This window comes from Procambarus clarkii, chromosome 90, assembly GCF_040958095.1.
Source record: "Procambarus clarkii isolate CNS0578487 chromosome 90, FALCON_Pclarkii_2.0, whole genome shotgun sequence".
NCBI lineage: Eukaryota > Metazoa > Arthropoda > Malacostraca > Decapoda > Cambaridae > Procambarus > Procambarus clarkii.
This window is the reverse complement of record NC_091239.1, coordinates 12,159,682-12,287,181: the sequence shown is the minus strand read 5'-3', so window position 1 is coordinate 12,287,181 and position 127,500 is coordinate 12,159,682. Positions and strand designations below refer to the sequence as shown.

Below are 127,500 nucleotides of genomic sequence, written 5' to 3'. Positions count from 1 at the left end.
GATCTTGTACCTTACCTGTCTCAGAAGATCTTGTACCTTACCTGTCTCAGAAGATCTTGTACTTACCTGTCTCAGAAGATCTTGTACCTTACCTGTCTCAGAAGATCGTGACCTTACCTGTCTCAGAAGATCGTGTACCTTACCTGTCTCAGAAGATCTTGTCCTTACCTGTCTCAGAAGATCTTGTACCTTACCTGTCTCAGAAGATCTTGTCCTTACCTGTCTCAGAAGATCTTGACTCTTACCTGTCTCAGAAGATCGTGACCTTACCTGTCTCAGAAGATCGTGACCTTACCTGTCTCAGAAGATCGTGACCTTACCTGTCTCAGAAGATCGTGACCTTACCTGTCTCAGAGATCGTGACCTTACCTGTCTCAGAAGATCGTGACCTTACCTGTCTCAGAAGATCGTGACCTTACCTGTCTCAGAAGATCGTGACCTTACCTGTCTCAGAAGATCGTGACCTTACCTGTCTCAGAAGATCGTGACCTTACCTGTCTCAGAAGATCGTGACCTTACCGTGTCTCAGAAGATCGTGACCTTACCTGTCTCAGAAGATCGTGACCTTACGTGTCTCAGAAGATCGTGACCTTACCTGTCTCAGAAGATCGTGACCTTACCTGTCTCAGAAGATCGTGACCTTACCTGTCTCAGAAGATCGTGACCTTACGTGTCTCAGAAGATCGTGACCTTACCTGTCTCAGAAGATCGTGACCTTACCGTGTCTCAGAAGAATCGTGACCTTACCTGTCTCAGAAGATCGTGACCTTACCTGTCTCAGAAGATCGTGACCTTACGTGTCTCAGAAGATCGTGACCTTACCGTGTCTCAGAAGATCGTGACCTTACCTGTCTCAGAAGATCGTGACCTTACCTGTCTCAGAAGAATCGTGACCTTACCTGTCTCAGAAGATCGTGACCTTACCTGTCTCAGAAGATCGTGACCTTACCTGTCTCAGAAGAACGTGACCTTACCTGTCTCAGAAGATCGTGACCTTACCTGTCTCAGAAGATCGTGACCTTACCTGTCTCAGAAGCCCTGTCTACTGCAACCTTAGGAGGAAGTAGATGCGCACTCCAGGGGTTAACAACCATCTCGAGTCACTAAGAAGAGAGTAGACTTCAATAGTAGATGAAGTCTACTCTTAAAATCTACTATCCCCTTGCAATATCTGCACACACACACACGCACACACGAGATATATAGACGACAAAGGGAAGCTGGAAATTGATTAAAAAATAATGAGAGAAAAGGGTATTGTTAGTTAAGGTAGGATTTCCATTCCACTGAAAATATCAGCCGAATCTAATTCCATTATGCACCTGGAGTTTAATATTACACTCCCCAGGTCATTGCCGGAGAGAACGACCTTCAGGCTCTTGTGAATCGTTCGTTCCTAGTCTGTACTATCGAGTGTGAATCCGTCTGCGCTCAAAAACGGCCATAAATCGTTGTGCCACGCTCGTGCCTCGTGTATTATTATGCTAGAGTCCGTCTGCGCTCAGGAACGATCTCAAGTCTGAGTGCATCGTTCGTGGATCTGTATTATCGTGTCTTGAGTCCGTCTGCGCTCAGGAACGATCTCAAGTCTGAGTGCATCGTTCGTGGATCTGTATTATCGTGTCTTGAGTCCGTCTGCGCTCAGGAACGATCTCAAGTCTGAGTGCATCGTTCGTGGATCTGTATTATCGTGTCTTGAGTCCGTCTGCGCTCAGGAACGATCTCAAGTCTGAGTGCATCGTTCGTGGATCTGTATTATCGTGTCTTGAGTCCGTCTGCGCTCAGGAACGATCTCAAGTCTATGTGCATCGTTCGTGGATCTGTATTATCGTGTCTTGAGTCCGTCTGCGCTCAGGAACGATCTCAAGTCTGTGTGTATCGTTCGTGGATCTCATATTATCGTGTGCGTCCGTCTGCGCTCAGGAACGATCCTAAATCATCCTGTTTTCAATTTTTAATTTTCCTTTCCGATCTTTCTTTCCTTACACCTATCCTCTTTATGCTTCTTTTAGCTATTGTCATCTATATTGTCATTCTTTTAGTTGAGTGAAGAGCGCCATCTTGACTCAACACAACAATACACATTAAACCAAAAATAATAAAAATAAAATTATATTTCTCTTCCAAACTAACCACGCTTCACGAAGCAGTTACGCAAGCACTTACGAACCTGGGGCCAGATTCTCGAAGCAGTTACTCAAGCACTTACGAACCTGTCCATCTTTCCTCAATCTTTGGCGGCTCTATTTACAGTTATTAAACAGTTAATGAGCTCCGAAGCACCAGGAGGCTGTTTATAACAATAACAACAGTTGATTGGCAAGTTTTCATGCTTGTAAACTGTTTAATAAATGTAACCAAAGCCGTCAAAGATTGAGGAAAGATGGACATGTTCGTAAGTGCTTCCGTAACTGCTTCGTGAATCTGGCCCCAGGTTCGTAAATGCTTGCGTAACTGCTTCGTGAATCTGGCCCCTTGATTTGCAGCTATTTGTTTGGTTACATATCTGTGCCTAATTTTAACAATATCACACGATAGTACGTCGTAATCAGAGTGTTTGGGGAGATAGTGTGTAGACAGGTCCTCGATATCTCGCACTTATACATCCAGTTTCTTACAGAGTCGACCAAATCGTTGAAAGCGCGATGGATTAGTCACCCATTAAAGCACCGTGATTTTGACGTTTTCTACATATCGATTGATAAAGATTAAGCCGCTCACAAGAGGTGGCACGGGCATGAATAGCCCGTAATTCTACGCACTTCGATAGGGTTATATAGGTGGGTTGGTTGTGTTAGTATGTTCAAAATAATTATATGCAGTTTAAGAGATATATATATATATATATAACCATAAAATAATACTTACGGTGTTCACACCGCTCCTGTGCTCCTGTAAGTCCACTACGGGCTCACCATAGCCCGTGCTACTTGGAACTTGTTCCCAATAGCTGAATCTATAACAACAACAACAACACGTTAGTATATTTTATGGTTAGGCAAAACTGTTGCGGTTTTTTTTACGGAGTCCAAAAGGTATTCTGAGACGTTTGTGGTAGGCTCGTTTGTTTTGTTGGTAGGCCTATAGTACCCTACTCATTACCCTACTCAAAGGGGCTGGTCGGCCGAGCGGACAGCACGCTGAACACGTGATCCTGTGGTCCCGGGTTCGATACATGGCGCCAGCAAGAAACGATGGGCAGAGTTTCTTTCACCCTATGCCCCTGTTACCTAGCAGTAAATAGGTACCTGGGAGTTAGTCAGCTGTCACGGGCTGCTTCCTGGGGGTTGAGGCCTGGTCGAGGACCGGGCCGCGGGGACACTAAAGCCCCGAAATCAACTCAAGATATATAACCCCCTCCTCTGCACCTATTACCTCCCTTCTCTTTCCTTTCCTATCGCCATCTTTCCCAAATGTTTCTATGATGTGTTCCATTTACCTGTCTGCCCCTTTCTCTTATTCGTGTTGTTGTTGTTGTTTTACATTTAGCTACTTAGCCCGTAATGTCCATGTAGCACGGGCTATGGTGAGCCCGTAATTGAGTTCGGTTATTCCCGATAACCTTGTTACTGTGATATTTGGGTCAAAGTTTTCAAGGGAGGTGGGGTTTCCTCCTTTTTCCCTGTTTCTTTTCCGCTTCTGTTTTAGCGCACTGGTTGTAGTCGTGTTTTAATAACATTATCTTGGTGGTGGATATAGATGTACAGTGTTCACTAGTGTGGCTCATTCTTACACTGCTTTTCTGACCATTGTTGTCGCTGTGGAATTAGCATCTGCAGCTGCTGTCGTTGGATTAATGTTGAGTTTGATGCGCAGGGCTTCAGTAGCTTCACATTCCAGTAAGTAGAGCAATAGTGGCGCCTCTGCTTCTGTTCCACAGATGTGACACTCTTTAACTATTGGGTTCATTACCTCCCAGCAGCACTTGTACCCAAGTCTGAGTCTGTGTATAGCTACTGCAATGTCTCTGGATATCTTTTTGCCAGGCTTGAAAGAGGAGTAACCAGTGGCTTGTTCGTACCATATCGCAGTGGATCTTCCTTCCGCTACTTTGGCTCTGTGGCGACTTTTGATAGTTGGCAATATTTTCTTGATTTGCTCCTTAATCTGTGAGAAACTTGGAGGTATTTGAACCTGTACATCACTTAGAGCAGTGGCAGTTTTTGGTAGTGAGTCTGCCTTTTCATTACCATCTATGCCAGTGTGACTTGGTATCCAATTGAAGGTGATTAACAGCCCTAGATTGTGTGCTTCTTTTCCTATATGTAGGATTTATGTGATGAGTTGTATGTTATCTCTGTGCTGAGTGGATAACAATGACTGGAGCGAAGATTTTGAGCCAATATGAATGATGACATCATGCAAATTATTCTCAATTGTATAATTTATTGCCTCCTTCAGGACATATAATTCTGTTTGCAATGTTGAGGACCCACTACTCATGCTCCAGTAAGCTTCATGGTTGGTAGTGTAAACTGCTGCCCCAGCAGAACCTCTTTCTTGATCAAGTGATCCGTCTGTGAAGATGTGAGTCGTTGTAGGTCTTGAGATGGTTTCCATTTGTCGTTCTATGACTGCATTGAGCCTCTGCGAGTCACATGCTGATTATTTAACTGGTAATCCTTCAATGATTATCTTTAGACTCGATTCTTCCCATGGAGGAGGCTGCCGAAAGTGTTGATATGGGCTATCTTCCCATTTGTTTTTAATGGTCCATTTCAAGTCCACTTTCTCTAGAATCTTGACCAGATTATCCGTCTATATTGAAGGTTTCTGTGAAGCGATCTGTGTATGCTATCTTTGACTGACAGTCTGGCGGTGGTTCCAACAAGTGTTGCTGTTATGGTGGCTATCCTTTGTTATCCTGTTGTCTAAGACTGGCAAGTTGGTTTCTATTCCTAGATTCTCTCGACGGGCTGTAACTGTTGTTGTTGTTGTTTAAGAATCGCTACTCAGAACGATAAGTTCCAGTAGCACGGGCTATGGTGAGCCCATAAGTGGAGGCTCTTTGGAGCCATTATCTGTATCAGTGGCTGATACTAGAGATGTGGCGATGGATGGGGGTCTTCATGATGGTTGTCAGCCTGGAGGGCTGGCTATACCAGTTATGGAGCTGGTGGGGTTAGTGTAGACCTCTAGGTTTTCCGTTTTTTCTTTGCGGGCTGTAACTGATTTCCTTTCCTTATATTCCATTTTCATTGTCCCCTCACTTCATCCCTCTCTTTATTCCCTTCCACCTCTCCCCTTCCTTTATTCCTTCCCCGTTTCTTCCCTCCTGTTCTCTTATTCCCCTCCCCCCCCCCTCATACTGAACAAGTACGCATAACGATGCGCTCAATAAAGGAAAGAGATAATTAGAACCGTTAACGGAGCAGTGAAGGGGTTTTTGGCGAGCTCTCAGCTCCGGCAGGAGTTGATTCAGAAATTCCTCAGGCCCTCTGCACCGCCAGCAACACTGTCTATCGTCAGCGGGTGTGTCTGTATCGTCAGGGGGGTTGTCTATCGTCAGCGGGTGTGTCTCTATCGTCAGGGGGTTGTCTCTATCGTCAGGGGGGGGGTTGTCTATCGTCAGGGGGGTGTGTCTATCGTCAGCAGGTGTGTGTATATCGTCAGGGGGGTGTGTCTATCGTCAGCAGGTGTGTGTATATCGTCAGGGGGGTTGTCTATCGTCAGCAGGTGTGTCAGTATCGTCAGCGAGTCTTTTGTATCGTCAGCAAAGCTGTCATGAGCAAACAATAAGGCCCCTGATGTTTGGTACATCTCACAGCGCCATTTCTGCTGGCCAAAAATGGTCCACCTAGATGCTTAGAGTAGTCGTCGAAGCCTCAGCGTTCACGCAAGCTTAACGTCTCACCAATTTCAAGTTTTAAGCGATAGATTGAGGGCGTTTCGTGCCCCAAGGAGATCTTCTTAATCATTCGCTTTACCGGGTGAAGTTCAAGCCTCAGCAGGTGTCTGTCTCGTCAGAAACTAGGCCTCTGCGTCAGCAGGACTCTAGGACTGCGTCAGGAGGACTTTGCGTCAGCAGGACTCTAGGACTGCGTCAGGAGGACTTTGCGTCAGCAGGACTCTAGGACTGCGTCAGCAGGACTCTAGGACTGCGTCAGGAGGACTTTGCGTCAGCAGGACTCTAGGACTGCGTCAGGAGGACTCTGCGTCAGAAGGATTCTTCATCAGGACTCTGCGTCAGGAGGACTCTAGGACTCTGCGTCAGCAGAACATTGTATCATCACCAGACATCTGCACTGTCAGCAAGCCAAGACATCGTCCAGAGGCTGACCTTCCCAGCAGACCAAGCCCATACTAACATAAACCATTGTATGCAAATATACAAGACACAGCGGCCAACCACAATAGGCAGGACAACCCGACAATGACCGTGGCGGCCTCTGCTCTCTAGAATATATTTCAAAACAGTCAAGAAGTGTCGGGGAAAATTATTAACGAATCTGGATAGCCCCATCGACGTGCTGGAACGGGAATCTAGATGCTCTTGGGTCTTTAGTTATCCTTACGTGGTTATAACCCAATTCCCTTGGGAACTTGAGTTTGAATGTGCAAGGTCACTGTTTAAGAACAATTTAGGAATATATTAAACTGCAGAAGGCCATTTGACCCATACGAGGCAGCATCTACTTATATCCATCCAAGCATATATATATATATATATATATATATATATATATATATATATATATATATATATATATATATATATATATATATATATATATATATATATATATATATATATATATATATATATATAACTGAAAACTCACACCCCAGAAGTGACTCGAACCCATACTCCCAGAAGCAACGCAACTGGTATGTACAAGACGCCTTAATCCACTTGACCATCACGACCGGACAAAATGAGGTGATAGCCGAGGCTATTTGAACCACCCCACCGCCGGCACTCGGATAGTAATCTTGGGCATAGCATTTTACCAAATCACCTCATTTTGTCCGGTCGTGATGGTCAAGTGGATTAAGGCGTCTTGTACATGGGAGAGCGTTGTAGCTGGATGCGGTTGTAGTCTGCTGTCTTCTCTGTGTCGAAGCTGTAGTGTCTTGGGGTCGATTAGAACTGTACACGCCGAGTGCTACATTCTTGAGGTTGAAGAGATGTGGAAAATCCAAAACGTCTGTCTTGTAGTTCACTGAATCACTGTGGAAATTGTACTGTTGGCTATTCTGTTGTTGTTGTTATAGATTCAGCTACTCGGAACAGGTTCCAAGTAGCACGGGCTATGGTGAGCCCGTAGTGGACTTACCTTGCACGGGAGTGGTGCCGTCTCTCGTTGGCTATTCGCATATCGCTTGCTTATATTTAGTGACTACACCTCAGCTTCCTCCAATAAGATGGAAAGATTGTTACCTGTAGTTAGGGAAAGGATTTGATTAAGTCATAATTAGTGCTAATTAGATTGTCATTAAAGTAATGAGATTGGAGCGAGTATAAGGTTTACTGGCTATACACATAACGATATTGGTCTAAAAGGGCTGGAAAAAATGCCATCATTATGATACTTGCCGAGCCCACACACTATGGTCCTCGGTGTTATCGCCTGGATTCCAGCATATAACTCAACATTCCAGGGTTCGAGCCCCTTGTGGGCGCCAGCGAATTGATTTGACGGGTCTTCGACTATTTCAGGACAGCAAGAAACATTAGTGTCTCTGGATGACCTCCGTTTTCTTTGCCTCGCATTCTTTCCCTACTTCCTTTTCCCTTTCATTATTCAGTAACTCTTCCTTTCCTTTCCTCCAATCCGCCCTCTTTTTTCCTTTTCTTTTTCCATACTCTCCCCTTCGTCCTAATTACCGGCCCCGTTCATCCTGTGTTCTCGTGACCTTGCGTGCACTGGGAGTTTCAAATTAAGCTTGAGAGAAGAAGGAGATAGGAGTGGAGGAGGTGATAGAGGAAGAGGTTGAGGAAAAGCAGGGAGAGGAGGAAGAGGATGAGGAGAAACAGGGAGAGGAAGGAAGAGGATGAAAGAAAGCGAGGTGTTTACACTTCCTAGTTTGTTGACAAACAGCCGACAACTCGGATTCTAACCGCCCGGAGGATTTCCCGCGCATTTTGTCATCTCTGTCTCAACCCCCCCGTCCCAGGACCTTCTCCTGTCTCTCTCTGTCTCAACCCCCGTCCCAGGACCTTCTCCTGTCTCCCTCTGTCTCAACCCCCGTCCCAGGACGTTCCCCTGTCCCTCTCTGTCTCAACCCCCCGTCCCAGGACCTTCTCCTGTCTCTCTCTGTCTCAACCCCCGTCCCAGGACCTTCTCCTGTCTCTCTCTTTCTCAACCTCCGTCCCAGGACGTTCCCCTGTCTCCCTCTGTCTCAACCTCCGTCCCAGGACGTTCACCTGTCTCCCGCCCTTCACTCCGACCATGTAATTACGTACTTCCGCCCTCTACCGGAAACTACGGCGGGAGTCGGAAGCCTACGAGTAAACCACGCCCATAGGTCGTGACGTCATCGTTAGCAGCCAGCGACGTCACTTCCACCCTGGATGTGACGTCATCATTGTCCAGCTCATGACGCCGCCATTATTGACCGTGACGTCACTCATGTCAACATAGCAGCAGCAATGGAAGCAGCGCCGGTGATGTTAAGTGCCTCGTATGGACCAATAGCAGCTGCCTCATATGGACCAATAGGAGCTGCCTCATATGGACCAATAGCAGCTGCCTCGTATGGACCAATAGGAGCTGCCTCGTATGGACCAATAGCAGCTGCCTCGTATGGACCACTATGAGCTACCTGGTATGGACCAATAGGAGCTGCCTCGTATGGACCAATAGCAGCTGCCTCGTATGGACCACTATGAGCTGCCTTGTATGGACCAATAGCAGCTGCCTCGTATGGACCAATAGCAGCTGCCTCGTATGGACCAATAGGAGCTGCCTCGTATGGACCAATAGCAGCTGCCTCGTATGGACCACTATGAGCTGCCTTGTATGGACCAATAGCAGCTGCCTCGTATGGACCAATAGCAGCTGCCTCGTATGGACCAATATCTGCTGCCTCGTATGGACCAATAGCAGCTGCCTCGTATGGACCAATATCTGCTGCCTCGTATGGACCAATAGCAGCTGCCTCGTATGGACCAATAGCAGCTGCCTCGTATGGACCAATAGCAGCTGCCTCGTATGGACCAATAACAGCTGCCTCGTATGGACCAATAGCAGCTGCCTCGTATGGACCAATAGGAGCTGCCTCGTATGGACCAATAGCAGCTGCCTCGTATGGACCAATAGCAGCTGCCTCGTATGGACCAATAGCAGCTGCCTCGTATGGACCAATATCTGCTGCCTCGTATGGACCAATAGCAGCTGCCTCGTATGGACCAATAGCAGCTGCCTCGTATGGACCAATAGCAGCTGCCTCGTATGGACCAATATCTGCTGCCTCGTATGGACCAATAGCAGCTGCCTCGTATGGACCAATAGCAGCTGCCTCGTATGGACCAATAGCAGCTGCCTCGTATGGACCAATAGGAGCTGCCTCCTATGGACCAATAGCAGCTGCCTCGTATGGACCAATAGCAGCTGCCTCGTATGGACCAATAGGAGCTGCCTCCTATGGACCAATAGCAGCTGCCTCGTATGGACCAATAGCAGCTGCCTCGTATGGACCAATAGGAGCTGCCTCCTATGGACCAATAGCAGCTGCCTCGTATGGACCAATAGCAGCTGCCTCGTATGGACCAATAGGAGCTGCCTCCTATGGACCAATAGCAGCTGCCTCGTATGGACCAATAGCAGCTGCCTCCTATGGACCAATAGCAGCTGCCTCGTATGGACCAATAGCAGCTGCCTCGTATGGACCAATAGCAGCTGCCTCCTATGGACCAATAGCAGCTGCCTCGTATGGACCAATAGCAGCTGCCTCGTATGGACCAATAGCAGCTGCCTCCTATGGACCAATAGCAGCTGCCTCCTATGGACCAATAGCAGCTGCCTCGTATGGACCAATAGCAGCTGCCTCGTATGGACCAATAGCAGCTGCCTCCTATGGACCAATAGCAGCTGCCTCCTATGGACCAATAGCAGCTGCCTCCTATGGACCAATAGCAGCTGCCTCCTATGGACCAATAGCAGCTGCCTCCTATGGACCAATAGCAGCTGCCTCGTATGGACCAATAGCAGCTGCCTCGTATGGACCAATAGCAGCTGCCTCGTATGGACCAATAGCAGCTGCCTCGTATGGACCAATAGCAGCTGCCTCCTATGGACCAATAGCAGCTGCCTCCTATGGACCAATAGCAGCTGCCTCGTATGGACCAATAGCAGCTGCCTCGTATGGACCAATAGCAGCTGCCTCGTATGGACCAAGAGCAGCTGCCTCGTATGGACCAATAGCAGCTGCCTCCTATGGACCAATAGCAGCTGCCTCCTATGGACCAATAGCAGCTGCCTCGTATGGACCAATAGCAGCTGCCTCGTATGGACCAATAGCAGCTGCCTCGTATGGACCAATAGCAGCTGCCTCGTATGGACCAATAGCAGCTGCCTCGTATGGACCAATAGCAGCTGCCTCGTATGGACCAATAGCAGCTGCCTCCTATGGACCAATAGCAGCTGCCTCCTATGGACCAATAGCAGCTGCCTCGTATGGACCAATAGCAGCTGCCTCGTATGGACCAATAGCAGCTGCCTCGTATGGACCAAGAGCAGCTGCCTCCTATGGACCAATAGCAGCTGCCTCGTATGGACCAATAGCAGCTGCCTCGTATGGACCAATAGCAGCTGCCTCGTATGGACCAAGAGGTCTATTCTCCACTTTCCTATATTTTCTCAACAGACGTTGAGGAAAGCCTCTCATGGCCTCTCTTCCATTCCAAAACATTCCCTTTCCCTCACATTCCCACCCGGACCTGACATTCCCCTCATCTTCCCTTCCATTCCCCTCACAACTCATGTCCCCTCACTGCCCCTCACACATGTCGTCCTCGTAAATATTTATATTCCCACGACTTATTTGAATAACATTTTACGGTGAATAAGTTTGATTGCATGAGAATGTAACAGTATCCGGAGCTGTGATTGGTGAAAGTTACTGTGTCAGTTCTGTCTGTCTGTCTGTCTCTCTCTTTCTCTGTCTCTTCTCTCTCTGTCTCTTCTCTCTCTCTCTCTCTCTCTCTCTCTCTCTCTCTCTCTCTCTCTCTCTCTCTCTCTCTCTCTCTCTCTCTCTCTCTCTCTCTCTCTCTCTCTCTCTCTCTCTCTCTCTTACTTCGTAAAGTGCAGTATGTGGAAGGCCATTTAAGAGGACGAGTGAAGCAGCCCTGATGAGCACAAGAGAAAAACTCAAGCGTTTGCTCCCTGATTCTTAAGTTGTGAAGTGGTGTGCGCATCCCGCTTTTACCTTGTCTGCTGCGCGCGGGAACTGGACTTGAGGGCTTGTTGAGCAATTAACCCCAAGGCCAGAGCAACAGGGAGGAGAGCCATCCAGAGATGACAGTAATGAGCATGTTTTGGGGGTCGTGGATTATATACCTGGATTATATACGTGGATTATATACCTGGATTATATACCTGGAGTGGGTTCTGAGAGTTCTTCTGCTCCATAATGGAAGGCCGAAAGGACAGTGAAGGACGCATTCATGGCTAATAATCCACTGGAGGATCAATAATGGAGGATACATCTGTCCCCCTGACATGTTTCTTTTGACACCTGGTATTCTACCTGTCCGAAGAGAGAGTGAATGAGTGAGCGTGTGTGTTTGTGTGTGTGTGTGTGTGTGTGTGTGTATGTGTGTGTGTGTGTGTGTGTGTGTGTGTGTGTGTGTGTGTGTGTGTGTGTGTGTGTGTGTGTGTGTGTGTGCGCGCGTGTGAGTGAGTTTATATATATATTAGGAAACTTTATTGTACACGATTACAAAATGTGGCCTTGACACATACACAACACAACAATATTATATATATATATATATATATATATATATATATATATATATATATATATATATATATATATATATATATATATATATATGCGAACAAGCCTGAATGGTCCCCAGGACAATATGCAACTGAAAACTCACACCCCAGAAGTGACTCGAACCCATACTCCCAGAAGCAACGCAACTGGTATGTACAAGACGCCTTAATCCACTTGACCATCACGACCGGACATAATGAGGTGATAGCCGAGGCTATTTGAACCACCCCACCGCCGGCACTCGGATAGTAATCTTGGGCATAGCATTTTACCAAATCACCTCATTCTTTGGGGCACACGTGAGGAACACAAATGCGAACAAGCCTGAATGGTCCCCAGGACAATATGCAACTGAAAACTCACACCCCAGAAGTGACTCGAACCCATAGATGACTCGGTCGTGATGGTCAAGTGGATTAAGGCGTCTTGTACATACCAGTTGCGTTGCTTCTGGGAGTATGGGTTCGAGTCACTTCTGGGGTGTGAGTTTTCAGTTGCATATTGTCCTGGGGACCATTCAGGCTTGTTCGCATTTGTGTTCCTCACGTGTGCCCCAAAGAATGAGGTGATTTGGTAAAATGCTATGCCCAAGATTACTATCCGAGTGCCGGCGGTGGGGTGGTTCAAATAGCCTCGGCTATCACCTCATTATGTCCGGTCGTGATGGTCAAGTGGATTAAGGCGTCTTGTACATACCAGTTGCGTTGCTTCTGGGAGTATGGGTTCGAGTCACTTCTGGGGTGTGAGTTTTCAGTTGCATATTGTCCTGGGGACCATTCAGGCTTGTTCGCATTTGTGTTCCTCACGTGTGCCCCAAAGAATGAGGTGATTTGGTAAAATGCTATGCCCAAGATTACTATCCGAGTGCCGGCGGTGGGGTGGTTCAAATAGCCTCGGCTATCACCTCATTATGTCCGGTCGTGATGGTCAAGTGGATTAAGGCGTCTTGTACATACCAGTTGCGTTGCTTCTGGGAGTATGGGTTCGAGTCACTTCTGGGGTGTGAGTTTTCAGTTGCATATTGTCCTGGGGACCATTCAGGCTTGTTCGCATTTGTGTTCCTCACGTGTGCCCCAAAGAATGAGGTGATTTGGTAAAATGCTATGCCCAAGATTACTATCCGAGTGCCGGCGGTGGGGTGGTTCAAATAGCCTCGGCTATCACCTCATTATGTCCGGTCGTGATGGTCAAGTGGATTAAGGCGTCTTGTACATACCAGTTGCGTTGCTTCTGGGAGTATGGGTTCGAGTCACTTCTGGGGTGTGAGTTTTCAGTTGCATATTGTCCTGGGGACCATTCAGGCTTGTTCGCATTTGTGTTCCTCACGTGTGCCCCAAAGAATGAGGTGATTTGGTAAAATGCTATGCCCAAGATTACTATCCGAGTGCCGGTGGTGGGGTGGTTCAAATAGCCTCGGCTATCACCTCATTATGTCCGGTCGTGATGGTCAAGTGGATTAAGGCGTCTTGTACATACCAGTTGCGTTGCTTCTGGGAGTATGGGTTCGAGTCACTTCTGGGGTGTGAGTTTTCAGTTGCATATTGTCCTGGGGACCATTCAGGCTTGTTCGCATTTGTGTTCCTCACGTGTGCCCCAAAGAATGAGGTGATTTGGTAAAATGCTATGCCCAAGATTACTATCCGAGTGCCGGCGGTGGGGTGGTTCAAATAGCCTCGGCTATCACCTCATTATGTCCGGTCGTGATGGTCAAGTGGATTAAGGCGTCTTGTACATACCAGTTGCGTTGCTTCTGGGAGTATGGGTTCGAGTCACTTCTGGGGTGTGAGTTTTCAGTTGCATATTGTCCTGGGGACCATTCAGGCTTGTTCGCATTTGTGTTCCTCACGTGTGCCCCAAAGAATGAGGTGATTTGGTAAAATGCTATGCCCAAGATTACTATCCGAGTGCCGGCGGTGGGGTGGTTCAAATAGCCTCGGCTATCACCTCATTATGTCCGGTCGTGATGGTCAAGTGGATTAAGGCGTCTTGTACATACCAGTTGCGTTGCTTCTGGGAGTATGGGTTCGAGTCACTTCTGGGGTGTGAGTTTTCAGTTGCATATTGTCCTGGGGACCATTCAGGCTTGTTCGCATTTGTGTTCCTCACATGTGCCCCAAAGAATGAGGTGATTTGGTAAAATGCTATGCCCAAGATTACTATCCGAGTGCCGGCGGTGGGGTGGTTCAAATAGCCTCGGCTATCACCTCATTATGTCCGGTCGTGATGGTCAAGTGGATTAAGGCGTCTTGTACATACCAGTTGCGTTGCTTCTGGGAGTATGGGCTCGAGTCACTTCTGGGGTGTGAGTTTTCAGTTATATATATATATATATATATATATATATATATATATATATATATATATATATATATATATATATATATATATATATATATATATATATATATATATATATATATATATATATATATATATATATATATATTCTCTGAATCAGTAGTAAAGCTTCAAGTACCAGGCATCTCACTAGGCTCCATCTTAGAGTTAATAAACGACAACCTTCAAGAACGGACTCATTTCTGAAGCGCAAGCCTATGCCGATGACTGCATTCTAACCTTCAAACACACAGAAAGGAAGAAATGCCAACTGCTACAAGAATCATCAATCAATCGATCGATCCACCCGTCCATATCCTCTCCAGTGGTAGTCAATGGCTAACAATAACAATGACCGTCAGTGGTTTTCGCCAAGGTTCCAGCCACATGTACTGACAATATCTCCTGGAACTGAGAGTCCAGAGTAGGGTCCATCAGGGCGGGGAGTGTCTCCTGAACCTATAGGGTCCTAATCAACCAGGGGCCAGATTCACGAAGCAGTTACACAAGCACTTACGAACGTGTACATCTTTCCTCAATCTTTGACGACTTTGGTTACATTTATTGAACAGTTTACAAGCATGAAAACTTGCCAATCAACTGTTGTTATTGTTATAAACAGCCTCCTGGTGCTTCGGAGCTCATTAACTGTTTAATAATTGTAAAAAAAGCCGCCAAAGATTGAGAAAAGATGGACAGGTTCGTAAGTGCTTGCGTAACGGCTTCGTGAATCTGGCCCCAGCAGTCCGGAATAATTTTACCGGATCTTTAGCCGTAATGAGACCACCACCACGTCCTTCGGGGTCACAGGTGAGGGCTCGTGTTAATGAGGGAAGAGGGTGAAGGGAAGAATCAGGGAGAAAGTGCCAAGCCTTACGACTATACACCACTTGGAAGGGATCAGGATAAGAATTTGGGATAGGACGGTGGAAAGGAATGGTGCCCAACTTGCTGGCCGCAAGAAAAATTCAACTACAGCAGCGTCTTCTGAAACCCTGGAACGGGGGAGAGAAATGGAAAAGGAGAAGGAAAGGGAAGAAAACGAGCTGAGGATGTCTCAGGTGTTTGGGAGAGGTAAACTGAGAGAAAATAAGATTTTGTTCCTTAACATCTTTGGATTGAGATGAGAATCTAACAAGGAGGATAAAGAAGGTGGAAAGAGTCTAGTGTGAAAGAACGGGAGATAGTAGATAGCAATAAATGAGAGATAAGGAAAGCGTGGCTGAAATCCTGAATGAAAGCAGAGTTGCAGGAAGTTAAAAATCCTGGAATTGAAAAAAAAGAGTAAGAACAGCGGTGGAACGAAGATCAGGAATGAAAAATGTTCCGGATCAATGCAGAAGGGAAGGGTCTAGGAAAAGATGGAAAGGTTAACTCACCACAGATCACATTCCAGCGCCTGCTGGAACACGGGGCGTCCATCCCTAGAGGTCCCTTAGAGCGTCCATCCCTGAGAGCCCCTAGGGCGTCCATCCCTAGGCGGCCCCTTAGGGCGTCCATTCCTGGGAGCCCCTCGGGCGCCTAGGACCCTCCTCCAGGGTGTGAAGATCCGGTCTGTGGAACGTCCTTGTCTTCCTGGTCTTGTTCGGGGCGCCAGCCGTGACCAGCGCTTCCAGAGCGACACGGAGCGAAGGAAGTGGACAAGCAGACATTTCCAGAATGACACGGATGGGGAGGGAAGGGAGATTCGAACACTTCCAAAAGAATTACCGAGAGGTGAACAATTCCAGCGCGACAATGAGAGGAGGTAAGGAAGAGGAAATCACTTCTTCCAGATCATCCCAAAGGCTAAGGGAACTAACTGATTGATGAAGATTAAGCCACCCAAGAGGTGGCACGGGCATGAGTAGCCCGTAAGGGAACTAACTGTTGTGTGACGTTGTTTAATTGCCTCGTTGTTGAGGTGGGGGGGGGGGGGGAGGGGGAGGGGGGAAGGCAGGTGTTGTTGTGTCAGAGGTGAATGATAGACAGGTGTTGACCAGACCACACACTAGAAAGTGAAGAGATGACGACGTTTCGGTCCGTCCTGGACCATTCTCATCGACTTGAGAATGGTCCAGGACGGACCGAAACGTCGTCGTCCCTTCACCTTCTAGTGTGTGGTCTGGTCAACATATTTCACCCACGTTATTGTGACTCATCATCAACATAGACAGGTGTTGTTCTGTTGGTACTGTGATTTCCAAGTGTATGTGATGGGCAGATGTTGAGGCGTGCTAGAGCAGGCAGGTGCTTCGAGGACCTTGGCTACGCCTTGATGACTGAACCACCATCCGTCACCCCATTACTCTCCTAATGGCGTGACTGAACAAACCATTTGATTATTGCGTCGATTTGTTGAATTCTCGGAAGTGTACCCATGAGAGACTGATCAGTCCTGTGATGGAGAATGGCCTTGAGAATTCTAGGCCTACGATATGAGGCCTATTGAGTAATTGAGCAGTTTCATTGAAAAGAATAAGCTCTGTCGTTGAAGAAATCCTGTCACACGCTGAAGACATTTAACCGGTCAAGTTCAAGAGGTTGTTGTTGTTGTTGTTTTAGATTCAGCTACTCGGAACAAGTTCCAAGTAGCACGGGCTATGGTGAGCCCGTAACTTACCTGGCACAGGAGCGGTGCTGTCTGGTATTGTTCGTTCAAGAGGTGCTGTGACATTGCATTCGCAGCGTTGTACTGCACAGCAAGCTAGGCATTGCAAATCCCAAGCGTATATACAGATGTTTGGCCAAACAGGAAAGAGGAAGGTTGTGGTTACACACTAACCGCATTCTACGCGAACAATGCTATTACAATTGGGCGCCATTTGTTGACGCCTCAAGGTCCCGTGCGCCTTGCGAGTCGACCTTGTTCTGCCGCCTACACTAATACTCTATGTCCGATATCATGACGGGTCTTGAACATATACCTTTCATTTTAGCTGTGTTATTACTCAGTATACGAGGCAGCTCCTATTGGTTCATACGAGGCAGCTCCTATTGGTTCATACGAGGCAGCTGCTATTGGTTCATACGAGGCAGCTGCTATTGGTTCATACGAGGCAGCTGCTATTGGTTCATACGAGGCAGCTGCTATTGGTTCATACGAGGCAGCTCCTATTGGTTCATACGAGGCAGCTGCTATTGGTTCATACGAGGCAGCTGCTATTGGTTCATACGAGGCAGCTGCTATTGGTTCATACGAGGCAGCTGCTATTGGTTCATACGAGGCAGCTGCTATTGGTTCATACGAGGCAGCTGCTATTGGTTCATACGAGGCAGCTCCTATTGGTTCATACGAGGCAGCTGCTATTGGTTCATACGAGGCAGCTGCTATTGGTTCATACGAGGCAGATGCTATTGGCCCATACGAGGCAGCTCCTATTGGTTCATACGAGGCAGCTGCTATTGGTTCATACGAGGCAGCTGCTATTGGTTCATACGAGGCAGATGCTATTGGCCCATACGAGGCAGCTCCTATTGGTCCATACGAGGCAGCTCCTATTGGTCCATACAAGGCAGCTGCTATTGGTCCATACGAGGCAGCTCCTATTGGTCCATACGAGGCAGCTCCTATTGGTCCATACGAGGCAGCTCCTATTGGTCCATACGAGGCAGCTCCTATTGGTCCATACGAGGCAGCTCCTATTGGTCCATACGAGGCAGCTACTATTGGTCCATACAAGGCAGCTCCTATTGGTCCATACAAGGCAGCTGCTATTGGTCCATACAAGGCAGCTGCTATTGGTCCATACGAGGCAGCTCCTATTGGTCCATGCAAGGCAGCTCCTAGTGGTTCATACGAGGCAGCTCCTATTGGTCCATACGAGGCAGCTCCTATTGGTCCATACGAGGCAGCTCCTATTGGTCCATACGAGGCAGCTCCTATTGGTCCATACGAGGCAGCTCCTATTGGTCCATACGAGGCAGCTCCTATTGGTCCATACGAGGCAGCTCCTATTGGTCCATACGAGGCAGCTCCTATTGGTCCATACGAGGCAGCTGCTATTGGTCCATACGAGGCAGCTGCTATTGGTCCATACGAGGCAGCTCCTATTGGTCCATACGAGGCAGCTCCTATTGGTCCATGCGAGGCAGCTCCTAGTGGTTCATACGAGGCAGCTCCTATTGGCCCATACGAGGCGGCTCCTATTGGCCCATACGAGGCAGCTCCTAGTGGTTCATACGAGGCAGCTCCTATTGGTCCATACGAGGCAGCTCCTAGTGGTTCACACGAGGCAGCTCCTATTGGTCCATACGAGGCAGCTCCTATTGGTCCATACGATACAGCTCCTAGTGGTTCATACGAGGCAGCTCCTATTGGTCCATGCGAGGCAGCTCCTAGTGGTTCATACGAGGCAGCTCCTATTGGTCCATACGAGGCAGCTCCTATTGGTCCATGCGAGGCAGCTGCTATTGGTCCATACGAGGCAGCTGCTATTGGTCCATACGAGGCAGCTGCTATTGGTCCATACGAGGCAGCTGCTATTGGTCCATACGAGGCAGCTCCTATTTATATCCAACAAAATATGGAAGGTTTACATCCATTGTTTCGTAATATACTTAACGCAATGTTAGGATCTATCGATCTTGGAGCAGCTGCGTCCTTCACATTGGGGGTATCCTGTCATGGCAAGGTTCTCCTGTGTCTGTCTGTCATGGCAAGGCTCTCCTGTCTGTCATGGCAAGGCTCTCCTGTCTGTCATGGCAAGGTTCTCCTGTCTGTCATGGCAAGGCTCTCCTGTCTGTCATGGCAAGGCTCTCCTGTGTCTGTCTGTCATGGCAAGGTTCTCCTGTCTGTCATGGCAAGGTTCTCCTGTGTCTGTCTGTCATGGCAAGGTTCTCCTGTCTGTCATGGCAAGGTTCTCCTGTGTCTGTCTGTCATGGCAAGGTTCTCCTGTCTGTCTGTTATGGCAAGGTTCTCCTGTCTGTCTGTCATGGCAAGGTTCTCCTGTCTGTCTGTCATGGCAAGGTTCTCCTGTCTGTCTGTCATGGCAAGGCTCTCCTGTGTCTGTCTGTCATGGCAAGGTTCTCCTGTCTGTCTGTCATGGCAAGGTTCTCCTGTCTGTCTGTCATGGCAAGGTTCTCCTGTCTGTCATGGCAAGGCTCTCCTGTCTGTCATGGAAAGGCTCTCCTGTCTGTCTGTCATGGGAAGGTTCTCCTGTCTGTCATGGCAAGGCTCTCCTGTCTGTCTGTCATGGCAAGGCTCTCCTGTCTGTCTGTCATGGCAAGGCTCTCCTGTCTGTCATGGCAAGGTTCTCCTGTCTGTCGTGTGGTCGACTAAAATCCCATGATTCAAGGTGGAGGGCGTTGCGGTGGTGATATTATAGGATCAATATATTTTTAGCTGTTTGGCTATATCTTGTCTCTTCGTCTCACTCTTTATACATGTCAATCTATCTGTCTGATTATTCTGTTTCTATAATGATGCTGTAATATTCGTACATAATGTTTTGTTTTCTGTTCTTGTTTAATATATTGTTGTAGAGTCAGTAAGGTAAGACTGTACTGTCTAGATCCATGGTCAATGTCTCTAGGGATCTCTCTATGGCAGAAATTTCTGTTATTGTTTTTCTTATATTAGTCTGGACTAACATGGCTATCCATCGCCACAATCTCAACTCATTCCCACCAATTATCATAAGCATCGTCAACCACACACTAGAATGTGAAGGGACGACGACGACGTTTCGGTCCGTCCTGGACCATTCTCAAGTCGATTGTGTCGACTTGAGAATTCTCAAGTCACACAATCAACATTCTTAAGTCTCAATCAACATTCACACAATCGACATTCTCAAGTCACATAATCGACTTGAGAATGGTCCAGGACGGACCGAAACGTCGTCGTCCCTTCACTTTCTAGTGTGTGGTTTGGTCAATATATTTCAGCCACGTTATTTTGACTCATCATCTGCATCACTAACCACCACCACAAGATAATAACCCCCCTTCCCCCCCAACAATGTCAACCCCATATAACCACCCTTACACTCCCCTACGACACACTCCATACACAGTTTAAAATGTACACATAGAAATCACATTAACGTGATATATCAATGAGAATATCCTGTGGATTTTCAAATGTAGAGATGATAGAGCCCAATAGGCTCAAGAACCTATACAGTTGATTGACATTTGAGAGACGGGACCTAAGACCCAAACTAAGATCAGAGGTCCACGGTTGTTCAGCGTCCTACCAGCGAGCATCAGAAATATTACAGGAACAACCGTGGACATCTTCAAGAGGAAACTAGATTGTTTCCTTCAAGGATTGTCGGACCAACCGGGCTGTGGTGGGTATGTGGGCCTGTGGGCCGCCCCAAGCAACAGCCTGGTGGACCAAACTCTCAAGTCAAGCCTGGCCTCGGGCCGGGCTTGGGGAGTAGAAGAACTCCCAGAACCCCATCAACCAGGTATCAACCAACCAGGTGACCCGAAGCTTAACACAATTAGGCGTGTACTCACCCACACCACCGTGCCTCCCCCTCACCCCTAACCAGGTCAAACTCTCACTAGCCTGACACAAAGATCAGCTAACACGCCTCAATAACCCTCCCTAGTGGACCGTCATCATTGTTGTCATAGACCAATAAAACGCTCCTCTTCATCGCGTGACAGTGTTTACACCCGTTCCTTGTTTGTCAGAGGTGTATTGTTTGTCCACACACACACATGTCACTCAGGTTAGTCAGGTGTGAGAAAGGGGGGTGCATATTTGGACAGATATATCTGGGTCTATATGCAAAGAATTTGGATATGAGATGAGATGATGCTTCAGCTGCCGTGGGATGAGAGATGCTGTTACCATTAGATGAATGACGCTACCGTGGGATGAGGGATGCAGCTGCCATCTGATGACAGATGCTGCTGCCATTAGATAAATGATGCTGCCATGAGACTGGTGTATATACATAATGCAGTTTTGGGACAATTTAGGATCCGGGTCGCGACATCAGACCACTCCCGCGGTTTGTGGTTTGGGAATTATCCCCCGAGGCGGACGTTGACCAACCACAAACCGCTCTCCGGCAGTACACGCGGCAACACCAGCCTCCCAGTCACCACACACACGGCTTTACAAGTAAAATTGTTGTGGTTGTGACCCCAAGCTACGGTATATAGAGTGAGTGTATTGAACACGGGTCACCGGAGACCGGCCGGAATACGAGCTTCACTGACGCTACCATAGCGGGACCTGTCAACACATTGGAACACACTGACAAATAAGCCATGTGTGGAACACACGATATAAACACACACAAATCATATGGGCGTGATATATCCATGAGAAAATCATTTTAAGTCTGGGAGTCACTAGAACCCTAGTATAAATCTCATTGTTTTCAGTCTGTAAACAATTTCGTGGTCGAAGGCAGTCAATAGCTTGTTTTATTAAACACGTAATTAAGCTAATGTGGGCAAATGTAAGTGACAAACATGGTGATTGACGTAATCTATGACAAAATCGAATGGATAATTGAATGTTTCCCACACCTTGCCTGAAACGCTGCGCGTATTAGTGGCTTTAGGAGTGTATGTACTAGCTCTATCTAGAAATCCAATATTATGTTTGTAACTCGTATGTATGTATGTACTTTTACCTGAATAAACATTTGATTTGATTTGATTTAGATTTAGACAATGTATCGTTTCTAAGTTATGACACGTACTGTTGACCAGGCCACACACTAGAAGGTGAAGGGACGACGACGTTTCGGTCCGTCCTGGACCATTCTCAAGTCGATTGAGACACGTACGACACGTACTGTTGGAAGTCCCCAACAGGAGAGTATTCCTAAAGGAGAACCTACTAGGACCTACTAGGAGTGTATGACAGGAGGACCCACCAGGTGTGTGAACTACTTCGGGAAGACCCACCAGGTGTATTACCCACCAGGAGCATATGCACACCTTAATCTCCTTAATCTACATACATCTGGGCAACCCATCCTCTGAATTTACAGTACGGTTTAGTACTAAGTGTAATAAGTACATTTCCTTACTGTCATACATAGTATATAATTGCACTTATGGGGCTGTTATATTTACCTCCCCCATTTATTCTCTAGCACACTCAAAGTGTTCATTGTGAACATGAGTATACAACCCATCCTCTGAACTATGAGGTTGCACTTTGTACATTTATGGTAAGCGTTTCAAATGCAACCTACTATGTATTGGCTGGCAAATATCTACATTTTCTACGCATCAGATTCAGTGGGTTAGGTGGGTTGCTTGGGTTCATACATTTGTGGTTATTCTAGGAGTTTGGATTTTTGACGAAGTGGCAAATTAAGAGAAACAACTGGAATACGTACGTGGTTCTAAACACTAATCTCATTTGTCTTTCCCTCTAGATACAAGTTTTTTTGGGCCTAATAATCATCCAAAGGCCCACGTTGAGAAAATTGGCTTGAAATTGCCATACTGTAACACACAAAGTGGAAATTTAACAGGAAAAAGATTGCCAAATGTAATTTATTGTATTATTTACTTTTCATTTTAACTCGCCATTTATCTTTCCAATGGTTGCGTGTAGCATTGCTAATTATGTAAAAACCTGAATATGGGATGTTAAGTGATGGTGATACCAGGGGTCTCGCTTCATGCTGGTCGGCGTTCAATCCCCGACTGTCCAAGTGGTTGGCCACCATTCCTTTGCCCCCCCCCCATCCCACCCCAAATCCTTATCCTGATCCCTTCCAAGTGCTATATAGTCGTCATAGCTCGGCGCTTTTCCCTGATAATGCCCTGCCTCTTATTATCAGGGACAGAAAGCCTGTACTTAGGGTGTATCGAGATCCCCAAAGACCAACCACTGACCTTCCCCAGGATGCAACCCACAACAGTTGCATCGCTTCCAGATACCTATTTACTGCTGGGTGAACCGAAGCATTAGGTGAAAGGAAATGTGCCCAAATATTTTGTTCCGTCCCGGGGATCAAACCTTCGATTGAAAGTCGAAAACGTAGCCACTTTACTACAGGGCCCTCCTTGAACAGCTTCTTTGGTTGCTGTATCCGCTGGCTCACTTAGGTCAATGCCAGTACACTACTGTACTGTATATGATTGAAGGTTACTCAGTACAGCTCTACTTTTGTACACTCTAAAGTTAATATCTTAACCAATACTGAATTTCCATTACTAAAGGATTGGTAACAGCATAGGATTAGAACCATAAAATAAACAAGAGGTGAAATAATTAAGTCTGTCCAATTTGTACAGCAAACGTGGGTAAAGGAACTTTTCCCCCTCAAGACGATACGTTTGAGATTTATCATCTGAGCCCAATTTGGATTAGACCAAATATTCTACATCTACTAAAAAACCTCGGCCCCGAGTAGATGACTGGCCTGTATCTGATTTATTATTAAGCACTGTATTACCTGAATCAAGGGCATCACAAAGATTTTCTGGAGAGAAGCCCTACCCTTATTCTTTCCCCTGGACAATTATCTCATATGAAGATTAGTAATCTGGAGGAAACATCAGTACTGCATCAATAAATTGCTTCTCACCCTGACCCTCTTTGCTAATTGAACCCAGGAGCTGGCAATCTAGGGAACTGAAGCCTTTACTTACCCAAACAAAGTTTATTTCCCCCTTTTTTTTTTTTTTTGAGATATGTAGAAGAGTTGTTACATTCTTGTAGAGCCACTAGTACGCGTAGCGTTTCGGGCAGGTCCCTGGAATACGATCCCCGCCGCGAAGAATCGTTGTTACAACCAAGTACACATTTTACTGTTGCGTTAAACAGAGGCTACAGTTAAGGAATTGCGCCCAGTAAATCCTCCCCGGCCAGGATACGAACCCATGACAAAGCGCTCGCGGAACGCCAGGCGAGTGTCTTACCACTACACCACGGAGACTGTAAACTTGACTTGCTCAGGTTGACATGCCACATGTGTAGAGGCTTTCAAGTCAGGAGCTTACTCGCACTAAACTTGGAACTGACTGGAATGGTAGATATCAAGGAAGAAATCTCACCACACCTTTATGCAAAATTACCTAAGCACCAAAACCAGTATAAATGTATACAGTATTTTTGAGCTTATGGTTACAACTCCTCCATAACCAGCTCACAAAGATAAAGGGGCAGTCTTGTACGTTTGTGGGTAATAGCTACCATTTGCCAAACAAGATAAATTTGGGGGGGGGGGGAGAATAAAAATACCAAACACCTTATTTCAATCTCTCACTTCTCGGTTCAGTCTTGTGGGTTTTTGAGAGAGATATAGAGAGGTACGAGAAAATTACATCTTCACTTAATTTTTGTATTTTGCCCTCTTGGTGCCTGTCATCCACCCTGATCAGCTTGCACCTTTAATACCTCACATTAGGTCGTCTTGACCTGCAACACAGGCACCCCCGCCATGACCACCCTCACCCCTGCGTGTAACTATTGCTTTGTTGGCCTTGGATCCTCAGGTGCAATAGAGAGCTGATCCAGCCTGTCCTCCAAAGACCCAAAAGTAATTCCATGCACCCGCCAAACCCCGTTTATGAATGAAAAACGGTTTACACACGACTCGACTGCGGACGTTCAAACACTTCTGGAACAAGTGCTTCACTGACGAATTTTGTTCGAATCACAATTCTGTAAATGCTTCACCCACATACAATTACAATTAATGCACTACAAATACAATTAATCGCCAACAGAACCTAAACCCCATAACCTAACCTATGCCTATATATGCACAATACGTTAGTATAATCATTTATATTCGAGAAAATTCCTGTTTTGAATGAACAGCACGTTAAAATTTATGAATGTGACTGTGGGGTCGACCACTGGATGGAATGGACTCTAGGACAGGTTGGCTGGTTACTGACCTGCTGTGTTTTATTACCAGACCAGTTTGGATAATGGCATGTGTTTTTCTCTAAACCAGCACTGCTCAACCTTTTAACCTCTGGAAATTTTCAAGTCTCAAGGAACTTCAGATTCCTATAAGCTGCCAATGGCATCCCATGACTGATGTTGGTTCCAGAATCGTACCCATTCCAAAGTCGTCATTTTAAAATTACTATATTTGCCTTCACATGTCAATTCTGAATATACTCCCTCTCATTTTCACTTCCACTTATTGTGGAATCAAAATAAAGATCCTAAAAGTAATTACTGTCCTTGTATACAAGTCACCAGGGCAAATCCTCAGCAGTTTAAAGACCAACTAATGAAAATAGAACACTGCTTAGAAAACCACACAAATCCAGCCCCAAACATCATCCTGCTTAGGGACCTCAACCTACGGCACCGGAAATGGAAGCACCTCGATAATACAGTTGTATCAGATAATACCGGAAGTACTGTATCCTAAATGAACAGTCACGTGCAAATGACCTGCTACAGATGTGCGACTGATTAGCCTAAGTAGAATCATACCAAAAACATGGAGAGGCAAAGAGAGAAAAAGGCCATAAGTGAAATAAGAGATCTATTTTCTAGAAATTTTTTCTCCTATGCAAAATCAAGATAAACACATCTAGTATCGGGACCCTGCAAAAGGGAGATAGAATGCTCACTGAAAAACAAATGAGCGAAATATTGCGGAATCGGTACGACTTCAAAGAGTCTGGTTGACCAGTCCAGAAACGAAGCAGCCCGAGCAAGGACTGGGCCATGGGGACACCAAGCCCCGAAACCATCACAAGGTATTGGGGTTAGAATCTGCCATTTATTTGCCTGCTTAAGTCTTGTCAAGGTCTAACATTACCACTTGAATTTAAGATTTATCAGTTTTGTTTTCACCAAAGAAGCTCATGCCACTGAATAGGTCACACACAGATTAGCAACAGTAATGCCAGAGGATTATTAAGCAAGGGTATACGAAGGTGGATTAAGCTATCCGTAGTGTAACAATATATGAACCAAGGGCAGTGGGTTGGAGCTGGAAAGATTTAAAGGTTTGCAACCATAGCCTCCCAAGGGAACCTGCTGTGGTTATCCCTTGATGTAATACCAATGAGCAGAATTACGTAATGTGTGATCAATATCGATTCAGTGTTACATCACTTTTCTGGATTTGTCAGCGAGAGGGAAGGAGGCTATAAAAAAAAAAAAAAAAAAAAAAAAAAAAAAAAAAAAAAAAAGTTTTCAAGCCTTTGAAAAGCAACTTTTCAGTTGCAATGGACACAAGGCATGGAAAAAAATGTTGGTATGCAGCACATTCTTTTGCTTTTAGTGCTTAAACCAAGATCTTGCAGTCCTAACATCTCTTCAAGTAGTAGTTCTCTACAAACATCAAAAGAAGGCACCAAGCCAAGGAGACTACGTAGCACCATCAGTCAAGATATTCAAAAGTTGCTAAATATCTCTAAGGATGCCAATTCAAGAGCAAAAGCGTACAATGTGAGCGATGTCAAAGGTATCGGATTCGCCACAGGATTCACTCAGAAGTGATAGTGTGGAACAGTTGGTAAGCAAGACAGATGTCCTGAAACCAAGTTCCACAATATGTATGACTATAAGAGAATGCAGTTCGTCGATAATGAGCAGAACAGTGCTCAATTAAGTGCCCGCAAGTTTATTTAAATTATTGCAGGAATCGGGCATCTTGCATTTCTTGGCTCATATTTTTACCTTAACATTGACAATTTTTAGTATCTAGGGTTCTTTACTACAGACATTTTCTTCCAGGTTTGGTCTTTTGATAATTAAAATTTAAACATTGATATTTCAACAGTACTGTATAATATTTATAAAATCCTTAACAGTACCATAACACAATATTACTATCATAAATGAACTAAAAATTTAACTCAAACGTTACAGCATAGGCATTTTAGTCACTCTATACCAAGTTCATATTACCAATTTTATTTTTTTTTATTTACTGTAACTGACCATCCTACCATCGTGTTTATTTGGATGGAGTAATAAAACCTCAAAATTTGTCAAACTTTCATTGGCTTTAAATTAACAAAATTTATATCCATGTCACAGTTTAAAAAACAAAGCACAACACACTTCCACTACATACAAAATGAAATAGAATTAAGCATTCTATTACTGAATTCTGACATACCAAGGGAAATGCCTAATAGAGAATTTATTAACTAAAAGCAGTATGCAAAATGAGCTTTAGGGAAATTGCTAACAATGAAACCAACATGTTAATCATTAAGTTATGCTAATCTTTTAGTTACTATACACAACAAATAGATTTTCAAATCCTAGGAAAAAAAGGTGTTAAAGGTACATTATTTTATTTTGAAAATGCAAAAATTGGAGACACTGAACCTACTGTAGTAAAAGATTGTTCACAATACTTTGCCGCTTGTTCACGATTAAATGTTTAAATTATACTAATTTTATAATGGCAATGTTTTAAATAAATTTATTCACGATTCAACATGAGCAATGTTAAAAATGAACATTTTCTCAAGTTGCACATTAAGGAAATCCTCTTCTCTAGAAAGGGATAGAAAAAGATGAAAAGGCGAGAGGTGTCAGATCTAAACAACGCGCCGAACTTCAAAGAACTGTTTGAGGTAATACACCTGGCCAACCGTCATGGCTACTAGTACTAGGGCCTCAAACACCGACCACAAAACCACCCGAGAATTGGTGTTGTCGTTGATGGATCGGTGAATACGCTCGCGCACTTCCATGTAGTCCTGTTCATGCTTGACTCCAGACAATGCTGCCGACAACTCACGAATCATGTCTTCCATTTTGCTGCTGCCGGCATCACCTAAAAAAAAAAAAACAATTACATAAAATAAACAAGCCAAGATCTATTGCTGTGTTAAGGGAGATTATGTAAACCAAATAGAAAATATGGGTCTTGATCAAGCAGGATAAACAACGAAGTGTGCACACCTACCAATATTTTGCATGGTAAGGTAATTATCAGGAGAAAGCACCAAACCAGCATAACTATAAAGCATTTATCAAGATACAAGGACAGGAACCGAGATAGGATCATAGTAAAGCAACAGTATACCACAAACCCGGTTAAACTATTTAAACAGCCTAAATGCTCAGTAGGCAATACACACTTCCGATTATCAAGACACTTGAAGGAAACTATCTGAATATGACTGTACCCAGCTGGCAAAAGCAGCATCACAATGCAAAGATCGAAGATATTGTCGAGTGTGAATAATATCAAACAGGTGACAAACAAGTTGGTGGTATGGTGAATATATTATGCCAACTTAGGCATGAAGTGGTATAAATTTACTCGATTAAAGTATCAAAAATAATCATGTATCTGAAGACACTGAGCCTGGATGATTATTTAGCACCATTTGTGTATCAGGATATACAAAAGGTTACACAATAGTGATGAAACTGAGCTATGAAGTATTAAAGATCAATTAATATTATTTGGGATTAATATTACAGTACCTACTAGTGCAAGCTAGAATATGATACCAAAAGATATATCAAGGAAGTTTATCAGTAAGCTGAAATGATGAGGTACTGGATATGCAGACAATAGTGCGCCGTGGAAAAACTACTACGAAATTGGTGTGAAAAATTTGCCATGTTTGGAAAGTAGACAGTGTTATATGGGGAAAATGTGATATTTAAGGTGTATAGGATGAGGGGAGGAGTGGAAAGGGAAGGGAACTATCAGGAGAAAGCACCAAGCCACAACTATATAGCACTGGGAATGGATCAGGACAAGGATGGAACGGGGAGAAGGAATGGTGCCCAACCACTAGGACGGTCGGGGATTGAACGCCGACCTGCATGAAGCAAGACCGCCGCTCTACCGTCCAGCTTGTTCCATGGTAGAACAAGTGTGCAGATTACATTTGCAAAGAATTAATGGAAAAGTCATGCAAGAAAAATGCAAAGGTGTACACTGCTTTTGAACAATGTTTTACAGCAGCTCCCTAATGAGAGATCTGTTGTCCCCATAGCATCATGCAGTCAAGTAGGACAGCTTTCTGGCATCATTGGGAGCATTTCGTCAGTTCCTACATAATATCGTTGGTACACTGATTTTATAATTATTCAGTTTGAATGTTAAACAATTCTTTAAGTACATTACCAGCAAAATTCAAATATGAATGGACCCAGAAATAGTTGCATTAGCTACACACACAACCTGGTTAAGGATTGGATTAGAAAAGCAACATTATTGATAATTCAAGTTGAAAGATTTAACAGTGCATGCACCGAGTTAAAGTATAGGGGAGAAAAACCATCAATGCCAGACCTGTGTACGTGGAAAACTGCCTGGGCCACTCTGAACGAAAAAGAAAGAAAATACTGAAGCATAAAGTTGAGAAGCATGAAACAAAAAAATGCTAATGGCATTAGGCAACTACTTATACTTCAACAAATGCTGAAAAAAATGGATCCACTAAAAATTAACTACTAGGCTCAATATATTTAGAAAAAGCAAAATACTGTACAGAACAAAAGTGAAGAGACTGGGAGGAGGGAGTAATACTGTAACTACATCTACCGATATAGTTTAAAGTAGCTTGGTAACAAGTTTTGAACACAAACTGCAAAAGTGATTTAAACCAACAAGAATTCTGCAAAACACATTAACCAAGTATAAAGTATTTATCAATATACAGTAATCTGTTCAATGTAGAAAAAGAAATTATGTGCTACTGTACATTAAGTTAAGAACTCTTCTAGGAAAAAATAATCTTGCAAGATCAATCAAGTGAATTAACTGAAATTATGGAAAGCAAATTTTCTGGAAGAATTATACAATTAAAACTTTGCATGCAAATTATTTATGTAAAGTGTTAATAAATGGCTATAAATTAAATTTGTCATATTACAAGTAACAAATATAAAGGGTTAAATTCTTGGATTACAAACATGTGCCATGAACACTCCCAAGTCACACCCATACCTTCAAAAACCTGAACTTTATATAGGTCTAAAAACACAATCATTGTCAACTTTTTGGAACAAAAATTGGAGTTCATAGGTAGTTTACTAGTAAAAAAAATAATATCTTCAGCATATTCATAATACCAATCAGATACGCTCAACACGCGTCTGTACTTTTAAAATCAATCGGTAATGGAGAAGAAAGCAAGGCTCTGGTGGAAACTAAAAGGAGCTCTAAATCGACAAGAAAGAAAGGGAGACGAACAGCATACCATTTACTCATGTGTACAATCAGCAGTGGCTTGTATATTCAACAAGAGTGAAAATTTTGGTTTAAAGCAGCAGTGGTGCTAGGATAACCATTAAAGGGGCAAGGTGGCAAAGATACAACGGTGGAAGTGACAAGAAGACGTAAACATTGGTTCCAGTGGAACCAGCAGGGAAGGTAAGGGGTAAACAGTTCTAGTAGAGATTCAGTCTTGAGCCTGATCACACATGACAAGTGAGGAACTAAGGTTGCAGATGTGCAAGGCATTACATTAAAATACTTCGCTGCACCCCAACCCACCATAATTAAAAAGTATCAAAATAAGGTATTTTGATATAACCCTGTAGTCCAACAGTAGAACAAAGCCCAAAAGGGTACATATATTATAAGCACACTGGTGACATTGGGAGTAACAATGCATGCATGTACCCTCTAATGCCTGCTTGACTCAAGTTTCGCTAGGTCTGCTAGCCAGAGTAGCCGAACCCATGGGAGGGAGAGGAATGATCCAAGGAAGACCTTAGGTGACAAAAGATGCAAGAACAATCACACTGCTAAAAAAATAACATATTACCACCCGATTAATAAGTTAGCTCCATAGTCCCAACTTTTCCTTTTGCATCTTATTAACAACAAACTTTGTTAGTAGATAAATAAAAAACTGGAGAAGACTTTTGTATACACCAAAAAATACAAAAGTATCCACAGCTTCATATTGCAAGTGTTAATTTCAGAATTTATTAAAATTTTTATAAAAAATAGGAAATTGACACTTCTGGATACAGGAATTACATTCAGATTAAGAGATATGGAAACAAACCTGTCGTAGGAAGAATCGGCACAAATTCATCTACACAGGAAAAAAAAAATCAGAAATCAAATTTTTTTAAACAGCAGGTACTGTATAGAAATAAAAGCATTGGCACTAAAGAATACAAAAAATACAAATACAGCATTATGGTGATATCCAACACCTGCTCTACTTTATAACAAAGCATGTTCAACACTAACATTAACACTAAATTTGTCCTTTTGAGCTGTTTTAGTGAAGCAAACTTTAGTCCCAGCAATATCAATTACAATGTTAGATATTTTATTATACGAATCTTTAGCCAGCATAGCAATGTACAGAACTACAATTACCTACAAGTTTACTAGGTAAAATAATAATTGTAAAAGTGAGCAAGAAAAACTTAGAACTAATCTAGGGAAAGGGAAGAACAAGATTATAAACAAAATCGTCAAAGCATAATGTTAAGTTTTATTTACGAGACTTTTAGTTCGGAAACAGCAAGTCAAACTTGCCCAAGGGAGCAAGCAATTATCAAGGTACGTCAAAGTTGGGAAGACTATGTAGCATGCCAAAGGAAGCAACCAAATGACTAAGTCTGAAAATTATTGCAAGACTCCAAAGCAGACTATACTAACTTTGTACTCTAAATAGAACTGCATGGCCCCCCATACCGACTTAAATTAATCTTTTACTGCAATAAGAAGATATTAAATTAAGCATAGAAGCCAAAATAAAGGTGGACATGTTGCACCAGAGTAGTATGGGAGGCCCATACCGGTATTCGTGCATTTATAATGGACATTGATGAAAATACCCATTCCTCGACCTTTGTGGATACTAGTGTGCTGATTAACGCAAGTTTTACTTAGCATTCTGAAATTGTCAAACCCATCGGTGAAAAGTAGAATGAAAAGCCAAGTAGCCAATAAGCTACGATAAAATTTAAAATTAATATACCTGGTTACAAACACACAACAAATGTGCATTTTACATTGACTATCAAAAGAATTTTAAAGTCAAAATTTCATACATTATACATTTACCAACGTTATGAATTTAGATTTACAACAGCCTGAAGACAACCAATAAACCACCCAATTTTTTGGGTCAATTTTGTACTAATTAACCAGCTTCACAAGCATAAAAACCAATGAAAACTACAAAACATCACTAACGTGGGACCCAATACCATGAGAAATTATCTTTACTATGAAACTGGTATAGTATGTGCCATTACACAATTTGGCATCAAATTTGTGCACATTTGTTACTTTATTGTAGTTGCATGGCCTGAGCTTTTTTAATATTCAGAATTTTATTGTGCAATTGTAATTTTCATTTACTAGTTATTCATAAAGATTTGGACACCATGATCAAATTTAAATAATATCCTAAAACATAAGCAGCAATTGCAGTACTGAACATATACATTGTATACAGGTAACTAAAAAAAATATATAAATATCAAATGTCAAAATAAAATAAAATATGCAAAAGGGAATAGTGTTTGGTATCAAGTGTTAATTATGGACTTAGTGAGAAGGTACAGTAAGTTGCAGAATACTTTGTGGAGGAAAAATATGCGACAGACCTGAATGGGAGAAATTCCGCATATCCCACTCTGTACAAAACAGAAAACTCCATTAGAAAACATTTGGGGGGGAACCCTGCTGCACGACCTGCCCCCGGGTGTAATATTATATCATGAGGTATTAACAGCTCAACTACTAAGCTTTAAGTGCACTAAAAACAGGTCAATTGTTCTCAAGGTGGTAGTAGTAATTATGATATGAAGCAAGGTAAGCTAATTTTATTGTCCAAGCAAATTAAAATTACTGTATTTTCACATTTCTGTATATTAAAACTTAATGAAACAGACTAATGAAGTAAATGCTGTTAAAAATGTTAACTATTTTTGTACAGTAACTTTCAAAGTCCTTTAATGTATGCTTTTAATAACACCCAAAAATTAAAAAATTAAATGTTTAGTTTATAATTAAGGTTATTTTTACAATTAAATTAACACTTGCATTCCGGAAGTAAAATCAGTTTCTTTATCCATTAACACCCATTTCAGCCACTTAATGTTTCTTTCCCACTGGTATAAAATAAAATAATGGACTAGTACATAAAACACACACACGGTATACAAATCTTGGATGCACAGTGTACCATCATACCTGGTTGATACCTGGTTCTGGGAGTGGTTTTACTCCTCAAGCCCGGCCCGAGGCCAAGCTCGACTTGTTACAGTTTCATCCACCAGGCTGTTGCTTGGAGCGGCCCTCAGGCCCACATACCCATCACAGCCCGGTTGGTCCGGCACTCCTTGAAGAAAACAATCTAGTTTCCTCTTGAAAATGTCCACAGTTATTCCGGCAATATATCCGATGCTCGCTGGTAGGACATTGAACAACCGTGGACCTCTGATGTTTATACAGTGTTCTCCGATTGTGCCCATGGCACCTCTGCTCTTCACTGGTTCTATTCTGCATTTTCTTCCATGTCGTTCACTCCAGTACGTTGTTATTTTACTGTACACATTTGGGACCTGTCCCTCCAGTATTTTCCAAGTGTGTATTATTTGGCATCTCTCTCGTCTCCTTTTGAGAGTACATTTGGAGAGCTTCGAGACGATCCCAATAATTTAGGCGCTTTATCTCATCTATGCGTGCCATATATGTTCTCTGTATTCTCTCTATTTCAGCAATCTCTCCTGCTCTGAAAGGGGAAGCAAGTACTGAGCAGTACTCAAGACAGGACAACAAAAGTGATTTGTAGAGTACAACCATTGTGATGGGATCTCTGGACTTTAAGGTCCATCCTATCAATTTTCTGGCTGACGCAATACTTGCCTGGTTATGTTCCCTAAACGTTATGTCGTTGGACATCATTATCCCCAAATCCTTGACATGCCGTTTTCCTACTATGGGCAGATTCGATTGTGTTTTTTACCCTGTTATGTTTCAGATCCTCATTTTTGCCGTATTCGAGTACCTGGAATTTATCACTGTTAAACATGTTATTTTCTGCTGCCCAATCAAAAACTTTGTTAATATCAGTTTGTAGTTTATCAATATCTTCAGAGGTAATTTTCACGCCGATTTTTGTATCATCTGCAAAGGATGACACGAAGCTGTGACTTATTTTTGTCTATATCTGATATGAGAATAAGGAACAGCAGTGGTGCAAGGACTGTACCTCGAGGTACAGAGCTTTTAACTGCGCTCTGACTATTTTACTTTATTGACTGTTACTCTGTTCTGTTCGACAGGAAATTGAGTATCGAGTGTCCTACTTTACCAGTTACACCCATTGACTTCATTTTGTGTGCAATCATTCCATGGTCACATTTGTCGAATGCCTTTGCAAAATCTGTGTATACGACATCTGCATTATGTTTTTCTTCTAATGCCTCGGTGATTTTGTCAGTGGTCAAGTAGCTATGAGACACATGATCTTCCTGCTCTAAATCCATGTTGACCTGGATTGTGGAGGCCATTGGTTTCCATGAATCTAGTGACCCGACTCCTGATCACTCTCATACTTTTATTATGTGGGACGTTAGTGCAACTGGTCTATAATTCTTTGCCAATGCTTTGCTACCACCCTTGTGTAGAGAGGCAATGTCTGCTGCTTTAAGCGCATCTGGTATCTTCCCTGTGTCCAAGCTCTTCCTCCACATTATACCGAGTGCCTGTGCTACTGGCACTTTGCATTTCTTTATAAATATTGAATTCCACGAGTCTGGACCCAGGGCCGAGTGCATGGGCATATTGTAAATCTCAAAATCTGCTTCGCTCTTGTTGATATCAGTTGTATTTACAGGTATTTGGTTATCACTCAAAGAAATTGTCCGAATCTTCCACTTTCATGCTGTGTATCGGAGTGCTAGACATGTCCTCATACTGCTTTTAGGATTTCACTAATTTCTTTGTCATCCTCAGTGTATGAACCTTCACTAATACAAATAGGTCCAATACTGGCAGTAGTTTTCGCTTTTGATTTAGCATGTGAAGAAATAGTTTGGGTTTTTCTTTATTTCTTGAATTTCTCTATTCTAGTTGCCTTTCTTCAGTCTGATAGGAATGATTCAGTCTCCGTTCGATTTCTTCAATCTCCCCGTTTAAATTATTTCTTCTTTGTATGGAGTCGTGTCTGCTTAAGCATTTCCGTTAATTTCTTCCTTCTTTTATAATGTCGTCTGCGTTCTCTGTCTACATTTGACCTCTTTCTGGCTTTCCTCAAAGGAACACGTTTCAGACAGACTTCATATGCTTCAGAAGTCAGTTTTTCTATTCCTTGTGTAGGATTTTTATTTCTTAGAACATTTTCCCATTGAATGTTTGTAAGTTCCCCGTTTATTTTCTCCCAATCATGACGCACTTAGCAAAACTTAGGAAATTCTGTCGGATACACAGCAATGTACAGTACAGGTGTTAAATACATTTTGTTCAAGAAAACTACTGCAATATACTTCAGATGCATCAAAGCATAGAGCAAGTTCGTATCCTAATCCTTAATTTAGTGGAAAAAATAAATTTACGATTAGCCAGAAGCATTTCACAAGGCAAGAGAAACATGCACAGCATATTTGAAAACCAATTAGTACTCAACACAAGGCATATACTTTTAACAACTACTCGTTAGGATAAAACGATGAAAAGATGTGGTTTTATTACACAAAGTTAAAAGCTGACAAGGCATGCAAGATGCAGAATCTATTACTGGTGAATGATGGAGCCGAACCATACGACTGTTACCGAACAAACGCGGTGCTGGCGAATTATTTAAGCAACCACATACAGTATATAAGAAAAATAAATAAAAGACAAGTGCACCAAACTCAAGTTTCCATTATAGGGAAAGTGGTGACAGACCTGGCTGAGGGAGATTCTGCGCGTACCACCCTGTATCAAGCAAACGACATCAGAAAAAGCAAGATGCAATAGCCCCCCTGTAATACTAGTACAGAATTTCATAGCAAACTCATTTCACACAATTGAAACTAGTTTATGAATCTTTCTAAAATTTATATTGCCCTACAAAGTGTGGTATGATTTTAAAAAAGTATCTTCTGTAATTAGAAAATTCATTCAAAAGCTTCATGTGCATTTCTAATAAAAAAAAAAAAAAAAAATTAAATTTGTCATTCAAAACTTGCATGACTTTGCACTGAAAACCAGGTGAAATTGCACTATCAGAATCCATTTTGAAAATACCAAGACACACATGGCAACATTTGATTTTGCATCAAGCCGTAAAAAGTCTCACCTTCTTCCGTATTTGCAGCATCAGGGCTGGCCTTAGACTCTTCGCCAACATCCAAGGAGAACATTACTATCTTCGGGGTCATTGTGGACATTTTATTGGAGAAGCAGTATGTGTAGACGCCATCCATGCTGGCAGGGAATGTATAACGACCATTGGATTCACGCTCGCCTTCGTGGATGATCTTTCCATCCGGACCAGATATCTTTATATCAATGTCAAGAAAGCCACCTTCTGCCACCTCAAAGGCCAATCCTGCAACAGATTCCTAAAATTACTTTTCAAGCTCTACCATATTGTTACCATTTGAGTCCACTTACTCGCCACAACACTACAATCACTGTTTGCGGTGGAGTGCTCGATAATTATTACATTATGATATCCAACAGATCTTTAACCCTGTACATACACGAGAGAGAATGTACTGTATATACTGTATGTTGGTTAGCACTGTAAATGTTGTGGTAGAAACAAAACTACAGGCTCATGTCCGAATTAATTGGCATTTTTGCTTCATTTCTGTAAATACACGAATATTTCTTTATGCCAAAGACATTTAACCTGGTATATAAATCAATTTCAAATATTTTATTGCAATATATTTGAAAATTTTGATTAGGTGCATTGTAAAATTAGTTTTATTTTGTAATACCATGCCAAGAAAAGGGAAGGGAGGCACCGAAGAGCTACATCTATCAAGATGCCCATGTATTGGCCAACTTCAAATATCAATACTGTATGCCTATTTTCTTTCCCAAATATGGTCACCCACCCAGGGGGGGCTGACAGCCGAGTGGACAGCGCTCGGGATTCATAGTCCCGAGGTTCCAGGTTCAATCCCCGGTGGAGGCGGAAACAAATGGGCAGAGTTTCCTTCACTCTGATGCGCCTGTTAACCTAGCAGTAAATAGGTACCCAGGAGAGACAGCTGCTTCCTGGGGATGTGTAACAAAAAGGCCTGGTCGGGGACTGGGCCGCGGGGATGCTAAGCCCCGAAATCATCTCAAGATGAGAAGATGACCCAGCAGGGTGGAGACTGGGAGAGGAGCCGTTTGAGTGTGCTCCTTCTGGTATTCACATGTTCCTCTCAGCCCTCTTGACTGGAAGTACCCTCACTTCAACACGCTAAATAGATCTGTACAGCACCACACTGGGGTCCCAGTACAATGATGCCTTAGTACTGTTGACTAGGTCAACAACCAACCCTGCACCTCACACTCCACGCTGTTACACACACACAGGGAAACAAAGGTGCCGACAAAATATTTGAAAGTTTCCTTTTGAAAACAGTGGTAGGAATAAGCGAGTAGGTGGTGGAGGCCAAAACAGTCAGTACAGTAGTCTCAAAGCATCATACGACAGTACAGGGAAGACGGGACACCACGAGCGTAGCCCTCGTCCTATAACTATCTTGAGGTTATCTCGAGATGATTTCGGGGCTTTTTAGTGTCCCCGCGGCCCGGTCCTCGACCAGGCCTCCACCCCCAGGAAGCAGCCCGTGACAGCTGACTAACACCCAGGTACCTATTTTACTGCTAGGTAACAGGGGCATAGGGTGAAAGAAACTCTGCCCAATGTTTCTCGCCGGCGCCTGGGATCGAACCCAGGACCACAGGATCACAAGTCCAGCGTGCTGTCCGCTCGGCCGACCGGCTCCCACTGCACTCGAACAGTTACACCTTCAACAGTGAAATACACTAAAATGTTCAAAAATAATAAAAACTTTCCTTGGCCTGCCAGATATATCGCCTAAAGTATGTCAGCATACCATCAAATGCCCTCGTTAACCCCCAAACCATCAGTTTAATAATAATTACGCGAGCGACACTCTGAAACAAGGATTTAACATTTGGCCGTTTCCCATCACCTGATACCTCTCTTCACCCAACAGTAAACGAGTATCCAGGAGTTAAAACTGTTGTGGGGTTACATCCTAAACAAACTTAGTCCCTTTAAGCCTAGGATAATTTAATTCTAAACCTAAATACGGTACGTGACACGGAGAACCAACTGACATTAAAAATATAAAACCAACTTATATCCCAAACCGAGACAGGTTGGTATATGTGGTTTCCAAGCTATAGGATATATGTAATATACTGTATATAATCATTTTTAGCTATAGCAATATGGTCACAAGCTGGGCCTCTCACCCAGCTTAGTCCCGGCCGTCACTTTCTCGAAGAAGCACTCCTCGGCGTGGGCGTCTATGGTGACGAAGTAGCCGTGGGCGGTGGCCAGGAGGGAGCCCAGGCCCAGGAGAGCCAGCAGGTGTCCCGGGGTCATGGTGGACGGCCAGAGAGACAGACAGGAGATCCTCAAAGCCACCCGTCCTAAGTCTCGATGGTGGACTGACACGTCTGTCCTATACGTCACCTTCCTATACCCGCCGTTTCGTACATCAGATATCTTAAAACCTCTCCCCCTCGTCTTATTTAACCTAATCCAAGGTAATTTAACCTACAATGTTATAATCTAAACTGGTTTTCATATTATATACGCATCCAAAACACAAGAAATACTATATACAGCTTTTTAAACCAGAAAATATCCGTTGTTCAATAAACTTCACATTTTAAAACCTGTCATAGCTTTATTTAACTTAACCCAAGTTAATCTAACCTACTATATGATAATATAAGACGCATATTGTATTATCTGAGATTAGAAAGGACTAAATAGTGTTTTTAAAACGATAATTTCTAGCCGAAACTAGCAGTGTACGTAATACATGTATACGATATGACTTATCTTGCAAATTTTATATCTCAAGTATTTGTTTATGAGAAAGGAATATTACTATTTAATATATAAATATACAACCTATGAAAATGCATGAATTTGAATATATTTAGTACACATTAAGATAAAAGATTAATATGTAGCAAAACATTACTAACGTAGTTTGCAATTAAGGAAGACTTTGTTATGGTTTAATATTTATGTAGTATTATCAAGAATTTAGTTTTTTTATTATATGCAAACCTTGTATATAGTGATTAGATAAGAGATATCAGCAATGCTATTTGCAAAAGATAATATAGTAATCATATTTTCAGTGGAATGTATTTTCTATTTAAAATAAATCTTATTTAGTTTTATGCTATTTTGAATTACAATTTAAATTTTTAGTACTTTATTATGTGGATAGCTGCTTATAATGTTTATGTTAAATAAAATAATTATAAAACTTTTTTTTACTCAAAACTCATAGATCAAGCAATTCATTTGTTTTCTCTATTATGCACCCCATACCCATCCCGTGGACGGTGGTCAAGCTCCACTGAAATTTGCAAATTGAATTATTATGCCTCATAAAAGATATATCACTTAACAAAAACACCGTCTATAATTATATACATAAATAAATTCTAGATGTTCTAACATTAGGATACATAAATAAGGTAGATCCTAGACAATATTATTATTAGTGCCGTAGTCGGCGGGTCACAGCAAGTCTGGATCATCATGGCGTCTGTAGCGGCTCTCAATCATTCCACTGTCAACTCCTCCCATTTGGCTTCTCTTAAGCCAAATTGGATGAATAATGAAGTCCTGACAGGTGTAAGTATTGATGAGTTGATGGGCGCCGGCTGAGGTGTTGGTGTTTGAGGAGTGGAGGCGCCCTTTGGGTCATGTGATTGGGGCCTTTTGCTGGTGGTTAATTAAATTTTAAATTAACGTGTGTGATGGTTAATGGAAGTTTTGAAGCCATTCACTGCTGGGGGAACAGAGGCGTACAGTTAAGGATTGGCGCCCAGTCAATCCTCCCAGGCGAGTGTTTTACCACTGCTCGGGTATTGCCCCAATATTTTTTATTTATTTATTTATTTATATAGCCGGTCGGCCGAGCGGACAGCACGCGGGACTTGTGATCCTGGGTTCGATCCCGGGCGCCGGCGAGAAACAATGGGCAGAGTTTCTTTCACCCTATGCCCCTGTTACCTAGCAGTAAAATAGGTACCTGGGTGTTAGTCAGCTGTCACGGGCTGCATATAAGTATACAGTATACTTAATCTTGTATATCTGTGTTAAAATATTATTCCGAGTTCAGTAGTTAAGACTAGAAAAAATATGAATAGTTTTCAAAAATTTTCCAACTCGATAAAAATAGTATAAAAAATATCTTTTGTACTTTGTATTGATTTCATTACCAACAAAATCTTCAATTTAACTGTTTTGGGTAATTTACTCATTCCCCGACCTCTGGTTTAAGAGGTTGTGCACCATTCCTTCACTCCGTTCTCATGTCCCTCTTCCTTGTCCCCCGTATCATTCCTTGGGACAGGCAGACTGGTTTAGCACCTTCTGGTAGTTATTCCCGATTCTCAAGTTTGACGGGTATTATTTCAGTATCCTGGAAGAGGGTAAAAACCCGGCCATTTATTAATTGTCGTTATTGGGGACAGACGCCCTGTGTGCCTGTCCCCAATATATGCTTTATATTTATTTTGAGTATTGTATATATATATACTTTAGGCTTATATCGAGGTCCCCTAAGGTCGAACTACTGACCCCCCCCCCTTCAGGTTGCAATCCCACAACAGTTGCCTAACTCCTGGGTGCCTATTTTTACTGCTAGGTGAACAGAGGCATTAGGTGAAATGAAACTTGCCCAACCATTTCTTTCCCACCCAGGAATTAAACCCAGGATCTCCAATTGTGAATCAAGAATGAAGCCAACTGTACTATGTCCGCAGGTCCCCTCAGATGCCCCTAATCCCCTGGAGATGCCCCTAGATTAAATATGCCCTCTCTCATGAATGACATTACATTTCATGATTTGAGATTTTCAGTGTCAGAGTAGTTAACAGGTGGAATGCATTAGGCAGTGATGTGGTGGAGGCTGACTCCATACACAGTTTCAAGTGTAGATATGATAGAGCCCAATAGGCTCAGGAACCTGTACACCTGTTCATTGACAGTTGAGAGGCAGGACCAAAGAGCCAGAGCTGGGTCATGCAGGCACAACTAGGCGAGTACTACCCATTCAGATAAACTGTATAATATACAAGGTTCATCTCTGCAAATGATGCAGTTTCTATAATTTTCCTCTTCTTTGGCAAGAACGTTTTGATTTTGAGATTCCCTCAATCCCTTGAGATTTGGGCGCCTGACAGCTAGGTGGACAGCGCTTTAGATTCGTAGTCCTGAGGTTCCGGGTTCGATCCCCAGTGCAGGCGGAGAAAAATGGGCAAAATGTTTTTCACACTGATGCCCCTGTTACCTAGCAGTAAATAGGTACCTGGGAGTAAGACAGCTGCTACGGGCTGCTTCCTGGGGGATGTGTAACAAAAAGGAGGCCTGGTCGAGGACCGGGCCGCGGGGACGCTAAGCCCCGAAATCATCTCAAGATAACCAAGATTCCCTGCTCGATTTCTGCTGTATACTGAACAGTGCCATAAAGTTTATTTTTCACTTAGTATGCTTAAAGCATCACAGTATTATCACAATTGGCATGGGTTACAAGAATATAAAACTATAAGAAGTTTATACAATTGTTTATACAAGTACCAGTACTAAATGCTACTAGGGCTGGCTGATTATTACGGGGGCTCACCATAGCCCGTGCTACTTGGAACTGCCCAAAACGCTTTGCGTAATAGTGGCTTTAGGCATTGTATGTACTACCTCTATTTATAAATCCATCAACTTTTGTATATCACCTTGTATGTATAGGGGCCTCGTAGCCTGGTGGATAGCGCGCAGGACTCGTAATTCTGTGGCGCGGGTTCGATTCCCGCACGAGGCAGAAACAAATGGGCAAAGTTTCTTTCACCCTGAATGCCCCTGTTACCTAGCAGTAAAATAGGTACCTGGGTGTTAGTCAGCTGTCACGGGCTGCTTCCTGGGGGTGGAGGCCTGGTCTAGGACCGGGCCGCGGGGACACTAAAAAAGCCCCGAAATCATCTCAAGATGACCTCAAGAAGATGTATGTACTTTACCTGAATAAATATTTGTATTTTGTATTTGGGATGTTTTGTTCCAGGCAGCAGATCTTAAATAACAACATACTAGGGGTGCACGGTACATTATGCACTCATTAGCCATGCTCGCATGGTACATCATACTCGTCAGCCATGGTGGTAGTTAAAGGAAATAAAACATGGTAATTGTTGGATATTAACCCTTCCACTGCTCAGGGGTCCTGAGGACATTTACACCCCTGCGCAAGAAAAAAAATTCAAAATTTTTTTTTTTTTTCGTCTTCTAAACATGTTAATTTGTGTCCCAAGCACGGGGAAAAATTAAAAAAAAATCGTAGGTGACATATTTTGGGCGCAATTGACCGAGGAAGTCTGGCAAAAAGTGGGCGTTGACAGAGCGGTCGTCAGAGCCAGTAAGTATCGCCCGCGCTGACAGGTGGGAGTTGCCACAAAGATATTATTACCTAATTGTTTCAATGTCTCCGATTAATTTTTTCTTAGTTTTTTTGCAGTAATATTATTCAATAGTGTGTATTGTAATATATCTATATAATAAACGTGGTGAATAATCGCTATACTCAAAAGTATGGTGTGCATATTAGTGATTCAATTATTATGTTCATAAAACAATAAACAAATAGTTTTGCTGCTTTTACACTCTATACACAGGTTATATATAAGTATCTGCATGTTTTGTTCATCATAACGAACCACTAAGTTGGTATTGATAGTCAAAAAGCAACGAGGAGTTACCGCCACACACCAGCCAGCCACTCGCGCCACTCCCTCAACACAGGCACTAAACTTTCTCCCCCAACAATACCATTTGTTGTGTTATTACACTATATACAGACGTTATATATAAGTATGGTTTTTTCACCACAACTGTACAGCTAAGCCGATATAGTTAGTTCAGGCACTAAGAGTCGTCGCTATACACAGCTGGCGGCTCCCTCACTCATTCAAGGTCACACGCACTAAACTTTCTCCCCCAACAATACTGTTTGCAGTGTTATTACCCTATATACACATATTATATATAAGTATAGTATCTACATGTTGTATGCACCGTAACTGTACACCTAAGCTTGTAGTGCGCCCAAAGAGCATAGTGGCCACCCTCTAAACAGCTAGACAAATCGTGCAGACGACGTCACCTCCATCACCCAAATGGCTCCTCCCAGCATAATCCTTTTGCTGTTATTACACTAATACACACATTATATATAAGTATCTACATTTGTGTTCACCATAGAGAACCACTGACCTGGTATGGTGAATGCAAACAATAACAGGTGGCCACACAGTCAGTAAACGATGCTGTCTCCCTCCGTCTCTCAGCATCACTCCTCCCACACTGCTAATTATTACAACAATCCTGCTATTATCACAACCCTGAATATTTATATCACAGTCATGGGTCATCTGTAATATTGTCATCGCTAAATAATAACAATTATATATTTTTTTTTTTTGACATTTTCCGGTGATGCTGTGGTCACAAGCTGAACAGCAATGCTGTTCGCTCATGCTGCATGCGCCAGCCTTGGTTGCTCCAACAGTACTGTGCCTCTCACACCTGAGAATATTGCCCATGATTTTTTTTACAAATGGCGTCTGTTTACAAGAGCCCTGAGGAAGCTAATGTGAACCCTGTGTAGCCGCGGGCCATTTGAATCGGGCCTGGCACCCTATGGCGTATATATATGCCATGCGCACCGTAGGACATGTTACTCAGGGCGTGTATATACGCCATGCGCAGTTTAAGGGTTAAGGTGAAGGGTCATACTGAAGGCAGGAAGGTCAGAGTAGATTGGTTGAGCTGGGTGCCACGAGGAGCAGGGAAATGAAAGAAGTCACTATAGTATCCTCAACTGTGAGATTAAATTCCCATTGTTGAACAGGAAGCCTGCATTTAGGCTTACAGAGCCCCCCCCAAACAATGGGCAGAGTTTCTTTCACCCTATGTTACCCTATGTTCACCCCTGTTACCTAGCAGTAAAATAGGTACCTGGGTGTTAGTCAGCTGTCACGGGCTGCTTCTTGGGGGTGGAAGCCTGGTCGAGGACTGGGCCGCGGGGACACTAAAGCCCCGAAATCATCTCAAGATAACCTCTCTCTAGGCTGCTGACTGACCTCCCCCAACCCTACTAACCCTCCTCAGGATGCTTCTCACAATAATTGCCTAACGACTAGACATAATTTACTGCTAGATAAGCAGAGGCATCGGGTAAAAAGAAACGTGCTCGACCATTTCAATCCTGCCTAGGGATTGAACCCGGAATCCTAAATTGGGGGTTGACATAGTTCACTGTGCAACAGGACCTGTTTCATCTGTGACTCAAATGCAGTAACTTGCTATCCTTTCATTTTTTTCTTCAGAGGGAGTTTGATTTTCATCTCAATACATGTTTGTATTGAGTACGATATCTTGGATAAAACTTTATACAGGCTTGAAAAAAAAATTGGGTAAGCATTCTTTTCTATGGGAAGCCCGAGTGTAATAGGTACCTTCATATAATACATTTGTAAATACCGTACTGTACAGTATAATGCTTGAGAGGGAAGTGTGTCATTAAATTGAAAAATTACGTAAATTCCAAGGTCATGCATCTCGCTAAAGAATAACTGGGATTTGCTGCACTGTATCGAAAGCTGATCAATGAACAGCGCATGTTTTAGATTTGTTAGAGAATCTTTATTAGTTTCATTGCTTTGTGCTTTGCTGTTCTTTGTGTATAGTACAGTACTGAACTGTTAGATTGATTCATAATTCCCCTTGTTGGGGACAAGAAGGCTGTATTTAGACTTATTGAACTCAACCCACAGCCAACTGCTTACCCCTAGGATGCAACCCAGAACAGTTGCCTAACTCTGGGATACCACCTTTACTACTAGGTAAACAGAGGGCCTGTTTGCCAAAATTCCAGCACTGTGTATAGAATTTTAATTACCTACACAAGGCAAATCTTTCAGACATCCATCATGGCTGCCGAATTTGACGGAGGTGTTGTTGTGGGTGCCGACTCCCGTACTTCCATGGGAACCTACGTTTCCAATCGTGTAACGGATAAATTGACACGTGTAACGGACAGAATTTACTGCTGCCGGTCGGGCTCGGCTGCAGATACCCAGGCTATTGCTGACATCGTATCATCACACATGGAAATTTTGGAGTGAGTATTTACTACTGTATTTGCTGTTTCCCATCTACTCAGGCTGGCAAGTGTTGTATGACTGTATTGTGATGTTTATCATGTTTGTATTGTACTGCATTCATTATAGGTTGACTAGAAACTCTTAGTACAGTATATAATTTTCCCTGCTATTATAGACTTGTAGAGTTATGATAGCAGATATTGTCACTGGTAATGTCTCGCTGCCTCAGTATGTCTTGGAATATATCCTTCAAATATTTAATTGATCCAGTTAATATTAATTGCATTATACACTCCCATGGTGTGCCAGAAAAAAAATTCTTGTACACTATTATTAAAATGCTGTCTGATGACGTGAATCTAAAATAAAATATTGTATGTGACATACTTTAGCTATAAGCTGAGAAGGTGAGCAATTTATGGGTGCCGAGTGACTAGGCAAGTCACTTGGGAACACACTCGACCTCGCCACTGCCACAAATATAATTTTTCATAATTATTTCAATGTCTCATTTGTTTCTTCTTTGATTTTTTACACTTATTATTCAAAAGTGTGGAATTTGTTGAATTTATATAATTGTGTGGAACATATCTATGCTAAAAAGTATGGGGCTGGTATGTGGTGACATATTATACAGTGGAACCTCGGGTAGCGAATGTCCCTCTTTACGAATTTTTTTGGGTTATGAACTCGATCTCTTCTGAAAATTTGAATTGGGTTAGGAAACTTGCCTTGCAACTTTGTTGATACACGTATGGGTCGACTGAGCGTGTGGTTCCTGGTGGCACGGGGGATCGCGCTGCAGTATACAAGTTATTACGTAAGTGTAAATACCTAAGTGTAGTTACAGGATGAGAGCTATGCTCGAGGTGTCCCGTCTCCCCAGCACTTTGTCATATAATGCTTTGAAATTACTGATGGTTTTGGCCTCCACCACCTTCTCACTTAACTTGTTCCAACCGTCTACCACTCTGTTTACAAAAGGGAATTTTCGTATGTTTCTCCGCCAGCTTTGTTTCGTTACTTTAAATCTGACCTCTTGTTCTTGAAGTTCCGGGTCTCAGGAATTCTTCCCTCTCAATTTTATCGATTCCTGTTACTATTTTGAACGTAGTGATCATATCGCCTCTTTTTCTTCTATCTTCTAGTTTTGGCATATTTAATGCCTCTAACCTCTCCTCGTAGCTCTTGTCCTTCAGTTCTGAGAGCCACTGGGTGGCATGTCGTTGCACCTTTTCCAGTTTGTTGATGTGCTTCTTAAGATATGGGCACCATACAACCACTGCATATTCCAGCTTTGGTCTAATAAATGTTGTGAACAATTTCTTTAGTATTTTTCCATCCATGCATTTAAAAGCAATTCTGAGGTTAGAAAGTGTAGCATAGGCTCCTCGCACAATGTTCTTAATGTGGTCCTCAAGTGACAGTTTTCTATCTAGAACCACCCCTAGATCCCTTTCTTTGTCAAAATTCTTTAAAGATTTCTCAAATAATTTATAGGTTGTGTGGGGTCTATGTTCTCCAATTCCACATTCCATAACATGGCATTTATTCACATTAAATTCCATTTGCCAAGTGTTGCTCCATATACTTTTGTTCAGGTCTTCTTGAAGGGCATGACAATCATCTAGGTTTCTTATCTGCCCTATTATCTTAGCATCATTAGCAAACATGTTCATGTAATTCTGTATTCCCACTGGTAGATCGTTTATGTAGACAATGAACATTACTGGTGCAAGAACTGAACCCTGTGGTACTCCACTCGTGACATTCCTCCAATCCGATACATTGTCTCTGATTACAGCCCTCATTTTTCTGTTAGAAAATTTTTCATCCATGTTGGTAGCTTACATTTCACCCCTCCAATATGTTCCAGTTTCCAGAACAACCTCTTATGGGGAACTCTGTCGAAAGCCTTTTTTAGATCTAGATAGATGCAGTCAACCCAACCATCTCTTTCCTGTAATATCTCTGTGGCTCGATCATAAAAACCGAGTAAGTTCGTTACACAGGATCTTGCAGATCGAAAACCATACTGTCTGTCTGATATTATATCGTTTTCCTCCAGATGTTCTACCCATTTAGTTTTAATTATTTTTTCCAATATTTTGACTATTACACTTGTCAATGATACAGGTCTATAATTAAGGGGGTCTTCCCTGCTTCCACTTTTGTAGATTGGAACTATGTTAGCCTTTTTCCACACATCAGCTACAACTCCTGTAAACAGGGATGCCTGAAAAATCAGTTGATGTGGAATGCTGAGCTCGGGTGCACATTCTCTCAGAACCCATGGTGAAACTCCATCTGGACCAACTGCTTTGTTCTTACTTAGCTCCTTGAACATTTTTTCCACTTCGTCTCTAGACACCACTATGTGCTCTATGTTGTTCTCTGGAATTCTTATTGTATCTGGTTCCCTGAAGATTTCATTTTGTACAAACACACTTTGGAACTTTACGTTTAGGGTTTCACACATTTCCTTTTCATTTTCCGTGAATCTATTTCCCATTTTCAACCTCTGAATATTATCCTTTACCTGCAATTTGTTTATGAATTTATATAATAGACCTGGTTCTGTTTTACATTTGTCTGCAATCCCTTTTTCAAAATTTCTTTTTGCCTCTCCTCACTGCAGTGTAGTTGTTTCTCGCATCTTTGTATCGCCGGTATGTTTGGGGGTTTGGCCTCTTCCTGTATTGATTCCATCTTGGTGTCTTTTGGTCTCTGGCCCTCTCGCAATTTCTTTTGAACCAATCCTGTTTTCTAGTTCTGCATCTCTGTTTTGGTATAAATTTTTTATGCCTGTATCATATATTTCACAAAACTTGACATACATCTCATTTACTTCCTTACCTAGCAACAAGTCTGTCCAATTATACTCGCTAAAAATTCTAAGGTCGCCATAATGTCCTCTCCTGAAGTCAGGTTTTTCAACTGTTTCAACCTCCTTATTTTCTTCCAGATTATAACGCATTGCATAATTTATTCCCAAAAAGACATGGTCACTTTTACCCAAGGGAGGAAGATATTGTACTGAATGTCAAATATCTCTTCCTCCTTCCTGGTAAATATCAAATCTAGCATGGAGGGAACGTCCCCTTCCCTCATCCTCGTAGCTTGTTTAACATGTTGATACAAGAATGTTTCCAGGATGAGGTTTACGAATCTACAGGTTCAAAAATCTAGTGTTTTAGCTTCATATGCTTCCCAGTAAGACCTTCTCGTTTACTATCTAGCTCCTCCTTTGACCATGTGCTGCTTGGCGGTGGACTATATGCATTTATGATCATTAGTTTATCATCTTCATGGCAGATCTGTAGTGCTATTATGTCAACTTCTTGTGGATTGGCAGTCATCATTTCCTTCACCTTTAGGTGTTCTTTCACCAGCACAGCAACGCCACTGCCTGTCCTAATTTTTCTGTCCTGTCTCCAAATTGAGTAGCCCCTTGGGAATATGACCTCATTTAAAATAACATCTTCAAGTTTTGTCTCCGTGAGTGCAACAATGTCTGGTGTCTGCAGCTGTGTTACATCACTTAACTCCAGTATCTTCGATCTCACTCCATCTATGTTGGTGTATGCATTCTTCAGGAACTTGTTCCCCCTCTCCTTATTCTTCGCTCCCTATCTCTCTATTGATTTGGTTGGTTTGCCTTTATGTACCACTTTAATGGTCTGCCTACCCCTAACACTTTGTAGAAAAAAAAAGGAGTTGATTTCTTCATTCCTGCTCTCATTTAAACGTTTTGCCTCGGCGAGGTTCAGTTTCAGCTTCTCTCTATCTTCTTTTGAAAGATCTCGTCTTAACGACCACACCTTTCCACCCTCATCAAATTACTTTGTAATTTTCTAGCATTCCTGAGTGCTTTATACTTCCATCTGTTTGGCACCGTTTAGGGTGATCCTCAAAGGTCGATCTTTCCTTTCTACGTATCCGCCTATTCTCCTGTAGTCACACACATTCTCTATGGTAGTAAGACCTTCCATGAGGCCAACAATTTTATCTACTACTTTTGCTTCTTCTACAGCTCTTTCTGACCTAGATGTTATCTCCTTTTCTTTGCAACCAAAGATTGTCAGGGACTTACTCCGATCAACTGTGTTTTGCACCAACTTCGGGTTAGATACCAATTCCTTTCCTCACTTCCAGCCTAATGTTTGTTTTATCTTGGTTGCTGCAGTGTTTGACTTCCTTTACTGCTGCTTCTATTTTTTCCTTCTCCTTGGCCACTTGTGCATATGTGAGTTGTATATCCTTCTTGCACTGTTCTATTCCCTGTGTAACTTCCTCCATCTGTGCTGACAAAAGCTGTTTCTCCTGTTGAATTTCCTTACCTAACCTTTTGTAGTCATGTGCCTCCATAAAACATAAATGTGCCTCCCACTTAGTGGTCGCACTTGAATTATTTGTAAAGAATTTCATTTTTTCTGCTTCTTTTGTTTTTGAACATAAAAGTAATTATAATTATGCCATGGGTCCCAAGAAAGTCAGTGGTAAGGTTCAACATTAGAAAATAGTTAGAGGCAGTAGAGGATGTTCCTTCCTCATTAAGAAAATACAGTATGTGAAGTATGGGAAGAACTGCAAAGTTTTGTTGAAGAAACTCGCCCAAATAAAGCTGTAGCAGGCCGTTGCATTGACCATTTTAATGATGTGAATTCTCACTATAGACTAGTGAGTTAAATACTCACTATACACTATATATAGTTAAAATGTAGGGGGGGAAAAAGTGTCTTTTGACAGATTCTTAGTAAGACAAGCAAGCAGGTAGCCACAACCAGGTCTTAGTGGTATGCCTGCAAAATGTAGGAGAGAGTATCCCAGAGAAGTCATCACTGCCTGATATAATGGAAGGGGACTCCTCTTCCAAACACTTAACACCTCTCCTCCACCCTCTCCCCTCCTCAGACTTCCAAATGGCAACAAGTCATCAATAAAGATAAGCTATAACTTGTACAATATATTTGTGTATATTATGTATGAAATGTATTTTGAAGTTAATATTTTTGGGAGTGTGGAACAGATTAATTAAATTTACATTATTTTTTATGAGAAAAAAATTTTCAGGTTGCAAATTTTTGGCTTTGGTCTCTGGGAATGGATTAAATTTGAAAACCAAGGTATCACTGTATTTTAGATCAGTCGACTGTTTTTGCAGTTATTACACTATATACACACACGTTGTACATAACTACATTTTTATGCACCATGGTGAACCACAAAGATTGTGTGTTGATAGAGTATATACTCGGAAAAAGAATCAAAGGTCAGCCTAGCAGCCAACGGCTGTGGGGAGCAGGGGGCTGCCCCAGTATAATTACATAGATATTTCAGCATCTGTGAATGGTTTTATATCTAGTTTTTTGTACAGTAATATTGTTCAGTAGTGTGTAATTTGTGGAGTTTATATACAGTAGTTAAATGTGTGGAACATTTAACTATGCAAAAAAAAAATATGGGGCTTGTTTATAGTGACATTATATTCGTAGATCAACCAAACGGTGTTCTTGCTGTTATTAATATACGTATGTTATATATCACTATCAACATTTATATGCACCATAACAATACCAGAACCCATACCCAGTACTCATACCCACCAATACCCATACCCACCAGAACTAAAAACCAGTTCTGGTGGGTATGGGGGTATCAAAACACAGCATGGAGCCACATGATACTAGCACACGACACCAGTGATTGAGTGATGCAAGACAAAGCCTCCAATATTTTATACATCTCGCTATGACTAGCTACACAACTGCTGTTACCACATTCTTCTCACAAAATCCCGAATATGAATCCATTTCCACACGGTTATATTGTGAAGGAGCACGAGGTCAATTCACGTGCAGATGCAGAAAACAACGGCTGGGTGCTCTCTCTCGCTCTACCTCATGCTGTGAATATCATAACTAGCATTGTATTCACTGATATCTGAACGTTGTACATAGTTTTTATCAGTCAGAATCGTCTAATAATAATCATTGTGTTGGGGGGGGGGGGCAAATTACTGACCCCACCCAGGATGTAACTCCAAAACAAGCTGACTAACTCCTGACTATTTACTTACTGCTAGGTGAACAGGTGCATTAGGTGAAAGGAAATGTGGCCAAACATTTCTGTCCTGCCCGTGATTCGAACCCGGAATTCTATATTGTGCATTGAGAATGAACCCGACTGTACTACCGGGACCCCTGTATATGACACTATCAATGCAAAATCATTTAGTTACCCATTTTATGCATTATTAAATGGTGCTGTGGCCCCTAACGGCACAACTGTGTTGTGGACTCCTGCTGCATGTGCCAGCCTTGTTCACTCTTTCATTATTGAAGCTCTCAAAGCCAGCATGGATGCTGATGATTTTTGTTTAAAGATGGCGTCTGTTTACTGGAGTCCTGAGGCACAGGATGTGAGCCCTGTGTACCCATGGAAGTTTTGAATCGTTCCCTATACTGTATTGAAAGAAAAGGCAATGTGAAAAATTTAGGAGTAATGTCGGAAAATCTTTTTAAAAAAAAAAACACAAAGTTGTCAACTACAAGAAAAATTACAGGTTGGATAACAAGAACCTTCCAAATAAGATATGAAATGCCAATAGTACTTTAAGACCTTGGTGCTCTCTTAGAGTTTAATATTGTTGCACACCACTAGCCCCATTCAAAGTGGGAGAAATTGCTGAGCTGAAGAACATGCAAAGATCTTTTCCCATTAAAATCCACTCAATAAAACATGTAAATTACTGGGACTGCCTACAAATTTTAAATCTGCATTCAAGTGTGCAGGCAGGAGAGAGAATAATTTACAATTGGAAAATATTTGGATTAGTTCCAAATATGCATACAGAAAAAAGTCCATATGAGACTAGAAGGCATGGCAGGATGTGCAAAATAGCCCCACTGAAGTGCAGAGGTGCAATAGGTACACCAAGAGAACTGTATCAATATCAAAGGCCCAAGACTTCTACAAATACCTGGCATAATTGGCCGACCTCTCAAAGTGTTCAAAAGAGAACTCTACCAGCACCTTCAGAGGATATCTGATAAACCAGGCTGTGACTTGTACATCAGACTGTGAGCAATGTATATATTTGTGTGTGGTAGTGGGGGGGGGGGTTTCTGGTAGGAGTGTCAGTCTTGTTTAGCATTTGACCAAGTTGGTGGTAGAGCGTTGACATTTTTGGCCAGTCTCTTCTCTTTACCTGGATTGTATCTGGATGGGGTTCTGGGAGTTCTTGTCCCCAAGCCCAGCCTGGGTATTCTGGCTCAGTAGGTGGAGTAGGCTCTCATATCCACCACAGCCTGATTGGTTCAGCACTCCTTGTAGAAAACCATCTTGAGTTTTCTCTGGTTACAATCAATATTTTAATGTATGGATATGTGAAAACAACTTTCTATTGTGCACTGCCACACAAGGGCAGGGATGAGTTCATAAGTGATGCAGCTTAGAAGTAATATAAATAAAAATTGTTCTTCATTCTTTAAAATAGACAAGCAAATTTTGGATAAATTGTTAGGATGTCGTCCAGAACACCTGAGTCAATAAAATAGTTACACAGTTGGTGGTACAAGAGGCCAGGAGGTCTAAAGTCCTTTTGAGTATTCTGGTAGTGGCTCAACCTCACTAACCTGCCAGATATGTGTATAGCCAAGGCGAATTCGCGCAATGACCACATCACATTGCCTGGTTCGGTTACTGTGCTGACCATACAAATGCCTATTATTATTACAAAACTTGTCATAACTTTTAATACTGCAGCTTTCAGGTCTCTGGGCATTTCTTAGTTCTTCTAAATCTGAATTAATTTCTTTAATTCGTATGTTTCTAATAATTGCATTAGATAGTCCAAAGTCATAATGTTTTCTTTCCTGCAAGCCTCATTGGCCAATCGATCTACAAAGTCATGTTTTCCAACTCCAACATGGGATGGGATCCACACAAATTTTATACAACAGTTATTATCATTTTCAAAAATTACATTCCATTTAATATTACAAGCTACTTACGACATACATTGTGATGGGTTATTTAAGGACTGCAGAGCACTTTTAGAGTCACAGAAAATAACTCCACCACCATTGAGCTTAAGGTATTCAGTGGCTAGATAAATGCTCAATAGCTCGGTCTGTGTCGTGCTTGCTCAGTTGTTCAATCTCTGTGTTCTAGACATGATCATTTCATTCCCTTTACATACTGCACATGCACAACCTGTTCTACCCGTGCCTAACTCAACCCGTTCTCGCAAATTTAATAAGTCAATATTGACTTATTAAATATGTGCATAGGTGACATACTTAACATAATAGTTTCCCTTGAAAAGCTTCATAGAAAACACCGACCTTACCTAACCTACTTAGTATGTTAAGATAAGCATCTTATTGCTTCGTAATTACAATTATTACCTAACCTATACCTATAATAGGTTAAGTAACAATTGTAATTACGAAGCTATAAGATGTTTATTTTAACATACTAAGTAGGTTAGGTAAGGTCGGTGTTTTCTATGAAGCTTTTCAAGGGAAACTATTATGTTTAGTATGTCACCTATGCACGCAACTAATAAGTCAATATTGACTTATTAAATTTGCGAGAACGGGTTGGCCTAACTGCACAGAGCCATCAGTATAGGCGTAGGATTCAGTCGGTTTGAGAATTTGAAGATGACTGTCAATAGCTTCTAATGTTATACATCTCAAAATGTCAGTGTTATACATATGTTTTACACTGATGGGGGTATAATGCAGAGAGACCTCCACATCTTTCCAAAGGGGAATATAGTGAACAGTTTTATCAGGGTTAAGAGAGACATTCAGTTTCAGAAGATTGTAGGCACAACAACTGAGCCACACACTGTAGGGAGCTTTTTGCGGCGGATTGAGGGAACAGTCAGAATTGTTTAGAATGGATCTCAATTTAATTTGAATAGAGCTGGGGGAACCATTATTTTTCAAAGTTTTGGCGCAAAACATAGTACTAAGTAGAACTATTCTTTCGTAAATGGAAGGTAAGTTTAGTTCCTTTCTCATGTTAACAATTCTGACAGTTCTAGGACAACCCAGGATGATGCGCATGGCATCATTCTGTACTACATCTAGGCCTTGTAATTGTTTAGGAGAAAAATTAAGAAGATGCAAGGCATAATAATCAACAACAGATCGTATAAAGGCAATATAAAAACTACGAGCATATTTTATGTTAATGCCAAATCCTTTGCCAACAAGAGTTTTGAGAGGTTTAAGACGCTCAACAAGTTTTTTATGCAGGTTGCTGACGAGATTTGTATCATTAACCTCGACTCCAAGATATTTACAAGACTCACAAGTCTCCACGGGCACTCCATTAATAGTATAGTTAACATGAAGAGAATGGGGAATAAGAACCCTTATTTTATCAACAGAGATTGAGGCCACATTCTACTACTTTCTTGGAGAATGCATCAAGTAACACTTCTAACATTGGTTTACTGTGTGCCATAATACAAATATCAGCAGCATAACATATAACAGTTTCCGTACTCCCTCTATTTCAGCAATCTTTCCCACTCTGAAGGGGAAGCGAGTATCGAGCAGTACTCAAGACAAAAAAAAGTGGCGTGTCTGTCCCAAAAAGGGACAGCAAAGGTGATTTGAATAGTACAACCATTGTGATACCTGGATTTGAAGGTTCTCATAATCGATCCTATAATTTTTCTGACTGAAGCAATATTTGCTTAGTTATGCTCCCCTAAACGTTAGGTCGTCAGACATCATTATTCCCAGATCCATTACATGCTGCTTTCCTACTATAGGCAGACTTGATTGTTTTGTGTCCTGTATTATGTTTAATGTCCTCATTTTTACCGTATCCGAGTACCTGGAATTGATCACTGTTAACCCTTAAACTGTGCATGGCATATACATATAAGCCATGAGTAGCATGTCCCACACTGCGCATTGCGTATATATACGCCATAGTGTGCCAGGCACAATTCAAATTGGCTGCTGCTACATGGGGTTTACATTAGCTTCCTCAAGGCTCTTGTAAACAGACGCCTATTAAAAAAAAAATCGTGGGCAATATTCTTAGGTGTGAGAGCCACAGTACTGTTGGAGCAACCAAGGTTGGCGCACGTAGTATGAGCAAACAGCATTGCTGTTCAGCTTGTGACCACAGCATTGCTAAAAAATGTCAAAATAAATATATAACTGCTATTATTTAGCGATGAAAATATTACAGATGACCCATGACTGTGATATAAATAACCAGGATTGTGATAATAGCAGGATTGTTGTAGTAATTAGCGTTGTGGGAGGAGTGATGCTGAGAGACGGAGGGAGACAGCATCATTTACTGACTGTGTGGCCACCTGTTATTGTTTGCATTCACCATACCAGGTCAGTGGTTCTCTATGGTGAACACAAATGTAGATACTTATATATAATGTGTGTATTAGTGTAATAACAGCAAAAGGATTATGCTGGGAGGAGCCATTTGGGTGACGGAGGTGGTGATGTCTGCGTGATTTGTCTGGCTGTGTAGAGGGTGGCCACTATGCTCTTTGGGCGCACTACAAGCTTAGGTGTACAGTTACGGTGCATACAACATGTAGATACTATACTTATATATAATATGTGTATATAGGGTAATAACACTGCAAACAGTATTGTTGGGGGAGAAAGTTTAGTGCGTGTGACCTTGAATGAGTGAGGGAGCCGCCAGCTGTGTATAGCGATGACTCTTAGTGCCTGAACTAACTATATTAGCTTAGCTGTACAGTTTTGGTGAACAAAACATATACTGTACATACGTATATATAATGTCTGTATATAGTGTAATACCACCACAAACGGTATTGTTGGGGGGAGAAAGTTTAGTGTGTGTGCCTGAACTAACTATATGAGCTTAGTTGTACAGTTGTGGTGAACAAAACATGTAGATTCTTGTATATAACATCTGTATATTATGAATAAAATATAAAACAGGATGATGGGAGGAAAAAGTGGGCGAGTGAGGCGTTGTTGAGGGAGTGGCAACGAGTGGCTGGCTGGTGTGTGCCGGTCACTCCTCGTTGCTTTTAGACTCTCGATACCAACTTAGTGGTTCGTTATGGTGAACAAAACATGCAGATACTGTACTTCTATATAACATGTGTGTATAGAGTGTAATAACAGCAAAACTATTTGTTTGTTTATTTTATGAACATAATAATTGAGTCACTAATATGCACACCATACTTTTGAGTATAGTGATTATTCACCACTTTTATTATATAGATATATTACAATACACACTATTGAATAATATTACTGCAAAAAAAGAAAATAAGAAAAAATCAGACAGAAATAATTAAGTGATAATATCTTTGTAGCAACTCCCACCTATCAGTGCGGGTGACGCTGACCAGCTCTGATGACTTCTCTGTCAACGCCCACTTTTTGCCAGACTTCCTCAGTCTATTGCGTCCAAAGTATGTCGCCTACTTATTTTTCCCGTACTTGGGGAACACAAATTAACATTTTAAGAAGATGAAAGAATTTTTTTAGAATTTTTTCTTGCGCACAGGGGTATAAATGTCCTCAGTACCCCTGAGCAGTGGAAGGGTTAAATATGTTATTTTCTCTGCCTAGTCGAAAACTTTATTAATGTCTGCTTGTAGTTTTTTTTGTCTTCAGCAGAGGTAATTTTCGTGCTGATTTTTGTCATCTGCAAAGGATGATACGAAGGTGTGACTTGTATACGTGAGCCTTCACTTGTACGAATAGGTCCAATACTGGCAGTAGTTTTTGATTTTGTATATGTGAATAAATATTTTGGGTTTTTCTTTATTTCTTGTCTTGCTTTCTATTCTAATTGCATTTCTTCAGTCTATGAATGCTTCAATCTTTTGCTCGATTTCTTCAGTCTCCGTTTAAATTTGTCCTTGTGTAGTATTGTCTGTGTTCTTTCTATGTTGGACCTGTTTATATGCTTCTGGAATCAGTTGTTCTATTCCTTGTGTGGAATTTTTTATTACTTAGAACAATTTTCCACTGAATGTTTGCAAGTTCCCTGTTTATTTTTTCCAGTCTTATCTTTTTATTATTAAAATTGAATTTACTGAATAACCCCTCTCTTCTGGTCATTGTTTTTTAGGGCCTTTTATCAGTAGTGATGTTAGTTTGGAGTTCATTGAGCTTGTGATCTGAGTATGTGTTATGAGATCGTAGTGTCCCCGATTATGTTGTCATTGTTTGTGAAGATCGGATCTAGAATAATTTCATTCCTAGTTGGCTCGGTTATCTGCTGGTTGAGTGAAAATTTGTCACAATCTCAGTAGTTCTGTGGTTGGTTGTGTCCAGATAGATTTCCTGGTATAATATTGTTTGCTATTCTTCATCTTAGACTAGGCAAGTTGAAGTCGCCTAGGAAGATGACTTCAACTTCAACAATATCAGGTATTGGGTTTTTGTTTATCTGTTCTGTGAAGTCTTCAGCTGTTGCATCTGGCAGTTTGTATATCAGAATAATAACTTAAGTTTGGGAGCCGGTCGGCCGAGCAGACAGCACGCTGGACTTGTGATCCTGTGGTCCCGGGTTCAATCCCAGGTGCCGGCGAGAAACAATGGGCAGAGTTTCTTTCACCCTATGCCCCTGTTACCTAGCAGTAAAATAGGTACCTGGGTGTTAGTCAGCTGTCACGGGCTGCTTCCTGGGGGTGGAGGCCTGGTTGAGGACCGGGCCGCGGGGACACTAAAGCCCCGAAATCATCTCAGGATAAACTCAAGAAGTATATTTTCTCCATTTTTACTCCCAGTAATTCTACCACCTCATTTGTAGAGTTAAGGAGCTCTAAGCATACGAGGTCTTCTCTAATATACAGACCCACTCCTCCATGTGACCTATTTACCCTATCACATCTGTATAGTTTATATTCTGGTATCCAGATCTCACTGTTCAAGAATTCCCCTGCATTGGTTTCTGTGGAAGCTCCAAATACAGTACTGCAGTGGGTGGTATGCAAGTGGGTCTTTCATCCAGTATCATACATTCTTTGTTCCACCTGTTGAAACCTCTTTCATCTGGGTATAAACAATTATTTTACTTTCCTCTAAGGCCATTTTCTTGTTTGCCACTGTTTATGTAGTGCTCCGAGCCTTTCACATGAAGATCTGAGCAGATGAGGTCATAGCATTTTGTCGTCGAGTGAGGTTTTGCACATGTCAGGATGGAAAAACCTACGTGTTGATCCAAATCAATATTTTCCCAAATAAAAAAATATTGAGACAATTTGTGGGATGATGGTAGTTGCATTCCAATCCCTTTCTCTTTCTAGAATGTGTGCAAGTGTCCTTTACATAGAATTTGCAAATGTGTGTCCAGGTCTGTATCGAGGACTGTATAGTGTGTGTGCACCTATCGAACTGTCAGTGCTGTCTGTTACTTTCTAGTCATCTTTATCTGGACATACTGAATCAAAATTTACAACTAACTGGATTTCTATTTCAGTTTTGTCTATTGTGTCGGCTCCTGGTCTATTATTGTGTGTTTCCCACTCTTCCTGATTGCTGGTCGACTTTCAGTGAATGAAATTTGTCGGTCATGGTATCTAGAAGTCTAGAAGTTGTTTTAATATACTCAAAGTTGGCAAATCATTGTTGCATACCTAGGGTAAATGTCCAGTTTTCAGGCCCATTGTGGTACCTGTTTGATACCTGGTTGATGGGGTTCTGGGAGTTCTTCTTCTCCCCAAGCCCGGCCCGAGGCCAGGCTCGACTTGTGAGAATTTGGTCCACCAGGCTGTTGCTTGGAGCGGCCCACAGGCCCACATACCCACTTTTGGTGCTCACCTCTGTACAAGCCAAGTGAAATCTATTCTTACATGTGTAACGTGTAAATCCCATTGTTTTGGTCTTTAAGGTTCTGTTGCAGTGACCACAGGTCAGGTCTTGTTTATGGCCATTTTGTCTTGTTTGCTGTTGTTTGTCTGTACTTTTGGAAGGGAGCTCCCCACAGTTGGCAAGTGTGCTGTTTTGTGTGAATGACAAGATCTTGTACTTGTCTAATCTTGCAATTGTGTAGTCAGTTGTAGTATTTCAACATTCAATATGTAAAACTAATTTGTCTGTTCTCTTCTAGAAGACTATGTAGCTGCATATTCCAGTATATACTGTAGGTGTATACTGTAGATGTCGGCAGCCTGGTGTGGGGGGTTTGGCTTCTCCCTGGGTCAGACCTTTGCCTCCAGTGTGGGGGAGCCAGTTTCATATTTAATATTCATTATAATTCATTAGAATTTATAAGCCTCAATGCACACTGTTGTGTTAATTTTTTTTCAAGTTTTCTATCTTTATCAAAATCTTGCCACCATTTAGTGAAACCTATGCAGTACCGTGCCTCCCGCAAGTAGGCCTATGCACCTACACACTGCCAGATGATTTGTTGCCTCCCTCTTATCTCGCCAGAGTAGTGGTATTTTCTGCCTCTTTAGATTATAAATCTCTTGTATCATGTTTAACTTCACTGGTTGTTCTACGCTCCACCAGCACCATCACTACATCTGTGTCAGCCTTTGGCGACCTTTCGTGGCACTGTTCCTTAAGTCACTTGTCGTACCCATGTGGTAGGTTATTGACACAAGTTTAATCACAATACAGTATTTGCTATTATCAGAGTGTTATACTTCACAATATCACGTCAATGTTTTGTCCTTATAGTACTGAAATATCCCGAGATAAGAATTATTTTTCGAGGAGCTCGGGCATGATGCGCTTCCCTACAACCCCTCTCTCTTTTCATACTGAAATCTCTCGGACTGTTTTTATTTCCATGATAGGTTTTCTGACATTCATATAATTTTATTTGCCTGATTTCTCTGATGTAACATGTTGGGCAGTGTCATAGCACTCTTATTTTGTGAATGTTTTTAAATAGTTCTTGATGGAAAGTCTTGCAACTTTTGAAATAGCATGCAGGTGTATTTAGAATACTTTTGCATTTAATTGGGTGATCATTATTTGTATATTCTTTTAGTGCTTCCAATTAAACCTCACATGGCCAGTGGAAGGTCACAAGGCAATTTTTTTTACATATAATACTGTACTGTATTGTATCATGTTTATTTCCAATTGTACAATAACTTTTCTATGGTTAGTATTTAAATTATAATAAATACATCATTGTTTACAGTAAAATAAATCAAATTGTCGCATTCGTACCAATCTCGGTTATAATGGAGGAAGTAGATAATTATTGGTTTAGTTAAGCAGAAGTACAGTACCGTGTGTTTACTCAAACTTCAAGTACGTGACCAACCAGGTTATGATGACCCAGGTTATGGGCTGCAAGCAGTTACAGACGAATTTAAATAAAGACAGTAGGGAATATTAGAAGGAAACTATGATATAATGTAATCAGGATGTAATCAGAGCAAAAATCAATACTCAGAATTTGTCAGTATACATAAAAATGTTGATTCTAAAGTTTCATGATGAAATCCAACCTGCACTTCTGAAAAGAAAGTGTTTATGGTAGAACATAAATAATAATTAATAATTTATGAGAACATTTCGACCCATCCTGAAAAACTATTAAGCTCAGGGCAAACCAAAATGTTGTCTTCCCCATTTTTTTTATTTTTTTTATAGATGTGTGGATTGAGTATCTACTTTTCAGCCATATTATTGCGACTCGTTTTCATAATGTTTGTTTACACACAGGGTGAAGCTAGGGGATCCTCCACTGGTCCAAGTAGCAGCTAACACATTTAAAGAGATCTGCTACAACTACCGTGACCAGCTCATGGCAGGAATCATAGTTGCTGGATGGGATAAGGCCAAAGGTGGTCAGGTAAGCATTTTTTGTCATTTGCTTTCCAGTGCAGAGTTATGATGAGCCTTGCTGATTTATGCCAGATAAAAAAACTACAGCATTAGTGGCAGCATTTTAGGCATGTCATTTTGTGCTAGATGTTGCATATGCTTCTGTTTTTAAAGGCATTGCATAGGGAAGACAGCATCAAAAATATGTAGGGTTCCCAATGAAGCAAATATTTGGTAGTGTTTCATGTTGCCTTATGATTATGACTATAGTAGTTTAAGGGGGCATTATTTATGGAAACTTAGTGTTCAATGTCAACCATTATTGTTTGACTAGGTGTATGTGAAAAGGGTTGCAATTTTTTAAGTTTCAGTACTGTAGCGTAAATAGTAAGGGAGATTTGTAATTTTTTTGTTATTTCAACGAATTTGACACATTTTCAAGTGTTAGGTTTACAACCACACCTTTCAGATATAATCATTCTATGACACTTTTCTGACACATTAAATCTTTAGGAAAGAATTTTCCAAAACGTCTTTAGGTTTCCTAATACAAATAGTCAAAGTTCCCCCCAAAATTATGCAAGTATATCATGTTTATTGCTATTTATGAACTCAGGAAAAAATACTTCCTTAAGATTTTAGAGACATAAACTTTACATATAAGTTGTAAGTTTCATGTAAATTGAATAAAAAATGAGATTTATTTTCAATTAACATAAATGTTCAAATAAGTAAAAAATAGGCTAAGGTGCTGCCATCTGTGGCTGAGGTTGACATCAACCAATTTCCTCCAAAATTGGCACCCTTACAGATAGGTATACGTGCAGTCAGGTGTACAAGTTTCATGCAAATCTGCCTATAAACAGAGATAAAAATAAAAAATAAATATTGCCTTTTTATTTTTAACTAAATTTTTTTTAATAAAACTAATTATAAGTAGTTGTCAATATATGCTATTGTGATAGCCGAGTCATAGACATGATATCAGTTGACATTTTTGTTTGATAGTTGTTTTTGGCCATTTTGGAAAATTTTTGACAATTCAATATTTTTTTTCTCCCTTCCTATTTATGCTATGATGCTGAGACTTGGACCAGATGAAACCCTTTTCATATACAACTTGTCAAAAAAGTTTGAAATCAAACGAGTTTTCATTTATTCCATACAGTATTTTGGGCAAATTCGGAAGTAATGCGCCCTTAAATGTTTGGAGAATTATGCTAAATATTGGGATCCTGAATGATATCAAAGTTTCTAAATACTCAAATGGTGCTTTAATTTGCGAGTCTTATCTTTTGAGAATTACTTTGGTACCTCTGATAGTTACGTTGACAATTCCGTGTTGTTGACTAGAAGTTTTACAAAGGGAGTACCAAAACTAGATAAGCATAGCTAGCACTCAGTCTGTGACCATGACATTTTCATGTTATTTATCTAGGAATTATTTGTTAATTGGGATGCTTATATTTTCAGGTGTATACAATACCTTTAGGAGGGATGATGGTTCGACAGCCAATAGCTATTGGAGGGTCTGGCAGCACCTACGTGTGGGGCCATATAGATGCTGCCTTCACACCGAACATGAATCAAGAAGAAACTGTGGCATTTGTCAAAAAGAGTAAGTATTGAGCCATATAAAATAACTTTGACCTATTCAATGTATTGTGGATAAATATTGTCAATATTTGCAACAAATGTGTCTGAGAATGTAAAACTAATTGGTGTGTTTTTGTTGCAGCATTGACTCTGGCCTTGACCCGTGATGGCAGCAGTGGAGGTGTAGTACGTGTTGCCATCATCACCAAGGATGGAGTCGAGAGAAGAGTATTCCTCCACAATGAGCTGCCTGAGTTTTATCAGGGCTAGTGGAGAGGCTTCATTGGACAAATTCACTGCATTGTAATGCATTATATAAATGGTTGGCATGTTGGCGTTACTGCTGTAAAATAAAAATATCATCATAGTTACAACAAATCCTAGAAAGGATCCTCAGTGTGAAGTTATTATATTTTAATTTTTTTTTTTTTTAAGGATTGTTTAATGTATTTTGTACTGTGTTTTTCTTTTCAACTATTTTGAATTAATGGGGAAAAAATAAAAAATTCATAATGGTTGTTTCTTTTAATATATCAATTACCAGTGTCACATTTGCTTAGTGAAGAGAAAAAAAAAAAAATTTGCTTCTTGATGACTAGTGGAGCTGCAATCCTAGATCCAGTCCTTTTCATCGTTCTTGACCTGACTACGTCAGCTCTATTGACAATGCCCGTGATGATGTTTTCGATGGCATTACGATCAGTTCTCAGGAAGGGCACCTGGAGTGTGTAATAGGTATTCATCTGGATGCTATCCAAATGGCACTAATGATATTCCATTTATTGAGATGTAATTTTCTTGTAAAGGTAAGAGACAACATTAATCTATCCTCTGATTTTGCTGCAAAATTTCACAGTATTAGAACCCTTTCTGTTCTAAAATTATTAAATTTTATTTATAATATGTATGTATATTGACCAGACCACACACTAGAAGTTGAAGGGATGACGACGTTTCGGTCCGTCCTGGACCATTCTCAAGTCGATTGTGATAAGGAGGTAGGGATAGGCAAGAGAGAGCTGAGGAGGAAAGTAAGGTGTAGGGGATAGTAGTAATAATGAGAACTGCAGAAGGCCTATTGGCCCATACGAGGCAGCTCCTCTTATAACCACCGAAGGAGATAGTAATAGGAATAAGAAGAGGATAGCAAGGGAGCGTAGGAGAAGACAATGCACAGAAAAAGGGAGGACAAAGAAATGGAAGGGGTAAGCTTATGTTAAGTCACGTTTGTTAGAAAGATTAGAGCATTTGAGTATATACTGTGACAGGGAAGAGTCCACAGCAACGAAGCCAGGACTCACGTTCATGTAGGGTACATTGTGTATCAGAGCCGATTCTACAAGACGGCGTCTGTGAAGAGTAGAGGCAGGAAAGATTATTTTGGAGGAAGACCAATCAATGGGATGATTAGAATCCCTCACATGGCAGAAGAGAGCATTGTTAGTGTCTGCAGACTTAACACTTCTCTTGTGTTCTTTAAGTCTGTCATTCAGTGTACGGCCAGTTTCGCCAAAGTATTGGAGAGGACAAGATGAACAGGAAATAGAGTAGACACCAGCAGCAGGAGGAGCAGTGTGAACTAGATTGCTACGAAGTGTGTTAGTTTGTCGAAAGGCGAGTTTAATGTCAAGAGGACATTAAACTCTTGACATTAAACTCGCCTTTCGACAAACTAACACACTTCGTAGCAATCTAGTTCACACTGCTCCTCCTGCTGCTGGTGTCTACTCTATTTCCTGTTCATCTTGTCCTCTCCAATACTTTGGCGAAACTGGCCGTACACTGAATGACAGACTTAAAGAACACAAGAGAAGTGTTAAGTCTGCAGACACTAACAATGCTCTCTTCTGCCATGTGAGGGATTCTAATCATCCCATTGATTGGTCTTCCTCCAAAATAATCTTTCCTGCCTCTACTCTTCACAGACGCCGTCTTGTAGAATCGGCTCTGATACACAATGTACCCTACATGAACGTGAGTCCTGGCTTCGTTGCTGTGGACTCTTCCCTGTCACAGTATATACTCAAATGCTCTAATCTTTCTAACAAACGTGACTTAACATAAGCTTACCCCTTCCATTTCTTTCTCCTCCCTTTTTCTGTGCATTGTCTTGTCCTACGCTCCCTTGCTATCCTCGTCTTATTCCTATTACTATCTCCTTCGGTGGTTATAAGAGGAGCTGCCTCGTATGGGCCAATAGGCCTTCTGCAGTTCTCATTATTACTACTATCCCCTACACCTTACTTTCCTCCTCAGCTCTCTCTTGCCTATCCCTACCTCCTTATCACAATCGACTTGAGAATGGTCCAGGACGGACCGAAACGTCGTCATCCCTTCAACTTCTAGTGTGTGGTCTGGTCAATATACATACATATTATAAATAAAATTTAATAATTTTAGAACAGAAAGGGTTCTAATACTGTGAAATTTTGCAGCAAAATCAGAGGATAGATTAATGTTGTCTCTTACCTTTACAAGAAAATTACATCTCAATAAATGGAATATCATTAGTGCCATTTGGATAGCATCCAGATGAATACCTATTACACACTCCAGGTGCCCTTCCTGAGAACTGATCGTAATGCCATCGAAAACATCATCACGGGCATTGTCAATAGAGCTGACGTAGTCAGGTCAAGAACGATGAAAAGGACTGGATCTAGGATTGCAGCTCCACTAGTCATCAAGAAGCAAGTTTCGTCCTAACCACATACTTAAGACCTTGACAAAGCACTCGAGTGCAAAGACTAGGTGTAAATCTTAACAAATTTTACATATTACATAGTGGGGTTTTATCCTACATTAATGCGATATATCACGACTCAAACCTCCACACTGAGTGTTCACAAGCACACTTCTTGAACAATATACTGAAAGTAATGCTACCTGATAGTCAACCAAATCCTCTAGGGGAGGGGGGGGGTGTGTGTCTTGAGGCTTCCACTGCAATGACGGGATCAGAAGGGTTTATGCCTAAACAAGGTGACTACTAAAAGTAGAGTGTTTCACACATGCACTCGGGGGTAGAACTCTATACCAAACACCTCTGCCTTACAACATTTTTCTTAAGAGAAGAGAACTTTTACTGGAAGCCTCAAGACCCCCCCCCCCCCCTTTAGAGGATTGAGTTGAATTTCAGGTAGCATTACTTTCAGTATATTGTGGTTCATGGCGTGTGCGTGGGAACACCCAGTGTGGAGGTTTGAGCCTCGGGGCTCCTAATTCAGTCAACATATTTTACATGTAATTCTTAATTATCATTCAGGGCTCTCTACTTAATCTCAAAATAGCATATCATTGCATTCTATCTATAATATTATGAAAGCAAGCTATCATAGTCTCCTGAGGAAGTTCTGAAGACAAGGCGTAAAGCTCATTCAAGGGTGATAAGCGACTCTGGATCTCTCTGCAATGACAAAAATTACAATTAAACTAGTGCCTTTTCTAAAGATAATTACCACTGCCACTTAATCCTATAATGACTCCAGTTGTTTGTGTCCTATTTAATATGCCTCAATATTAAATGTGCCTAAATAACTTCAGGTTATAATTTTACACTAGAGACCTCTGGCAATCATTTGACAAAAAAAAAAATATATATTTTGCAAGCTTTAGTTACCATCCTGTGCATTATGAAAACAGTTGCCACTATTTCTGGTGCAGTACCATCCAATTGCTGATGCTATGCTAAATTTCAAGGACTTATCACAAATATCTACTTGGTTCATAAATTATTACAATTAGTTTATTTACTACATAGAAACCCATCATTAAATGTAATGAAATGTCTCTTTTTTATGGTAGAGCCCCACTGGTATACTGAAGCTCATTGAAATGTGACATAATAGTTGGAAACCTTCGGTCACAGGAGTTCTGTTTGCCTTATCGGGGACCGGCACTAGAGCCAGAACCTGGCAAACTAATTTAACACTGTAACTGGACAAACCAAGCATCAAAGGACCTTGAGAATAGCTTGAGCTACCTCATCCCTTTGTATTTATACCTCAATCAACTTATTTCAATTTCAAAGGACCCCTCTGCAAGCTAGCTAACTCGACTTTTACTAGAAAGAGAGAAAGGCTGCTGGCAAACAAACTCCCACCAGGGCCAAGGAAGCAGAACCCCCTGTTTGAAGAAGAGCATGGAGCTTCACAACTTGGCAGCCCAAAGGGAAAGCCAACAAAAACACCACTTTCAGAAACACACCTCTGGCTGAAGGAGCAACTGTGCACAGAGAAAAGGAGAGCAACACAAACCCTGTCAAGAGAAGGATGGTTTAGGAGGAGCATGAGCAGGCTGGAGGTGAAAAAATGCACGAGACAACTAGCAGAATAGTGCCAGAAACGAGCAACAACGGCTCTGCCAATGTTGAATAAGTGGCAACACTAACAGACAAGATGCCAGTTGAGGAACAACCATGACAAGACAGTACCACTGACTGAAACCAAACCCAACAATGAGAAAAAACAAAAGCTGAAATGAGCGCAAGGAAACTTCATACTACCATTGACTGAATAAATCACAGGTGGGACACCAATAACTCAGACACCTGCTTGCCATACAAATGGTGACAGACTAATGTAAAAACTCTTGGGGCCAGATTCACGAAAATACTTACGAATGTTTTCCTTCTTAGCGCCTTCGTAGTGGCTACGTCGGTATTCAGGTAGCTACACTAAGTCGAAAAACCTTCGTAAGTTTGGTCCGGGATCTAAGTGTGCTGTCGGGCACTCATAGCTTTACGTAAACTGGATATAACTAAATTTTTGTCTACTACATAACACTGGGATCGATTTTAAGATTTTGGAACAAAAAAGATTATAAAAAATGAATATCATGGAGAGGAGTCCTTCGTGTTAGTTATATATGCATTCTCTGCTTGAAACTTTGAGTAAACATGTCTTTTATGATATCAGAATTAGTTTTATAACAGCAAGATATTATACCCGTAGGTATTAAGTAAACAAACACTGGTGAACATGAAACATGAGAGAAGGTGATGAGCCCTGCCTGATGGGATCATTTACTATCACCAAATGCCCCTGTTCACCTAGTAGTAAGGGTGTACCATAGCTATACATACCCATTTCTAATTTATTTAATTTGGTTTTATTTTGAAATTAAATCTGGGTGAGACAAAATAAAAATATGCTGCACAAATGATGATAGGTAAGGAGAAGGGTAAAAATGTCAAAAACTTTATTCATTGAATACTTAAAGCTATAATTATGACTATATGGACTATTAAAAAAGAGGGAAGTAGGGGTCCAAGACCTCTTCCTGTTATACAACTTGGGTGTGGAACAAGTAATTATCAAAAGAAGGCACCATGCCGGGAAGGCTATGTAGCAGTAAGGCAGTGAGGTGAGGCAGCTACTTATTTGTGAAATGCTTATTTTATTTACCTTATAAGCTGAGGCAACTTATTTTATTTAAGGAATACTCAGCTGATTCCTCTACATTTAGCATGGAACAAATTTGTGTCCAAGACCTCTTCCTGTTACACAATTTGGCTGTGTGTAACCAAACTAGAAGTGCTCTACAAATCAAGGGACCCAGAATGTGGAATGACCTCCAGAATCATGTCAAAGGCTGTACCTCTCTCAACCAGTTTAAGAGTAAAACCAAGTACTACCTAATTAACTCCATGTAACCTAACTTACCCCCTAAATGTCAACCCATGTCTTGCTATTTTTTAAACAATGCTGTTCACCAATGTGTACAATTGCTGATTTCTGCTGTTACCCCCCTTTTTGTATTTTTTATTCCTTCTTTCAACACAATTTATACCTAATCCCGATTACTATTAAGTTTTAGTCTGTGTTTTTTCCCCCACACCTTGCCCGAAATGCTATGAGTATTAGTGGCTTTAGGTATTGTATGTACTAGCTCTGTCTATAAATCCAACATTATGTTTGTAAATCAACTGTATGTACTTTTCCTGAATAATATTTATTTATTATTATTTATTTATTAATCAGTAAGTATTAAAAGAAGGCACCAAGCTGGGAAGGCTAATGTTGCACCATTGTGTGTAACAATAAACCAATTTTTTTTAACAAATAATGCACCTGTATGGTAAAACAAATCCTGTCAGCTGTAAAAATATTGATGCAGTTATTTAAACAAAAAATATAATGAAAGAAATATTACTGGTTTATTTTTATCCTATCTTTTTATATCCAAGAAAGTGAAAAATTGAGACAATGCACAATTTAATGAATGATTAGCATGGATTAGCAGTTCAAAAGAAATATGACTATTACATATCAACATGAGATCTTAATGATCCATGGTTAACATGATTTAATAAGGATGATACAGTGTTTGTTATAATACAAACTATAATTTAAAATCTTTATTACTGATTTTTTTTATTAAGAAGATTAGGTATACACAGCAATGTGCTGCTACCCTATTCTATATGGAATATTACACAGTGTAGATAAAAAACTAGCTATAAGCTTATCTATTACTCCCATCTCACAGGATGGTTAGGCATACATGGAGTCAATTTAGAAAATACCAGCCTCAATACAAAAAACAAATCAACTTTGACTAAACAACTCTTTGCGATTTTCACAAGAGGTAAGCACTGAATCATGGAAACATTATATTGTAATTACTCTTACCAGTTTCTACAAGACTCCTCTCACACAATGTATTTTTTAACATGTTTAGGTATACACAGCAATGTGCTGCTTCCCTATTCTGTATGAAGGACCACACAGTTTAGATCAAAAACCAGCTACAAGCTCATCCAACATCCTCACCTCACAGGATGGCCAGTCATACATGTAATCAGGAGAGAACAAAATACTTAATACTGATCTATTAGCCTCCACTGGCAAAATCTAGGTGCAGCACAAGAATATCTTCCAATATTCCTGAGTGTATGAAGTAATTACAGAGCTCAAAGTACCTCATACCATTTGGTATAAAGTCACTGATAACAGGGCAATCACAGATATAGTGTTGGAGAGTATGTTCTCTCAAGTAGGACTGAAAACATATGTTTTTTCTACCAAGAGGGGTTATAAACCCATGGAACCACCTACCCGCTGAAGCCGTAAATGCCAAATTTCAGCTAAAAAATATCATCAAGACAATTGGCGGGCCCTTTAACAAGCCGCCGGCTTTCTGTCTTCGTCGAGGCCACTAGATAGTTAGTGGCCCTTGGGTAAATTCAGTAAATATATACAATAATTGTCAGCACATCTTCCAAGCAACAAGGACAGCTACACAGTATCTCTTAGAATTACGTAGGTAAACAACAAATGTAACATATTTGTTTACTACAATGTCGGTGCTGGCTGTATAAGTTGAAAAAACAGTTTTACTTCGAAATATACTAATTTCATAAGAAAATTTGATGTAAATAGGAGGCAATAGAGCTCCAATAAGCCAGCGCTAAATCTTCAATATGAAGAATGTTGCCTGCTCTCTGATTGGTCAAACGAAACACAGTAGTGACCTCTATCGGCACGCAGGTGAACCAACAAATATCTTCCTAAGTGGACCTACGTGAATTGCACCTAATCATCTTCTTAGGGCATACTTAGGAACCTTCGTAGCAAACCTACTTACGAAGAAATACATGGAGCTTCGTGAATCTAGGTCCAGACATGTAGAGCAGAGAAGGTCCAATAGCAACAAACACCCAGAGCAACAACTAAACCAGGTGAAAAAAATAAATACACCTCGACTAGTCCAGCCAAAAGGCATTCACTGGTGCTGTTCCCTGATTAGGAAAAAGAGCCTCGTAGGAGGGAAGGTACCGATTCTATGCTGGTGCAAAGAGGTCCACCTCAGGGCGACCAAACGTCTTTCAAAGCCAATGGAAGGACACACTATCAACGGTGCACTCAATGAAAATTGGACAGAAGTGAGACAGGAATTGAACCAATTGTTTTATCTGAATTGTTTGTGGGGCTCATTAGTCATTTCAATGCTTCATTGTCCATGAACCTTGCAGTTGTTCGTGAACTTCGCTGACTTTCTGGATGCTTTCTCAATAGGGTGGCAGAGTGTTATCACACACTGCACCCCAATCTCTGATGCTAGTCCCCTGTAGGCCAAACACAGCTCCTATGACTGATGTGAACTAGTGGTTGGAAGCCACCAACAGGGGCTCCACCAGAAAGGAGACAATTTTTGTAAACTTTCATATGCACACCTGGACAGGGGCCTAAAAAAAAATTATCAATTTGTACTGCATAATGTACGATTAAAATATTCAATCTATTAGCATGTGGTAATTAACTTCATTCTATTATGCTACAGCAAACTACCTCCCTTTCAAGACCATGTGGCTATACTCCACATATCCTTAGAACAAAACTTTCCATTTACAGTAACTTATTGGTCACTAAAAATGTTTCATTAAAGTCTTACAATTAGAGTAAACTTGTATACAGTATTGTAATGATGGATTAATTGGCTATATTATAAAAAATCTAATGTAAACTTACAATTGGTTATCGTGACACTGTTTGCGACCCGACTCAACCTTCTGCAATAAACCCTCCGTGGTCATCTTTGAAGCTTCAACTGTTTCAACAAGGCGCTGTTTTTCGTACTTCAAGACCTGAAAAGTACACATGATAAATTATAAATACAGGTATATCAAATTTGGTTATTACTTATAGCTGGTCACCATTCCTTCTCTCAATCCATATATTCTGTTTACCCCTTAAGTTGCGCAACACATCATATGATGCGTTGAGTGACTTGCTATAAAATGCGCATCCCATCATATGATGTATTGGAGTACTACGCAAGATTTAAATGGCCCACGGATACACAGGGTTCACCTCACCTTCATCAGGGCTCTTGTAAACAGACACCACTTTTTTTAAATATCGTGGGTCAAATTCCCTGGTGTGAGGAGCCTCAGTATTGAGTGAGCCACCAAACCTGACGCACGCAGCATGAGCTCACAGCACTGCTGTTCAGCTTGTGATCACAGCATCGTCTAAAAATGCCATAATATACATGTTCATGCTATTATTTAGCGATGATATTATTACAGAAGACCACTGACTGATAAAAATGACTAGGATTCTGATAATTAGCGCTGTAGTGGGAGGAGTAATCTTGGTGGTGAGGGAGGTAGCGTTGTCTGCTGACTCTGTGTGACCACCTTTTACTGTCTGGACTCACTATACCAGCTTAGTTGTTCACTATGGTGAACAAAACATGCAGATACTTATATATAACGTCTGTATATAAAAGCAAAAACAGTATGGTGAGAGGAGAATGGTGGCGAGTCAGGTGAGGTGAGGGAGGGAGGGAGTGGCAGCCAGTGGCGGGCTGCCAACGCCACTCATCATACCAACTTAGTGGTTCGTAATGGTGAACACGAATGTAGATACTTATATATAATGTGTATATACAGTGTAATAACAGCAAAAGGAGTGTGAGAGAGAAGCCATTTTGGTGATGGGTGTGGCAACATCTGCATGATTTGTCATACTGGGTAAGGGTGGCCACTATGCTCTTTGGGCATTATACCGGCTTAGTTGAACAGTTATGATGAACAAAACGTGTAGATACTTATATATATAATGTCTGTATATAGGGTAATAACACCACAAACAGTATTGTTGGGGGTGAAATTTTAGTGCGTCTGACCTTGAATGTGTGAAAGAGGCAGCCGTCAGCTGACTGTGTGTAGCGACGTCTCTTAGTGCCTGAACTAACTATATCAGCTTAGTTGTACAGTTGTGGTGAACAAAACATGTAGATAGTTATATATAAAGTCTGTATATAGTGAATAAAAGCAAAAACAGTATTGTGGGAGGAGAATGTGGGTGAGTCAGGTGAACTGGGGGAGGGGGAAGTAGCAGCCAGTGGCGGGCTGCCACTGCCACTCAGCATGCCAACTTAGTGGTTCGTTATGGTGAACATGAATGTAGATACTTATATATAACGTCTGTATATAGAGAATAAAAGCAAAAACAGTATGGTGGGAGGAGATGTGGGCGAGTGAGGTGTTGAGGGAGTGAGTGGCAGCGAGTGGCTGGCTGGTGTGTGGCGGTCACTCCTCGTTGCTTTTTGCCTCATAATAGCAACTTAGTGGTTCGTAATGGTGAACAAAACATGCAGATACTTATATATAACCTGTGTATATAATGTAATAACCGACAAAGCATTTGTTCACTGTTTGATGAACGTAATTGAATCAACAATATGCACACCATATTTTTGAGTACAGCGATGATTCACTCATTTTATTATATAAATGTATCACACTACACACTATTGAATAATATTACAGCAAAAAAAACTACAAAAAATCAATCAGAGACATTGAAATAATTAGGTAATTATCTCTTTGTGGTCATTTCTGCTTGACACCTGGGAGCAACAGGACCATCTGGGACGCCCGCTGAGTCAGCGCCTGTTTTTTGCCAGATTTCCCTGCACTATAGCGGGCAATATATGCCACTTACGATTTTTTTATTATTTTTCCCATGATCAGAGATTTTAAACCAAATTAAGCAGGTTTAGAAGAAAAAATATATATATTTTTTTAGGTATGCACCTGTGGGTGACAAATGCTAATTAGCCCTGAGCAACACAAGGGTTAAGTGCTGTATAATCTAGCATCTTCATCGTACTTGACTCTCCCTCCACACTCTTTGGTGACATGCCTTTTTAGTCTTGAGGCTCATTACCAACAGGGTTATGAACTTCTTGGTAAATCTCTTGTTAATTCCTCATTTATTATAGCACATCTATATAAAATTCCTGTACTTATTGTGTATTACCACTTTTCCTATACAGTATATCTAAATTTAAACCAATGTATTATCTTAATTCTGCATCCAATGTCTGGTTTCAATAATTCATCAATGAGTCTTCAAGTTTACAAGTGTCTTGGGTTTAGATGCTTAAATCATCCTCATTTTAACAAATATTTTGATATTCTACAAAAGGATATCTACATTTGCCAGCAAGTACAAACCCTGTCTAGATGCCAAAACTAGTTTTTTAAATATTGTATTTTTAATATTTCAGTCACCCACATATGCTTGATAGAGATTTAAAAAACAAAACACCTTTCGGTGTAATGAAATGCCCCGGTGTGCCTTGCTTGCTCCCTAACTCCCTCCCTACTACAGTACTAGGTACATCAGGTTGTGGTCTATTGGCTCCAGACTCAGCCAGCTTCTAGATGGGATGTTGGCAGCTGGTGATAAGTTTTTTCCCCAGTGAGCTAATACAGCGATGAACGCTCAATAGTCGTGAGACTGTCCAGTTGTCCTGACAATGGGCGATGGCTTTTATTTTGAGTGGGGAGTCCATATAAACAACTGGGCCTCTACCCTTCAGACCGAACTATTTGCCTTGCTCCTTGCACTGAAATGTGTACAAGTCTCCAAACTTGATACATTAATTGTAAGTGACTCCTTATCATCCTTAATTAGTCTCAACTCTTTGAGACATAACTGTAACATGCTTGTTCCCGAAGTTAGACACAAATACAACAAAATTTTTAATGATGATAACAGAGTCCATTTTATGTGGTCTCCATCTCATGTTGGTCTCCGAATGCATGATAGAGCTGATGAGTTAGTCAAAGAATCTGCCTTTAAAGGAGACGTTGAGTGTAACATTGGATTGTCAATGAGCAGTCTGAGAGCAGCAGTACACCAAGAACTTCAACAAAATCTTGTAGATCTGAGACAAAGTGAAATCGACACCAATAATTCCATCTATCATCATACTATCATGCAAGAGGAGCCACACATCTATGGTTCATCCAATAAAATCAGCAGACTTCTAGATGTTACTACTGCTCGGCTTAGACTTGGTTACAAGTATCTCTGGGAATTCTCATTATCTGCCAATGTAGACCTGACCAAATGTAAACTGTCAACAAAATTATTCGCACACCCTCTGTCACTATGTAATTACAGAAGTGTAGTTACAGGATGAGAGCTACGCTCGTGGTGTCCCGTCTTCCCAGCACTCTTTGTCATATAACGCTTTGAAACTACTGACGGTTTTGGCCTCCACCACCTTCTCACCTAATTTGTTCCAACCGTCTACCACTCTGTTTGCGAAAGGGAATTTTCTTATATTTCTTCGGCATCTGTGTTTAGCTAGTTTAAATCTATGACCTCTTGTTCTTGAAGTTCCAGGTCTCAGGAAATCTTCCCTATCAATTTTATCAATTCCTGTTACTATTTTGTACGTAGTGATCATATCACCTCTTTTTCTTCTATCTTCTAGTTTTGGCATATTTTATGCGTCTAGCCTCTCCTCGTAGCTCTTGCCCTTCAGTTCTGGGAGCCACTTAGTAGCATGTCTTTGCACCTTTTCAAGTTTGTTGATGTGCTTAAGATATGGGCACTACACATCCACTGCATATTCTAGCTTTGGCCTAACAAAAGTTGTGAACAATTTCTTTAGTATATCGCCATCCATGTATTTAAAAGCAATTCTGAAGTTAGAAAGTGTGGCATAGGCACCTCGCACAACGTTCTTTATGTGGTTCTCAGGTAATAGTTTTCTATCTAGAACCATCCCTCTGTTCTCTGAGAGAGAACTCTATCAACATCAGAGGCCCGAGACTGTTCAACACGCTTCCACTACACATAGGGGGCATAACTGGCCGACCCCTCACAGTGTTCAAGAGAGAACTGGATAAGCACCTCCAAAGGATACCTGATCAACCAGGCTGTAACTCATACGTCAGGCTGCGAGCAGCCGTGTCCAACAGCCTGGTTGATCAGTCCAGCAACCAGGAGGCCTGGTCGACGACCGGGCCGCGGGGACGCTAAGCCCCGGAAGCACCTCAAGGTAAGGTATCCCTAGATCTCTATCTTTATCAGAATTCTTTAAAGATTTCTCACATAATAAATAGGTTGTGTGGGGTCTATGTTCTATTCCACATTCCATAACATGGCATTTATTAACATTAAATTCCATTTGCCAAGTGGTGCTCCATATACTTATATTGTCCAGGTCATCTTGAAGGGCATGACAATCATCTAAGTTTCTTATCCTTCCTATTATCTTAGCATCATCAGCAAACATGTTCATATAATTCTGTATACTACCAACTGGTAGATCATTTATGTAGACAAAAAACATTACTGGTGCAAGAACTGAACCCTGTGGTACGCCACTTGTGACATTTCTCCAGTCCGATACATTGCCTCTAATTACGGCCCTCATTGTTCTATCAGTCAGAAAATTTTTCATCCATGTTAGAAGCTTACCTGTAACCCCTCCAATATTTTCTAGTTTCCAAAACAACCTCTTATGTGGAACTCTGCCTTTTTTAGGTCCAGATAGAAGCAGTCAACCCAACCATCTCTTTCCTGTAAAATCTCTGTGGCTGGATCATAGAAACTGAGTAAATTTGATACACAGGATCTTCCAGATAGAAAACTATATTGTCTGTCTGATATTATATCATTTCTCTCCAGGTGTTCTACCCATTTGGTTTTGATTAGTTTCTCCAATACTTTCACTATTACACTTGTCAATGATACAGGTCTATAATTGAGGGGGTCTTCCCTGCTGCCACTTTTGTAGATTGGAACTATGTTAGCCTGTTTCCACACATCAGCTACAACTCCTTTAAACAAGGATGCCTAAAAGATCAGGTGAAGTGGAATGCTGAGCTCAGATGCACATTCTCTCAGAACCCATGGTGAAACTCCATCTGGACCAACTGCTTTGTTCTTACTGAGCTCCTTTAGCATATTTTCCACTTCATCTCTAGACACCTCTATACACTCTATGTTGTTCTCTGGAATTCTTATTGTGTCTGGTTCTCTGAAGATTTCATTTTGTACAAACACATTCTGGAACTTTTCATTTAATGTTTCACACATTTCATTTTCATTTTCCATGTATCTGTCCCCCATTTTCAACCTCTGAATATTATCCTTTACCTGCAGCTTACATTTAATGAATTTATAGAAAAGGCCTGGATCTGATTTACATTTGTCTGCTAAACCGTTCTCAAAGTTCCTCTCTGCCTCTCTCCTTACTGACGTGTAGTTGTTTCTTGCATCTTTGTATTGCTGGTATGTTTGGGGGTTTGGCCTCTTTCTATAATGATTCCATGCTTGTATCTTTTGATCTCTGGCCCTCTCACAATTTCTGTTGAACCAACCCTGTTTCCTAGGTCTGCATATCTGTTTTGGTAATTACCCAAGTGTAATTACCTAGGTGTAGTTACAGGATGAGAGCTCTACGCTCGTGGTGTCCCGTCTTCCCAGCACTCTTTGTCATATAACGCTTTGAAACTACTGACGGTCTTGGCCTCCACCACCTTCTCACTTAACTTGTTCCAACCGTCTACCACTCTATTTGCGAAGGTGAATTTTCTTATATTACTTCGGCATCTGTGTTTAGCTAGTTTAAATCTATGACCTCTTGTTCTTGAAGTGCCAGGTCTCAGGAAATCTTCCCTGTCGATTTTATCAATTCCTGTTACTATTTTGTATGTAGTGATCATATCACCTCTTTTTCTTCTGTCTTCTAGTTTTGGCATGTTTAATGCTTCTAACCTCTCCTCGTAGCTCTTACCCTTCAGTTCTGGGAGCCACTTAGTAGCATGTCTTTGCACCTTTTCCAGTTTGTTGATGTGCTTCTTAAGATATGGGCACCACACAACAGCTGCATATTCTAGCTTTGGCCTAACAAAAGTCATGAACAATTTCTTTAGTATATCGCCATCCATGTATTTAAATGCAATTCTGAAGTTAGAAAGCATAGCATAGGCTCCTTGCACAATATTCTTTATGTGGTCCTCAGGTGATAGTTTTCTATCTAGAACCACCCCTAGATCTCTTTCTTTATCAGAATTCTTTAAAGATTTCTCACATAATATATAGGTTGTGTGGGGTCTATGTTCTCCTATTCCACATTCCATAACATGACATTTATTAACATTAAATTCCATTTGCCAAGTGGTGCTCCATCTACTTATTTTGTCCAGGTCTTCTTGAAGGGCATGACAATCATCTAAATTTCTTATCCTTCCTATTATCTTAGCATCATCAGCAAACATGTTCATATAATTCTGTATACCAACTGGTAGATCATTTATGTACACAATAAACATCACTGGTGCAAGAACTGAACCCTGTGGTACTCCACTTGTGACATTTCTCCATTCCGATATATTGCCTCTGATTACTGCCCTCATTTTTCTATCAGTCAGAAAATTTTTCATCCATGATAGAAGCTTACCTGTCACCCCTCCAATATTTTCCAGTTTCCAGAACAACCTCTTATGTGGAACTCTGTCGAAAGCCTTTTTTAGGTCCAGATAGATGCAGTCAACCCAACCATCTCTTTCCTGTAATATCTCTGTGGCTCGATCATAGAAACTGAGTAAATTCGATACACAGGATCTTCCAGATTGAAAACCATACTGTCTGTCTGATATTTTATCATTTCTCTCTAGGTGTTCTACCCATTTAGTTTTGATTAGTTTTTCCAATACTTTCACTATTACACTTGTCAATGATACAGGTCTATAATTGAGGGGGTCTTCCCTGCTGCCACTTTTGTAGATTGGAACTATGTTAGCCTGTTTCCACACGTCTGCTACGATTTCTATACACAGGGATGCCTGAAAGATCAGGTGAAGTGGAATGCTGAGCTCAGATGCACATTCTCTCAGAACCCAAGGTGAAACGCCATCTGGGCTAGCTGCTTTGTTCTTACCAAGCTCCTTGAGCATTCTTTCCACTTCGTCTCTAGACACCTCTATGTGCTCTATGTTGTTCTCTGGAATTCTTATTGTATCTGGTTCCCTAAAGATTTCATTTTGTACAAACACACTTTGGAACTTTTCGTTTAGTGTTTCACACATTTCCTTTTCATTTTCCGTGAATCTATTTCCCATTTTCAACCTCTGAATATTATCCTTTACCTGCAATTTGTTGTTTATGAATTTATAGAATAGACCTGATTCTGTTTTACATTTGTCTGCAATCCCTTTTTCAAAATTTCTTTCTGCCTCTCTCCTCACTGTCGTGTAGTTTTTTCTCGCATCTTTGTATCGCTGGTATGTTTGGGGGTTCGGCCTCTTCCTGTATTGATTCCATTTTTGTGTCTTTTGGTCTCTAGCCCTCTCGCAATTTCTATTGAACCAATCCTGTTTCCTAGTTCTGCATCTCTGTTTTGGTATAAATTTTTTTGTGCCTTTATCATATATTTCACAAAACTTGACATACATTTCATTCACTTCCTTGCCTAGCATCAAGTCTGTCCAATTATACTCACTAAAAAAATTTCTAAGGTCACCATAATGTCCTCTCCTGAAGTCTGGTTTTTCAAATGCTTCAACCTCCTTATTTTCTTCCAGCTTATAACGCATTGCATACTTTATTTCCAAAAAGACATGTCACTTTTACCCAAGGGAGGAAGGTACTGAATGTCAAATATCTCTTCCTCCTTCCTGGTAAATATCAAATCTACCATGGAGGGAATGTCCCCTTCCCTCATCCTCGTAGCTTGTTTAACATGTTGATACAAGAATGTTTCCAGGATGAGGTCTACAAATTTACAGGTTCAAAAATCTTCTGTTTTAGCTTCATATGCTTCCCAGTCTATGGATTTCAAGTTAAAGTCACCAACTATCAACAGTCGTGATCTATCGTTATCCGCTCTCGCTATAATCTCTCTCATTATTGTTATAAGACCTTCACGTTTACTATCTAGCTCCTCCTTTGACCATGTGCTGCTTGGCGGTGGACTATATGCATTTATTATCATTAGTTTATCATCCTCATGGCAGATCTCTAGTGCTATTATGTCAACTTCTTGTGGATTGGCAGTCATTATTTCGTTCACCTTTAGGTGTTCTTTTACCAGCACAGCAACGCCACCGCCTTTCCTAATTTTTCTGTCCCGTCTCCAAATTGAGTAGCTCCTTGGGAATATGACCTCATTTAAAATTACATCTTCAAGTTTTGTCTCCGTGAGTGCAACAATGTCTGGTGTCTGCAGCTGTGTTACATCACTTAACTCCAGTATCTTCGATCTCACTCCATCTATGTTGGTGTATGCAATCTTCAGGAACTTGTTCCCCCTCTCCTTATTCTTCACTCCCCCTCTCTCTATTGATTTTGTTGGTTTGCCTTTATGTACCACTTTACTGGTCTGCCTATCCCTATCACTTTGTAGAAAAAAGAATTTATTTCTTCTTCATTCCTGCTCTCATTTAAATGTTTTGCCTCGGCGAGGTTCAGTTTCAGCTTCCCTGTCTTCTTTTGAAAGATCTCATCTTAACGACCACTCTTTCCCATCCTCATCACTTTGTGATTTTCTAGCATTCCTTAGTACTTATTCCATCTGTTTGGCACCGTTTAGGGTGATCCTCAAAGGCCGATCTTACCCTTTTACGTATCTGCCTATTCTCCTGTAGTCGCACACATTCTCTTTGGTTGTAAGACCTTCCACGAGGCTAACAATTTTATCTACTACTTTAGCTTCTTCTACAGCTCTTTCTGACCTAGATGTTATCGCCTTTTCTTTGCAGCCAAAAATGATCAGGGACTTACTCCGATCAACTGTGTTTTGCACCAACTTCGGGTTAGATGCCAATTCCTTTCTCACTTCCAGCCTAATGTTTGTTTTATCTTGGTTGCTGCAGTGTTTGACTTCCTTTACTGCTTCTTCTATTTTTTCCTTTTCCTTGGCCACTTGGCATAGGTGAGTTGCATATCTTTTGTTGCACTGTTCTATTCCCTGTGTAACTTCCTCCATCTGTACTGACAAAAGCTGTTTCTCCTGTTGAATTTCCTTACCTAACCTATTGTAGTCATTTATGTTTAAATTTACTTTAACTTCTTCCAAAGCTATTTTTAAGAGTCTATTTTCTTCTTCCATGGCTTTGCAATTTGTTTCCAATTGATTCTTATCCTTGCACAAGTCTTTCACTAAACCCTCAAGACATAAAACTTTGCTATTCAAATGGTCATTACTTTCTTTCAATTTACTAATTATTTCTACATGAGAGTTCACTATAGTATCTAATTTTACCAACTTGTTATGTAGACTGCTTATATCAATGCTTTCTTCATTGAATCACGCAAAATCAAGCTGTTTTGTTTTTCCCCTTGCCAGTGGCCATCTTGAATGTTCTTCTCTGCACTGTAAACACTAGGGCAACTTTTTCTCATCCGATTTTTCACTTCCCTTAGCACATTCCTGTTATCTCACCTATTTTTCAAGAGCACTATACCTTTATGTTCTCTGGGACACCACTCACTACCATCAACCTGTACTACAATACTTAGGATTGTTGAAATATGCTGGAGCTCCTCTGCTGCAAGTGTTGACCCTAGGGGTGTCACCTTTTGAATCCCCAAAGTGTTGGACAAACTGGGCTGTAGTGAACATGTGGGCCTGCAGGCCACGCTCCAAGCAACAGCCTGTTGGACCAAGCTCTCACTTCTTCTGGGAAGAATAACAGCTCCCAGAATTTCATCCAGGCATTCTGCTCATGCATGCTAGGAGGGGGGGGGGAGGGGTTTCATAGCCAGATTCAAGTGAACTATTTTGGTTTGAGCAATTCTTTCGTGGCAGCTGTTGGCCATTTTGATGCTTTGTTTTCATGAACTATGCAGTCTTGTCTGCTCTCTGGTTGCTATCCTGGCGAGGGTGATCATAATGATCCTCTGTTCCCTGCACCTCTGTGAAGAGGCCAGGTTCTGACTGGTCTGGTCGAGGACCGGGCCATGGGGCCGTTGAGCCCCGAAATCATGACAAGGTAGTCCCTGTTCAGCCAACGTAACTCCTATGACTGATGGGACAGTGTATGGGAAGCTAATCTCAGCAATAAATAGCTTCAAGGAGCCATCAGTGGGCTCGCCAAGAAAATAATCACGACATTCTTATCCTCAATTTTTTAGTTACTCCGAAGCCACAAGAATTGCAATAGATGTCCAAGGCACATCTGTGATGTGTTTTATTGCTTGATGTGTGGTCTGTGGTCTGCCAAGTAGTGTTCATATCCCATTTGATAACTGCTTGTACTTAAAATAAACGAGCAACTGAAATGCATCTAAGCCTATTTGACATTTAAAACAATTTTTATTAAGTATTTTTTTACAATAATTTTTTTTTAATTTTTTAATAACATGAATCCTGTAATGCAGTTTTCTTAATATAAAGAATCAAATATGCCAGCATGAGCTTGCTTAATATTATTTTACACATTTTTACACATAGTCAAACCCAAAGAAAACAAGGTTGTTAAAAAATTAATCAAAATACTAAATTTACAAGACTTGAAATTGCAAAAAAAGCTAGTCTTTATTAGACAACAAGCAAGGTATTTCAGCAGAAAAATTAAAATGCTTGCTTAAAGGTAGTTAGCACCTTTCATATACATTTTCAATATCTATAATAAAATAATAATGTGTTTAAGAAATACACTTGTAATACTAAATAGTTGAGGGATTAAAACTGAGGCCTAACTAAGGTGGATTGAATTGCAAGAAATGTTTACGATTGCAGAGTCCTCTAACATACTATCAATGGAATGAATGGAATACTATCAAAATGAAATTACTATAGCATGAAAATACAGAGCTTGGTTAAATCGGTTTTATACAATGCTAAAGTAACATCTGGTCAACCTATTCAGTATTTGAGTATCATCCTTATTGCAACATACCTTGGCATCATGAGCCCTCATATCCAACAAAGGATCGCCCGATGGTCGCCATGCCTTAACATTCTTAGGCCCAGAATGGTTCTTGACAAGTAAACTAAGCTCTTCCAAAGGCTTGGCAACATCTTCTTCAATGATGGCAATTAGGTCTTCAAATAATGCGGTGTGCACCGCTGCAACAACAGAGGCTCGTAGAGCCTCCAAAACAGCTTCATTTTCTTTTGCAAGTGTTGGGAAGCACCTGAAGATATATAATGAATGTTTATTACGGTATTAAAGAAAGCTATCAGTGCACTCGCCCTTAAATTACACTTGCCAAATTTCACATAAAATTAATACAACATATGCTTTAGGGGGCAGAATCCGAAAAATATTAGTTCAAAATCAAAATATATTGACAAATGCTAGATAAATCTCCCGTTATTTGGCATGAACGTTGAGAAAAATTTAATTCCAATATGTTAAGAAATAGATTTTATATGATTTTTTTTTTAAATAGTAAATTCATACGCGGTGGGGCACAACCGGTACTGATGATAACGATAATGCTTCCTATTTACTGGAACTCAGGGATAATGTAGGGATAAAGAGAGGCAAGCACCTGTCCGATGAACAAATGAACAAAGAAGAAGAATAGTAGTAAGGGGGGCCTCGTAGCCTGGTGGATAGCGCGCAGGACTCGTAATAGCCTCGTGCGGGTTCGATTCCCGCACGAGGCAGAAACAAATGGGCAAAGTTTCTATCACCCTGAATGCCCCTGTTACCTAGCAGTAAATAGGTACCTGGGAGTTAGTCAGCTGTCACGGGCTGCTTCCTGGGGGTGGAGGCCTGGTCGAGGACCGGGCCGCGGGGACACTAAAGCCCCGAAATCATCTCAAGATAACCTCAAGAAAAAGAAGGAAGGTCCACAAAGTGGATATGCAGCTGGTGCCTTTTAGCATTGCTGAGTGCCACCTGGAGAGCCAAATTTCACACATGTAGTAATAATGAGCATATATGTTATTTTGCTATATTTTATTATTATATAATATAAATACGCTGCCCAATGCCAATATTTCTTATGTCCCTTTGTACGAGAAGCTTTTTTTCTCTAGTTTGTTTCTCAGCTGATTTTGTTGTGGCTTCTACATCTTGGAGAATGCATACCCGTCACTAGGGATGTGAAGTTGGAACGAAATTGGTCAACATGTGAATCAGCCATAGGTTATCTTGAGATGATTTCGGGGCTTTAGTGTCCCCGCGGCCCGGTCCTCGACCAGGCCTCCACCCCAGGAAGCAACCCGTGACAGCTGACTAACACCCAGGTACCTATTTACTGCTAGGTAACAGGGGCATAGGGTGAAAGAAACTCTGCCCATTGTTTCTCGCCGGCGCCTGGGATCGAACCCGGCACCACAGGATCACAAGTCCAGCGTGCTGTCCGCTCGGCTGACCGGCTCCCCGCAGATGTAGGTGGCAGAACTTGTGACTTTGTTTTTTATGCAAGTTATTTACTATTTCAAACTCTATTCTCTTTGTCTCTTTAGGTTGTTTTGCTGAATGGGAACCAGATGAGGGCCCTTATCATGCATATACAGGCAATAAAGTGAATGAAATAAAGTTTTTTTTTGGGGGGGGAGGGGGAATTTTCTCTTGACTTCATTTCAATTCATATTGATCTACATCTTTCACATATTCGAGTATGTGTGCCAAGCAATGTTTATCAAAACCTAAAGAAAGATTCATACATTTGAACGACGATATTCTTTGTTGAGAACTTCATCTTAATTTTTCTCCATGAACAAGATTTTCAACTTTGAGACAGCACTACAACATTAGTTTCTGATCGATTCTCACCATTTTCACATATGTGCAAAGTTCTTTGTTCTAAAGATTTTTTTTTTTTTTTTTTACATAAACCCAAAAATTTTGGGGTTATAACTTGTGCGTCTAAATTTGGCGCATATTTGGAAGGCCTTATTGACAATTTTTTTTACAGTAAACTATACACCCAAACTTAAATAAAACCAAAGATTATGATCATCGAATACCATTCTTAGACCATAATAAATACAAGACAAATTGGTGAAATTATACTTTTTTAATGCTAATTTGAAAATTGAAAAATAACAATTTTTTTTTTGATGTTTCGATGTTGATCTATAGGTGCACTAATAGGTGTTGATCTATAGGTGCACTAATAGGTGTTGATCTATAGGTGCACTAATAGGTGTTGATCTATAGGTGCACTAATAGGTGTTGATCTATAGGTGCACTAATAGTTGTTGATCTATAGGTGCACTAATAGGTGTTGATCTATAGGTGCACTAATAGGTGTTGATCTATAGGTGCACTAATAGTTGTTGATCTATAGGTGCACTAATAGTTGTTGATCTATAGGTGCACTAATAGGTGTTGATCTATAGGTGCACTAATAGGTGTTGATCTATAGGTGCACTAATAGGTGTTGATCTATAGGTGCACTAATAGTTGTTGATCTATAGGTGCACTAATAGGTGTTGATCTATAGGTGCACTAATAGTTGTTGATCTATAGGTGCACTAATAGTTGTTGATCTATAGGTGCACTAATAGGTGTTGATCTATAGGTGCACTAATAGGTGTTGATCTATAGGTGCACTAATAGGTGTTGATCTATAGGTGCACTAATAGTTGTTGCATTTACCATTTAGATTATGAAAAAAAATATCCAAGAGTTTGAGCAAGTTTGTGAAAATCGGATTCCGCCCCTTAAATAAACACTAAATTATCGTTTAAATTAATTTACAGTCCCTGATCAAATAATGCAAGCTTATTATTACATGTATGTTACTTTTGCTCAGATTAAAAAAAAAGTAGCTCACAAAATTTGCATAAATTTTGCAGAGAAAAAAAACCACAAGTCATGTAATATCTGCTTAACCTTAAAATTGTTATTTTCTTATTATAGTACTGCACTAAAAACAGAACCACTCACTATTTTTGTAGTTCAAGGAAATATCAAATGTGTGGAGGGTTATATTTAATTCAACATATGGATATTGCTACAGTATTTAAATTCTGAGAAGTGGTTATATTCCCACATGATCACAGCAGCCTGCACTAGGATCACAGAACACTGAATTAAACATACTGCCTATGAACAAATCCACAAGGGCCGTGACGAGGATTCGAACCTGCGTCCGAGAGCATCCCAGACGCTGCCTTAATCAACTGAGCTACCACATGGTCAAAAGGAGTTGAAACCAAAGTTCTACTGAACTTACTGCATCCTGCAGCCTCTGCGAGGCACAAACCAGGGTTTTATGTATATATACTGCCTATATACATACAATACTTAAGCATACGATAAGTCACAATAATGTAGCTGAAGATATGATGAAGAGATGATTATGTTTCGGGCTGTTCAGGACCATTATCAAGTTGTGAGACTTGATAATGGTCCAGGATGGACTGAAACATCATCGTTTCTCCACTTTCTGATATGTGGTTTGGTCATTTTACAATACTTAAACTATTGTATTGAGATTATCTATAGTCTAGGGGCTAAATGCACAGTACAGCAGTGTTCCATTACTTTAGTGATGTAAGACTGCCTCTTCTTTTTAAAGCAAACCTCATGGCTCGCAATATTGTATGGCCATGAACCCTTTAGTTTAGCTAGTTTAGTTCATTTATTATGCACCCCATAACCATCCTGTGGGCAGTAGTGGAAATTGTTACAGGGCTCAGGGGACTGAACCCCCACCAATTCATTTAGCTAAGCAAATTTCAGTCTTGATGAGCTAGTTATAAAATTTAATGCACATCGTCATATCAAAAATAGCCTTGAGACCGACCACAAGTATAGTTCCTAAATTAAGCAACTGACATAAGTGGGGAGCACAATTGCTTCCAAGGGGTTGTCATAGCCTGGGGATGGTAATGGGGGACGAGCTTCTGGCAGCTCCTACGACGTTGCTGGAACCATGTGTATTGGCATTTGCCTTTCTATTGGATAATTTCAGCAACGTGGAGAGGGGGGACCTGCTGCATGGGTAACAGCTTCTCCATATCTACCTACCTAGGCTTTGCGCCCTGTCAGGGCGCAACTCCATAGTCTTAGACTGAAGGGTGCCTACTACTAGTGTCACAATTAATGTTTATCCTGCACACTGCCATCCATCCAGTGGGCAGCGGTGAAAAGGTTACAATTACCCAGTTACTACGTACAGTTAGCAAACTGGGGATATTTGGCTAAAATTTCTGGTAGTAGATTATTTTGAATTAAATATTTACACACATCTCTTGAGCATATGTTATAGAATTGTCTCTGAATTCACATACCTTTTTGCACTTCATTACATAATGATGGAGGGTGTGCAAATAATTTTGTTGACACAGTTTACATTTGGTTAGGGCTGGTCAATCCATCCTCCTGTTTAGATAGTTTTTGTAACCACATGCACCATAGTACAAAGATTGCTGTACTAAGCAATTAGATAGTAGAATGTTGTACTATTCACTTTATAGAGTTGGAAAAAATTAAGCTAAAAAACAAGCTTAAATATTCCTAGGCCTAGTATAGCACACATGTAGAGTACTATATTAGGACTTGGATATCATGAATTATGCCTAGGAAGGTTAGGTTAGTTTAGTTCACTTTGCAACAAATAGAAAATCTTTTCCGGATAGTCCAAATTCAATAGTACCGATTTTGACTTTCTAATTGCGTTGTATGTCAGTATATGTACTGTGGTCCTCATCGTTACTATAAGCACTACCAGAACAGGAGGCTGGGCTGCAGCAGCTAACGAAAATTACCAGAAATGCCCAGTACTTATATCCGAGTCTAAGCCGAGCAGTAATAACTTTGAGGAGTTTGCTGATTTTATTGGATGATCCATAAATGTGTATTCACATAGTTGTATTCACCTTATTTCAACAATCCTAAGTATTGAAGTACAGGATGATGATAGTGAGTGGTGTCCCAGAGAACATAAAGGTATAGTGCTTTTGAAAAATAGGTGAGATAACAGGAATGTGCCAAGGGAAGTGAAAAATTGGATGAGAAAAAGGTGCCCTAGTGTTTACAGTGCAGAGAAGAACATTCAAGATGGCCACCGGCAAGAGGAAAAACAAAACAGAGCTCGATTTTGCTGGATTCAATGAAGAAAGCATTGATATAAGCAGTCTACACAACAAGTTGGTAAAATTAGATACTATAGTGAACTTTCATGTTGAAATAATTAGTAAATTGAAAGAAAGTAATGACCATTTGAATAGCAAAATTTTATGTCTTGAGGGTTCAGTGAAAGACTTGTGCAAGGATAAGAATCAATTGGAAACAAATTGCAAAGCCATGGAAGAAGAAAATAAATTCTTAAAAATAGCTTTGGGAGAAGTTAAAGTAAATTTAAACATAAATAACTACAAAAGGTTAGGTAAGGAAATTCAACAGGAGAAACAGCTTTTGTCAGCACAGATGGAAGAAGTTACACAGGGAATAGAACAGTGCAAGAAGGATATGCAACTCACCTATGCACAAGTGGCCAAGGAGAAGGAAAAAATAGAAGAAGCAGTAAAGGAAGCCAAACACTGCAGCAACCAAGATAAAACAAACATTAGGCTGGAAGTGAGAAAGGAATTGGCATCTAACCCAAAGTTGGTGCAAAACACAGTTGATCGAAGTAAGTCCCTGACAATCTTTGGTTGCAAAGAAAAGGAGATAACATCTAGGTCAGAAAGAGCTGTAGAAGAAGCAAAAGTAGTAGATAAAATTGTTGGCCTCGTGGAAGGTCTTACTACCATAGAGAATGTGTGCGACTACAGGAGAATAGGCAGATACATAAAAGGGAAAGATCGACATTTTAGGATCACCCTAAACGGTGCCAAACAGATGGAAGAAGTACTAACGAATGCTAGAAAATTACAAAGTGATGAGGATGGGAAAGTGTGGTCGTTAAGACGAGATCTTTCAAAAGAAGACAGAGAGAAGCTGAAAGTGAACCTCGCCGAGGCAAAACATTTAAATGAGAGCAGGAATGAAGAAGAAATCAATTCTTTTTTCTACAAAGTGATAGGGATAGGCAGACCAGTAAAGTGGTACATAAAGGCAAACCAACAAAATCAATTGAGAGAGGGGGAGTGAAGAATAAGGAGAGGGGGAACAAGTTCCTGAAGATTGCATACACCAACATAGATGGAGTGAGATCGAAGATACTGGAGTTAAGTGATGTAATACAGCTGCAGACACCAGACATTGTTGCACTCACGGAGACAAAACTTGAAGATGTTATTTTAAACAAGGTCATATTCCCAAGGGGCTACTCAATTTGGAGACAGGACAGAAAAATTAGGAAAGGCGATGGCATTGCTGTGCTGGTGAAAGAACACCTAAAGGTGAACGAAATAATGACTGCCAATCCACAAGAAGTTGACATAATAGCACTACTAGAGATCTGCCATGAGGATGATAAACTAATGATCATAAATGCATATAGTCCACCGCCAAGCAGCACATGGTGAAAGGAGGAGCTAGATAGTAAACGAGAAGATCTTATAACAATAATGAGAGAGATCATAGCGAGAGCGGATAACGATAGATCACAACTGTTAATAGTCGGCGGCTTCAACTTGAAATCCATAGACTGGAAAGCACATGAAGCTAAAACAGAAGATTTTTGGACCTGTAGATTTGTAGACCTCATCCTGGAAACATTCTTGTATCAACATGTTAAACAAGCTACAAGGATGAGGGAAGGGGGATGTTCCCGCCATGGTAGATTTGATATTTACCAGGAAGGAGGAAGAGATATTTGACATTCAGTACCTTCCTCCCTTGGGTACAAGTGACCATGTCTTTTTGGGAATAAAGTGTGCAGTGTGTTATAATCTGAAAGAAAATAAGGTTGAAGCAGTTGAAAAACCTAACTTCAGGAGAGGACATTATGGCAACCTTAGTAAATTTTTTAGTGAGTATAATTGGACAGATTTGTTGCTAGGCAAGAAAGTGAATGAGATGTATGTCAAGTTTTGTGAAATATATGATAAAGGCACAAAAAATTTATACCAAAACAGAGATGCAGAACTAGGAAACAGGATTGGTTCAACAGAAATTGCGAGAGGGCCAGAAACCAAAAGACACAAAAATGAAATCAATACAGGAAGAGGCCAAACCCCCAAACATACCAGCGATACAAAGATGTGAGAAACAACTACACGACAGTGAGGAGAGAGGCAGAAAGAAATTTTGAAAAAGGGATTGCAGACAAATGTAAAATAGAACCAGGTCTATTCTATAAATTCATAAACAACAAATTGCAGGTAAAGGATACTATTTAAAGGTTGAAAATGGGAAATAAATTCACGGAAAATTAAAATGAAATGTGTGAAACATTAAACGAAAAGTTCCAAAGTATGTTTGTACAAAATGAAATCTTCAGGGAACCAGACACAATAAGAATTCTAGAGAACAACATAGAACACATAGAGGTGTCTAGAGACAAAGTGGAAAAAATGCTCAAGGAGCTAAGTAAAAACAAAGCAGTTGGTCTAGATGAAGTTTCACCATGGGTTCTGAGAGAATGTGCACCTGAGCTCAGCATTCCACTTAAACAGATTTTTCAGGCATCCCTGTTTACAGGAGTTGTAGCTGATGTGTGGAAAAAGGCTAACATAGTTAAAATCTACAAAAGTGAAAGCAGGGAAGACCCCCTTAATTACAGACCTGTATTATTGACAAGTGTAATAGTCAAAATATTGGAAAAAATAATTAAAACTAAATGGGTAGAACACCTAGAGAAAAAAGATATAATATCAGACAGACAGTATGGTTTTCAATCTGGAAGATCCTGTGTAACAAACTTACTCAGTTTTTATGATCGAGCCACAGAGATTTTACAGGAAAGAGATGGTTGGTTGACTTCATCTATCTGGACCTAAAAAAGGCTTTCGACAGAGTTCCCCATAAGAGGTTGTCTGGAAACTGGAACATATTGGAGGGGTAACAGGTAAGCTTCTAACATGTATGAAAAATTTCCTGACAGAAAAATGAGGGCCATAATCAGAGGCAATGTATCGGATTAGAGGAATGTCACAAGTGGAGTACCACAGGGTTCAGTTCTTGCACCGGTAATGTTCATTGTCTACATAAACGATCTACCAGTGGAAATACAGAATTATATGAACATGTTTGCTGATGATGCTAAGATAATAGGGAAGATAAGAAACCTAGATGATTCTCATGCTTTTCAAGAAGACTTGGACAAAATAAGTATATGGAGCAACACTTGGCAAATGGAATTTATTGTGAATAAATGCCATGTTATGGAATGTGGAATTGGAGAACATAGACCCCACATAACCTATAAATTATGTAAGAAATCTTTAAAGAATTCTGACAAAGAAAGGGATCTAGGGGTGGTTCTAGATAGAAAACTGTCACCTGAGGACCACATTAAGAACATTGTGTGAGGAGCCTATGCTACACTTTCTAACTTCAGAATTGCTTTTAAATTCATGGATGGAGAAATACTAAAGAAATTGTTTACTATTTTTGTTAAACCAAAGCTGGAATATGCAGTGGTTGTATGGTGCCCATATCTTAAGAAGCACATCAACAAACTGGAAAAGGTGCAATGACATGCCACTAAGTGGCTCCCAGAACTGAAGGACAAGAGCTACAAGGAGAGACATTAAATATGCAAAAACTAGAAGATAGAAGAGGCGATATGATCACTACATTCAAAATAGTAACAGGAATCGATAAAATTGATAGGGAAGAATTCCCGAGACCCGGAACTTCAAGAACAAGAGGTCATAGATTTTAAACTAACGAAACAAAGCTGCCAGAGAAATATAAGAAAATTCACTTTTGTAAACAGAGTGGTAGACGGTTGGAACAAGTTAGGTGATAAGGTGGTGGAGGCCTAAACCGTCAGTAATTTCAAAGCGTTATATGACAAAGAGTGCTAGGGAGACAGGACACCACGAGCGTAGCTCTCATCCTGTAACTACACTTAGGTAATTACCTAGTTGTGCTTGCGGGGGTTGAGCTCTGCTTTTTCAGCCCCGCCTCTCAAATGTCAACCAACTGTTACTAACTACTAATTTTTTTCTCACACACACATACCCCCAGGAAGCAGCCTGTAGCAGCTGTCTAACTCCCAGGTACCTATTTACTGCTAGGTAACAGGAGCATCAGGGTGAAGGAAACTGCCCATTTGTTTTCTGCCGGCGCCGGGGTTTGAACCTCGGTCCCTAGGTCCACGATTCTAGAGCACTGTCCAGTCAGCCACCAGCTCCCTGTAAATTAATGTGTGGCTCTTCTCGCATGATAGTATGATAGCTGGAATTCCTAGTGTTGATTTCACTTTGCCTCAGATCTACAAGGTTTTGTTGCAGTTCTTGGTTCAAGGCTGCTTATACGCAATCCAAGGTTATACTGTACTCAATTTCTCCTTTAAAGGCAGATTCTTTAGCATACGCAGTGGTATGTATCATTTTTTTTTTTTTGAGATATATACAAGAGTTGTTACATTCTTGTACAGCCACAGCCACTTCATTATATCATAAGCATAGCTAATGATGTGTATGTTGGGTTTACTAGGCACAGAGTTTAACAGCAAATTCATTCAAATATTAAATGATAAATAAGGTTGGACTGAGGGCACCTCCCTGTGGGGTGCCTAGTTCAAAGTGTCTTGTTACACTCCTACGCCCCTGGAAAAATACAGATGACTTCCTGTTGGATAGTAACCCCTGATCCAACAAAGAAGCCAACCACCAATATTCATTCTTGTAAGCTCATTCAAGATAACATGTCATTTTGCAATATCAAAAGGCAGACTTAAGACCTAGGAAGATGGTATATGACTTTTCAGTGTGCAGGGTAAGAAAGGTGGTGATGCAATAATGCACACTCCTTCCATGCATGAAGCCATATATCTGGGGGGATAGCATGGTTCTTATTCTATGGAGGGGATGGTTTAGGACCATTCTCTAGAATGCTTTGCAAATGCAGCTAGTAAGGGAAATTGGGCAGAAGGCGTTCTTTTGATTGGGTTTGGAAACTGGAATGATTATACTGTTGGTCCAAGAGATAGGAACTTTCCCAGTAACATAGCTCATATTATACAGCTCAAGAAGGGGATTTCCTGGTACTAAATGTAGCAAATGCAATATGTCATAAGTGATACCATCCTCACCGGGGGATGTGGCTTTACCTTTGTTTAGGGCTGAAAGTAACTCAAACTCAGTAAATGGCACGTTGCATTCATCATCCTTGTGGAGCATGAAGTCAACAAGCCTTTCTCGATCACCGTAACCAGCATTTAATCTAAATTGTGTGTCTGGGGGAAGACTATTGAAGCTAGAGGTGGTTGCCCAAGCATCGACTAACTCGTTTGCTCTGTATAGTGTGTGAGGGTGTGACACTTCGCTGATCTTGACATCTTTAATTCCTTAAATATCCTTCTAAGCCTGGCTGAGGAGGGTGTGAGAGTTGAGGCTGTTAATAAAAGTTTCTTAGTTATCTTGCCTGAGCTCTGTCATGTACTCCCTCACCTCAACTAGGGATTTCTGAAAGAGTTTGAGCATTGCTGGCATGCAGGTTTCCGTATATGCAAGTCCAACTCTTCTGGCAATGCATCTCAAAGTATGCAGTTTGGGGTCACCGTTATAAGTATGTTTATTACATTTCATTAAGTTAAAAAATAAAAATAATTTTAAGGTTTCGGTATTTTTTCATAAGTGAAAACACAGCAGAATGCCAAGTTATATTTCATTAGGTAGCTAGGTCTACATGGCACATCTATTTAGGCCTTTGCCTCATATTCTGTGCATCACTAGTTTGACCACACTTGTTTATAATATTATGCTATAGTCATAATGACTAATTGCCTTCTCTATAGTTATCTTACCGAGGCTAGGTAGTATTGGAATATATTTGTTTAGGATAAACAGTGATGCATCCTCTATGTAAACAGTGGCTAGTACTATTCTCAAGTAAGCCTACCTGTTCTCACGGCACAATATAAATATAAATCAGAGAATAGCCAAGATCAGGCAGCGGTACACTGGCTGCGTGCCACCAAACCTAACTTCACTGTGGTGGAGGCTGACTCCATACACAGTTTCAAGTGTAGATATGATAGAGCCCAGTAGGCTCAGGAACCTGTACATCAGTTGATTGACAGTTGAGAGGCGGGACCAAAGAGCCAGAGCTCAACCCCCGCAAGCACAACTAGGTGAGTACGTAACATACACAAGCCAGATCAAACAATAATTAATCTTTAGAGTCATTCAAAGTCATGGAAGGTTGCTAATATGGTCTCAATTTTTAAGAGCAGATAGTTCACTTTCGTCAACCTATCGGCCAAGCTTAATATCTATTGTGGGAAAATTACTTGAATTTTATTTTTTATTATTAAACAATAATTAACCTAACCCAATCTAATACATTAGTTCTGAAGACAACAGTAAATGTTCACTTGATCAACTGAGTGGGTGTCGTACCCCGCCAAAAACACACCGAAACTACGACGTTGGTATAATGTTCGAACAAGTTTTAACACTTCCTAACCAGTTATAACAACCAATATAGCAAGTTGTAACAACATTCTAATACGTCATAAACACGTTAAGCCAAGATGTAACAACTTTATTACAAGTTGTAACAAGCAGAAAATAGAGGGTTTAGGTTTGTGTTTCCAGACACACTCAAAACTTACTTTGCGAACAGGGAAGGCTTCCAGCCTCCAAGGAGCCTCTCCACGATATGGTTGAGGGACTCCTTCAACGCTCGGAGCCTCAACCCCTCCCCAGGCTCCACCCGTAGGCCTAGCTTTGTACCCTCCACCATAGGCTCCACCTGTAGGCCTAGCCTCGCACCCACGTCCAACGTCTCCAGTCTTTCCTCAGACATGTCTACACAAAATACACACACACACTGAGTGCTGGGAAAAGCTCGGTCCCGCTTTGAAGAGGTGGGCCCCAAGAGCTAGAATCCGCAGCTTGGAGAGAGGTAGAAGAACCTTAAAGTTTCCTCAAGGAAGACCTCAGCTGCTCGCAAATTCAAAACAAGGAGACGGCGGCAGGGTTGCCAGGTCTAAAGTGCTCAAAGTAGCGGAGCTGACGGGCTAAAAGTAGCGAATTTGTAATATGGGTTTCAAAGTAATATATTTTGATATATAGAGTACACTACACGATGTTAATGGTTATATTAATATTATTTCTACACATACACACACACACATATATATTTATATGTATGTATTAACACGATGTACTGAACGGGGTGAGAATAACTTGAGCTACCTCATCCCTTTGTGTGTATTTTACCTCAATAAACTTATTTCAATTTCAATTTCACACATATATATATATATAATAGTCCTAGGGACCATTCAGGCTTGTTCGCATATATATATTATACATATATATATATATATATATATATATATATATATATATATATATATATATATATATATATATATATATATATAAGTGTATTTGTACTCATTGACTTTGTGCACCCCTTGAGGGACTTGAAGTAGAGGGGGTAGAAATAGCCATAGCTGCTCTATCCCTATAAGATGTCTTTTTTATTGTCTCAATAAACATACTTGAACTTGAAGTGGACTTTAATGTTTTTTTCGGCATTATCCGTATCCTGATCCCTTTCGAGTGCTATATAGTCGTAATGGCTTGGCGCTTTCACTTGATAGTTCCCCCACGCCCCTGAATAATATTACGAGAGCAGTATTTACGGGCTATTCATGCCCGTGCCACCTCTTGGGTGGCTTAATCTTCATCAATCGAGAGCAGTACGTCCTAACCAGACGTTATATGATGATATCCTGAACAGTTGATAAATAAAAGTAATTGCGGAACTCCAGTTATCTAATACTTATCATAAATGGTATAATACCTTATCATAAGCCAAGGGATTTGTAGATCAGTGTTTAAAGGGAATTCGGAAGTAATAATGATACAGCTGATGCCATCTGTCGGCAGAAGAGAACACTATTAACTGGCAGGTCAATAGTGGCCATAAGATACAGCTTACGCCATCTGTTGACATCAAATTACACTTATAACAAATTACCCCACAAAATACAACTAGCGCCATCTCTTTTTTTTCCAACGCACTATAAATAGCCAAACAGCAACCCATAAGGCGGGTTGTTGGGCTCGGGTAGGAGGTTCCTAGCTCCGCCCACAAGTGGTATGGGGGTGCATAATAAATGATATATCATTGGTAGAAACTCTTTGTTGACATTCACTCAACAGCCAATCGCAGGAAGGGATCAGCTAAAGGCTCCATCCACTTAATAAATCATCTTTATTCAGCACACCAGCTTTGCTTATAACATTCTGCTTCAACTTTAATACACCTAAAAAGTGAAATGTTAAGTATTTAAAAGTATTAATATAGTGATAATTAGATACTGCAGGATGTAACGAGTGTTACAGAAACATGGGCTGGCTACCTGACTTGTGACGTCATCAGTGGGAGTTGCCTCACACAAATAATGATACGCTGCTCTGCCCTCTTATTCGAGTAAATTATTCAGTTAGATGGAGATTTCTGTCAGGTGCAAAACAGAAATTGTTGTTCTTTTTCACAACAACCTTGTTATTGTGCACAAGGACCTATTTCTTAGTTTAAATTTTATTCATAAAAGAGTGTTGGTATTCCCTCCAACAGCCAATCACAGGAAGGTATCTCTGGAAGCTCGGCCTCCTTATGGACTCAGCACATCGCTCTAGCAGCTCATGGCTCGTTGTTTCATCTCTTGTATATACAAACTATGACTTTTTTCGATTACTGTTATAATTAAAAATATGAGATATAAAAGTTTTTACACAAAATGGTTAAATTCTGATCTAATCTGATCTAAAATCTAATATACATATAAACATACACCAATTTATTACCATTCATCCATATGTATAGTCTAGTTTTTTCCTCTCGCCATTACTTGGTGCAATATTTGAAAGTTGTCTATTTATTTATCGATCTATCTATTATCTTGTATTTATATTTACAAGTTTCTGTGCTTGGAAGACAACTCTGCATTGAATTGGGACTAATTTATTAAATAATATTATTTGGTATTAATTAATATTTAAAATTATTATTAATTACAATTATTTATAGCTTAGTTACTTTCATGTAACTCGCAATCGTACATTCTTAACATTAATAGCCCAAATTAGCACATCTTGCTTTTAAATTAGCCCAAAAAGTAGAAAGTAGCGAAATTAAAAATTTAGGAGCGCGGGGCTCTCAAAAGTAGCCCAATTCGCTATTTGTAGCAACACTGGATGGCGGGCTACAACACTCAAAATAATGCATATTTTGAAGATAAAACAATATTAACATTCCCACGATCGTCGTCGCCCCTAACTCAACAACAACAACAATATTAACATGCTGAATTGTAACTCATCTCATTTAGCATTTTTTTTCATTAGTTAATTAACGTGTTTAAAAACGTTATAAACTTTGTATTCGGTCTGTTATTAAATTCAAATATGAGTCGTAGCCCCTAAGCCGGTCCCATTTTTCTATGATCGATGGCCGACCAGTCGGACTCTGCCATATTTTTTTATATGCACTAAATTGATTTAAGTAAAGTAAATTTTATTCAGGAAAGTACATACATAGTTATTTTACATCTATGATACATTCCTTTGACATTACAGGTATAATTAACGACCAGCGACATCTAATTAGATTGATCGATAGTGATCGCTTCCACATAGCTTGCAGCCTGGAATGACCTTATAATTATAATAGTTCATTGTTGTGTCGGGGGACAGGCAGCCAGTGGGTATTCATACACATAAAACCCTAACAACTTTAGAACAATGAACCGTGGATGACCGCACTAATCGAGAACTTTAAACACCATCAGGTGTAAAACATCCCCACCAGGTGTAAAACATCCCCCACCAGGTGTAAAACATCCCCACCAGGTGTAAAACATCCCCCACCAGGTGTAAAACATCCCCACCAGGTATAAAACATCCCCACCAGGTATAAAACATCCCCACCAGATATAAAACATCCCCACCAGGTATAAAACATCCCCACCAAGTGTAAAACATCCCCCACCAGGTGTAAAGTATCCCCACTAGGTGTAAAACATCCCTACCAGGTGTAAAACATCCCCACCAGGTATAAAACATCCCCACCAAGTGTAAAACATCCCCCACCAGGTGTAAAACATCCCCACCAGGCGTAAAACATCCCCACCAGGTATAAAACATCCCCACCAGGTATAAAACATCCCCACCAGGTATAAAACATCCCCACCAGGTATAAAACATCCCCACCAGGTATAAAACATCCCCACCAGGTATAAAACATCCCCACCAAGTGTAAAACATCCCCCACCAGGTGTAAAGTATCCCCACTAGGTGTAAAACATCCCTACCAGGTGTAAAACATCCCCACCAGGTATAAAACATCCCCACCAAGTGTAAAACATCCCCCACCAGGTGTAAAACATCCCCACCAGGTGTAAAACATCCCCACTAGGTATAAAACATCCCCACCAAGTGTAAAACATCCCCACCAAGTGTAAAAGATCCCCCACCAGGTGTAAAACATCCCCACCAGGTATAAAACATCCCCACCAAGTGTAAAACATCCCCCACCAGGTGTAAAACATCCCCACCAGGTGTAAAACATCCCCACTAGGTATAAAACATCCCCACCAAGTGTAAAACATCCCCACCAGGTGTAAAATATCCCCACTAGGTTTAAAACATCCCCCACCAGGTATAAAACATCTGTAGCGAGTTAATCTTATACTCGCTCCATTATCTCATTATCTTAATAGGATAACTAATTACAGAAGCTACAATCCTTGCCCCAATTACAGGTAATACTCTTCTCACCTTGTTGGAGGAAGCTGCATGAGGTGTAATCACCATATAAGCAACGATTTGATGAATAGAAGACAGTTCAATTTCCACAGTCAACAATGTAACACTCGGCGTGTACAGTCCTAATCGACCCAAGACGCTACAGCTTCGACACAGAGCAGACAGCAGACTATGACCGCATTGAGCCGCCACGCTCTCGCTCCCCGAGTTCCGACACTCACAATTCTCAATCGAGCCGCCACGCTCTCCCACATAGAGCTCCACGACTCCGGCCACACTCGGCTCTCTGCTCTGCTCCAAGCTTCGTCTCAACGTCTACGACACTGCTGTATCCAGGACTACTAAATAAATATGAAACTCACTAAACACTGTGTATCTAATCAACCCAACAACGTAACATAATCGTACGTTACACATCCCTATCAGGCGTAAAACATCCCCACCAGGAGTAAACCATCCCCAGCAGGTGTAATAAATCCCCAGCAAGTGTAAAATATCCCCACTATGTGTAATAAATCCCCAGCAGGTGTAAAACATCCCCACCAGGTGTAAAACACCCTCCAACATGATGAACCTGACTCACCTGCACGGCTGACGGCTGAGTGGACAGCACTCAGGATTCGCAGTCCTAAGGTTCCGGGTTCGATCCTCGGCAGAGGCAGAGGCAGAAACAAATGGGCAGAGTTTCCTTTACCCTGATGTACCTGTTCACATAGCAGTAAATAGGTACCTGGGAGTTAGACAGCTCCTACGGTCTGCTTCCTGGAGGTGTGTAACAAAATGGAGGCCTGGTCGAGGACCGGGCCGCGGGGACACTAAGCCCAAAATCATCTCAAGATAACACCACAGACCTCCATCTCTTCCAGAACCTTCAGCAACAAGGAAGAAAGGGTATACACAGAAATCACAATAGTGTGATGCATCAAATCGCAGTTGATTAAGGCAGCGTCTAGGATGCTCTCGGACGTAGGTTTGAACCCTCGTCACGGCCCTTGTGGATTTGTTCAAGAAAGGGTATAATTAACTGGGGTCCTTATAGTCATGTAGGGGATCTATGGAAACAAATTTGCGGAGAAACTAGTAGGAGACAGGACGCGTAGGGACCTTGTTGATGTCAACATCCCGGCAAGCACCAGTCAACTGCTGAAAAACGAGAGTTCCAGCTTCGCTCCTGTGCCAGGTATAAGTCCACTACGGGCTCACCATAGCCCGTGCTACCTGGAACTTTTTGTTCCAGGTAGCGAATCTTTAACAACAAAAACAATATCACCCTAGCAATGGTGGGCATCACCTAGTACGAGGATAAGACTGATGTCATATGTAAACAAGTAAATATATAGTCTTTATTCCGATCAATAATTTACATATTATACACAATACGCATCACAAGTATGTTTCTTTACAAACAGGTAAACAATAGAAGGATCACAGAAAATATGTAGCCGACGAGGACAAATAATTCAACTTTTTATGAAATTATAAAACAATGATATAATTTGTAAAAAAATACTGTACTATATTTTACAAAGAGTTTCTATAAATTATAGCATTACAGTAGCCTTTGGAAAAAAAAAGATATCCTCAGTGCCAACACAACGTAGATAACCAACAAAAAATCTAAAATTCAAAATGATCTAAAATTCAAAAAAATCTAAAATTAAAAAAAAATCTAAAATACAACAGCTTTTCTTTTTTTTTGGTTACCGTGCTGGATGAGCTGTCTACTACTATACGCCGCTGACCAAACGAAGCACGATAGCAAACCCACTTTTCCTTCAGCTGAAATAACTACAACCATTCATACATGTATACATACATATATACATAAAGATACAATTTCCTAAACCTCTAAAATCATCAACAAATTTTGTGCAATAATGTTTCAATAACATTTCCATTGATGAATGCAGCATCTTTAGTTGAATGAATGTATTAATCAACTGTATTAGTTACAGTATATCAAAAACACTGGGAAAAATATATAGGATTTTTTGGATCCTATATAGAATACTGTATATAGGAAATCACACTAGCGATATATATCTACGAGAAAATCACTGGAACAGTGTAGGGAATCGAACCCGCATCGTGGGTCACCCCGGACACATGTTTATAGGGATTCGAACCAGCGTCCAGGTTCGCCCCCAGACATGCACCTAGAGGTAAGATGCATGTTTGGAGTGACTCAGGACAGCTGGTTCAATCACTACACTGCTTCAAGCATGTTCTCTGAGGATTTTGTTTCATTACTTTTCATGTAATTAAACTATACAAAACTCGTATACACTAAGTGTTAGCAGGAAATACATATTCTGTGTGTATGTTCAAGAGCCGGTAAAAAATATATGGATATACAATAACTGATTACCAGAAAGGAGTATCTTTCAAAATAAATGAAGTATCATTTATAATATTTTTCTAAGAAAAATATCAACTGGGGTTAGTTTACCTTCAGTAAACTTTTACCTTTACCTGTTTACCTTTAGTAAACTTAACTGTAAAGTTTAACGTTCCCTTAATTGCAAGGGTAAATGATCACTTGAAAAACAAAACGACAATTACAGCATCACAGGGACTCTTCACTTACAAACTTCGTGAACATTTGGTCGTTTAGATTGGGAGAATGAACATTCAGTTCCGAGTGACTAGATGAAAATGGAGGTAGTCATTTTGATTCACTGTTGATTAGCCAATATAGCTTAAGATACAAGTATTTTGCTAATAATCACTGATTGGCTGAGGGACTACTAAGAGTCAACCGATTCATCACTGATTGGCTGAGGGACTACTAACAGTCAACCGATTCATCACTGATTGGCTGAGGGACGTCTCCAGGACGTGAATTTTGGTTACTGGATCAAACGCATTTTTGGACGTGGTCGAGGGGACTCTCTTTAGGGCCCTCTGATTGGTCGAAGCCTGGACCAATAGCATATCAGAACCCCCACCCTGTGGAGTGCCCCCCTGACTGGTCACAGCCTGGACCAATAGCGTGTCAGGATTCCGCCCTGTGGAACGCCTCCGTTTGCTCAAAGCCTGGGCCAATAGCGTGTCAGGACTGCAGGTATTGCTCAGCTCCGCTCAAGACTCCTGAAGAAATAAAAAAGACATTCATAATATCAAAGCCTCAGCAACATCACCCAATTGTTATACAATGTTAATTTTTGTTCTTTCTTATGGAAGAAGGAAGGTACGACAGAAGAAGACAGAAGATACGACAGAAGATACGACAGAAGACATGATGAAAAGACAGAATATACGACAGAAGAAGACAGAAGATACGACAGAAGAAGACAGAAGATACGACAGAAGAAGACAGAAGATACGACAGAAGAAGACAGAAGATACGACAGAAGAAGACAGAAGATACGACAGAAGAAGACAGAAGATAAGACAGAAGAAGGAAGTTGCTACACCATATACTTCCTGCTACCATGGACAGGGAAACCTGTACTTGGTCTTATCTAAGTGACCTTCCCCAGGATGCAACCCACAACAGTTGGCGAACTCCCAGGTACACCATTTATTGCTAGGTGAACAGAGACATCAAGTGAAACGAAACGCGCCCAATCGTTTCTATTCTGTATAGAGGGGGTGGGGGGGGGGAGATTAAACCCGGGTCCTACTATTTGTGCTTGCAGGATCGAGCTGTTAGCTCTTGGACTCCGCCTTTCTAATCAGTTGTTTAATGTACGGACTCACTACCCATTTTCCTAATCCTCAGTTGTTTAATGTACGGACTCACTACCCATTTTCCTAATCATCAGTTGTTTAATGTACGGACTCACTACCCATTTTCCTTTTATCATATTACTACATATATTTATGTTTTACATATCTACTACATATATTTGTCTTACATATCTACTACATATATTTATGTCTTAACACATTCACATGCACACACACATCCCCAGGAAGCAGCCCGTAGCACCTGTCTAACTGTAAGGTACCTATTTTTTTGCTAGGTGAACAGGGCCATCAGGTGAAATAAACTGATGATGATTTGCACATTTCTTCCCCCCCCCCCTCCGTCCCACCCCAAATCCTTACCCTGACCCCTTCCAAGTGCTATATAGTCATAATGGCTTGGCGCTTTCCCCTGATTGTCCCTTCTGTCTTTCCATGGATTTTAATATATGCAAAACTGAACTAGAGTTCAAATTTTAATATGTACTTAAAATTACTTCAAATATTACTGTGAGAGTATCCCCCTCACATTTAAGCTCTGATATATAGGACTCCTTAGTCCTAGTGACTCTAATTTATGAAGACACTTTGGTATGTTGGCACCTTCCCCCCCCCCTACACCGTATATACCCTCCTTTATCCACACCTCTACTGGCACCATCGCGTCTCAGTTCGTTGTTGTGGCTGGCACCTTGCTCGTGTGGGGATAATGGAGAGGTGTTCAAGACGCCCCGCTGCTGATGGTGGTGATGCTGCTATGGTGAAGAGGGAGGTGTATTCGGAACACCTCTCTGGTGGTGATGGTGGTGATAGTGGTGGTGATGATGATGGTGGTGGTGATCCTTGCCCTGCTCCTGCATTATGCTGCTGCCGCTGCTGCTACTGCTGCAGGGGGGTGACGACACCTCCACCCGCAGGACATCTACATCTGGAGGAGAGGAGAATAACAGTGAGCAGAGGTACTAGGAATAGAAGTCACATCAAACACGAGACCGGTTGGTTAACGGATTGTAAAACCTACCTAACCTTACTTAACCGAGCCTAACCTAGCCCAAACCAACCTAGCCTACCCAACTAGGCTAATACATCCTAACATATATATATGTTGACCAAACCACAAACTAGAAAGTGAAGGGACGACTACGTTTCGGTCCGTCCTGGACCATTCTCAAGTCGATTGAGAATGGTCCAGGACGGACCGAAACGTCGTCGTCCCTTCACTTTCTAGTGTGTGGTTTGGTCAACAAATTTCAGCCACGTTATTGTGACTCCTCGTCTGCATATATATATATGGTTTCGACAGTCAGACGAGGTGGTTGTATGATTTGATCACACCTATACCCAGAGATCACACCATATTGCCTCTTCTACCTTTGGGATGGAGCTTAACATTACGTTATTCAGCTTACAGTATTGAAGCGGTATCAGTTCATATATCAGTTCTTAGAAATTATTGCAGCTATACAATAGGCAGCACGATATGATACTGTTCAAGTAAGTTTATTAAGATATTAAATACACTCGAGAAAGATAGAGTAGCTCAGGCTATTTCTACCCTCCAGCCATGCCACTAATTATTGAGGAGGACTACGAGACAGAAGAATAAAACAATGGAGTAGCAGGATGTAAGGAAGACGTCTTCCAACACCTGCAATGTTGGGATTCTTGGTCCAGGGCAGCTGGCCATTGGCTCCTGGAGGCTTCAGCAGCTGCAGTTGCAACAGGTTGGGCGTGTGTTCACAGACCGGCGACGCCACCTGCTTCTCACAGCTTACAGTGGTGGTAGTGGTGGTGGTCTTGTCGCAGGACGCCGCACCCTTGCGGGGCCCCGCTCGACGGTGCTGGTGCAGCAGGAAGGCGCAAATCAACACTGAAGCGAGTATAAATAATCCGTTATTTATAAAATAACAAATTGCATAACAAATCAATTGCATATCGAAGTGCTATACATGCTTGTCACTTTGCAAGAATGTATCAATCACTACAAATTTGTATGTATATAATGCATTGAAACATCGATTGATCATTAGTAATGTGCTTTAGAAATCCATTATAACTTGTATAATACAACAAGTCAAACACCAAACCCTCTGCAGGCGATGAGTCACAATAACGTGGCTAAAGTATGTTGACCAGACCACACACTAGAAGGTTAAGGAACGACGACGTTTCGGTCCGTCCTGGACCATTCTCAAGTCGACTTGAGAATGGTCCAGGACGGACCGAAACGTCGTCTTTCCTTAACCTTCTAGTGTGTGGTCTGGTCAACACCAAACCCTCTAACTGATAGACAAACGATGCCAATTTACTTACGAAAGAGAAAGGTGCAGAAGACAACCAGGGTAACGAGTAGGCCTACAGGCAATTTGAGTGAGGTGGCAGCAGGGTCCGCCAGATGGCAGTGCTGCCCACTGTACCCCCCGGGACAGGCGCACACGTACCCTGCCATATAAATGGTTATGTTATGATCCCGTGATGTACACTTACGGGACTCTTCATGCCCGTGCCACCTCTTGGGTGGCTTAATCTTCATCAATCAATCGAACCTGTGATGGAGATTGATCACAAGAATGTGATATATCTATTAACAAATACTGAAGCCGTAGAGTGGGATCGAACCCGCACATCATAGATCAGTTGGTAGTGCATGTTCCTGAGGCGTCCAAGGACGCAAGTTCGATCCCATTACACGGCATCAACATTTTCTCTTTGAGAGATAACTTATACTAGCGCATGACTAATCTGGTTATGCTATCTTGCTAAAGACATTTCCGTTTCTTTCTGTTTGTTGTGATAATTACTGATATTACTAATTATATATACCCCATTCTGACTTAGTGCATTCTTCTGATAAATACATGTAATTACATTGGCTTTCTAAGTGTTATTCTTCAAGAGAGTATTAAAGGATGATATAATTATGTTCTAATCCAATCTAATCCAAAGTATTTGAACCGATTGGTGCAATCCCCTTCTCGGTGAAGATATATTGAGTATACTCTGCTGCTGGTTAGACCTGCTGCTTGGTTAGGAAACACGTGGCACCACCTTAAGTCTCCAGAGGCTGATAGACCTTAATCAAAACACCAAACGCATACTATGACTAATCCTAACCCAATATACTAATCCCTTGATCACCAGCTAACTTAAATTCTAATATCAATACCCAATCCGGCCCCAGGGTTAGTGCCGTTATTGGCGAGTGGGGCGCCAGGGTGAGTACTGAGGCAGGGTCCAGCTCACCTGGGTGGGTACTGAGACAGGTGCCACTACTGAGGCAGGGTCCAGCTCACCTGGGTGGGTACTGAGACAGGTGCCACCACTGAGGCAGGGTCCAGCTCACCTGGGTGGGTACTGAGACAGGTGCCACCACTGAGGCAGGGTCCAGCTCACCTGGGTGGGTACTGAGGCAGGTGCCACCACTGAGGCAGGGTCTCCACACACACTGGTCCAGTTCCTCACAAGCGTCCCCCTCGTCCGCCAGGACTCTGCCGTCGCCGCACCTGAGGAGAAGAACATCTCGGTACATGGAACTTAGAAACAGCTGTCTAAGATGTGAACTTTCTTGAGGAGATGTAGATACAAGTTTAGAATAGGAGAGCACATATAGAGGAATATTTTTAAGGTCAAACTGTAGAAGCTGTGTGTAGGAGTATGTGGGAGTTGTAGAGAAGCTCCCACATACAGGAGAGGTTCGCATACACACCCACAATGGTAGGATCTCCAGGTGTCGACGCAGGCGAAGGGAGCCCTGCAGGAGACGTTGGTGCAGGTTGAAGGCGCTCCACACCCTCGTTCCACGCCCTTGAAGACGCTGGCTTGGCCCCACGCCGTGCTGTTGACTGCGGGAGGCAGCGGCATCCTTCGCCCAGAGATCCGGAGATCGTCGATGCATCCTGAGGTAAAGACAACAAACAAGTTATGGTACACACAGAACTCACAATAGCGTGATGTATCAAATGAACAAATCCACAAGGGTCGTGACGAGGATTCGAACCTACATCCGAGAGCATCCCAGACGCTGCCTTAACCAGCATCAAGGATGCTGACGATCACTGCCTAATGCATTCCATTTGTCAACCACTCTGACACTAAAAAAGTTCTTTCTAATATCTCTGTTCGTGTGTGTGTGTGTGTGTGTGTGTGTGTGTGTGTGTGTGTGTGTGTGTGTGTGTGTGTGTGTGTGTGTGTGTGTGTGTGTGTGTGTGTGTGTGTGTGTGTGTGTGTGTGTGTGTGTGTGTGTGTGTAAGCCTACCACTCCACAAGTTAACACGCCCTTACCATCGAAGTAGTCACTGTGGACCCTGAAGACGCTAACATCGACAAACTCCGGAGAGCCACCGACGTGAACACCTTCCTGCTTGTCCACCTGCAGGAGCCGACCACCACCCAGCACCAAGGAGGCGTTGTACAGCTCCTCGTCTCCGTCGTCCGCCGTCAGGAGAGTCGCGGTGCCGTACCTGCAGAAGACACCACACCGTCAGTATACTGTCTCACGCTAACGCCAGAAGACAGAAAGATGGATTAGGTTTACATAGAGGAGATAAATGTATAGGTCTATCGCGCGACTTAAACAGGCGTATATACGTCCATCGCGCGACACATATCGATATGTGTCGTGTCTATTGCGCGACACATATCGCGTCAAGAGTCATCTAACGACACATACAGTGATATATATATATATATACATCTAGCGACACATACAGTAGAATAGATCCATCCAGCAATACACACAGTCATAACTGCCACACAGTACTATAATTATTTCCTTATGCTGTTTAAATTTGCATACGAGATCCTCAAAGTACACCTTAAATTCTTTACTGTTAATTCAGTATGCAAATGAACTTGCATGCATATATTTACCTTTATTAAAGACTAATGATGTGTGTTTAGATTTATGACGTCACGGGTGTCGCCTTTGTGATGTTGGAAGCACTGTACAGTGGCTCTTGTGGACTTATTTCAGCCAATAATCGCACACTATGCATGAAAGCTGTCTTGTGATTGGTTGAGCAAGCCTCCAAAAAAATGGTTGGAACTATGACGTCACAGTGACGTCAGAGTAGCGATGACGTTGAGGAGTACATACTTTTCTCAGGTCTTAGACCCTACTCCCATATATGTGTGACAGCAACAAGGTCCCTACCCATCCAGTTGTGCTTGCGGGGGTTGAGCTTCGGCTCTTTGGTCCCGCCTCATATTTTCTGTTCCTGGCGCCCCCTAAAATTGTCAGAAGGGAGAGGCAGGTGTGGACTATTAGGGTGAAAAAAGGGGGTTATTAGGGTGAAGGGTCACAAGGGGATATATATTAGGAGTGCAAGATAGCATGGGAGGGTATATATAAAGGGTAAGGGACCATGGAGGTATTAGTGTGAAGGGGGGGAAGGGAGTACTATGATAAAGGGTGATAGGGAGACGGAGGTAACTAGGGTGCAGGGTGGCTGGCAGAGAAGGTACATCACACATGTCAAACTAAACACCTGACACTGACCAGTACAGGTGTTTTGTTAAGACCTGTAGATGATGTATTGTAATCGAAGTTAATTGGCTCGAATAACAACAGTCTGAGGGATCACAGGGGGGGGGGAGGGGCATGTCAAAACAGACTAGGTAGGGTACATGTCAGCACTCAATTAATGGGTGATAGTAAGTGATCAAATGTGTCGTTTAAAGAAAGAAAGGAGAACAAATCTGATTTTATTTGTTAGGAATCGTTGCAAAAGTGACGCGTTTGTTTTGTTTTATGTTGATGGAGCTTTAGTTGGTGTGTTTGTTTGTTTGTTTGTTTTCTCATACAGTTACCTGCCTCCTTCCTCGGTCTCCCCTGATCTCCCCTGATCTTCCCTGGTCTCCCCTGATCTCCCCTGATCTTCCCTGGTCTCCCCTGATCTTCCCTGATCTCCCCTGATCTTCCCTGATCTCCCCTGATCTCCCCTGATCTTCCCTGGTCTCCCCTGATCTTCCCTGATCTCCCCTGATCTCCCCTGGTCTCCCCTGATCTTCCCTGATCTCCCCTGATCTTCCCTGGTCTCCCCTGATCTCCCCTGGTCTCCCCTGATCTCCCCTGATCTCCCCTGATCTTCCCTGGTCTCCCCTGATCTCCCCTGATCTCCCCTGGTCTCCCCTGGTCTCCCCTGATCTCCCCTGATCTCCCCTGGTCTCCCCTGATCTCCCCTGGTCTCCCCTGATCTCCCCTGATCTTCCCTGGTCTCCTCTGAACTTCCCTGGCACCAAGTAATTTAGTACAATCAAGATCAATTAAGCAGAGAACAGGCCTCACTTTCACAGAGTTTACGGGAATAATTTAAGGTCATAAATGATTTAGAACACTAAGTGAAATACCAGTGTCTCTCTAGCAGGAACGTAGGCCTACTTCACACCAAGAGCCAGTTTCTTGAGCAGAGCAGTATAGGCCTACCTGACACCAGGAGCCAGTTTCTTGAGCAGAGCAGTATAGGCCTACCTGACACCAGGAGCCAGTTTCTTGAGCAGAGCAGTATAGGCCTACCTCACACCAGGAGCCAGTTTCTTGAGCAGAGCAGTATAGGCCTACCTGACAGCGGTGAGAGAGTGCCAGCGACCGTCGGTGAGGGAGGCTTTGGAGAGGCACAGCTGGGTAGAGGCCGCAGCTGGTTGAGTCTGGACCAGCTGCTTGAGAATGACACACACGCGGCCCTCCACCAGCTGCAGGGACCAGCTGTCCCGTCCATGTTGGGACGACAGCATCACCAGCTGGCCGCTCCTCCTCCGCGTCCGCACTCTGTAACCAGCTGAAGAGTTAGGTGGTGAGAGAGAGAGAGAGAGAGAGAGAGAGAGAGAGAGAGAGAGAGAGAGAGAGAGAGAGAGAGAGAGAGAGAGAGAGAGAGAGAGAGAGAGAGAGAGAGAGACGTATAATCACAACATCTTAACTAGCCACAAAGAAGAGGGCCTCACCTGAGGGAGACGGCGGTGGTGTAGGCCAGAGGGGTGAAAGAGAGAGCCAGCTTGACGTAACTGTTGAGGAGGAAGGTTGTGGGCGTGGTGGGCGTGCCACACCCTGCCCCCGCCCACCCTAGTTGGCACTCACACCGTAACGACCCCGGCGACCCATGGCACCTGCCGGGAACACCCTCTAATGAGCCAATTATGTTGTTAGCCTTGGCTTTTCCGCAAGGTTACTATACCAGTCTCAGCTTCAGTATTTATAATACATTTGAGAGAGAGAGAGAGAGAGAGAGAGAGAGAGAGAGAGAGAGAGAGAGAGAGAGAGAGAGAGAGAGAGAGAGAGAGAGAGAGAGAGAGAGAGAGAGAGAGAGAGAGAGAGAGAGAGAGAGAGAGAGAGAGAGAGAGAGAGAGAGAGACAGAGAGAGAGACAGAGAGAGAGAGACAGAGAGAGAGAGACAGAGAGAGAGAGAGAGAGAGAGACAGAGAGAGAGAGACAGAGAGAGAGAGACAGAGAGAGAGAGAGAGAGAGAGAGAGAGAGAGAGAGAGAGAGAGAGAGAGAGAGAGAGAGAGAGAGAGAGAGAGAGAGAGAGAGAGAGAGAGAGGGAGAGAGAGAGAGAGAGAGAGAGAGAGAGAGAGAGAGAGAGAGAGAGAGAGAGAGAGAGAGAGAGAGAGAGAGAGAGAGAGAGAGAGAGAGGGAGAGAGAGATATCCCTCAACATACAACATCTGAACACAGCTTAGTAGCCATGTGATAACACTCACCTACCATGGAGGCCACAGTGGAGGCCACTGGAGGTACAATCAGCCTCCAAACACCCAGGGGCGCTGCCCTGACTAAGCACTCCTCCTCCAAGATCAACCAGCTGACGAATAATCAATTAATCAATCACTTAAACTAGTCAATTAATCAACTCTTAGTCAATTATCATATCAAATAACACTATCAAATAAATAAATCACACACTACATATATGGACCAATGGATTAAAACTTGGTTAATCCGGGCTTTTGGCAACAATTACGTCGGCCTTAACGGCAAGTCCAACAATCATTGCTATCTCACCTGGACGTCAGTAACAAGGATTCAACGCCCAAATCAATAGATATTGTGAGATATTCTGATTGGCTCCCGCACAATTGGTTATAAAGATTGGCCAATATCCGAACAGGTGGGTACAATCACACTTAATTGTTTATTTGTTCGTACGTATGTAATGGAGTGCTGTAACTGACTGTAACCCGCTTTTCCATAACTGGATGGACTCTATATATATAATTTCAGATCGAGATGGGGAACATTCATTTTTATGATCATAGCTCCTGTTTAATGACCATTGTGAGGTTACTGTGATCAAATTACAGTGAGATTATTGTTAATAAAAAAAAATCTATGCTTTCGGAGTTATAATGGCATTCAGAAGTTAAAGTAACTGAGTATGTGCGTAATCTTACTACCTTAAGTATACTCTATGGTATACTTAAGTTACACTGAGGGGGTACACCTCTCAGAGTATATAGCCTGAATTTACCTGAGGACAACTATCTCTCTAGTGGCCTTGAAGAGAACGGGAAACAGGCGGATAATATCCGAGAATCGATGAGAGAAAACGGATGATATCTGAGAAAATGTAGCTATAACTACGCCAGTCCATCAATATAGAATATCTCACCTCACCGTTGACTCTGAGGTTCCTGATACAACCGTGCAGGTGTGGCGGGTGTAGGGGTGACGGGTGGTTGTGTAGGTGGGCCACTCCGCCTACCTGCAGCGGCCCACCTGTGTTGAGGACCCGGGCCGCTCCGGGGAGGGTGGAGACCGAGCGACAGGTGTGGGCTTCGGGCGGAGACGGCTGGGTTGGGAGATCGAGGGTGGCCGCATGCGGGTCTTCGATGCTGGCGCCCGAGCACAGGTCCACCATCAGCTCCACCTGCTGGAGTAGGTTACACGAGGTGAGGCCGAGGCCTGGGGCGGTGTTTAGCACGTAGCAATGCTCGAAAAAGCAGTAATGACGGAGAGGTTACAATTACATAATACCTGGTTGATGGGGTTCTGGGAGTTCTCCTACTCCCCAAGCCCGGCCCAAGGCCAGGCTTGACTTGTGAGAGTTTGGTCCACCAGGCTGTTGCTTGATCGTGAGGTGGCTTCATGATCAAGACCCCCATAGTTCTTGTAACGAAGCAAGGCAACCCGTAGGTTAAGTAATAATTGTAAATAAGAAACATAAGATGCTTATCTTAACATACTAAGAAGGTTAGGTGAGGTCGGTGTTTTCTATGAAGCTTTTCAAGGTAAACTAAAATATTCACAATCAATTAGTATGTCACATATGCACTTATTAAATAAGCCAATATTGACTATAAGCAAGTGCGAGAACGGGTTGCAACGTTACAGCGATGAAGTAGTTACACTGTATTCCCTACAAAATCCCACCCATCCCTGTAACGTAATCCAAATATTCAAGTTACAGTGTTTATGACGTAGTTTGATTACATACGTTAGTATGTAATGAAGAATTTCATAGTGCTAAAAAATAAGTTGACTGAATTATACTGTATTCTTGTAAAGCAAGTTATAGACGAATGTTGATTACAGGTACAGTTACAGTATTGAGGCAGCTGTAACGGCTGTAATTTGTCTCACTTACACATTTTACTTAATGAAGTTTGGCGGGAAGGGGAATTATGAAGAGAAAGCACCAAGCCATTACGACTATATAGCACTGGGTAGGGGTCAGGATAAGGATTTGGGGTGGGACGGAGGGAAGGAATGGTGCCCAACCACTTGGACGGTCGGGGATTGAACTTCGACCTGTATGAAGCGAGACCGTCGTTCTACCGTCCAGTCCAAGTGGTTGGGCGGAGTTTGACGGGAGATGATATTGTCATGTCACGTGGAGACTTTACCTGATGTGTCACCTGGAAGCTTTACCTCATGTGTCACCTGGAAGCTTTACCTCATGTGTCACCTGGAAGCTTTACCTCATGTGTCACCTGGAAGCTTTACCTCATGTGTCACCTGGAAGCTTTACCTCATGTGTCACCTGGAAGCTTTACCTCATGTGTCACCTGGAAGCTTTACCTCATGTGTCACCTGGAAGCTTTACCTCATGTGTCACCTGGAAGCTTTACCTCATGTGTCACCTGGAAGCTTTACCTCATGTGTCACCTGGAAGCTTTACCTCATGTGTCACCTGGAAGCTTTACCTCATGTGTCACCTGGAAGCTTTACCTCATGTGTCACCTGGAAGCTTTACCTCATGTGTCACCTGGAAGCTTTACCTCATGTGTCACCTGGAAGCTTTACCTCATGTGTCACCTGGAAGCTTTACCTCATGTGTCACCTGGAAGCTTTACCTCATGTGTCACCTGGAAGCTTTACCTCATGTGTCACCTGGAAGCTTTACCTCATGTGTCACCTGGAAGCTTTACCTCATGTGTCACCTGGAAGCTTTACCTCATGTGTCACCTGGAAGCTTTACCTCATGTGTCACCTGGAAGCTTTACCTCATGTGTCACCTGGAAGCTTTACCTCATGTGTCACCTGGAAGCTTTACCTCATGTGTCACCTGGAAGCTTTACCTCATGTGTCACCTGGAAGCTTTACCTCATGTGTCACCTGGAAGCTTTACCTCATGTGTCACCTGGAAGCTTTACCTCATGTGTCACCTGGAAGCTTTACCTCATGTGTCACCTGGAGCCTTTACCTCATGTGTCACCTGGAAGCTTTACCTCATGTGTCACCTGGAAGCTTTACCTCATCGTCCCACCTGACGTCGATCCTGTGCCAGCTGTTGTCGGCGACGGTGTCGGAGGCGTTGAGGACTAGGGTGACAGGTCCCTCGCCCAGGTCCAACACCAGCACCGGGCGACCCTGACGCAGCTCCAGCAGGAACACATCACTCACGGGCCCTACTTTAGTCGCCAGGACTCCCTTGTCGAGCGGCTCTGGCCCCGAGTATAGCAGTGTGGCCCCCTCGGCTGCGGCGAGGACTTCAAGACTCACGTGGACCTTCGGACAAGGCGGGATGGGTGGTACCCACGCCCACCCACCTAATGGGGTGGCCACGCCGCCCATTTCGTCTTCGGCATTTCGGCCACCCTCGCCGCCTTCGAAGTGCCTTGTGAGCACCTTGCAGCGGGAGCCCCAGGTGTGTTGGGGACACACACACCTGTCAAGAACAGATATTGTCAGTGGCAGGTGTTTCGTTTGAGTTTGCGACCATATAAACGTGTAAATGTCTTATCTACACACACACACCCGCTCAAACTCACCTCGTGCCTGTGGAGGTTGGTACACACCTGCCGCCGTTGAGGCAGGTGTGTGGGGTGCAGGTGGGGTGTGGGGCAGGCCTCGAGTCCCCACACCCACACCGCCCACGGGTCGTAATTCTGGGCCCCACCACGGCTGAGGTATTGGCATCCACCACGCTGAACCCGCCTCCCACACCCACCCAGCACCCGCCCACACACCGGCCGCCCGTGTGGGTGGACCCGTTGGCCAGGTCGTGGGCGGCCTCCTCATCACCACAGCCCACCACGCCCACATCCCTGACGGCGACGCCTATCGCTTTGCTCAACTGATCAGAGGATGATTACATTCTATCAGATAAAAATGATTAAAAACTGACTATAGACGAGTATATAATTGATCAAAAGAGAATGATTATATCTGATCATAAAGAATGATTACAAGCACTTAAATCACCTGTTAACCATCCCTTCTATAAGCTAACAACCGAACAATGCAATTAAAAGACAAATTACTAAACAATGAATTAATTTGATCATGTTTCTCATGTCAATTTTAAATGAAATTAAGCTTCTTGGGCATGACAAAAAAAATATGCAAATTTCTACTTTGTCATAAATTATTAATTATTTAATAATTTATAAATTATCGTAGTTATTATATAGTATTTGGAACTTACCTCAGTTCTACGATATATCAGAATCTGACTAAAATTCAACATGCCGTTAGAAGAGAGCCAGACACGAGTCCAGGGCGTGGGCGTGGGCGTGGGTCCCAGAGGCTCCACCGACACCGCCCGCACGCCCACGCCCTCTCCAGCCTCCGCCCACGCCTCTACTGTGGTCACTAGGCGCGTCAAAATTGACGTACCTTCCTGGATGTGAAATAGATTGATGTAATGTATATATTACTGCGTTCTCTCACTCTCCGTTTTCTATAACTGTTTATCTATATCGCTATACATAGCTATATATTTATTTATAACAATCTATTTCTGTATATGTATATTTATATGTATCTATATCTCAATATGTCTATCTCTCACCCCTCGCTCTCTGTCTCTCTGTCTCTGTCTCTCTCTCTCTCTCTCTCTCTCTCTCTCTCTCTCTCTCTCTCTCTCTCTCTCTCTCTCTCTCTCTCTCTCTCTCTCTCTCTCTCTCTCTCTCTCTCTCTCTCTCTCTCTCTCCCTCTCTCTCTCTCTCTCTCTCTCTCTCTCTCTCTCTCTCTCTCTCTCTCTCTCTCTCTCTCTCTCTCTCTCTCTCTCTCTCTCTCTCTCTCTCTCTCTCTCTCTCTCTCTCTCTCTCTCTCTCTCTCTCTCTCTCTCTCTCTCTCTCTCTCTCTCTCTCTCTCTCTCTCTCTCACCTCTTGCGTCACGACGCGGTAGGTGTCAGCCAATAGGGTGACGGGGATGGCGTCGATGACGTCACGGAGGCCGACGGATGTGACGTAGACGGTGACGTTGGCTTCCACGTCAGAGATGCCATGAGTGACGTCACTCACCCTGAACCCCAACTCGTATCTGAAAGTAACAAAGAAAAACAAAAATTAAAAATCTGACTAAAAAAAAGATGAATAAAAGTAATCAACGAATCAATAAACTCAAAATCAGATTAGAAAATGACAATTTAGATGTTTAATTTCGGGTTTCAATCTTTTTAATGGGTGTTGAGAATTCAGGGACGAGGGTTCGAGTCCATTGCAATGACTCGATATTTTTTTTTTTTTGCTCCATAGTGTTACCTGTTTAAGAGTGTTCAGTTTAAACGGTGTGTTTTGTTTGACCTTGAAATACCTGTCAATTAAAGCCATCTGTCACCTTAAGTACTGAATTAGTCACCTTCACTTACCGTCTATCACCCAACCACTTGGATTGGACGGTAGAACACCGGTCCTCGCTTCATGCAGGTCGGCGTTCAATCCCCCCGACCGTCCACAAGTGGTTAGCCACCATTCCTTTCCCTCCGTCCCATCCCAAATCCTTATCCTGACCCAGTGCTATATAGTCGTAATGGCTTGGTGCTTTCCCCCTGATAGTTCCGTCCACTTACCGTCCATCAGGGGTGGTGGGGGACATAGACAGGTGTCCGGAGGCGGCGCTGACGGAGAACAGAGGCTCCTGGACCCTCCAGGAGTACGTCTTCTGCGACGCGTCCCAATCGTCGGGGTCCTTGACGTACACCCTCCCCAGGGGCACTGGCTCCCCCTGCGTCTCCTGGGGGGCAGGGGAGAGGGAGAGAGAGAGAGAGAGAGAGAGAGAGAGAGAGAGAGAGAGAGAGAGAGAGAGAGAGAGAGAGAGAGAGAGAGAGAGAGAGAGAGAGAGAGAGAGAGAGAGAGAAAGAGAGAGAGAGAGAGAGAGAGAGAGAGAGAGAGAGAGAGAGAGAGAGAGAGAGAGAGAGAGAGAGAGAGAGAGAGAGAGAGAGAGAGAGAGAGAGAGAGAGAGAGAGAGAGAGAGAGAGAGAGAGAGAGAGAGAGAGAGAGAGAATAAAGAGTAATAAAAACCATTCAGAAAAGAAGTACATTTTCCTGTTTTTCTCAGTAAGACAGTAATGAATGGCTTTGTTTGCGTTCGCCCTTAAACACACACACACACACACACACACACACACACACACACACACACACACACACACACACACACACACACACACACACACACACTTTAAATCTCTATATCTTAAATTTAAAATCATCTTTACAATGAGAAATCTTTGATAAAAATAAGAGATCTAGGAGTGGTTCTAGATAGAAAACTATCACCTGAGGACCACATAAAGAATATTGTGCGAGGAGCCTATGCCACGCTTTCTAACTTCAGAATTGTTTTTAAATACATGGATGGCGATATACTAAAGAAATTGTTCATGACTTTTGTTACGCCAAAGTTAGAATATACAGCGGTTGTGTGGTGCCCATATCTTAAGAAGCACATCAACAAACTGGAAAAGGTTCAAAGACATACTACTAAGTGGCTCCCAGAACTGAAGGGCAAGAGCTACGAGGAGAAGTTAGAGGCATTAAATATGCAAAAATAATTTATAAATTATTTTATAATTTATACACACACACAGTGTGTGTGTGTGTGTGTGTGTGTGTGTGTGTGTGTGTGTGTGTGTGTGTGTGTGTGTGTGTGTGTGTGTGGAACAAAAAGTTAGTTAATAGTTAGTAACAGTTGATTGACTGACAGTTGAGAGGCGGGCCGAAAGAGCAGAGTTCAACCCCCGCAAGCACAACTAGGTGAATATAACTAGGTGAATACACACACACACACACACACACACACACACACACACACACACACACACACACACACACACACACACACACACACACACACACACACACACATTTACCTACAAAGTTCCCTCAGAGAATGCAGTCCATGTCATCCCTTTATTTCTCCAGTCCTTTATCATCAAATTGCCACCAATCGTACTCTCTTTCCCGCCTCAACCGCAGGAAGAGACTCACAGCAATTCAGTGAGAAACTCCCCCCCCCAAAAAAGAGGTCTCATTCGTATTCGTTTTGTCCATCCATAGGGGGCCTGACGGCTGAGTGGATAGGGCCCGGGATTCGTAGTCCACTTTCACTCTGTCTATGTCTCATCCTGACTAACCTGGAGAGTGTAGACAGTGACCGTCTTGGCAGCGGGCGTCATGGGGTTGTCATTGAGGTCACCGACGTGGACAGTAAATGTGACGGTGGCAGACAGAGGCGGCCACCCGGCGTCTGCCACCACTAGAGGCACCAGCAATATCCGTCTCTCTTCCCTGTCCAACCCCGTCCGGGTCCACACCACGCCGACGCCCCGTCCCTCGTCCCCGTCTGCTGGACAGGAAACAGAAGTATTTTAGATCTTGCTAACATGTTTACTCGCGCCCGAGATGTGTTAGAAACTCCCCAGACAGGCTCTGTCTGCCAACAATAAGACTCCGCAGACAGCCTCTGTCTGACTCCGCAGACAGCTCTCATTACATCCGTCAGACATCATCAAAACATCACCTGTCACTCACCCAATGTTTACATTCTAATCTTAACTATGTCCCGAACACGTTCAAGTCAAAACATCACCTATCACCTATCACTCACCCAATGTTTACATTCTAATCTTAACTATGTACCGAACACGTTCAAGTCGTGAGGCCAACACGTGTTTCACACGTGTTTAGGTTTGAATCCCTCTGATGCGCCCTTCACAGAAAACGATTCCCTGATGAACCCTAATCTGTAACCGTTCTGTTGTTATTGTGGCGGGAAAACAGACGAGCGATGGCTTGCGGATAGTATTTCAACAAGGGATCCAAAGTTGGGATAGGTTTGGAAGCTCTCGGGATGCCATTCACAATCCCGAGTGAGACGCGCGGCCAATTGCATTCAGATAACTATAGTGTATGTAAAAAAACAAGGACAACAAATACAAGATATTTACGTTCTCAAAAGGACGAGGCTTTTATGTATTTGGTTTCAGATTTGTTTTGAAATTGGTTTTGGATTTGTATAAATCATTCGTTTCCTTTCCATTATACTGTATATATATATATATATATATATATATATATATATATATATATATATATATATATATATATATATATATATATATATATATATATATTTATATATATATATATATATATATATAGAGAGAGAGAGAGAGAGAGAGAGAGAGAGAGAGAGAGAGAGAGAGAGAGAGAGAGAGAGAGAGAGAGAGAGAGAGAGAGAGAGAGAGAGAGAGAGAGAGAGAGAGAGAGAGAGAGAGAGAGAGAGAGAGAGAGAGAGAGAGAGAGAGAGAGAGAGAGAGAGAGAGAGAGAGAGAGAGAGAGAGAGAGAGAGACAGAGAGAAAAGATAAGGCCTAAGATAATACATATAAGTACTACACTAAGCTTAGGAATGTCCAAGTTTTATTCATGGACTATATAATAGTACATATGAACTTATGGTGGTCCAAAAGTACATAATGATTCTCTAGTCTACATTACTAACATTTCAGGACATATATGTATTTTCATTATTCTATATTCATTAGTATATGTATTCACAGTAAGGCTCTATGGAACTATGTCATATTTAAACAAAGAATTTCCACACCTTTACAACATTCATCAAAGTACAAAGTTTCTGTATAATTTAAAAGAATGAAAATGCTGTGTAAAACAATTTCATAATTTGTAAACACATTCTGACAAAATATTGTTATGGAGTCGAGTATTTTAATCTCCACTAAAGCTGAATAGATTTGTCCACAAATTTTTAATTTATAAACAAAAATATATGTGAATCATTACTACTGACTATCTTATTTTGAACAAGTTTTTAAAAATATTATTGAGTAAACAGCTGTTACATATATTGAATAGTTTTTTAAAGTTATGAAATTAGTGTAAATGTAAGTAAATAAATAATGTAAATGTCGAAATCAGCCTGGATGACTATCTTATGTTATTAAGGAGCTAAAACACACTATTAAGGGACCTATAGACATCACAACTCTGGAGAGGAGAGAGGAAACATAAGGAACATGATCGCAACATACAAGATACTGACGAGAACTGACAACAGGTGAACAAGGACAGCCTCTCCTCAAGTACTGTAGAACAGAAAAACCAAAAGTTTTTATTTTTTTATTTTTTTTTTTATTTTTTTCTACCACAGACGTGGCCACACATTTACAATGCTAACCAGCATATATACATAGTAAACAAACACCTTTAGTGTGATGTACGATAACACACAAAAAAGACCCTGACAACTCACCCTTATCTAGGGTGACGGTGACGCTGGCGACGACGTGACGTGGTGCCCTGGGGTCAAGGGTCACGGTGAAGGGAGGCCCGTGACCCTGGCTCCAGTCGTCGGGGTCACCGAGCTTGACCCGAGCCACCACCTGCGCCTCGCCGTGCTCCTCCACCTGCGCCTCCCGGGGCTCGGCCAGGAACGGCGGGTTGTCGTTCACGTCCGTCACGGTCACCTGCGTGGAGTACAATCGAGGTCAGAGGTCACATGAGGTGGTACAGAGGTCAGGAAAGGTCACATGAGGTGGTACAGAGGTCAGGAAAGGTCACATGAGGTGGTACAGAGGTCAGGAAAGGTCACATGAGGTGGTACAAAGGTCAGGAAAGGTCACAAGAGGCGGTACAGAGGCCAGGAAAGGTCACAAGAGGCGGTACAGAGGTCAGGAAAGGTCACAAGAGGCGGTACAGAGGTCAGGAAAGGTCACAAGAGGCGATACAAAGGTCAGGAAAGGTCACAAGAGGCGGTACAGAGGTCAGGAAAGGTCACAAGAGGCGGTACAAAGGTCAGGAAAGGTCACAAGAGGCGGTACAAAGGTCAGGAAAGGTCACAAGAGGCGGTACAAAGGTCAGGAAGGGTCACATGAGGTGGTACAGAGGTCAGGAAAGGTCACAAGAGGCGGTACAAAGGTCAGGAAGGGTCACAAGAGGCGGTACAGAGGTAAGGAAAGGTCCCAAGAAGCGGTACAGAGGTCAGGAAAGGTCCCAAGAAGCGGTACAGAGGTCAGGAAAGGTCACAAGAGGCGGTACAAAGGTCAGGAAAGGTCACAAGAGGCGGTACAGAGGAAGGCCTCTCACAAAGTGCCTTTTTAGCCCATACAATGCAGCTCTATTCCTTTTCCAATGACTCTCCCCTCACCTTTCACCCATACAATTGAGCTGGTTGGCAGAGGGGATGTTCTGGCTTCTTGCAAGGTCGGGGCTCGATCCCCCGATGACCCACGTGGTTGGACATCGTTCCTTCGCTCTGAACTCATATCCCAGCTCCTTAATTGTCCTCAAGTCACCCCCCAAGTGGTACTTAAGTCATGCTGGCTTACCAGTTTCCCCTGGCAATTATTTGGCAAAGTTTTGCAATTACGGTAGCCAGAGGTGGACCACACACGCACACACACGCACACGCACGCACACACACACACACACACACACACACACACACACACACACACACACACACACACACACACACACACACACACACACACAGAGCCACAGAGACGTTAGAAAGAATTTTTTCAGTGTCAGAGTAGTTAATAAATGGAATGCATTAGGCAGTGATGTGGTGGAGGCTGACTCCACACACAGTTTCAAATGTAGATATGATAGAGCCCAGTAGGCTCAGGAATCTGTACACCAGTTGATTGACGGTTGAGAGGCGGGACCAAAGAGCCGGGGCGGGAAACGGTGGTAATTGCCCAGTGCTACCTTTGCTTAGCTTAGTTCACTCTACGTGTGGGGGCAAGAACTGGCAGGCCTTCCCAGTACTAAACACCACCACCAGTTCACCTAGTTCACATTCACTCCCAAAAAATCTACCACTTACGGGGCTATTCATGCCCGTACCACCTCTTGGATGGCTTAACCTTCACCAATCAATCATCACCTAGTTGCCGTCTCTGTCTCTGTTGCAAGAGACCATGAGGATGCATCAACTCGAAGTTTGCAGTTCCCAAGCTGTGAACACGCGGGAACATGCCAGATCCAATGCAGGCTTGCTGAAGGGAACTATAAGGATTGAACGCCGACCTGCATGAAGCGAGACCATCGCTCTACCGTCCAGCCCTAGTGGTTGGACTCCACCGCAACGCCATGCAAAGTTGCGCACTTCAATCACTACGATATGTGCTTGCACGAGGCTCTAGATAGCTCCCAAACCTATCAGGTTCTATGTTCGATCTCTGAGGTCTCCTCCCCCCCCCCCGAGCCTGTAATCTCAGCTGGTGTGATCACCTGGGCTCCCTCGCTATCACAACCATAGACAGTATTGAGGAATATCCTCACATTGCTCCAGCAGCAGAGGCTATCCGACCTTCCTTTGTTTTGGGAATAATGCATCGCCAACAATACGTCTCTGGTGTTATACTCTCTAACACACAAGCCGCGGCAACACCCAACATGAAAGCCAGTATAACCAAGCCAGTGTATAACCAAGGACCCATGACTACAACTCGACCCACTGCGCCCCCAAAAAGGCGCCAAAAATGTCCAAGCGTCAGATCCTGCTTGACAGAAATTCATCCTTCGTCATCCACTCTTTTTAAATTATTGCATCGGTGTGTTGTATTGCAAATTTCAAACCCATATATACTTTAAAAAGTAACATTTAAAAGAAAAAACACTTCGGTTGAAATGATACAGAAGAGTTTATGGCTTGTGAATGAACCAGTCGCCATTCCTACCTCACTTTTATTACAGTTTACGCCTCATATTTCTTTTATCCAAGTTTTCCAATTCATCTCAAAATAAAAGTCGAGAAAGTTGTAGAGAACTTCATAGAGATATAGTGTGTTACAGTGTGAGAAATACAGTGTATACGGTGGTCCCGGTACTCACAGAGGTCCCGGTACTCACAGTGAGGGTGGCTGTTGTGGTCCTGGGCGGGCGGCCACCGTCCACCGCCCACACCAGTACCGTGTGGGCGGCCGCTGTCTCTCGGTCCACCCCGCCCACCAGCCTCACCGCCCCGGACCCGTCCACCCCGAACTGTCTGCCGGGGTCGCTGCCGGAGGCGACGCTGTAGTAGACGGCGCCCTGCCCGTCCTGTAACCACACCGGAGAAAGAATAAATACACTCCTGTTTCCGTAATTCCAGTTTGACAGCGGGATATGCTGCTTCTGGAAACTTTCCCTATTAAGTCTACTCATAGCCCAGTCGCTCGAGCTTCGGGCTTCACACACACACACAACATGGGGTCCAGGGTTCGAGTCCCACACAGCTCAGGTGAATGGAAGGGTGTAAGGGATATATGACATTGCAGAAGGCCTATTGCATCGTGCAAGGCAGCTCCTCCTAATGGCTGCTATTGACAGGGAGATAAACGGTATCTCTACTAGCGATAAATATAGGACTTACTCCGTCAGGATCGCGGGCGGTGAAGGTGGTCAGCAGAGTCCCTGGAGGGGTGTCCTCAGGCAGGGTCAAATGGGCGTGGTCGTCCTCTATGATAGGGTCGTTATCGTTGATATCTTCCAGGACGACTGTGACTCGCGCCTCCGCAGAGTGACTCCTTACACCACCCGCCACCTGCTGGATGGCGTCCCTCATCAATATATACTCTATTAATTCAATTCGAAACGGTTCAATTATTATCATTAATCAATGAGAACCATTCAGTTATTATCTAAGAAATAATTGTTTTAACTGGTGTTCAGTTATAATCTTGAAGTCTTAACAAAAACTATGTTACAACTAGCACAATTTATAACTTCTGGAGGGTTATTAAGGCCTATTGACCTCTGGAGGGTTATTAAGGCCTATCAACCTCTGGAGGGTATTAAGGCCTATTGACCTCTGGAGGGTTATTAAGGCCTATTGACCTCTGGAGGGTTATTAAGGCCTATTGACCTCTGGAGGGTTATTAAGGCCTATTGACCTCTGGAGGGTTATTAAGGCCTATCAACCTCTGGAGGGTTATTAAGGCCTATCAACCTCTGGAGGGTTATTAAGGCCTATTGACCTCTGGAGGGTTATTAAGGCCTATCAACCTCTGGAGGGTTATTAAGGCCTATTGACCTCTGGAGGGTTATTAAGGCCTATTGACCTCTGGAGGGTTATTAAGGCCTATCAACCTCTGGAGGGTTATTAAGACCTATTGGCCTCTGGAGGGTTATTAAGACCTATTGACCTCTGGAGGGTTATTAAGACCTACTGACCTCTGAAGGGTTATTAAGACCTATTGACCTCTGGAGGGTTATTAAGACCTATTGACCTCTGGAGGGTTATTAAGACCTATCAACCTCTGGAGGGTTATTAAGACCTACCAACCTCTGGAGGGTTATTAAGACCTATCAACCTCTGGAGGGTTATTAAGACCAATCAACCTCTGGAGGGTTATTAAGACCTATCAACCTCTGGAGGGTTATTAAGACCTACCAACCTCTGGAGGGTTATTAAGACCTACCAACCTCTGGAGGGTTATTAAGGTCTATCAACCTCTGAAGGGTTATTAAGGCCTATCAACCTCTGGATGGGTATTAAGGCCTATCAACCTCTGGAGGGTTATTAAGACCTATCAACCTCTGGAGAGTTATTAAGACCTATCAACCTCTGGAGAGTTATTAAGGCCTATCAACCTCTGGATGGGTATTAAGGCCTATCAACCTCTGGAGGGTTATTAAGGCCTACCAACCTCCGGAGGGTTATTAAGACCTATCAACCTCTGGAGGGTTATTAAGACCTATCAACCTCTGGAGGGTTATTAAGACCTATCAACCTCTGGAGGGTTATTAAGACCTATCAACCTCTGGAGGGTTATTAAGACCTATCAACCTCTGGAGGGTTATTAAGACCTACCAACCTCTGGAGGGTTATTAAGACCACCACAACACCTTACCGACCATCCACCGAGTATACATAAGTCCTGAAAATTATCCAGGACTAAAGTATACTCTTAATGTATACTCACTGAGAAGCGTAGTATGCCTATGTATACCTAAACGGGTATACTTCCCAGTGCATATATCCCTTGATCTACGGATTCTACACCAATCATCAACAGACTGGAGATAACAGGTCATCAATCCACCCCTGATTGATGTAGCCCCCACGTACCGTATCGGAAACCTGGACCTTGAACTCGAAGCCTCGTCTGTGGTCAGGGTCCTCGAAGTCCAGGGTCCTCACAGCCCTCAGGTCCCCTTCAGGGGCTCCTCCAGGTCGTCCCTTGACCTCGAACAAATCCCAACCTCGACCACTGTTAGGGATCACCTGTAAGGGTTAGGGATCACCTGTAAGGGGGCAGGTTAACAAGAAGCGTGATTAGGGGGTTCAGTCGGTATCTGCGATATCCTCTATGCTAGGATATCGTGATATCCTAACGATAGTTTCGTGATATGTAGACGATAGTCATGTACTGTAGCTATTACCTACGATAGCATCTATCTTGAACACAGCACCGCTCCTGTGCCGGGTAAGTCCACTACGGGCTCACCATAGCCCGTGCTACTTGGAACTTGTTCCGAGTAGCTTAATCTATAACAACAACAACAACAACATCTATCTTGTAATATGCGATAGTCACATTAAGACCACCACAATACCTTACTAACCAGCCAGCAAGTATTAATTCCGTATATACAAGTATATACATAAGTATACAGTATACATCTATATATACACCGATTAGAGTGCTGTATACACCTCTTGGTGTATACATCCTTCGAAAGATAATGCTATACAACCATGCAATAGATTGATGCAATAAACCAATATCAATGAGATATTAAACAAAGGTAAGATAAGGTAACTATGAAGAGACAGCGCTAATTAAACCAGTATGGCAACATAGCACTTGAAATGGATACAAGACAGACTAAGAACTGGAATATGTGGGGAGATAGACTGAAGAATTAAAGAACTGCCCGAAACGCTGCGCGTACTAGTGGCGTTACAAGATTGTAAATACTATCTTGAGGTTATCTGGAGATGATTTCGGGGCTTTAGTGTCCCCGCGGCCCGGTCCTCGACCAGGCCTCCACCCCCAGGAAGCAGCCCGTGACAGCTGACTAACACCCAGGTACTTAATACTATGCTATGTATTCTCACAAACCCAATGTACCTTCTTGTATATAAATAAATTAATAAATAAATAAATAAATAAATAAATAAATAAATTAATTAATTAATCAATTAGTCCAACCATTTAGATCGACCAAAGCCAAGGAAAAACTGATAATTATGTATTTAAACTGTCGAACTACGCAGTTAAGACTTAACTAGGGAGGTGGTTCATTAATAGTGGTCAAGATGTAATGTAATGTCAGGGGGAATTCCTAAGAACATGGAAGGAATAGAAGGCCAGGGGCCAGATTCACGAAGCAGTTACGCAAGCACTTACGAACCTCTGGGGCCAGATTCACGAAGCAGTTACGCAAGTACTTACGAACGTGTACATCTTTCCTCAATCTTTGACGGCTTTGGTTACATTTATTAAACAGTTTACAAGCATGAAAACTTGCCAATCAACTGTTGTTATTGTTATAAACAGCCTCCTGGTGCTTTGGAGCTCATTAACTGTTTAATAATTGTAAACAAAGCCGCCAAAGATTGAGAAAAGATGGACAGGTTCGTAAGTGCTTGCGTAACTGCTTCGTGAATCTGCCCCCAGGATAGAATTGGATGTGAGGATGGAAGACAGGAACGGTGCCCAAGCACTTGCACCTTCGGGGATCGAACGTCGTCCCTGCTAGAAGCGAGAATATTTCTCTACCAACCAATCCAAGTAATTAGACTACAAGGAAATCGCCGTATGGAGCAATTTTATTCTTAATTTGCGTATATGTCACACTGAAATATTTCCGTATCAGTAAGTCAGTGTTTTCAGTCGACTGCAGAAACACTTACATCTTGACTGACTGCTTGAACTCTGACTTGTTGCTCCTCCTTGAGCACCCAATCGTCTTCGTGACCCTTGACCTACTACTGCTACTTACTCCAGCCTATTACAGATAATTTCTCATTACAAAAGTTGAACTGAATTTCCCAAAACAATTGGTGAACTTTTCTAATAAATAATGACCATGGAACTTGAAATGAGTTTGTTCGTAAATATTGCTTAGCTAATTCCTTCACATCAGGTGTAAAAAATCTATGCTATATGCGCTTCAGTTAAAGAAAAAGGTAGGAAGATATTATACAGAAATTGGGGAGATTCGTCTACTATTTAAGATTCCTTCAGATAGGTAGATTTTAGGATACGTAGCTAAGTACTTTTGATCATCACATTCAGACGCGGGAAGATGTAAAAATTGGCGCATGGGACCTTCAATCAAGAGCTTCTAGGACCTTCAACCAAGAGCTTCTGGGACCTTCAACCAAGAGCTTCTGGGACCTTCAACCAAGAGCTTCTGGGACCTTCAACCAAGAGCTTCTAGGATCTTCAACCAAGAGCTTCTGGGACCTTCAACCAAGAGCTTCTAGGATCTTCAACCAAGAGCTTCTGGGACCTTCAACCAAGAGCTTCTGGGACCTTCAACCAAGAGCTTCTGGGACCTTCAATCAAGAGCTTCTAGGATCTTCAACCAAGAGCTTCTGGGAGCTTCAACCAAGAGCTTCTGGGACCTTCAACCAAGAGCTTCTAGGACCTTCAACTAAGAGCTTCTGGGAACTTTAACCAAGAGCTTCTGGGACCTTCAACCAAGAGCTTCTAGGACCTTCAACCAAGAGCTTCTGGGATCTTCAACCAAGAGCTTCTGGGACCTTCAACCAAGAGCTTCTGGGACCTTCAACCAAGAGCTTCTGGGACCTTCAACCAAGAGCTTCTGGGACCTTCAACCAAGAGCTTTTAGGACGTTCAACCAAGAGCTTCTAGGACCTTCAACCAAGAGCTTCTAGGACCTTCAACCAAGAGCTTCTAGGACCTTCAACCAAGAGCTTCTGGGATCTTCAACCAAGAGCTTCTGAGACCTTCAACCAAGAGCTTCTAGGACCTTCAACCAAGAGCTTCTGAGACCTTCAACCAAGAGCTTCTAGGACCTTCAACCAAGGGCTTCAACATCACACGATTGCCAGTATCTAAGGAGAATATCAGGAGTAGCCATGCGGAGGATTCGAACCTCTGCTCTGGGTACTCCCAGAGTTAATGTGATTTCTCTGTAGCAGAATCAAAGGTTAAAACAGCAAGTTTTTTGACACCTTGTATAGGCCCAGCGTGCCTGGAACCACTGACCATGAATGTGAAGTTGTTGGAGACGTCTTGATCGAGGACGGTGAGGGTGGCGATGACATCGTTGGGAGTAAGGCTCTCCGCCACCTTCAGCGTCCATTCAGGCTTGGAGAACCTCGGAGACTCGTCGTTGACGTCCTGCACCTCGACGACCACCGCGGCAGTACCTGCAGAAGGAGGCGAGATCGATAGGCGAAGAGATAACATTGTTTTCAACATTTTAAACTCAAGTGTTTGAACCAAGACATTAAGCTTACGATAAAGGTTCAAAATACCATGAGACATTCACCCTTGAGGCCTCCACCGTCAGTAGCCACCACCTGGATGGTGTACTGCTGGGTCTTCTCTCTATCAAGACAGCAGAAGGCGGTGGTGACGAGGCCAAGGTGGCTGTCGATAGCGAAGATGGCCTGCCCCGTGGTCTCGTCGATGGCGTTCTTCTCCAAGGAGTAGGTGATCTTGGCGTTGTCTGCCTCGTGGGGGTCGTCGTGGTCCACAGCCGCCACCTGGGCCACAGACGAGCCTGGCAAGACATGACAGCAACCTTGAGTTTTTATCTCTG

At 42.0% G+C, this 127,500-nt stretch overlaps 4 protein-coding genes and 1 long non-coding RNA gene across 8 annotated transcripts in view; 2 read left to right on the top strand and 3 right to left on the bottom strand.

Annotated features, from left to right (window-relative positions):
• Positions 1–27,160: 27,160 nt before the first annotated feature.
• CHOp24 (transmembrane p24 trafficking protein CHOp24) lies at positions 27,161–38,783 on the bottom strand. 4 transcript variants are annotated; one of them, XM_045728180.2, is made up of 7 exons: positions 38,568–38,778; positions 36,418–36,669; positions 36,024–36,053; positions 32,735–32,764; positions 31,171–31,200; positions 29,445–29,474; positions 27,161–27,965 (listed from the first exon to the last, which is right to left on the bottom strand). In XM_045728180.2, the coding sequence occupies exons 1-7, from the start codon at positions 38,698–38,700 to the stop codon at positions 27,727–27,729; spliced, it is 744 nt and encodes a 247-aa protein (XP_045584136.1). In that variant the 5' UTR covers positions 38,701–38,778; the 3' UTR covers positions 27,161–27,726. The 4 variants fall into 4 exon arrangements, with proteins under 4 accessions (XP_045584136.1, XP_045584137.1, XP_045584138.1 ...); XM_045728181.2 differs by lacking the exon at positions 31,171–31,200; XM_045728182.2 differs by lacking the exons at positions 29,445–29,474; positions 31,171–31,200; positions 32,735–32,764 and having other exon boundaries at positions 38,568–38,777.
• A 1,050-nt stretch (positions 38,784–39,833) lies between these two features.
• Positions 39,834–63,396, top strand: Prosbeta1 (proteasome beta1 subunit). Its single transcript, XM_045728179.2, has 5 exons — positions 39,834–39,978; positions 45,318–45,517; positions 61,184–61,313; positions 62,759–62,903; positions 63,024–63,396. The coding sequence occupies exons 1-5, from the start codon at positions 39,883–39,885 to the stop codon at positions 63,149–63,151; spliced, it is 699 nt and encodes a 232-aa protein (XP_045584135.1). The 5' UTR covers positions 39,834–39,882; the 3' UTR covers positions 63,152–63,396.
• A 1,944-nt stretch (positions 63,397–65,340) lies between these two features.
• LOC123746570 (polyamine-modulated factor 1) lies at positions 65,341–94,604 on the bottom strand. Its single transcript, XM_045728178.2, has 4 exons — positions 94,228–94,604; positions 82,542–82,779; positions 71,353–71,468; positions 65,341–66,287 (listed from the first exon to the last, which is right to left on the bottom strand). Exons 1-4 carry the CDS (start codon positions 94,419–94,421, stop codon positions 66,176–66,178), a joined length of 660 nt encoding a protein of 219 aa, XP_045584134.1. The 5' UTR covers positions 94,422–94,604; the 3' UTR covers positions 65,341–66,175.
• Positions 66,281–69,033, top strand: LOC138359259 (uncharacterized). Its single transcript, XR_011225877.1, has 2 exons — positions 66,281–66,667; positions 66,753–69,033. It is a non-coding gene; the product is annotated as an uncharacterized lncRNA (long non-coding RNA).
• A 5,115-nt stretch (positions 94,605–99,719) lies between the features above and the next one.
• Positions 99,720–127,500, bottom strand: part of LOC123746569 (putative neural-cadherin 2) — a gene marked incomplete at its 5' end in the record, with an annotated part of 39,679 nt that continues 11,898 nt past the window's right edge. The window contains 23 exon segments of the mRNA XM_069318349.1: positions 99,720–101,488; positions 102,735–103,016; positions 103,737–103,958; positions 104,402–104,530; positions 105,482–105,591; positions 105,795–105,984; positions 106,370–106,548; positions 108,648–108,854; positions 109,028–109,189; positions 109,781–109,881; positions 110,689–110,949; positions 112,773–113,187; positions 113,291–113,595; positions 113,947–114,141; positions 114,630–114,786; positions 115,316–115,479; positions 116,882–117,090; positions 119,021–119,234; positions 121,627–121,815; positions 122,129–122,299; positions 123,827–123,982; positions 126,942–127,105; positions 127,228–127,461. Coding sequence (XP_069174450.1) covers positions 102,844–103,016; positions 103,737–103,958; positions 104,402–104,530; positions 105,482–105,591; positions 105,795–105,984; positions 106,370–106,548; positions 108,648–108,854; positions 109,028–109,189; positions 109,781–109,881; positions 110,689–110,949; positions 112,773–113,187; positions 113,291–113,595; positions 113,947–114,141; positions 114,630–114,786; positions 115,316–115,479; positions 116,882–117,090; positions 119,021–119,234; positions 121,627–121,815; positions 122,129–122,299; positions 123,827–123,982; positions 126,942–127,105; positions 127,228–127,461 — 4,307 coding nt within the window.

What these genes read in the sequence shown, in the direction of transcription:
- CHOp24 (XM_045728180.2), bottom strand. Translation starts at nt 38,700, where the DNA reads ATGACCCCGGGACACCTGCTGGCTCTCCTGGGCCTGGGCTCCCTCCTG. An exon ending in GCGGAATTTCTCCCATTCAG is followed by an intron (nt 31,201 to 32,734) that starts GTCTGTCGCATA and finishes TTTCCTGTGTAG; the next exon opens with ATGAATTTGTGCCGATTCTT. An exon ending in GCAGTTTTCCACGTACACAG is followed by an intron (nt 27,966 to 29,444) that starts GTCTGGCATTGA and finishes TTTTTTTTTTAG; the next exon opens with GTGATGCCGGCAGCAGCAAA.
- Prosbeta1 (XM_045728179.2), top strand. Translation starts at nt 39,883, where the DNA reads ATGGCGTCTGTAGCGGCTCTCAATCATTCCACTGTCAACTCCTCCCAT. An exon ending in ATAAGGCCAAAGGTGGTCAG is followed by an intron (nt 61,314 to 62,758) that starts GTAAGCATTTTT and finishes TTATATTTTCAG; the next exon opens with GTGTATACAATACCTTTAGG. An exon ending in TGTGGCATTTGTCAAAAAGA is followed by an intron (nt 62,904 to 63,023) that starts GTAAGTATTGAG and finishes TTTTTGTTGCAG; the next exon opens with CATTGACTCTGGCCTTGACC.
- LOC123746570 (XM_045728178.2), bottom strand. Translation starts at nt 94,421, where the DNA reads ATGTCTGAGGAAAGACTGGAGACGTTGGACGTGGGTGCGAGGCTAGGC. An exon ending in TGAGGGCTCATGATGCCAAG is followed by an intron (nt 71,469 to 82,541) that starts GTATGTTGCAAT and finishes TGTACTTTTCAG; the next exon opens with GTCTTGAAGTACGAAAAACA. An exon ending in CAGTGTCACGATAACCAATT is followed by an intron (nt 66,288 to 71,352) that starts GTAAGTTTACAT and finishes TTGTCATTGCAG; the next exon opens with AGAGATCCAGAGTCGCTTAT.